The sequence below is a fragment of the Equus caballus genome, chromosome 1 (genome assembly GCF_041296265.1).
Source record: "Equus caballus isolate H_3958 breed thoroughbred chromosome 1, TB-T2T, whole genome shotgun sequence".
Lineage (NCBI taxonomy): Eukaryota > Metazoa > Chordata > Mammalia > Perissodactyla > Equidae > Equus > Equus caballus.
In genome coordinates this window covers 188,805,176-188,943,059 of record NC_091684.1, presented here as the reverse complement: position 1 = coordinate 188,943,059, position 137,884 = coordinate 188,805,176, and the positions used below count along the sequence as shown (strand labels likewise).

Below are 137,884 nucleotides of genomic sequence, written 5' to 3'. Positions count from 1 at the left end.
ACTAGCACGCAAGTGAAGGGTGGTGTAGTAAAGCACGAACCCGGGCGCCCCGACAGCTGTTTGCTGCTCTGAGCTCTGACTCCAGGGCTGCAGGAGCACAGACTCTCCCTGGAGCTCCCCTTCCCTCATCTGTGAAATGAGGGCTTGGGCGTGGTTATCGAAAATTCTGACTCTTCTTTGAAAGCTTCAGCTGCGGTTAGCCTAACAGCCTATAGAGATATACAGGATCATCTTTGAACAAATGTATTAAATGTTTTCAAACCATAGCTTACTAAACTGTGAAATTTACATATCTAAAATTACTTTCCCATTTCCCCGTCCACCGTAGGAATAGAGAAATTAGGGAGTCAGTGAGGCGAGGCTTGGGAAGGGCATTGTGCTTATGGTTGAACACGTAGTTTCAGAAACTAATTTGCTTTGGGCTTTTAGATGAATCAGACTGGATCTTTATGAAGCCAGTAACGCAAAATGGAGCTAACAGAGTAACACGCAGGTGTGAGTCATGCCCAGCGAGCACACCACATTGTCTCTACCGATGCTTCCCAGCCTTTTTCATGTCCTGACACATAGAGAAAAGATTGTACAGCAGACTGAAAGGAATTGGAGCAGCGAAAAGAAAATCATTGTGTTCTTTATTCTATAATTGATGAGAAAAATAAAATGCAAAGGATTTGGGAAAATAAATATTGAATTTATACAGAACTTTCAAATAAAAGCTTGTCAAATGTTTTAACTGATAACCTCTTAAAAGTTTTTATATTGTCACCAATGAGGAACACCCCACAAATAGGTGATAATTTTTAAACTCTTTCTTTTCCACAACCATTCAAAAATTTATGCAGCTGAAACGATACTTAAAATATCTAACAGCTGTAATGGTAAATGTGATGTTGAGATTTCTTGTAATGTGAATTAATTTTAAATTCAAGTGATTTTCTTCATTACAAGTATTTCAAAATAATGCCGAAGCTCTCATCTGTGGTCTCCCGTGCATAGCCCCCTTGCTAGTTTAGCCAGCACTGAGCACACACATCAGCCACCAACACACAGAAGTGTCTGACTTATATGAAGGCAGTAGGAAGCCTGAGGGAGCCCCCCCATCTCCCGTGCCCAGCCCGCTCACACCCAACCCACTGCATCTGGGCTTCGCACCTGGGCTTCCCACCTGTTCTTTGGACACTGGGAACAGACTTCTCTCACAGCCTCATACATGCCCCCTTGTCCATGATGAACGGTGGAGCACTCTGCCCCTGGCAGGGGAGTCGTGAGTGCCTGAGTGTGCTTGCTCTCCAGGGCACACTGTCAGGCCTAGCTCCACTAGCTGCTCTCCGAGGAGAAAGTGACAGCATCAGGAGGCGACCCGCCGGGGCTCCCGGCTACCCCAGAACTCAAGTAGCCAGGAAGGGCGCCGCTCCAGCACAGTCTACCGACTGACTTGGGGTGCTGGCTGTGGAAAAAAATGGAAGTTTATTGCAAATAAATTTTCACTTGTCATCCTTTTCTGAAAGATAAATTAAATGAGGGCAAGATAATACCAGGTGTTGGCAGGGAAGAAGGAAACATGACAGTTGGAACTGGACTAGGTATAGTCACTTTCCAGAGCAAATTTGCAATATCTTGTAAAGTTGCCTGTGCCCTGTGACCCAGCAATTTCCCTTCCAGGGGTATTCTCTAACACTGTATCTTTGGTCCTTTTTGTGCTCATAGTCCCTAAAAATCCTGAAGGAATTTTGAAAAACCATGTACTCCTTTGCACATTTTTAAGTTAGACATATAAATTGGTCATAATCTTAGCAGATATAAACATTAAAAATTTAAAGAGAACTGTAAACATCATTTTTAAAAATGTATCTAACAGGATCTAAATGCCATAGTAATTCAGTACCTAATACCATCCATCCATTTAAAAAATGCATTAAGCTCTTGGTCATTTGGAAATTTTACATCCTTCAGTTTCCTCCTTAAGCTCACATAGTGTGTCAGTTATCAAGGTACTGCCCCAGCTCCGAATGCGCCTGTCAGTGTCTGCTCTCTGATCAGGGAACTCCTTTAAGTAGCCCTTTAAACTCAGATGAGCTTCAATTTTCGCAGCGAGGGCCCCGGGGACAGGGTAGAAGGAAAAGGCCCTCCTGTGGTTCCCGGGCAAGCCGGGGCTGGCAGCCTGCTGTGAAGACAGCGGTGGAGCCTGCCCCAGCCGGGGGCCCTGACCTGGTCCCTCTGCCAGCTTGCAGCCTCAGCCTGACCTGCCGTCAGCTCTCTTGACACACAAACCCACCCACAAGCTTTGAAGGCCTCCTGCCTGCACTGGCACCCGGACTCCCCCTGCCTGCCCTGCTGTGAGCAGCCTGCGTGCTGCCCTGTGATGCGGAGGGTCACTTGTGGGGCTGCCGCTGTCCAGCCCACCCGCTGGCCGCAAGACCATGCCCTTCTTCAGCCCCCGGGCCTCCCCCTGCACACCCACGTCCCTCATTGCTGTTCGCCCGCTCCCACCTGCACTCTGGATGGTGCATCAGCATCTGCAGACCAGCTCAGGCCTCTGGAGCCAGCAAACATCCCTGCTCTCCCGGGGGCTGACCTGCACCTTGGCAAGGAGCGCAGAACCCCCCCTTCCCAGCCTGGCCTCCGGTGAGCGCCCTCCCTCAGCCCAAGGGGGCCAGAGAGAGCTGTCTGACCTCATGATTGCTCTTATCATAGCTAATCATTCTTTACATTAAACTCTCCCTCTTTAAACGACTGTGTGCTTTGTCTCCTGATTGCCCCAGGATGCTGCAAATACCCTTTCCCAAATGCCCCAGGCTGCTGCAAATACCCTTTCCCAAATATCCCACAGCTTTTTATCCAAATGTAACATACGTTTGTTAGGCTTTCATTGATTACTTATATATTTTCTGCAACAAAAATATATATAATTTAAAAAGTGTAATTTTTTTCTTATAAGACTATGTTAAAATCTTTTCTCCTAGATTTAGTTTTTATACATTTAAATACTTAATTGGTCAAAAATGTAAATATTATTATTTATATATATAAATTTATATATATACACATACTGATTTAAATGAGTATAAAGAATAAACTTATTAGAGCTGTATTTCTTAATGCAATGGATGAGACTGGGTCTTTTTTTCCCAATTAGTTCCTACTCCATGGGTGACTAGTACTTATTCCTGGAATGAGTCAGATCCAGCATCAATTCTATTCCTAGTTTTCATTTTTATAAACACAAGTGCTAAAAAATACTTTTCACGTAAATAAGTAGATGGGAAGAGAAAGAGTTTTACTATAGCAATGTCGCTCGTTCTTTGAACTCCTGAGCTTATAGGACCAAAAGCACACACTGGTCTCTCATCAGAAATTATTTTAGATAAGTGAATTGGTTGAAAGCAATCTATTCACTTTCTCAGCACTAACACCAGTATTTCAAATTTCTCTTTGGAGCTCCAGAGGTTTGTACACTTTAATATGATGCATCCAGGTAAGATTAGGACCGGGTGAAAGGTATGCATCCTTTTATAACATGGGAGAAAGGAAATTGCAAAAGGGAGGGTAGGAAAGGAGAAGCTGCACCTTCCTCATAAGTTCATCCTTGGGCAGAACAGCTTTGGGAAAGAATACACATGGACGGTGAAATTCTGTGGATTTTCCTAAAAGCATACCTGATACTGCTCAGAAATTCTTGGCATACTCCAAGGGCATATACCCCAATGTGAAAGCGCTAGAGAACTACTGTTTATGTGGCAAAGAAACACTAGGATGCTTATTTCCACATTATTTGTAATGAAAAATTAGCAGCAACTTACTATCCATCAATAACAGAATGCATTTACTGTGGCATATCCTCAGTGGAATACTATACAGCAGTCAAAAATAACTAAACCTACGTTTATTAACATGGATGAGTCTCAAACAGCATTAAGTGAAAAAAGCCAACTTCTAAAATATATATATAATACTATTGATGTACATTTTTTGTTGTTTTTTTTTTTTTTTGCAGAAGATTAGCCCTGAGCTAACTGCTGCCAATCCTCCTCTTTTTTCTGAGGAAGACTGGCCCTGAGCTAACATCCGTGCCCATCTTCCTCTACTTTATATGTGGGACATCTGCCACAGCATGGCTTGATGAGCGGTGCCATGTCCGCACCCGGGATCTGAAACAGCAAACCCCAGGCTGCCAAAGCAGAACGTGTGCACTTAACTGCTGTTCCACTGGGCTGGCTCCTATTGATGTACATTTTTAAAAGGCAGGAAAAATAGACTTACATATTGTACATAAACACATTTAATTAGAAAAACAAAAAAATTCACATACTCTTCACAAGAGTGCTTACCTCTGGGACATGAGGGCATTCCATAAATTTTTTTCTTGGAAAAAAAAATGGCAAAATGTTAAATTTGTTCTATCTAGTAAGTAAAGGAGTATTCATTATATTATTTTGTTCTTTCCCATACTTTTTAAATATTTGTAATTTAAAATGTCAGTATGATCCGAGTTACCAATAAATGCATGACTATGGATTGACTGGTTTCATGATCCTGGCTGAGTCTAAAATGTGGCCAAGACAGGAGGATGGAGCATTGCCTTCCGCTCACGCACGCACGAGTGCGTCACATTCAGCTGAAAGAGGCTCCAAGAGCTACCAAGAGTTTAAAGACTATTTAGTTGTAGGTACAAAAGTTCCAAATGGACTTTTTTCTAATATGTCACTGTAGCTGACTCAGTTGTATCTCAATTTAAAGTACTATTGTCACTAGAGGGATACTCATTCAATATGGACGTTATATAAAACAGCCCCGGTTATTTGGAGTGTTGGCAAGGGTCCAGAAGTAAGTATCTAAGACTCAGGGGGCCTACACTTTATCATCATCCCCTGCAGTAACGCTCAAAGGTGTCGCATTCAGAAGAGTCACTTTCACTTCCTTTAGCTCACTTTTTCTTACTTTCAACATAATTCTAAGAAGCCTGTTCGTCTGGTTTCTCCATCTACAGTAGATTAGAAGTGGAGGGGAGGCGTGACTGGAGGGCATGGATGTTTACACACCTGAGAAGACAGCATGACTAATCTTAAGCCATTTGTGGGCGAACTTCAGTCAGACTTACACGCCCCGGTAACGCGCTTGAAATACATGGCAATGATAAATATCTGTAATGACCCTGAATCAACAGGAAAGTATATTATCTTCAGAATATCTGTGTAATATGTTAATAGAATATTTTTTTTTTAAGTTTGGCACCTGAGCTAACTGTTCCCAATCTTCTTTTTTTTCCCCTCATTCTTCTCCCCAAAGCCCCACAGTACATAGTTGTATATTCTAGTTGCAGGTCCTTCTAGTTGTGGCATGTGGGACGCTGCCTCAGCATGGCCTGATGAGCGGTGCCATGTCCGCGCCCAGGAACTTAACCAGTGAAACCCTGAGCCACCAAAGCGGAGAGCACGAACTTCACCACTCGGCCACGGGGCCAGCCCCTTAATGGAACATTTAATACATTTTAGAAATATTTTCACACAAGATAGTTAAGAGTTTGTGTGTAAAAGAATGGACTTTAGTCAATCAAGAAATATTCACTTAAGTGAAATTTTCTGAGAAAATACTGGATAAATTAGCTAAGAAATATGACTGGCATGTATTGAATATTTACTGTGTGCCAAGCATTACTTTAACCACTTCACAAGAAAGTATTTAATTCTCACAGCAACCCTGCGGTACATATCACCCCCATTTCATATGTGAGGAAACTGATGTACAGAAAAGTTGAGACTCTTGTCCAAGGTCATAAAACCAGTAAGTGGTTGAGCAAGATTTGGACCAAGATGGTAGAACTCCTACATTATACAACCTGCATCCTGCCACTCTTAAATACTACAACTAGACTATTACTAGGCAGTAATACCGTTTTTCAACTAAGTTTTTCAAATATACAGATATTAAACTTTAAATTTCCATACTCTCCATGTACCAGTATTCTTGCTGTGTTTCTTGAATTGTGTTAACTGTCTGGTATATTTTAGTGTGTGTGTGTGTGTGTGTGTGTGTGTCCCCATATCACCAATTCTATTGAATCTTAGAGCAACAGAAAGATCACGTAGGTGTATGAATTTGCGTCTAACACATAAAGTGTATGTGTGTGTGTGGAGACACACATTGAAAATGTAAATGTACTACATAATCTACTGTATGTGTGTAATTTTATTTTATTCTAATTTTTAATGAGAAAAATTATCCAGTTGGCGTATGGTATACGGTTAGCCTACCTACTGGCGAGAGACAGTCAAGGTAACTGTAAAATCAGAGCAGTTACTACCTTGTAACCATAACTGTTTCTGGAAGCTAAGAACTCTACTTACCTGGGATGGCACATTGTTAGAGATTTTCAAGTGAGTGGAATATATATAATCTTGGTCCTTTATAAACATTATTTCAGCTATGTTTGTAGACCCAACAAATGGAGAAAATTTTTAAAAACTAGCTGATCAAATTACAGTTTTGTTAACATAATATTAGCTGACTAATTTGATCATGTTTTTCACTAAATTAATAAAATCGAGAGTATTTTCGCACCTTGTAATCCCAAGGGGTCATTAAATTAACAGATCCAAAATTTTCAGACCTAGGTAGTTAATTACCTGACTCCTTTCACCAAAATAAGGAAATTAAATTCTCTTTTGATAGGAGTGGATTCTTTGATAGTACTTCCTATTACACTAATAAGTATAAATTTATTAAAATATCAACTAGTTAAGTGAGAATTTAAGATTTCCTTATATAGACTTAAAGACTAAAATAAAAGATACTCTGAGAGCAAACTATTTCAAAATATAAAGTTAACATAAATATTTAGTAATTTGAAAAAAGTCAAAAACGACTTAAACATAAGTTCAGAGAAAATGAATTATCTTTGGTTGAAATAAACATAATTCAAAATAAGTTCCAACAAAGAAATGGTAATAAAAATTTTAAAGCACTTTGTATCATTTCTAAATAAAGGAGAGTCAATATAATTATGGTTTTAATAAAATAACATGTCCCCAAAATTAGAAATAACAAAGTGGAAATAGAGGGAATGTACCTCAATATTTATAAAGGCTATATATGAAAACCCATAGCTAACATCAAACCCAACAGTGAAAAACTGGAAGCTTCTCCCCAAAGATCAAGAATGACAATGGTGCCCACTCTCACCACTCCTATTCAACATTGTATTGGGAGTCCGAGCCAGAGCATTTAGCCAAGAAAAAGAAATAAAAGGCATCCTGAAATCAGAAAGGAAGAAGAATACCATTCTATTTGCATGTGACATGATATTATACACAGTAAACCCTAAAGGCTGCACCAAAAACCTATTAGAACTAAATGAATTCAGTAAAGTTGCAGGACACAGTATTAATATACAAAAATCAGTTGCATTGCTAAACACTAACAACAACCTATCCAAAAAGGAAATTAAGAAAGCAATCCCATTTACAATGGCATCAAAAAGAATAAAATACTTACAAATAAATTTAAACAAGGAAGTGAAAGATCTGTACACTGAAAACTGTAAGACATTGATGAAAGAAATTGAAGACACAAATAAATGGGAAGATATTCCATGTTTATGGACTGAAAGAATTAACATTTTTAAAATGTCCATAATACCCAAAATGATCTACAGATTCGATGCAAGTTCTATTCAAAATTCCAATGGCATTTTCCACAGAAATAGAAAAAGAAATCCTAAAATTTCTAAGGAACCACAAAAAACTCCACATGCCGAAAACAATCTTGAGAATGAAGAATAAAGCTGGAAGCATCACACTTCCACATTTCAAACTATATTAACCAAATCTATAGTAACCAAATCAATATGGTATTGGCATAAAAACAGATACACCATCAGTGGAACAGAATAGAGAGCTCAGAAATAAACTCATGCATATATGTCAACTAATTTTCAACAAAGGAGCCAACAATATACAATGAGGAAAGGACAGTCTCTTCAATAAATGGTCAAACTATTCACATACAAACGAATGAAACTTGACCCCTCTCTCACACCGTTCACAAAAATCAACTCAAAATGGATTAAAGACTTTCACGTAGACTTGAAACCATAAAACTCCTAGAAGAAAACACAGAGGGTAAGCTCCTTGACATTGGTCCTGGCAATGACTTGTTGGATTTGACACCAAAAGAAAAGACAAAGAAAATCAAAAACGAGTGAGACTACATCAAACTAAAATGCTTCTGCACAGCAAAGGAAACCATCAACCAAATGAAAAGGGAACCTACGGAATGGGAGAAAATATTTGTGAACCACATATCCGCTAAGGGGTTAATATCCAAAATAGACAAGGAATTCATATAACTCAACAGCAAAACAACAAATAACTCAATTAAAAAATAAGCAGAGGATACGAACAGACATTTTTCCAAAGAAGACATACAAATGGCCAAGAGGTACATAAAAAGGTGCTCAACATTACTAATCACCAGAGAAATGCAAATTAAAATCACAGTGAAATATTACTTCACTCCTGTTAGGGTATCTATTATCAAAAAGACAAGAGAGAACAAACGCTGGTGAAAACGGTGGAGAAAAGGGAACGTTAGGCACTGTTGTTGGGAATGTAAACTGGTGCAGCCACTATGGAAAAGCAGTGTGGAGGTTCTTCAAAAAATTAGAAGTAGAACTACTGTATGATCTAGCAATCCCACTTCAGGGCATTTACCCAAAGGAAACGAAACCAGTAACTTGAAGAGAAATCTGCACCCCAATGTTCATAGCAGCATTATTTACAATAGCTTAGACACGGAAACAACCTCAGTGCCCATCTGTCAATGGATAAAGGAAATATGGTGCACATATTTATATACATATATATACACACACACAGAATATTTTTCAGCCTTAAAAAAGAAGGAAATCTTCCCATTTGCAACAACATGGATGAATCTAGAAGGCATTATCCTAAGTGAAATAAGTCGAAAACATAGAGAGTAGTATGGTCATTGCCAGGGGATAGAGGATGGGGAAAATGGGAAGGGACTGCTAAAAGGGTATAAACTTTCAGTTATAAGATGAATAAGGTCTGAGGATCTAATGTACAATATGGTGAGTAGAGGTCATAATACTGTATTTTATCATTGAAATTTGCTGAGAGTATAGAACTTGTGTTCTCCCCCCAAAAAAGAAGGTAAATAGGTGAAGTAATGGACTTCTTAATTAACTCAGTGGGAATCCTTTCACAGTGTATACGTATATCAAATCATCATGCTGTACACTTTAAAAATATTACAATTTTGTCAGTTATAACTCAACAAGGTAAAAAAAGATATAAATGCCATAGATATACTATTGTTGACAAGAAGGCTATTCTCAGTCTGACAGATTATTTGTCCTTCTCACTGTTGCTTTTAGAATTTTATGTCCTTAGTATTCTACGTGTTCCCAAGGACACGTCTAGACGTGGGTATCCTTTCATTAACCTGCTTTGGACTCAGGGTGCTTCTCCAGTCTGAAGAACTATGTCTTTTATCAACTCAAGGAAATTCTCAGCGATTTCTTTGAAAGTTACCTCTCTTCCAGGCTCTCCCTCTGGAACTCACACAAAGCTCCTCTTGGACTCTCCATTCTGTCCTCCACGTCCTTTCACCTCTCCTTCATAATTTCACCCTCTTATCTCTGCACCACATCCTGGTCATTTCCTCAGATCTGTATTTTAGTTCTCACATAGCTGGGTCCAGTTTGCTGCTTAACTCATCCCTTGAGTTCTTCTAATGAATGTTTTTTCATTTCTAAACATTGTTTGATTTTTTACAACTATGCCTTGGCCTTTTTCATACTGTCCTGCTCTTTCTTTGTGGCTTTCTTCTTTCTTTTGTCTCTCAAATTATTTTTAAAATATACGGTATAATCTCATTCAGATTACTCTTCCAACTCAATTACTTGGGTTGTTAATGTTCCCGTCTGTTATGTCTACTGGTTTCCCTGAGTGGCACATATTTTTTTGAACTCGATTTTGGTAGGAAGGATGGGCACGCACATTCATGGCAGTAGAAGGATTACTACAGTGCAGCTTCTGCCAAGTCTTCTAGAGATTTCATATTCAGCTTTGAGTGCTCTTTTTTTTGAGGAAGATTAGCCCTGAGCTAACTACTGCCAGTCCTCCTCTTTTTGCTGAGGAAGACTGGCCCTGAGCTAACATCCGTGCCCATCTTCCTCTACTTTATATGTGGGACGCCTACCACAGCATGGCTTGCCAAGCGGTACCATGTCCACACCCAGGATCTGAACCAGCGAACCCCGGGCCACCAAGAAGTGGAACATGTGAACTTAACCACTGTGCCACCAGGCCAGCCCTTGAGTGCTCTTTTAAGAGTCCCAGGTTTGTGTTGGAGTCTCTATACCCATTCAGATACGAAAGCATCACTGGTCCACTGCACGAGTGCAAGTCTCGATCAGGTCTGAAGACCCCCAGTTGGTTCTGGTACCAGGGATATTTCCCCTCTCTACACTCTTAGCTCTCTCATCTCAACATACCCTCAAATCATTTAATATTTACTAAGCTGACACAACCTGCAGACACATTTAACAGATGACATCCAGAATAGAACAAAGTTATCCAACTGCTGCTTATTCTCATTTGGATATCGAAGTTCTATTATGTAAATCCTTAACCTCTTCTAGCAACTACATCAGATTATTCTGCTGCATACACACTATGCTCTACTCACTTAAAACTCATAGAGCTTTGACACAGGAACAACAAATAATTTTTTAAAATCTAAAAATGATACTTTATATTTATCCTGCATGAAGTTTTACATTTTTCACACAAACCTGTCAGTACCACACAGCAAGTTGGAAACCCTAAAAAAAAAACAAAAGGAAGGGAGAGAAAAGGTAGTCCCTGCTTGTGATGGACCCTACTGTTTCTGCCTGCCCAGCAATCCATTCTTCTAACAGAGCTCTTCTTCTTATGAGAAATGTATTCATGTAATTCAGATGGGGACTACGGTTCCCACGCACAGTGGGGAGCTCCTGATCCCACGCCCCGGCCACAGGGGAGTGGTTTGGAAATCACCTTTACCCCAAGCCAAAAGAGTAAGAGCCATCCCCAGGAAGTTTGCTGGGACTTGCAAAATAAAGGCTCTCCCCCGTCCTGAGATTATAAACAGCAAATGCCATGTGCGTCCAGAGATGCTGCAACTACTTGGAGAGAGAACATTCCTGAGAATGGAACTACTGGAGAAAAGCAGAGCTGAGAAATTAGGAGAAAGACCTTGTTTGGATGATACAATTGAAGCCATTGGATATAACTGTGAAACAGTTGAAATTCTCAGTTACACAAACCAATATTATTCCATTTATTTTTCTCAAACTGCTTTGAGCTACATTTCCGTCTTGCAAGCAAGAAACCAAATACAATGTAGTAAGCTTAACTGCTCTTTACAGACAGCTATCAGAGAGCTCTTAGATTCCACCAAAAAACACCCCATCTCTTTTGTAGCACTCATATCCAATTCTGTCAAAGTAGCCGCTACTTTGAAAGAAACAGGAGGTTTAGTCTGCAAAGGTTATAAGGCTAGAATCTAAACAGACTCGTGGTGAACCCTGAACCACACCTGCAAAAGCAGACTAAAAATCGCCAACTATACTCACAAAGTAATTTTATAGTACCTAACCATGTCTACAAGTCTTCTGGCTTCAAAAAATAACAAAACTTTTTTCAACCAACCTGGTTCAAAAAAATGTGACCTATTTTTGTCTTAACTTTCTCTTAGCCTTCTCTCCCCTGCCCCAAATTCTAGCCCCAGAATACATTTTATGACTATATCCCTAAAAAGTTATCCTAAATCCAGGAGGGGGAAAAGTCTACACACCAAGATATTACACGATCATATATAATTCTTCAAAAGTTCTAAAAAAAATAAAGGGAAAACATCTTAAGTGTTCAGCAAGAAGAAAATAGTCAAGTAAACTATATTCACCAAAGGGGAAAGTTATACAACCATAAAAATGAAGTTTACAAAGACTACATAAAAATTACTTATATTAGAGGACTAAGTTTAAGAAAAGAATATAAAATTATAGACACACATAATTACAACACGAAAGAAACTTGGAGGATAAAAGGCCTGAAAGAAGCACAACACAACTGCAAAGAGTACTTGTTTTGGTGATGACCCTGGATGACTGTTTTGTCCTCTGCTTTGACCATTCTTTAAGATTTTTTATAGGACTATGTATTACTTTTCTATTTAAAAAATTGTAAGATCAAAGTAGAGGGAAAAGTTACTCAACCAGGACCAAGAAGTATTCTTCCTTGAAATGTTCAAGCCTACTGCATATCAGCCCAAAATAATGCTCAGTCCAACATCTTGAACTCTGACCTATCCCTTTAACCATCCTTTCCAATGGTGAAGACAACAGCAACAAGAGAAAACTTGAGCTTCAAGACAGCAGACTAAGTACTTGCATTTCCACCTGCCTCCTGAGGCTCCAGTGAAATAAACACAAAGAAGAACCAAGAGAAATAAACCCCGTAACACTGAAAAGAACAAAAGAGGTTAACACCAAATGAGAGGTTTCAAAATTCTGGAGGACAGAAGGAACAGACGGGATTAGGTGGGAGGATAAATTAGGTAGAGAAAGCCACAGCTTAGACCCTGTCACCAGGGGCTGGGAGACGTCGGCCTGACAGCGCCTGAAGCTGGGCTCAGAGCCAGATGGGAGGCTGTGCACCGAACTGAGGAAGGAATGTGAAAATAGGGAGAGTGGGTGAAGATCTGTGCACAGAATAACTTAAGAGTTGGGACCACCATTCCCCTGCCACAATCCCAAGCACAAGGCAGTGAGCCAGGATTCGCCTCCAGCTAAAATACTGTACAGATATTCCCTAAAGAAATTAAACTGTTTGCAACCAGCAGAAGCTCCTAGTGTGAAGTGAGGTGACCTAGAGGAACCCCCTCTCGCCCTGGTACCTGGAAGGCCCACCCAGTCAGCCAGCTCCCCATCTGCTCACCCTAAGGCACAGCCTATTAGTCACTGATTCCGTCTCCACCCCACACCCCGCAAAGAGCTCCCAGCCCGATTCCCCACTCAACAAAGAGATCTAACAGGCAATTCAGGCCTTCTTATCTAGAAAAAGGATACATCAGAATCAGCTAACTAGTTCATCTTCATTAAACAGGGACGACTTAAGGCTTACCGGGCACACGAGGAGAGCAAGCTCGAGATGAACAAACAGAGGAAACAGAGAGAATTCAAAAGAACACTTTCAGAAACCTCTGATTTAATATGGAGAAATTCAAGATACTAGATCTTTACAAAAAGGACAGGACCTATGAAAAAGGAACAAAGTATAATAAAGAATGCTCTTAAAGGTTAAACATATGTTTGCCGAGAATATAAAATTTAAGGATCGAAATATAAGGTTGAGAAAATTTTCTAGAAAATAAAGAGAGAGAGAAATAAAAAAACAAAAGAGAAAAAGTAGAAAAGGAATTTACCAAAGATAAAATACAATTTCCCAGAGTTGGAGGACACGAGTCTTCAGAGTTCAAGTGCCTAACAAACTAACAGCGAGGAGCGCCCTCTGGTCCTGCCTCCCTGAGAGAGAGACAGAGAGAGACAGAGATAAGAGAGACAGACAGAGAGACAGAGACTGCTGCAGGAGGAGGGTTGGCGGACAGCCTCTCGTTGCGGCACCTCCAGCATGCGCACCATGACCAGGTTGTCCCCGGGGGCTCCCAGCCAAGGACAGAACACGCAGGGGCCTAGAGCAGAGCCATTCCCACCCAAGGAGGGCCACCTCTCACAGGCCATCTCTGCCGGGGCGCTGCCATCGCCTCGGCTCAGGTTTTCTCAGAGCCGCACTATAATCTGAGGCTCTTCCCACCCCGTCTTCCCTCCTTCCCTCTCTCCTTTCACAGATGCCAGCCCTGCACCACACTCGGCACTCTCTCCCCTAAATTCTTCCCAGGTGTTCTCCCTCAATAAATCAATGGCTAATTCCAGCTTGGAATCTGCTTCTCAGAGGACCTGAACTAACACAAAAATAAATGAAAAAAGTCTCACATGTAGACACATCAAAGTGATTTCTAGAACACCAAAGATAATGAAAAATCATAAACGAACGAAAGATAACAAAAAAATCCTAAAAGTTTCTATAGGAAAAAATCAAGTTACCAAGAAGAGAACAGAATCAAATTCCCTTCAGACTTCTCACCAGCAACAACAGATATTAAAAGGCAACATACTGATATTAATTGATGTTAAAAGAACAATATATCCAAAATTCTGACCAATAATTCGATATCCAGATAAACTAACACCAAAAAAGGGGGTAGAGGAATAAAATTTTCAGACATGCCAGGATCCACAAACTTTACATTCCCTGCATCCTCTCTTAGGAAATTACTGGAGAGTGAACTCCAGCAAAACAAAAGACTTAAATTAAATAAAATAAAAAACAGCAAGATAGAGGAGAAACAATGGAGCAATCCCAAGAAATCAGTCAAAACGCAGGCTCTGTTCATGGCCTCGAGCATCGAGCAGCCAGTCTGGTCTGCGGCGGGAAGTCACAGGCCTCCAAGATAGTCCTTAACAAAAAAACACACATCAAACAGAAAAGACACGAAAGAGAATTTTTTTAAAAATCAGGACATGACAATGTCAAATAAAATGAGAGGAAAACAAAGAAAGCACGTGAGAAAAGTGGGAGGCGGGTTGTGTACTCTGCCCAAGTGTAAAACTAACCAAAACATACCATTATTTTAGGCTACTATTGGTAAATGAATAAAGAGAGAGTGGAGCAAGAAAAAATTATTCATTTCACTCTGATGTTTAAGAACATTCTCTTCAGAGTGACCCAGAAATTATGGGTCTAGGATTCGTAGAAGAGGAAATATAAATTTAGTATATGATTTGGCTTGATAGTGAACAATACTGAAATGACAATAATGACATAAATGCTACTTATTGATTTTTGTATTTTAGATCAACTATGGACCAAGTATAAAAGCTGGGTTATGCTTGTAGGCATGATATAATTATTAGCAACCTTGAAAATATAAAGGTTTAGCTAAGAGAAAATAGGATTTGGGCCAGCATGGGGAAAGAGAGGAAGCGGAATAATGAGGAGTCCTAACAGAGCTTTAAATATATTAAAATTACAAAAGAAACAACAGAAAATTTTAATCTGGATAAATATCAGACATGAAGAGGAAAAAATGGGGATGGGAGTAGTGTGTGTTAAGTCCTGACTTTTCATCTCAAGGAATCAATACTCAAAGTGATAAACTTACTAAATCGAGTTAGTAAATCAGAGATTAGAAATATAGTCACTCCAGTCAGAATGGCTATAATTAACAAGACAGGAAACAAGCGTTGGAGAGGATGTGGAGAGAAGGGAACCCTTGTACACTGCTGGTAGGAGTGCAAACTAGTGCAGCCACTACGGAAAGCAGTAGGGAGATTCCTCAGAAAATTAAGGATAGATCTACCATATGATCCAGCTATCCCAGGGCTGGGTATTTATCCAAAGAACTTGAAAACACAAATGCTCAGAGATACACGCACCCCTGTGTTCACCACAGCATTATACACAATAGCCAAGACTTGGAAGCAACCAAGGTGCCCATCAAGGGACGAATGGATAAAGAAGATGTGTTATATATATACAATGGAATACTACTCAGCCATACGAAATGATGAAATCTGGCCATTTGTGACAACATGGATGGACCTTGAGGCTATTATGCTAAATGAAATGAGTCAGAGGGAGAAAGTCAAATATCGTATGATCTCACTCATAAGTAGAAGATAAAAACAATGACAAACAAACACATAGCAATGGAGATTGGATTGGTGGTTACCGGAGGGAAAGGGGGGAGGGCAAAAGGGATGATTAGGCGCATGTGTGGTGATGGATTGTAATTAGTCTTCGGGTGGTGAATATGATGTAATCTACACAGAATTCAGGATTATATTATGATATACACCTGAAAGTTATATAACATTATAATCCAATGTTACTGCAATAAAAAAATGTTAAAAAGTCAGGTTAAAATAAATAAGAGATTAGAGGTATAAACATTTCTTCTAAAACTCTAAAATCACCAGAATTAAATAGAGAAAAAGAGTTAAAAGAGAAACTAACTAGGAAGTATAACTGGGGATAAGGAGTAAATGGGGAAAAACTTGCTTTTCATCCTAAAATACTATTATATGACTTATTCTCATTTGGTTATATTACTTTAATAAAAATGTATTTTAAAGCTAAACATGTTCATTTATTCTGGAACCCCACAGGATTTTAGACCACTCAGCCCACGTGAAGCCTCCCGTCCTCCACGTGCTCCTGTTGAGCGCTCTCCTTGCCCCCTCGACGACGTCTCCTCAGTCTGTGACCTCTCTGTCTACCCTGTCTGATGCGTCTGCTCCTCTGTCCTCTCCTCTGTACTAAGCCAGGACAGGTCTCCCCTGTCTGAAGGCAAACGACAAAATTTCACTTGACTGGAACGTTCTGCATCACACCTGTCCGACTGCTCTCTTTATTTTCACTTTCCAACTTAAAAAAGTCATCTTTATTTCCTCCTGAAATCTGGCTTTTAAACACCAAATGTAATGATGCTTTTACAGTCTTCATTCTCTGTAATATTTTATCCAAGCATTTCACACAGAGCCTTTCTTCGCAGCCTTGTTTTCTCAGGCTGGTGAGAACGGAGAAGGAATGGCAATACCTCACCAGCACAGCGCTCCAAGGCCAGCCGGGCAAGGCTGGCAGGAAGAGTTCCAGTTACAAATGCATCATGGCTTTGTTCAGGAATATCTACTCTTCTCTCTTTTGGCACCGAAGAAAAACTCCAAGTAAACAACTAGAAACAACCATCTTGTCAACATAAGTACTGTAATATTTATTAGCTATACTTAGTCGGCTTTCCTTTCGTATTCATACTAACGTGCAAGAAGACTAATAAGAGAACACAAACCTAAGTTAGGGAAACATTCTGAGGATACTGAGCCCAAAGCTCAAAATGATGACACTGCCTCAGTACAGTTATCCTATAGTAAATCTCTACATTCCCCACTAAAAACAGTAAACATCTTACAAAGGAAGAGAAAAACAAGAAAGAAAGAAAATTGTACAGGAAACTAGTGAATGAAGAAAATTCCAATTCTGAAATTTACCATTAGACAATATCCTGGCTTTCTTTAAAATATAATCAATTTTCACTTTTAAAAGTGGATTAATTTGTTGTTTTTGGTCATTCCTGTCTATTTGCAAGAAAGAGGGCACATTTTTGGTAAGATAATCAAATGAGAAAGATCCATATAAAGCATTAATTTTGAGCCTCAAAACTACTGAGAGAAGTAAAAAGACTAACTAATAGAGCCATATTTATGAAAAAACTAGCTGATTTTATTATCAATGCCGAACAAGTCTTTAAATCAATTAAAATTTATTTACTTAGGCATAAAGTTACTTTCACATTTGTCTACAACCACAGTAAATACAGTTCTTGGCATAGACACAGCCTTTGGAGTTTAAAACATTCCCCACTGCAAGATTACATATATAAAACTCCCACTATTGTTTATGTGATAGTGGATTCATTAACCAAATTAAAATAATTATACTATCTAGAACAAAATAAAATGAAAATAATTTACTCGTAAGAGTCATATTTAAATCATCTTTATTTACAAAATACTATCCTGAGAATTATAATTCCAATAAGCTTCAATTTGAGCAAAAGTATAATCTCTTAAGTAACAGCAGTTACTTAAACTGAAAAGGAGAGAAAAGTCACAATCACTTTTGAAGAGAGACCAGAAACATTGTCAAGTTTCCTGCGCTGGTTCCGGATGTTCAGTAGTCGGCTCATTTGAAGGTGGAGTCAACCCTGATGGGAGTTCACTTCTACTTTCAGGCTGTGGGGGTGGGGGGAAAAATCCAGGTCTTGGGGCAAAGTACTGAGGAAAACCTCTGGGTGCATAGACATTTCTCACTGTTCAAAGAGATTGGGAAAAGACATTTTTTAACTTTAAGCACCCGTATTGCGGTAACTTCCACTACCTATCTTTACATTCAAAAACTGACATCGGCATAATTATTTGATTTAACAAATGAATTATTACAACATTAATACTCCCTTTACACACGAGGAAAGGGAATATTATTGATTTTAGACAATCTTTGTCCTACGGAAATCTAACATCTTGACACCTTTAAAAAAGGAGAATTACTTCAAAATATACAAAAAGTTTCATGTAATACAATTTCCACCAGACTTAGAATGTAGTTCAGTAATTCTCAATTCTAATTTGATATTATCCTAAAATATTTCCAGTTAATCAAAGGCCATCTTGAAATTCCCCAAACAAAATCATTTTAATTCACCTTAAGCTTTAAAAATAGAGGAGCAAAGAAAGAAGGAATGACTGCATCAGGTAAATAATAGACTTGTATCTAATGTTTGATAACCATGTATTTATTCTGTAGAAACCTACAGCTCTAAATGGTAATGATAGGTATAAAAGCAATAAATTACTCCTTTTTTCTTATGTGAGGCTACGAAAGAATTTCAAGAAACTCAACAATTAGTCTAAACATGATAAACATTTTAGTTTTTAAATAAGAGGGACTGCATGGGAACCACCTAAGAAAAAGATTTAAAGAAATACTTTAGTCAGTAATTTTAGCGTTAAAATAGAAAATAATTATTTTTACCAATTGACACAGTAACCAGTTTCTATCAAATAAGATACAAATAACATCAGTCTTAACTAATCCTGCAGAAAGCCAATGATGTTCTTGATCCGGAAATACAAAAACAATTGCACATTAAGAGGAATCAAGGTGAAGTCCCACTACAGTCTGCTGATGGCTGGCCACCTGCCCAAATGGGAAATTAATGGTACACCCACAGCACGTGAGAAAAATGGTCTTCCACTGTTTCACTACGTGAACAGAAAGTAGAATAAATATCTCTGATTTACTCTATAAACACATATTAATTTAAAAAAACAAACAACATACTTGAGAAGGGCGGCGGCGGCGGGCCCGGGAAATCCCTGGGTGGAAAGCAGTCTCGGGGAGCCGCGTACACGTGTCCCGGGGGCGGTGGAGGCAGGGGCGGGCCGCGTCTCACCATCGGGCCCCGCGCATCCACTGCAAACAACGGGGCTCTGACCGGCGGGACTGGCGGTGGGACAAAGCCGGGACCCGCTGCTCCACTTTCGGCGGGGAGAGATGAATCAGGCACATTTAAATTCTGTAACAAATTGACACCCGGCAGTCACTAAAACAGCAAAACTTGCGGTCGTTTTCCTGAACATCCTGGGCTTAGAAGCAAGCACCTGGGCACCCAGGCAAAAGCAGGCCATGCTCGTCTCAAAGGGCGCCAGAGAAAGACTGTTTTCTACCTCAGATGGATTTTGGCTATCACAAATATTTTCATTCCACAGAAAAAAGTTTTACCCAACAAAGTAAGGTTCTAGCTAAAGAAATAAACCCAAGAATCGTCCAAGAGTACCAAAAGAAACATTCTTTTATCAAGCATAGACTGAAAAAAAAGGAAAGATGCTTATGTTTATATTTTCAGGGTGACTAAACCCAGGATTGTAAACGTACTAAACAAAAATATACTTTCAAACATTCAAATAAAAATCTAAGGGGGAAAATCCAAATTCTTGCTTAACTATAGTAAACTCTCTAAAGCCTTTAGTCTAGAAGTTGTACTTTATCACCACAGAGCACAATCCAGAAAAGAAACAGCTATAATGCTGGGTAGGAAGTACATTTGTCAAAATAAGAGAAGCAGCTTTATATCAAAACTAGATTGCCGGTTAAATTTCTATTCTAGTAAATGTACAGACTAGAAGGCTCATGAACACATGGATAAAACTCCATTTTCAATACTTACACCAAGATCGTCTTTGCTATCATTTGTACTGGATTCCATTTCTGAAGACACCGGCCCATCTAAACATAAAAGTTAAACCATGAAAATGTATGATTTACCACTCCGTTCCTGGAATATCTCCAGATCACAAAGGACATCGATATCTTCCCACCCACCCTTGTTAGTGCCTAAACTAGCTTGATACCAGCATCCCAAGCTGGGGCCACAAGAACAGCTTGAGATCCTGGAGATGTCGGCAGACTCTGCAAGGGCACAGGGCAGTGATGTCCTAGCTTGCTCCAGGCAGGCGGGCAGCAGCATCAGATTTCCAGGAGGCAGGAGCCCACCCCCTCCTTTCTTCCCTCCTTCCTTCCTTCCTTCTTGCACTTTTCTCCCATCTTTTTTCCGTCCTTTCTTTTCTCCCTCCCTCCCTCCCTCCTTTCCTCCCTCTCATCCTTGCTTATTCCTCCATCAGGTAACATGGACTAGCATTTCAATTTAGCCACTGTTTCTAAACAAATGTTCCCGGATGTTGTTATCAAGAACTGCTCTCTCTGAGACCATAAATTCAAACCAGCCCTCTCTGACCACAAGCACCTATCCTGTCCCAGCTTTCAGTGACCACTCTCTCTATACCTGGACTTGCCAGTCACTGAAGCTTCCAGCGCTCTGATCTAACAGCCTCCTCCTCTCTCCATTTCCCTCCCTAAGTCACCAGACTTGAGCGTCCACCGCTTCGGCCAGTCATCACCGTCCTCGCTCTCCCGGCCATTTTTCACACGTGTGTGACACCATTCCAGCCCTAGATTAATCCAGCTCTCTGCTTCCACTTGGTCTCCACCTGAGCCACTAAGCACTTCTGGTGCTAAACAGCAAAATAAACCACAGAGCCATGTAGACCGGCAGCACTCCAGGCTGAGGGCTCTGCAGCCACCCCTCCAGCTGCCTGCTGCCCAGCCTGCCTTCCGTGTCTTCTAGGCCAGTTTTCTGCTCAGCAGTTTCAAACCTCCATTCTCCTCAAACCGACTACACCAGTCACTTAGAAAGCCGCTGAACTTTTTGTACTCAAACATATAAATGGATCAGCAACTATACTCCATGATCTTTCCTCCTATTATCATGGAAAAGGATCCTCCTAGACATCTATAACCCTGATTCTGAGCTCAGAATCCCTCGCCTCCAGTTTCCTCATGTATCATCTTGTTTCCCCCTCCTGGCTTTCTGCTGGATCATCCTATCAGCAAGTCTCTCCCAACTGCTATTTAAACAAGAGAGGGAAAGAGAATACCCCTAGGCTACCTCTCTCCTTCACAGTCAAGGATTCTTCTACATAAAGAGTTCGGAATTCCTCCCATTTTGTTCTCATTTTACTGCAATCTATTTGCAATAACCACTGCTCTACTGAAATTACTTGCACCAAGATCAAAAATAGTCTCTTTTTTGCTAAATTAAAATTGACACTTTTAGTCCATAGTTATGTGGTTTCTCACCATTGTTGACTGCTCCATCCCCTCTTGAAAGCTGGGCTCCCAGCCTTCAGCTTCTGTGATGGTCCCTTCCTCCCTCTCTCCTTTCTAGCCGCTCCTTCTCAGTCTCTTTGGTGGGCTGCACTACGGCTGACCATCCTTAAATGGGGGTCCCCTCAGAGCTCCACCCTCAGCCCTATTCTCTTCTCATCCTCTCCTTGAGAAATCCCATCCACTCCCACAGCTTTAACTTGATGTCTAACACTAAGGACTTCCAGATGCGTCACTCAGCTCCAGATATTTCCCCCAGGACTTCAAAGCTTGAGCGGCCTGCTTGAATATTCATGCAGGTGGATCACAGGTGCTGCTAATTTTGTAAGTTGAAAATGTAACATAATCTTTCCTGCGAAACTTTCTGCTGCTCCTTGTCCCTAGTTTCAGACCAATGAATGGCCCCAGGTGCCACAGCCAGGAACCTGGACATCAGCCAAGACTCCTCCTCCCTCACTCCCACGTGCCTTGAACCCTAAATTCTCCCAATTCTATTTTCTGTCTGTCCACATCTATCTATCCCCTCTGCTAAATCACCCACATCGCTCATGTAGATTTCTGGCACAGTCGCCTAAAAGGTTCCCCTCCTTCCAATCTTGACTGCTCCCTCCAATCTATTCACCATAATGCAACGAGAGTAATTTCGCTGAAATGCAGATCTGATTGTATTATTTCTCTGTTTAAAATCCTTTTTTAATGTGTTCGCATTATCCTGTGAATTAGGTCCAAATTTCTGAACAGGTTTGCAAGGCCTTGAAAACTGTATGCACTGCTTACCTCTTCACTGCTTGTTTCAGTACTCCCTGGCTCACGCTCCATGTAACCGCCATAATTTCCTAGGCACTCAACTCTAAAGCTTTAAAGATGCTATTCTCTCTTCCTGGAACATTATCACCATCATTTTCATCCAGCTAATTCTTCCTTTAATTACCAGCTTGTATGTCACTTCCTCCAAGAAGACTTTCTTGACCATCCCACACTCAAAACACCAACACCTCCTCCTGGGGAGTGCCCTAAAGCTCCCATAATCTTCTGTACTCATTACTTTTGTCACCACGTAGTGCTGTCGCCTCAGGCCTTTACTAGACCTCAAGGGATAAGGAATGCTCATCCTATTTGCCACTGAAACAGAGCCACTGCCATCAATGCCTGTCATTCAGTAAGCATTCTATAGACATTCAGTGCATCAGTGGCTGGTCCTCTCACTTCCATAAAGTACAGGGATCAAGACCATGGCTCTGGTGTCAGACAGACATGGCTTCAAATCCTGCCTCTGATACTTCCTACCTGAAATCTTGAGCACCTTTCTGTGCCTTGGTTTCTTCATCTATAAAACGAGGATAACAGTATCTACTTCATCGGTTCATTGTGAAGATCAAATGAGATAATTCACTTTTATTCCATAAATGTTTACTGAGCTCTAAGTGCCAGTCGATGTGTTTCAACCATCTCTCTCACCATTCTCCTTCATGTAAATACCATATATGGACAACCCAGTACTAATCTATTACACATGTATAGAACTTTTCTGTTTACAAAACACTTTCAACACACATTAATTCATTTAGCCCTAAGATCTTATTAAGTGATTAATAACTCAGCTTTACAGCCATTATCCATCAATGACTCATGTTGTCTCTTTTCTTTGTTTTGCTTATGTTGCTCATTATTACTGGCACAGACCTCCACCTCTCAACTAATTTTTCAAATTCCCTCAAAAGCAGCTCAAATGCCACCTCCTTCATGGAGTTTTCCCTGATCCTTCAACTAGACGGGAGCTCTCGCTTTCCATGAACACAGTATATTCTTTCATGGGACTTACAGTATTAGTTAAATATTTAGGTTTTTGTCTTTTTCCCCTATTTAATTATTAGCTTCTTGCAGCCAAGCACTGTACCTCATTATAATTATATTATCTGCCATGTCAAGCAGGGTACCTTCTAAACAGAAGGCACTTAAAAATTACTTGCTAAGGGGCTGGCCCCGTGGCCGAGTGGTTAAGTTCGCGCGCTCCGCTGCAGGCGGCCCAGTGTTTCGTTGGTTCGAGTCCTGGGTGCGGACATGGCACTGCTCGTCAGACCACGCTGAGGCAGCGTCCCACATGCCACAACTAGAAGGACCCACAACGAAGAATACACAACTATGTACCGGGGGCCTTTGGGGAGAAAAAGGAAAAAATAAAATCTTTAAAAAAAAAAAAAAAAAAAAAATTACTTGCTAAATTGGATATTGTTCAATGCTTTAAAAAAAAAAAAGGACATGTAAAAAATTTTAAATGGCATTAGTTGAGAAACAGATGTTCAATCCACATATACTTTCATTCCATTAAGCTTGAATTAATAAGGGAAAACAACTTCAAAAGCCAAACAGTTAAAAACAATTAACTTGATTATAACTAATAAAAGAAATCCAGGCCACAGGTGTGCTTCTTTGCTTATTACTCAAAAAAGATTGATTTTCTAAAATAATAAAGATTATAACTGGTAATGCCCTCCCCCAATATATATCTTTTCCTGAGGAATTTTTTATCAATAAATTTAATTTTCTACTTATTTTTAATCTTTTTATGTTCTTAATGTTACGCACTCCTGACTGATACACTGGATATATACTTTTCCCAACGTCAGTGGGTTGGTGAGGTGGTTTAAGTAAAAGAGCGTCTGACAAATAGTAGGCTGCTCAGTAACTGTTAGTTAAATCTAAGTGTAAAATGTTTAAACAAGGTTAACTGACTAAACCATCAACAGAGCATGCACTCAAATTATTTTTCTGGTGGACGTTCACATCCATTCACACTAGCCTAACTCCCCTGATTACTAAACAGGATATATGTAAGTTGACTGGAAAAACTAGAATACAAATCATGGAACAGAGTAAAATTTACCGTCAAAGGTACACACAGTCAACCCATTACCAGGTGCCCTAACCAGCCAACAAGGAACGTGTAGATGCCATGGACGTGTACAATATAACAAGAAACACAAAACCAGGAAGTTTTCAGGAAAGAGATTTTGGCCTTAAGAGCTACCAGAGATGGCAATTATATTAGTCCTTTGTTCAGCTTCCTGCTCTTTAGAATGCCACCATTATCAAGAAACACATACGCACACACCAAGCATTTCTTACCTGCTTTACCCACAGATGGCATAGGGACACTCCTGAGTTCCGCTGGTCCAGACAGTCTACCAGAATTGGGATAAAATCTGTCATGCCTTGGCGGAGGGAGCGCTGGATCAGGATATGGCCGACCTAGAAAACGAGTTTTAAAAATATCTTCATTACTATAAAAGTAACTCGAGTTTCTTTAAGTTTAATATATTGAACACAGACATTTCTCCTGCTTCCTAAAACAAATCTTGGACTGCAAAAGTTTCCTGAGTAACTATTTAAGGATTTGTTCTATCACACAACAGTAACACCAGCATGGTTAAGAAGAGAATTACTAAGATGGATAAAGGATTCAAATGTTTTCAAGTTGAATACCGGTAACTAATCAAGTAAAAGCAGCATCGGCACTTAGAACACGAAGAAATAGTTTAATCTAATGATTGAGAAATTTAAATGGAATGGAAAGAAAAATTCCCAGAAAGTAGCTGATAAAAGCACTGATCTATTCATATCATAGGTTACGACTCTGGGATAAAGAGACCAATGGTATAGAAAGAATGTCTAAGAAACAGACCTAGGCAAATATGGACATCTGATTTAACATAAAAGTAATATTTCAAACTGATGAACGAATATATAGTATTAAAATAACGGCCTATCCAATGGGGAAAAAACTCCTCACACTAAACAGTAAAACAAAAATAAAATCCAGATTAAAGGCTGAAAAATCAAAACAAAATTTTAAATTTTTAGAAGAAAACAACATATATTTTTGATCTAGGGATAGGTCTTAAACAAAACAAAAACTCCATAAAAGTAAGGATGGATTAAATTCACCCATAACATAATTTGAAATTTATGCATAACAATAGCATACAAATAACAGAGAAAATATTTGCAAAAAGACAAAAGATTAGCATTCAAAATATGCTAAGAATTCCTATTGAGCAAGAGATAAAATGGATCAGGCAATTTACAGGAGGAAAAACAAATGACCAACAAATGTGAAAAGATGCTCAAGCTCACCAATAATCAAAGAACCACCAAGAGAAATGATTAGATAAAAATTTTAACTCACATGGCTGGAAATATTCAAAACAGTCTTACATTAAGTAATAGCTACTCTCAAATACTTCACACATAACCACACTTGAGGACACTATCTATTAAAACCAAAAACATGCATAACCTTTGACCCAGCAATTTCATTCCCCAGACTCATCTCTAAAGATAAGGCGCAGAAAGGCAGTTCACGGCAGCATCATTAGTAAGGTGGGACACTGCAGACAGCCTAAATGCTCATCAAAGGAGACTGAGAAACATCTTGTGGTATATTTATACACTGAAATACTATACAGCAATTAGAGTAATAAACTTTACACAGAGTAAAATGGAAAGAATTCAAGAACATAATGCTGACAAAGAAACTTGATAAAACAGAAATATACCTTTTTTTAATCATATATGGACTGTAAGTTTACACCCACTACTCATGAGTAGCTATGTCTGGGGAAGAAGGAAGGCCATGGCCCCGGGAAAGGGAACAGAATAGACCTCATTCATTTATACAGTGTGCTATTTCTTTTTATGTTTTAGTTACGCATACGTGCATGCACACACACACATATAAATCTGAAGCAAATACTAATATGTAAATTCTGGGAGGTGACATACAGGATTTTGCTACATATCTGTGTTTCTGTTTCTTCATCTGCAAAATGGGACAAACACTCTTAAGAGTATTAGAATGATTCATAAAAAGCACTTAATACCTGGCAAAAAGTAAACACCCCAAAGCAATCGTAATGATCAATTAAATTTTTATAAACTATGTTAAAATATAGTATCGACTAGTCTCCAATTTATGACCATAAATTTCAAATGGATACTCAACACTGCCCTGTAACATACCACACTTCACCGAAGTTTGAGCTCCTTCACTCTCAACGACTCCTGTATGACTTTTTTCTCCCTCTTCAACTCTCTGGCCATCCCCTCCGCGCCCACCCCAAGTTAATGAGCTTGCCAAATCAACAAAACATGCAACTAGACCCCCTCACCGACCCTCGCCCAATCTCTACATCTGCACCCCTTGCTCCACCTCCCTCTTTTTACAATAGATACAGTGATTCAGCTCCTATCTAACTTCTCAGTTACACTCTGGATCCCAGCCTTTCTGTTTCCTACTCAAGGGCTTACTTTTATAATTATACCCTCTCCCATACATCATCAACTTCTCCTCCTATCTTGGATTATTCTCAACAGCAAATAAACATGTTGTAATATTTTCGATCTTTACAAATCTCATCTCTCACTTTTACTGAAAGCAAATTTTTTCAAAACATCGTCTGCATTTGGTCCCACATCCTAACCTCCCCTCAATCTACTCTCTTTAGGAAAAGTGAAAATTAAAGTTTATGTGTATAAACATACACAGCAGTACTTTATCAACCAAATACTAATCATCAGAATTTACACAGGATCATTATACAAGAAGATATAAGTGATACGAGAGATATATACACTCCCAAAAAACTGGTAGCCCCAAAATTCGGAAAGAGTTTTAAAGTAAATATCATCCTCTAAGAAGATAAAACCATTGCTGAAGATGTTAGGACCCCTTAAGTTTATGAGGACTCCAAAACCTCACCAATGAGATTAAAAAGAGCCTAAGTTAAGACAAACTGTAATTCCATCAAACAAATCTCGTCTAAAAATATGTTCGCAATCCAGGACAATGGTCTGCAGGAATGTATACGAACCAGAGCGAGTAAAGTAAAATCTACGCCTGTGCTTCTAAAGCCAGCAAACCGTTCTGATCTGCTCAGCCTGCTTGTCTTTCTCAAAGAAAAATTTAAAACCATCCTCATCAACCTGGCTATATATGTCTATTTGTCCAGCTCTTCAAGAAAAAGAGACAAAAGTAAGTTTTTATACATGCAAGGCTGAAGACCAGACTTAACTCATGGCAATACCACCAAGGCAACAGCCGCTCAGCCTCTCTGCTACCCCTCACATAAAATATATTATCCAAACCAGAAAAAGATAAGCTCTGACAAAATAACGGAAGCCAGGAACACACTCCCTGCTCTTTCAATAACTAAGACTAAGAATATTAAAGCTCAAAAAAGGACAAGGTGGAGAAGCGACATAATTCCCCTTTAATTCACACCTCTCTACCCCACGTCATAAGAGATTTGCTGAGAATTCAGATTCTTTATTCTTCTCTATTCCTTCTCCCTGTTGGAAAAGGAGGCTGTACGACTAGACAGAGGACTAGAAGGATACTGAAGGCGAGCTCTGATCAGGAGGAGCACTGAGGATCAAGAACGCCAAAGAGTAAAAAAATGATAAAAACCGAAACTTTGTTTCATTAAAGTATCTGTGGTTTTCTTACTCTATTTTTTAAGTTAAAATCCTACCAAAATAAAATATTTACATGAACTTAGACACAATTACGATCTTTCTTGTTAGATTCATGAATATAATTATTTACATATGATGAATTGTTACTCGGGTTAACACCAGCACTATAAATTATTTGTAACTTCCCTGTAGACATAATTCTCGAGAATCAGTTAAAAGGCTAATAGCCAAGAATTCTGCAGGTTCATTCTCTCACAGTCAAAAAGCTATCATTTAAATTCTAGCATTACTTTTCTCATTTGAATTATTTGTTACTAATATTGTTGAAACACATTACTAATTATATAGTTTATATAAGGCAGAAGAATATCTTAATATCCATGCTTCTTAAAATGTATTAGTAACTACTAAATTGGGAGTTAAGAGATCAATTGTTAAAGATTTCCTAAAGACTTGCTGAGACTATTACTCTTCAAGATTGCTCAATACGCACAGCTTTCTAAACAAGAACTGCAAAGGCAAGACAGTTACTTAGAGGCCGTTCATCAGAAAAGGCTAACCAAGAAAATGAAATATTCCTTTCTTCCAAAGACTAATTTAAAACCCAAGAAATTGTAGAACACAAATATACTTTTTTTAACAGTTATATAATAAGTGAAAATACATTATATAAATATATTCCCTCTGGTAAACTGCATTCATGTCCTCAATTCTTTACCCTTCCTTGCAGCCTTGTCCTCAAGAGGTGGGATATATTTCCCGCCCAATGAGTCTAAATTCTGTCATGTGACTTGCTTTGGTCAATCACATGTTAGCTGTTGTGACTCAAAGAGAGGCTTAAAAAAACACTTGCATGTTTTTTGTGAGTTTTTTTTTGATGAGGAAGATTGGCCCAGAGCTAACATCTGTTGCCAATCTACCTCTTTTTGCTTGAGAAAGATTGTTGCTGAGCTAACATCTGTGCCAGCCTTCCTCTGTTTTATGAGGGACACCGCCACAGTAGGCTTGGCAAGCAGTACTAGGTCCATGCCTGGGCTCCGAACCTGCGAACGCCAGGCCACTGAAAGTGGAGCACAAAAACTTACCAATATGCCACCGAGCCAGCCCCTAGCACTTGCATGTTTCTGTTTTTCTCCTCCTCTACTTCAGCAGAAGGATGAGAGACTCACAGAATGAAGTTCCCTTTGTTATGGAATGAAGCACTGAGCAAGGTAAGTGATAGCGGTTAAATTTTTGTTGCAGCTCAGTATTTAAGAATTTATAATTGACTGGTTATCTCCAGAACATTTCCTGCTAAAACTCTAATTCTGATTACTATAAAATATGTGAATATTAACAACTTATTTATATTATTCATCAAGAACATTTTTTCTGCTTAAATTATAAAAATTTCTAACTAAATTCATAAGATGAATAAAACAAACTGAAAATGTCTGTGCATCTCAATGCTGGTCACAGAGCTGTGCTCAAATCATGAAAAAATCATCAAGTTAATGCGTAAGAATACTTGTACTTTCCTATTTGTGTATAAGGCTTTTTTTTTACTTTTGACTTTAAAATAAAGATTCACAGAAAGCTGCAAAAATAACAGAGAGAGGTTCTGCATACGTTTTACCCAGTTTCCCCCAGCGTTTACATCTTTTTTAACTACAATGCAACACAATAACCAGGAAACTAACACTGGCACAATGCACGTGAATAGCTCCTGCCATTCTGTCACATGTGCAGACGCGTGTAACCACCACCAGACTCAAGATACTACTCCAACGCCAAAAACATCTTCCTCGGGTTCCCCTCCACAGTCACGTCCACTCTCCCCACCCAACTCTCCCTAACCCATGGCAACCACTAATCTGTTCTCCATTTCTAGAATTTTGTCATTTCAAGAATGTTATATACACGGAATCACACAGTATCTGAGCTTTGGAGAATTTTTTTTTCACTAACATAATGAGATCTATCCAACATTTGAGATCAACATCAACATCTGAGATCTCTCCAAACTGCTGCATGTACCAAGACTTCATTATTTCCAGTTGATTTCCACTGTGGGTGAGAACACACTGCATGATTTCCATTCTTTTCAATGGGGTGAGGTTGTCTCACCACCCAGGATACGATCTATCTAGGGAAATGTTCCATCCGGTCCTGAACGGGATGTGTATTCTGCTGCTGTTGGGTGACGTGTTCTATAAACACAGACGAGGTCCCGCTGGTCGGTGGTGTGGGTCAGTTCTTCTGTATCCTCACTGGATGGTCTGTCCAGTTGTTGTATCAGCTGGTGAGAGTGGAGCTGAAATCTCCAACTGTAATTGTGCGTTTGTCTGTTTCTCCTTTCAGTTCTATCACTTTTTGCTTCACAGGACTTTGCAGCTCTGTTGTCTGGTGTGCACACATTTAGGATTTGCTGTGTCTTCTCGGCCCATTTTATCATTATGTAATGTCTTTCTCTGTCCCTGGTAATTTTCTTTGCTCTGAAGTCCACTTTATCTGATACTAATAACAGCCCCTCCTGCTTTCTTTTGACGACTGTTTGCATAGCATATCTTTCCCATCCTTTTACTTTCAATCTACCTACCTACACTGTTACACTAGAATGAGTTTTGATGAGACACAATAGCTGAATGGTGGTTTGCTGGCTTGTTTTTTAATCCATTCTGCCAACCTGTCTTCCAATTGCTGATGTTAGGACAGTTTACATTTAATGCAATTATTGATATGTTGGGGCTTAAGTCTGCCACTTGCTTTTGTTTTCTGTTTCCTCTGTTTATTTTTCTTTTCTTTTTCCCGCCTTCGTATGGGTTACTTGGACATTTTTAGAATTCCATTTTGCTTTATCTGACCTAGAGTGTTTTTCAGTATGTCTTTAAAAATATTTTCCAGTGGTTGCTCTAGTGATTACACAACTTACCACAGCTTACTGGTGTCAACATTTACCAGTTCAAGCAAACTGTGGCTTAACCTGGAACTGGAAGTCTCCCAGTAAGTTTTTAAAAACGGAACAAGGGGTGTTCACCGACGAGTTTAGACAAGAGTGCTGGAAGCAGTCTTTGGTTTTACTAACATCGTATATTACATGTTACTTGGTCTACCACCTAAATTGAAAATTATCTAGCAAATCTCAATGTTAACCATTAATACCTGGCTAAATTTTCTATTACGCAGCTAAACAGCCTACACAGATGACGCAGTTCCTCTGTCTCTCGGTGTAAAAGACTCAAGTCCGAACAGGTAAAGCAAGTTTCAAAAACCACACAAAAAGATAAAAAGCGAACACTGGAAACCAGACTTCTTCAATTCCAGTCCGAATGCTTTCTCACCTAAACCGTTCTTGCTCTACAACATGCAATCTGAGTCACAAACACAGAATAGAATCTTAGATGAGCAGATACAGCGCACCGCACACTCTTCAAATCGATTTTGTGTACAAACTGTGCCAAAGTCGAATCAGCCTTATCCCAATACAGTGACCAAATCTGTGCGTTAACCTTCACTAATCATTCATACTCCACACAGTTTGGGAAGAAAAGATGACTAAAACTTATACTCGTCTATAAGAAGACTGAATCTCCAGCTAAAAGTAATGAGACGAAAATGTCGAGTACTTGAAGAAACTAGGTCCCTACTTGCTAACAAAACCTCTAAGCAATAAAAATGTCTGGGCTAGAATACATAGGAAAAAGACAAGTTATAGTGTATCTTTTCTATATATCTCACTATATAAGGTGAGAAAGATTTTCACCCTCTTCAAAGTAGCTAACAGTGCAAAAACAAAAGATTCCTTGGAACAATGGAATCATTTAAAATTATTTCTGCTTACTCATCTCAAGTCAATGAAAATTTTAAAAATTTCTGCCAAGTACTAATATGTTAAGGGAATATATGAATTTTATGAGGTATGCTTAATAGGACTAAATTACAGAAAATCGCCAACAACTACAGAATACATACTCTTTAGAAATTTAGTTATTGTAGCTGTCCTATTATTTTTTAACACAAATGTCTTACACTAAAATATTTTCAAATTTAAGAAAAATTTTAAAGGCACAATTACTACTTTTCCGGAAAGCAGGACTCTGCACGAGTCCTGACAATTCAACATAATATAAAATGTAGGGGGATTACTTTAGATTATCGCCCCCTCTGTCTTATGGAAGTCCATACTTCAGAGCTGAGAAAACAGTGACAGGTAAAATGAAATGCTCAAGATTACACAAAAATTCACAGCAAAGATAAGGTAAAGCCAAATCTCCTCATTCTTTGTTCTCTAATTTACCAATTAGCTAACTGTAAAACAAAACACAAGAAACACCCCGGAAACCTGTCAGTGACTCTTTAGACGGGATGGCAATGTACCAAGGGCAAACGCTGAATCCTTTTGTAATTTTACTCTAGGTGGGAACACAGCTAATAGCTAAATGCATTTATCAGCTTTCCTCCAACTCAAGCCAGAGTCTCAGGACTCACTGAACCCCGCTCGTCCATAAAGTTTAGAATAGTCTCTAAAACTCCCTGCTGTGTCTGCAGAATTATCCCATTTCATTAAAATTAGAGATGGCACAGGTGATCGCTGTGTTCAGTCAAACGGATCAGGTACAGTATTTGGAGACACTCTCTATAGAATGGATGCATATCTCTTCTATGAAGACATCAATTCAGAAGGTCACAATTTTGAATTTTTAGTTAGACTTTGAAAATAATGAATACCAGGTTCCATTTCTAGCATGGCGGAGTAAGCTCACAACAGATTGGCCCTCTCACATAGAATAACTCTGGACAATCTACAAAAGAAACTACCTGTAGTGCAGCTACCACAGAAAGCAGAATGGAGGCTCCTCAAAAAAATCAAAAATAGAACCACCATATATAATTCAGCAATTCTACTTCTGGATATTTATCCAAAGTAAATGAAAACACTAACTCAAAAAGGTATCTGCACCCCCATGTTCATTGCAGCATTATTTACAATAGCCAAGACACAGAAACAACCAAGTGTCCACTGATGAATGAATGGATAAAGACAATGTGATATATATATACATGATGGAATATTATTCACCTGTAAAAAAGAAGGAAATCCTGCCATTTGCAACAACATGGATAGAGCCTGAGGGCATTATCCTAAGTGAAATAGGTGTGACAGAGAAAGAGGAATACTGTGCGATCTCATTTATATGTGGAATCTAAAAAAAAAAACAAAAAACAAACTCACAGAAAAAGAGATCAGATTTGTGGTCACCAAATATGGGGGGATGAGGCACAGAAACTGGATGAAGGTGGTCAAAAGGTACAGACCTCCAGTTACAAGATAAACAAGGACTAGGGAAGCAATGTACAACATGGTGACTATAGTTATCGCTGCTGTGTGACATACAGGAAAGCTGTCAATAGAGTAAATCCTCAAAGTTCTCATCAGAACAACAAATTCTTTTTTCTCTCTCTTTTATTTTCCATCTATATGAGATGATGGATGTTACGTAAACTTATTGTGGTAATTATTTCATGATTCATTTTACTTATGATGTAAGTCAAATCACTGTGCTGTACAACTTAGACTTACACAGTGCTGTATATCAATTATATCTCAATAAAACTGGGAAAAACTAAAAGATAATAAAATAAAATAACTAGGCTTTGAAGCATGAACAAAAGTAGGCAGATTTGAGAAAGGAGTGGGAACTTGGGGGAAGGGACTGGCATGGGGGAAGTTTTCCACTTTTCATGGTTTAGCCTGAAGGCAGACCATAGTCCACCAGCAGCATAGAGCAGTCAAAACTCATAGAACTTTCTGGCTTGAAAAATCAAAGGACAGAGCCCAAGAGAACCAGAGAAGTAGAGCCTAAAATTCTGAGTTTTCTGCCCAAGTCTATGGCTGACCCCTGAACCACACATCTGCGAGAAAAACTAAGCAGTTTCCAGCTGAGGCTAAAAACTGAACTGATATTTGAGCTGCTGCCCACCAAGGAGAGAAAGTCTACAGTCTGACCAACTCAACTGTCTTGTAAAACGAAACCAACAATACTCTTCAGAGACAGATCACAAACTCCAGAATTTCCATAACATCTAGGATACAATTCAATACTACTCCACACGCCAAGAGACAGGAAAATGTGACCCATTCATAAGGGAAAAGACAATCGGTAGAGGCCATCCTCAAGACGACCCTGACGTGACAGTGGTCACACAGGACTCTAAAGCAGCCTTTAGAAAACTGCTCAATGAGTTTTAAAAAAATACTTCTAATGAATAAAAAGACAAGAGATTTCAGCAGATAAATCAAAATACAAAAGAAAAAAAACAAATGAAAATTCTAGAACTGGAAAATACAACATCTAAAATAAAACTTTTACTGGATGGGCTTAATAGGAGAATGGAGATGACAGAGGGAAGAGTCCATAAACTTGAAGATGGAGCAATAGAGATTATTCAACCAAAAGACAAAAGGAAAAAAATTGGAAACAAAATGAAAAGAGACTCAGGGATCTGTGAGACAGTATCGAAAGGTCTGAAAAATTATAGGTTTCAGGCAATTGTTTTTTCTCTCTTTTTTTTTCTTGAGGAAGATTAGCCCTGAGCTAACTACTGCCAATCCTCCTCTTTTTTCTGAGGAAGACTGGTCCTGAGCTGACATCCGTGCCCATCTTCCTCCACTTTATACATGGGACGCCTATCACAGCATGGCTTTTGCCAACAGGTGCCACGTCCGCACCCGGGATCCAAAGCAGTGAACCCAGGGCCGCCGAGAAGCAGAACGTGCAAACTTAACCACTGCACCAGTGGGCCGGCGCCCTCAGTCAATTTTTAAAGGACATATGAAATACTTTCTAATTTTACGAATGAACAATAACAACAAAGTCATTGCTGTCTGAGTTCTAGGCTCAGCTGTTTGCCCAGCTAACTCGACTGCCAGCTAACCTCTCAGGGAGCTCAGTGCCCGTCTCCATAAAGTAAGGGCAACGGATAGATCAGTGGTTTAAATTTAGCTTTCCTCAGAACCTACTAGGCAGTCTTCTAGAAAGACAGGCCTCACCGCCAGAGTTCGTGTTCAGGTCTGATCTGAGGTGAACCCAGGTAGCTGCATTTTCCTGAGGTTCCCTAGGTTCTTTCCGGTGATAAGCCAAGTCTGAGAACCACTACACTAAATAACACTTGGTGAGATGGGCAGAGCGCGTGACGAGGACTCTTGGCACTGACAGCTTGTAAATGCTCTAAAGGAAAGTCCTCTCACAGATGCAGAGATAGGATATCCACCGAAATCTTGCCTTCAAGCCCCTTAAGAAAGGGGCTGTAGTTTACTCACCTTTATTTTTGTCACACCTAAACTTTTTAATGACTGCTAAAGTCAAGAAAGAATCTTTGAAAGATGACGTCCTATGCCACCCCCAACAGATGCTTAGTTTGTAAGTCACAGCATATATATTTCTAAATACGAAAACAATAAGAAAAAATACTCAGCTTTCTCAGAATTCTTCAGGTATTTATTCATTGAATAAATATTTACTGAGCCAATACTACAGGCCTAGTGTCGTTCTGGGTGCCGGGGACACAGCAGTGAACAAAGTGACACAAATCTCCATCTTTACGAAGCTGACAGTTCAGTGACATCAAACAGAGGAGAGCCACCGTATCAGAAGCTACGAGTCCACAGAACAGACACACAACCACAGCAAAGGCTGACTCCTGCAATTAAAGTTTTCCCACCACAATATTCTTCCCTCTCCAACTTCTCAGGAACGAATCTGAAGTAGCATATATTTTTTAACATAATTAATTTATACAAAGCAGGCACAGCTCACTTCACATAACAGTGCCCCTGAAACACTGTGCATAAATAAAAGTTTAGCAAACTAAATAACTTTAAATACATTCCTTGGGAAAGTAGGGGCTATTCAGAGAAGAGCAGGGATGGCCTTACAGGACGTTCTGCTGGGACTCCTCTGGTAAGTCTATTTATTTTGGCAGTTAATCTAAGATACAGTGTTCAATGAGAAAAGACAATTACAAGAAGGTGAATAGTATAATGGCAGAGAAACGATGAAGGGATTTGTACACCTATGTTTATGAACGTATACGCAAAAAAATCCCCAAAGATAGAAAACTAAATTCTGGGAGGCGCATGCTAAAATGACGAGGGGGATTCTTTTACTTTCCTAATTATGCCTTTTCTCCCTTGTCTGGATTTTCTAAAATAAACATGTACTACTTCTATGAGCAACAAAAACAATAAAGACATTCCATTTGGGGGGGTAAAACCGCTTTCTGTAATGTGAACAATTACCCCTAATTATTCTGTGTGGAAATCTGTTATCATTGTTCTCTAATGTATATCCTGGTTTTTCTTAAGACACGGCACACGCGTCCTCCTCTTTTCTCCCATTCTTGTATGTGGCACTTACTGGTTGCCTTTTAAACATAAATCACAGCGATACTCTCTCCATACCTGCTGGAGGGATCATCATCCTGCGGTCCTGGTCCCAGGGAGGTGACAGGGACCCCGTGTCGGAAGGCGCTCTATGAGGGTCAGTCAGCCTATCGCAGCTTGACTCTCCTCTTTCATTGCTAATCTGCTGGTCCAGAGGATTCCCTGGGCCTCTCAAGCCTAATTAAAGAAAAAAAATACAACACTGTTTTATCTAAAAAGGGAGTATAATATCTATCATCAAATAAAATCCAGACACTTTTTAAAAAGTGAAAACAATCAGATTCCAACAAAGTTTCCCCAAGACACATGAGACTAAACTCTATCCTGCCAAAGCCATTTCTAGGACAACGAGGACAAATAACTTTGCCACGTGCATAAACAAACATTTGCCTATAACATTCACTTTTAAATGTTATCACCATCATCATTTACATATATAAACCAGTGGTTAAACTGTAAATTATAAATACTAAGTCTGAAAATAAGAGTAGAAAGTAAATTGTAAAGATTTCTATACCAGATGAATAGATAACTCTAAAATGAGGGTTTTGTTGCTTAAACTAACTTGCTAATAGCCAAAGAGAGCGTGATTCCTTTAAAACAGTAATAATTCTGCAACTACTCAAAGTATTTTTTAGAACAACTCTCTCAGAAATGTACTCAGATTAACCTAAGAGCCACTCAAGAAATTGCATCTCAATGTTGCAATGTCTCTCTCTACTTCTGCCCCAAAATAATTTTAACCAGTCTGATTACAAACTTTATACCCACCAGATAAATTTGGCTTTAAATGGTTTTTAGCAATTTATAAATATCAAATTCACCTTCAAAAAGAGCTCACAACTCCGAAGGCAAATCTAAAATAAGAGTTTCAAAAACATCACCACCATTAGAATAAACACTTTGAACACAATAACGCTCATCTGGATAAGAAAATCTTTACATTTATAAAGGAGGCAAATCATTTTAAAGTTCCCTTCTTATGACCATAGAAAGGATGGTACCTCAGTTAATAACTCATATTCAATTAAAATGGAAAAGACAAATGTAAAAAAAACTTTAAACCATTAAATAACAAAATATATTAATACCTCATTTATCTGTCATTTAATGGGGAATGAGGTCTTCTCTAAATTACATTACCCAGAAAACAAAAGCTTATTCCCTTCATGGAACAGTTTTAACAAAAACAAAAATTGAATAGAAATCTTTCTAAAATGCTTCCCACATTCAGTACCTCCTTTAAGAAAAGAGACAAATTAATTTGACCTTTTTTCAGTACCTTGTGCAAATCAGTATAAGCATTTTTTTTTTAATATATAGTAATCTTTTTTAAAGTTTTCTATCTACTCTTTTTTGTAAAGCCAGGAGGTCAACTGACTTTTATGTCAGAAGGACAACCTATCTCTTTTCTCTATAGTTGTACATTCTTGTAAATTCCCCGAATCTTCCCTTCTAGCTTGCTCATCCTTCTAATCAGCTCATTAGAAGAAAAAGGCTGGGAAAGCAGAAAGTTAAATTGGTAAGAAATTTGCAAGAGTCAACGAGGCTGAGTTCTTCTAGAGGGAAGCATAGATCTCTAAGGAGACATTCAAAGGCTTCTCCTGACCGCTCACTTCCAGAGGACCACCATACAGGCCGATGGACCACCATACAGGCCGATGGACCACCATACAGGCCGATGGACCACCAGGTGAAAACCTGCAAACTGGAAAATGCTAAAGGGTACAACATTTCATTCAGACCAAATGTTACACACAATTTACCCTAAGAAGAAATTATTTTCCTTATACTCAATCTTGTTTAAACACATATCTCATCCAAACTCTCAAATTTAAAGAGAGAATAAAAGGAAGGACGAGGAAGGGCACTGCCCACCCTTCTTCAGTGGGTCATAGAAACTTTCAGTCCAAAGCAACTCTTTTAAGACCTGCTGGTAACTTACCTAAAACTTCTGTATCTTTTCTAACAAATAGTAAAACACCCTTGCAAATTATCTAAACGCATCGTATCTTGAAAGTAACTAAAAAGGAGAGGGAAGTAATTTAAATAGGAGAGGAGAAATGAAAGGTAATTTTCACTCTAATTCCAAGTATTTCGTTGGCTACAAGCAGTCCTTGACTTATGCCATTCAATTCCCAGTGATTCACATTTGCAGTTTAGCCAATTACACCCTTATTTCTAGGGCACTGTTTTTCAGGCTGGTAGCTGCAACCTGTTGTGGTATACGAAATCAACTTAGTCTTAATCCACATTTTTTTTAATGAAATGGAACAGAACTGAACAGACAATATCAGAAAGCATCAAAACTAGTAAGGGTAGGACTAGTGCATGTAACAGGTTTCAACTGCATTTATGTTGGTGTGTAATATGACATGAGATAAAATATATTTTTCACTGTAGGACAAGGTAAAAACTTGGGGGAAAAACAGATTTGGGGCACTTACAGCACACATGTGAATTTCTAAACTAGTCCCCTTCCTGGAGTGCTCAGAACGAAGCTCTCCTGGAATCCAGTGTCAGACTGCAAGTCAGCCTCCTTCCCTCGCAGCTTTCGGTTCAAAGCCCACAGAAGCAGAGGCTCTCTCTGAAGCGTCCCCAGGCTGAGGACCATCTGCAGCGGGACTGAGTCCACAGACTCCCTGAGAGGCTATTTTGATGAGCAGTACCCTTTTGAATATACGCGCGTTGGCAGGTTGGGTTTAGCTTTGGTGTTTTATTTAGCCTCATTACTTTCTGTTCCTACCGCAGATTCAATCTGCTAAAATCACTGATAAAAAGCGGGGGAGGGGGACACGACATGGGAAGAAGGCCACCAGCCCTTACTAGACACAGACTTGGGCTAAAAACCTAAGACTTCTGATCCTGGAATAAACAGGGCTTTCTATGGTTGAATTTTGCCACAATTCAAGGGGAAATTTTAAAGCAACTTGACAAAGTGAACACAGTATGGTGAGCGATCAAAGGAAGAAATCCAGCTGCACAGGGAACACCAGGTGAGCGCTGACGCGGCAGATGCAGACAGCCCAGCGGCGAGCGCGAGCTGGAAGCAGCTCCTGAGATCCCCAAAAACACAGGAGGCGGCAACAAAGCGGACAATCTCGGGCCAGTCCCACAAGCACTAGCAAATGAGTCAGGGCTCCTTTAAGGTTCCCATGAAAACCCTGCCTACAAGAGAACACCTCTGAATTCCTGGACTCTAAAAAGAGGTGCCTTCCTTTCTGATTTTCTATATACAAAGATCATGATAATGAAGTAAAAAAAGATTTTAAAAATTCTACACTCTAGTAATGCTTCATTAAATACAGTTTTATGCTAGGTTATATTATTATTGTATGTTCTGTACTCTTTATAAAACTTTATATTACATAGTATGATATGTCATTTTTAAGAAGTCAAATATGATTTTAAAATATATGCATCAAGCGCTTGATCAAAATGTAATCTATTATAACACCGTTTCTAAGAGAAAAATATTTTAAAATTAGATGTCATAGAGCTCCTTTTCCAGACAAAAGTCACCCACAATAAGTGCAAGGAATGCCTGTATTTTCCAAAGGTTTATTTTAAAGATCATTTAAAAGATAAGTGGAGATGAAAATATACAGGAAGGAAGAAATCTAGAGCAGTAAAGATGTTTAAACAATATACCTCTTCCTCGTCCCCCTGGAAGCAAAGGTGAGAGTCTGAGTGGGCCCTCCAACAAAGTGGGAGGGGAGAGAAAAGCTCTCGTTTCAGGTGAAGGTCGACCCAATGGTGAGGGACCATATGGGGAATGCTCTGGAATAATTAAAACAGCATATTTAAAGTCATAGCTTCAATTAGCTACACTACAGATTAGAATTCCATGTCAACAATTACCATCAGGTCATCCCACTGCAATTTACGGTTAATCCATGTCCTGAAAATTAATTATGCCTTGGGCTTTGCTAATATGAAATAGAATTAAATATGGAACCCTGTGTTTTTGAGGTCTGTCTAGCAAATGGACACTATAGTCAATAAAAACATTATCCTCTTGGTAAGTAATACACTTAAATAACCATACAATATTAAGCAAGGGATACTGGTGATATTTTGGAGTTATAAGAGGATTTGGGGGCGGATAAAGTTTGGTTTGGTTTTGTTTTTAACGGTATTAAGCTTCCAGATATTTCAGCTGGTGAGGGTTGTAATGTGGAAGGGCTCAGTTTAAAGTAGAGCCAGATAGGCTGTATTGGGCCACGAATTATTTGAGTAAAGTTCAGATTTTGAAAAGTAGGAAAAACACACAAAATACTCTGAACTATCAGAAATTACTTTTGACTCATTATCAGTGAAAATTCAATTTGCATATACTAATTCATCAAATAAATCACTTTATCTACAAACCATATAACCAAGAGCCCTATCATTTACAAACTTCACCCCTCCCAAATTACAGTTATGCTTCTAAAAATCAACAGCAACATCAAAAAAGAAACTGAAATACCACCAAAATAACACTCTTTAAACATGTTAAATTTATTGTGTAGCTTATATAATATTCAAATATAGTTACAACAAAAGATCAAGGCATTATTTACCCTGGGACTTCTGCATTAGGTTCAAACAAAAATTTTTTCTGCATAATTCCCCCCACTCCAAACTTTGTTACTATTTGAAATTCATAATAACCTGCTATTTTTAAAATGTAGGGGGCTGGCCCAGTGGCACAGTGGTTAAGTTTGGCGTGCTCTGCTTCAGCGGCCAGGATTCAGTTCCTGGGCACAGACCTACAGCACCCCCTGGCAGACATGCTGTGGCAGCATCCCACATACAAAATAAAGGAGGAATGGCACAGATGGTAGCTCAGGGACAATCTTCCCCAAGCAAAAAGAGGAAGATTGGAAACAGATGTTACCTTAGGGCCAATCTTCCTCACCAAAAAGAAAAGTAGAACTAGACTTTCACGTTAATGAAAACTGGACTCTCAAAAGTGATTTTTAAAACTTTTCAACGGCTATTAAAATGGGATTCCACCTATATAAAGATAGGTTTCTTTTCACTGCCTCAGGAGCTTAATTTCAACTGAAATTACTTTGAAAAATCTAAAGTATTTGGGATAGCATTAATGCTAACTCATTAACGAATGGACTGAAATCTTAAATACATCTTCCAAAAACCTTGTTCTCTCTTGGGGATAATTAAAGCAATCAAAGCTCAGATTATTAAGGTTTTCCCACTTTTTTAATTAATACTTTTCAATAATTAAAACCCAACTGTTTTAATTCTTACTTTTATAATGCAAGCAAAGTCCAAAGAATAGTTAATATGTAAACAGTCACAATGTTATTCCATTTAAGCATTCCTTATTCATTCTCCCCAAAATTAATTAATGAGTAGCTTACTTCATGCCAAGCACTTTGCTTTTCAAGGAGCTCAAGGTACTAAACATGTAGCATCTTATAAAATTGCACTGAGAAAGGGAGGCAGCAATTATTTCCATTATTGCTAGGGAAACAAAACTCAGAAACTTGGGAGACTACGAGAGAACTAAGATTACAACCCTGGGTCCAAAATCTAAAATATTTATAAATAATAGTGTTAGTTTACACTAATATAAACTCTATGTGCAATATATACATATATATGTATTTTAAATGAGGGGTTAAAAAAAAAAAATGCTACCTCTGCCAAATGCTGCATTTGGAACATCAAGTGCATAAGGATCTTTTTCTAAAAGTTCAAATTTAAACTCTGTTTCTGTTAATCTGCAAATAAAGAACAAACATCTCTAAGTTACTCGTCCAAGAGAAGCACCCACATTTCAAGAAAAATGTCACTATCAAGTATGAGCTACACTTCACTATCTCAATATCTGCACAGAAGAAACAGATCTTTTCAAGTTATTCTGACCAAAGCACCTTTCTACATCCCCCACTAGTTATTTTGGGGTAAGAGGTTTCTTTTTGCCTGGTGGCAGTGATGTTTCATTGAGGTTTGGAATTGTTTTGTTTTTTCTTCAAAAACAGACTACCATCAGTACTACTGCACAGAATCCACATTTTACAAACAGCAGGGTCCTCCAAGGTCAACCAGTTCATGTCTCTCATTTTACAACTACGGAAACTGAGGCAGGAATTTAAATGATTTACTCAAAATAAAAGTGCCTGGAATAAAACACAGGGCTCCCGCTCCGACTCATGTGTGCTTTCCACTGTAATGCTAGCCATATAATTCCAATCATAACATAAAATACAAATCCGATTAACTCTTCCTACTATTTTACTCCTAAACCGTTTGTCTTCAAATTTTTTAAAGAATCTTATTTCTAGTTCTTGGTCATCAGATCTGAAATAAAACATTTAATCTTTTAGTTTTAATTTCTGAGTAGAAAAGCCAAGCAAGAAAACTAAAACTAACATTGGATAATGTTAATAGTACATTCTAGCAAGAAATTATAACACTCTGGGAAGACTGTCACAATCCTGACAGAAAAGCATCTACTGTTCCCTTCGATCATACCTTGTAAATTTTTATTCTCCCTTTCATTTTATTACTGTAAAGCAAGGCCACTCAATACGATAAAACCAGGGGATGAGAAGAAATAATAAACATTTATTCTGTCCACTTATAAACTAAAAGATGTCGATACTCTGAGAATTACTATGTCAAAGAGATTCATTCTTTGTCTTTCCATCCCTTGTAACCTCCTTCTACCTACTCCAGTTATTAAAAAAAATTTTTTAAGTTACCCTTTTTACAGAAGAATATGTGAACAGTTTCCTTCTTCTGTTAGAGTGATCTCTCTAAGACAAGAGTTTCAAACAAAAAAATCTAGTAACTTATAGTAAAACTAATAAATGTTTCACCACTAAATATGCTGGATTCACTGCAAGTTTTCTTGTTTATCCTTATAAAAGTATTAACTAATTAATAAAATAACTAAGAATAAAAGTAATAACGAAAGTTTTTAAAGTGTTCCCACTAAAATACTTACTTTTGTCTGTTGTGAGCATTTTCTTTCCTTAAATCATTGAGGTTTCTTTCAGCATTCCGTGCTGCCAACTTAAAGAAAATAATACATTTTTAAAACACATTTATACAAACTTAAAATGAAAGATACACATACATAAATATCACAATGAGAACATACAAAATCACAATCACTTAAGTAAGGATCTATTTCAGGAAACACAATGTAAAGATTTTTAATTTCAGAATTTCTTTAAAGGGAACGAGTTTCATGTAACCAGAAGACATGAGCCTAAGGTTGGAGCTGCATCATGTACGTGCCAATGAATGCTGTTATCTAGGTGCAAAGTCAAGGATTAGCATTATTTGACGCTGTAATATCCAAATAACATGACAAGAGCCGTGAAGTAAGAGGACCCAAGCTTAGGTGATGGGAATGGGGACTCAGGGCCATTATCCATGGGAGCACCACCATGAAAGCAGGCAACTGTCTCTGGAGAGAAATCACCGCGACTCTGTGAAACCATAAAGGTCTAAAACAGTTCACAGGATGTGACAGGGGCCATTTTTTTAAATGGCTGAATAGAAGCAAAGCATGCTGCTTTAAGTACACAGCACTGTAAAGATTCTATTCCTATAGGCTTTCATATTTGTTTAGTGACACTTTTATTTAATAAAATAAAAGGTTAGAAAAATCAGAGTATATATGTTATAGAAAACAAAGCTTACACTTATAATAAATACCAAGAACATGCACTATTTCCAAATAGCTGTGGGCACAGGTGAGACTTGCATGGAACAGTGCGTGTTCCCCAGTCATTCCGTGGACTCTGCAGATCAGAGGCAGCAGAGCACGGAACGTCAGACCTGCCAAACTAACCAACCCACTGGGGCAAGCGCATCCATCCCACAGAGGTAGGTAAACTGACTCAGTCTATAACCACAACTCTTTACAAGCAAAAAGAACTCTGCTATCAAATACAGTCACTTAAAATTGTGAACTACACGTGAGAATTGACTTTAACTGGCCAAAGAATAAATTATGTAAATATTCACACACACGAAAAAGCTTAACCATATTTTAGCACTCGCTATCAAAAAGATTTCACGTGTAAATCATTTTCCAGTATATAATCATATAATCAATTTTGTACTAACAAAAAAGAATGACACCATAACAATTTTAGTTAATAAAATATCAATTCATTTAACTTCAACAAGGCAGAACGAAAATTACTTCTAAATGTTTTCTATGTAGGATAGTATGACATATCTACTCTTAAGTATAAGGCACAAAACAATGCATAGTTAATAAGTCAAAAGTAAATTCTACTGTGATTATAGTGCTAACAATATTAAAGATATACTTACAAAAAACATATAAAAATAAATGATGGCAAATAATTACAGGCTCTTGAAAAGCTTACACTTAAAAGTTAGGTAAAACTGTAATTTCAATGAATGACCATGCTGTACGGTAAAACACCGTATTCAGAAAGTAAATACTTACAATTTGCAAAAAAGCATTTTATCAGGTACAGATGTTAAGGGAAAAGAAACAGTCCCTATCTTAAGAAGCTTAAATCTGTGGTAGGCACAAATATAAATGACTATGGTACTTGCCACAGGACACATAAAAACAAAGTACCATGTGAGTTCAAAGGAAGAAAAGATTATAGCTAAAAGGATGCAGCAAAGAAATGCTCAATGGAAAAAGTAACATCTGAAATTATGAAATTATTTATAACAGTAAAAAAGTAGAAACAAACTAAAGGTTTATCAAATAGAAAAGGTTTATATAAATTATGAAACATTCATAGAAAAATACCTATGATATACTAAGTAAAGAAAGCAGGTTATAAAACAGTAATATATAATATGATTCCATTTTTTTAAACATATATGTGCTTTTATGTCTAAATGTATTCAAAAAAGTATGGAATAATTGAAAGTGATATTCTTGGTTACTTCTTTGTACCTTTCTATATGGGCTAAACTTTTTTTGTTTTGTTTTGTTTGTTTGTTTGTTTTAATTTTTATTTTTTTCGGATGCACATCATATTTCGAATTCTGTATACATTACATCATGTTCACCACCCCAACACTAATTATAGTGCATCCCCTCACATGTGACCCTAATTACCCCTTTCGCCCTCCCCTCTCCCCCTTCCCCAATGGTAACCACCAGTCCAATCTCCAATGCTATGTGTTTGTTTTTTTTGTCGTTTTTATCTTCCACTTATGAGTGAGATCATATGAACTTTTATTTAATGAGTATTTATTATTTTTATAAAGCCTGAAAAATATCTTTTCATTTTAAGACATAAAGGGCATTTCCGCAAGTTTTTAAAAAAAGTTAATGTCATTTACTAAACAAGAAATTCAATATACAGTAACAGAAAAAGCACGAGACTTAGAATCTAAAAGGTCAAAATTTCAATCTCTATTCTTCACTCTTTGATTGTGTGACCTCGGGCTGTTCCGTCATCTGCAAGACCTGAATTATAATACCTATTTTATGGTTATTGTGTGGACTGATTGAGTAATATATGTAAAATGCCTTTAAGTACAGTCCCAAGAACACAAGATATTAATAAACTCAATTCCTCTCCATCTTTAAAAAATAATCTGCATCTGAGTGCTTAGAAAGTGGTGAGGAAGGGTCGGCCCCATGGCCTAGTGGTTAAAAGTTTGGTGCGCTCTGCTTCGGCAGCCTGGATTTGCAGGTTTGGATCCCCGGCATGAGCCTACACCACTTGCCGGCCATGCGGTGGTGGCAGCCCATATATAAAGTGGAGGAAGACTGGCACGGATGTTAGTTCAGGGTAATCTTCCTCAGCAAAAAAGAAAAGAAAAGAAAGTGGTGAGGAGTGGTGAAGAAGACTAAAATCATCATTTCCAAGCTCAGCTTAATTCATTAACGAATCTTCACTGTATTGAGCAAGCCCTCAATACAGAAGCATACAAAATCTTAGAATTGGAAAGGAACTTGACATTCAATGTATCTAATTTCTCACCCTATGCTGGAATCTCCACTCCAAGAAATATCTATGCCTAAGACGCCTAAGAAATATCTTCCAAGCTTCAGTATAACATAGTGATAATGACAGCTAACACTGAGTGCTCTACGTGTCAGGCACCCGGCTGACAGCCTGACATGAGTTGTCTTATTTAATCATCACAATAACTCCAGGAAATAGGAACTACTGACACTTCTATCTTACAGGTGAGGAAACTGGTGGCAGGTGATGGAACCAGGATATGAACAAGACAGGCCGACTCCAGACCCCATGTCTGCACCCACTGTGCAAAGTGCCTCCCCTTGTAGACTCTTAGGGCCAAGTCCCCCAAAGGTCAGCTATTGCAAAAGCTCCACATGGTAGAAGGGTCATTCTTATCATGAGTCAAAACCTGCATCCCCGTCCTTTCCTCATACAGGTCTCCCCTGGGGCACTGACATGCCGTTTCTCACAGTGGCCTTTTCCTTAAAGTCTATCAAGTATTCAACAGTGAGAAGCAGATACCTGAGCTATCTGACTTTTAGAACTAGAAGGGATGTTAGATATCACTGAGTCCAATCCACTGTTTACAGAGAAGTAAGCAGCCCCAGAGAATTTTAAGTAATTTGTCCCTAATAAGCAGTGGCAATCCAGCACCCTGAAAGAATGAATCCATGAACATTACATCACTGTCCCCAGAGAGAGGATAACTCCTTGCAAAGAAACAATGCTGAAAGCAGAGACGGAAACATCAGATTCTTTGAATAACTATGTTGTAACAAGGTATTCAGTTCATAAGGAACACAATTTCACGACTGGTGAATTAAAAGAAACTGATTTTTTAAAATACTACCATTACTTTTGGTGTAAAAGTGTACCTATCACACCGCTCATTTAAATTAGGAAAAAGAACAATTTGACAAAAGAGCTTAAGAGTAATTAATACTTACCCAATTATCATGTGCTTTTTTCTCATGGGAAATAATCTGAAAAAGAGAGTCATTAAAATACTACTGGTAACTATTAAAAACATTCACATCTACCACTATGATTTAGGACACAACTCATAAACTCAAAAAATAACAAGTATCTCTGAAAAGTCAGTCAGTAACATTTTAAAGCAAATGTCATATACACACGCTCTACCCTATTACACTTTTAAAACAGACACTGAATGTAAAGACAACTAAAATTTTTGTCCAGTAAACTTCTATTTTATGCAATAATCAACTACAACAGGAGCTGCCAATTAAGAGATAACCGGCCCAACTGAATGTGAGACCAGATGCTGACACGTTTATTTGTTTATGCAATCCCCACTCCCAGCACAGCGGGAGACACGGCAACTTTAAACAGGGTCTCTCAACCAGAACCCCGGGCTCCCTGGAAATGTTCCACAGCCACAGGCAAACCTCAGGAGAGGCACACAACTAGTCAGGTAACTATACTCCTGCATCACGACAGAGATACCAGTTCAAACACATCAGAACTGTTTGAAGTTACACACACACACATGCACACACACGCGCACACACACACGCGCGCGCACACACATGCACACACATACCTGCCCTTGATAAGAACGAATAGTTCTCTCCAATTCTTCTTCAAGATCTTTGGCTCTCTTTCTATAAAGAATAAATAATCATTCTACTATTAACATATACTAAGAAATGATAGAACAGTATCTCTACTGAAAATAATAATTAGGACATCTAGAGTGCTTTGTTTCATGTAAAAAATAAGTGCAGAACTCTACACAATAATCACCTTTAAGAGGTTCTAAAGTATATTTTTTCCTGATGTAATTTCAACATTAATTAAGCTTTACTTAGGATGACCTAAACCAAAGGTCATGCAAAGATTTATATGCTATATTGGTTCATTTTTTTTTAAGAGGCATGATCTTGAAAGATTTATTCAGATGACTATAATCTTAGAATTCTTGGAAATCAACAATCTGTGTGAAGTAAAATGTTACTTATTAGCTTTACAAGACTAACAAGATAATTCCTTCTATTTGGATAAAACTCAAGCTTACTCTTCCCAACGTAAAATGAAGTCTCATGACTTTTGGGGACACTGCTGAATCTTGCCCCTTATTTTCTCTGGGTTTTCTATTATTTTCATGGAACTAATGAGGAGCAAACCAAGGTAAAAACTAGACTCATAGTCTTATAAACAGAACTTTAGTTGTGGCTCACTCTTCTTTTTACGGCATAGTTCTTCAGCTCATTAATGTTGGATACACTCCTCTCCATTTGAACCAAAGAGGAAAGACCTTGAAATTAATAGCGATTCATAAATTTCTTGACATTAACATAAAATAGGATTGCTCATATTCAAATACAACTAATGCACAAGATTTAAAATCACACATGCTAAAAGAAAAACATTTTTTCTTTTTCCTATTTTCTGTAAAATTGAAGAATAGCAAGACATCAAATGAAACAAAAATATGTTGTTTTATTTTTTTTTAGTTGCTTTATCATTTTTCCTAATATTAGGTTTTTGGATACTCTCCCAACCTCAAAAAGAAAAGGATAAAATATATTTAATACCTATAGGTCTCCAGTTCTTCGGCCGCATGGCTGATCTTTTCATCTGCTTTGGAAAGTTTCTCCTCTTTCTCCAGCCGGTAATTTTCCTCTACTGTTAATTTCCTTAAAACAAAAAGCATTTTATTTCTTTTACTACATGTCATAAAATAATCAATTATATCTTTTTAATTATAGCACAAGTGGTGCTTCCCAAAGCAATTTGCATAATACCACTAAAAACATCATATGCAATTAAAAAAAGTATCTGTGTAAATACTCCTGGTGTGGAATTGAATATTGTAAAGCTTCTTATCTAATACAGCATTACTAATATAGAAGCTTCAAGAGTTATCTCGAAGAATTTGTCATAGAAATAAGATTGTCAAAGGTAAATATTAATAAAAACTATGATGACTACATATTATTTATCATGCCTTTTTGTAACGAAGCATTGCATGTATTAGACGAGAAGTCACCAACTAACGAACTGGGTTTCAATAATCTTTAAATTGGTTGTTCAGTTGTTAAAGTAGTGATTAGGCTTCCAGGTCAGTTCATCCAAAAAAACCCTCATAATGAACCCAGAGTAAATAAAGTGAGTAGTAGCACTAGTCCTACTGACTACTTCTAGAGTTCTTACAATGATAACAGCTAACTTATTGAGCCATTAGTATACGTCACAAACAGTCCTCAGACTTTTACATGTATTATCATCTTCAGTTACCACAACAGCTCTACAAGAAGGGTACTATTTTACAAAAAGGAAAATGAAGCACAGAGAGACCAAATAACGGGGCCAAGGCCTAGACCTAGCAAATCGTGACCCCACTAAACCCACGCTGCTTCACATGGGATCAGGAACAACACTGCCCTGGAGAATACTTCTTGAACACCACAGGAAAACACATCGGGACTCCCAACTATGGATGTCTCCCTTTCTTCACGATCTCTGGGCAGGAACATGACAAAACCACTGAAGGACTTCTGCAGGGCAGCAGGAAAAGCTTTCTGTTCTACACGCTACCTCACCTATGGCTTAGAAAGCGCTCCTCACGTCAATCGCTTCATAGGTGTTGTAAGAAAATAAAAGTGATCTCCCTAGGAAGAGCCTGAAAGTGTGACGGGCTTAGAGACGGAAGAGAGCTGTGTTCTTACAGACTGTGAAGACTGAAAAGGGCCAGAAATTCTCTGACACCCCTCCCACTGCGAGGTAAAGTCTATGACCCTTCCCCTTGAATTCTGGCAGGCTCATTAATGACGGAAATCACGCTGTGAAAGAAAACCTAGTGATACAACTCAAAGACAGTCACATCTTACTGCACATACTTCAAGCAACACATCGAGCTTCTGTGTCCTCCTATTTCCTTCTCTCCAATATGAAATTTGGGAAAGTGCTAGTAATGTAATGTATCAGTCATGAAAAACATCAATATAGCATCTAAAAAATGACTGAATCAGTCTGATTCAGGCAAGAGTTTTAATTTAACATTTTTCTGGGACTATCAACTCTCTATAATCTACTCTGAAGAACAATCAGAGGCATAATTCACTGAATTTGAGTAGTTAACATTTTAATTTAAATATAAGAATGGAATATACAATATTTTGGGAATTCAAAGCATTTCAGGGTAATAAATGAAATCACGATATGAACAACACAGACACAGCTAGGATTCTACTCAGCTTCCCATCCCTGCTTTCAATACCTACAGAAAACATCTTTTCTTCTTTGAAATTTTAAACATTACTCATTAAAATTCCATAAGCAACCATTTATTTTTTCTTCAAAAGATACCCTCAAAAGTATTTCTTTCATCCCAAATAATCCCTTTTATGTACAAAATTTACTCACGATATCTTTCATCCTAACCTAAAAAGAAGGGCCCATTCCTAGGTTTGCTGACGGAAACCATAAGGCTCCTCCGCAGGTCTTGCATTTGGTCGAGTTTCTTTCTCTTTCATACCCTGAGCAGTCCCACGTGGCCCAGAATTCCATGAACAGCAAGGTTTTAAATTCTGAATTGAATCCAAAGCACGAGGGAAGTATGCAACTTGGCAGTGAAGGAGCCTAAGCAACCACCCAGCATCCTGACCTCAATGGAGTGTTAATGTCCTCTGCCAGTTTCCGAATACACACAGCAGAATCTCATTATTCCTGCAGGTCGCATTCTATCAAGTAACCACAAACCCTCAATCAGCAAACACTGAACCCCTGCTCCTAGGGGAGTCACAGGGTTCGGTTCCTGGGAGCTCTGGTCACAACATTTTCATCAATCAATACACAACCCTGTTTTCCGTGTTTCTGTTAAAGACATTTGATTCAATATATTTTCTTGATTCATTAACAACAAACTCACAGCCAACAGGATTAAAACTTATGCCCCAGAAAAGCTTATCTGACACATGTATTTCTCTACTAGGCACACCACAGCCTTCCCGCACTTAGGAATACTAGACAGCGCTTCAGTACTACACGTGGGGGCCATTTTAAACAGCTAAATCACCAACAAAAAGCATAAAAAATGTGGGGGCTGGCCCAGTGGTGTAGTGGTTAAGTCATGCACTCCGTTTCAGCGGCCCAGGGTTCACTGGTTCAGATCCCAGGCGCAGACCTACACACTGTTTATAAAGCCATGCTGTGGCAGGTGTCCCACATATAAAATAGAGGAAGATGGGCAGGGATGTTAGCTCAGGGCTAATCTTCTTCAGCAAGAAGAAGAGGATTGGTGGCAGATGTTAGCTCAGGGCTAATCTTCCTCAAAAAAAAAAAAGCATAAAAAATGTGGTAATAAATACACTGAGTAAAGAACACTCATGCACAGAATAAGAGCTAAAATAAGAATGTGGAGTATCGCCTTGTTTGACCTCAACTGGGATCATGCACAGTGGGCAATTCAAATTTTTCACCACTCTGTGCATGTCTCTGAATGACCACTAAAGTTCCATGAGTATTGATTCTGGGTTACAAATATACTTTCTCAAGTAGGTGAATTCACAAATATAGTCTACAAATAACAAGGATAAACTCTATAACTTTTATTAAGTATTCAAAAGGGCCTGAAAGATTGTTATATTTTATTTCCTTTTCTGATGAAAAAAATGTGCTATATTGGTATTTGAAAATCTGAAGTCTCCAAATAGGTATCTCTAGGGTCTTCTGTGTACCTATGCATTCAGGCACAAGCACACTCATGCACACACTCTTTCACACCAATATACAAAGGCACTAAACATATTTATCCATATACTCAACAAATACATAATGAATAGCTACCACGTGCCAGGCATAGTTTTAGGCACTGGGAATATGGAAAAGAAAAAAATAAAGCAATTCTCTCTTGGAGTTTACATTTAAGGTGGGGAAAACTAAATAAATAAAGAAAATCCATGAATCATCGGAGGATACTAAAGCCTACAGAGAAAAACAAAGCCAGATAAGGGGAGAGGGAGTAGCAGGTATTATTCCAGTTAGGGCAGGCAGACAAGGATTCTTTGAGGCAACACTTGAATCTAGATCCAAGAGAAATGACAGACTGAACCTTCTATGGTGGAACAGCGAGGAACAGCGTTTCAGGCAGAAGAAGCAAGAGTCAAAGAGCCTGAGGTAAAGACGCGCTGGCATGCCAAAGAGCATCAACCAGGTCAGTGGCTGGAGGGGAGCCAGGGAAAAAGAAAATGAATAAGCTGAAATTAAAGAGGTATCCAGCGGCCAGATCTTGTAGGGTCTTCTAGGCCACGATTAAAGCTTTCGATTAAATTCTAATCGTGATATGAAGGCACATGGAAGTTCCAAGCAAGATAGTGACAATACCCATAATTTAGGTTTTAGAAGGATCATGCTGCTGAAAACACAGTGCAGGGAGTTAAGAGCGAACAGAGAAAGACCACTCCTGAGGCTAGTGCAATAGAGCAGTACTCTACCACATTATTCTGTACTACACCGCGCAATGAGGCGGTCCTAAGTGATGATGGCTGCGATCGGGGGAGGACGGGAGGAGGTGAACAGTGGTTAGATTCAGGATAGAGGAAAGCTAACAAAATTTGACAATAGAATGAATATGGGATATAAAAGAAAGAGAGGAGTCAAGGACGCTTGAGCGGCTACCCTGAGCAACTCAGCTCAGCAAATGACACCCCCATCTACTGAGACGAGGAACATTTGGGCAGGAGCGATTTACCCAGGGGAGAGGAATCAGTTTTACAGATACCAGAGATGGAATTAATGGCTACTTCGATTACTAGGATGTCCCACCCAGATTCCCGGACCTAGCTTGTAGTGTTAGAAAGCTTCAGGCCATAATTTGCTGACTATTTACTAGAAATTAAAAAGAATTTTATAAACTAGCTTGAAAATTCCAACATCATTTACAACATTTTCTTCCTTGAAGAAAAAGTGTTTCAAGATCAAATAATTTTCTTAAAAAAGAATTGATAAACTATAATCCGATCATAAATTAAGAACTTTGAATAATCACACAAGCTGAATATGCAGTATTTCTACGCTATTCTACTTGCCTTGCAGTGGCGTTATCAACATTACTATTACCTGTGCAGTGTCATTTCATTTTCTTGATACAGTTCAGTCATGACTTTAAGTTTCTGCTGAAGCTTTTGATTCTCATTTTCAAACTCTTTGTTTTCTGACTGTAAAGATGCTTGTTCGCTCTGGAGATTTTTAATATACTCTATGGAAAAATTTTAAAAGTCACAATTAAAAGAGTAAATATTTTAAGTTGCACATTAACATTTCATAAAGATAAAAATTACTAAAAATATTAAATTATGAATAAACCAAATTCTTTCCAACAACAGAAAATCCATAAGGTATTTTTTTCACCTAAATGCTTTTCAGTATTTTAATTAAAGAGTTATATAAATTATTATAAATTTTTTTTATTATTTAAAAATTTCCTAAAACCTTCAATATTCTAATTCTAGCATCTAATTTTCAGTCTGGGAGTCAAAAGCCACTAAAATTCTAGGAAAGTTTTGGAGATGAGAGTTTTGAAGACAAATATTTTTAGTTCAAGATTCCCTGTGAAACTACTTCACAAGATGAACAATGACTGTTTTTATCTAGTAAAAAGTTTACCTGTTAATACTTAAACTTCTACTCAGCCCTCCTTTTAAGCTTAAATTTTGATATGTTATGAGTCAAGGCAGAAATCTGGATCTTCTAATAACAAACACTCCTGCTAGCTTAAACCAAATCAAGACCAGAGAGAAAAACACCAACTTCAGCTTTGTTTCGACTCCTAAACCACCTAAAAGAATCACCTATAAAAACGCAAATTAACAACTCTAAAATAATTCTGAATGCGTTATAATTAGTGCATTGATTGTTTTTAAAACCTCATTTCTTTTCCAACATAATAATGTCAACTCTGAACTCCTTGTCTCCCAAAACGTGTATGAATCACCATCACAAATCTTAATACAAAACTCACTCTGCCTAAGGAGAGCAGCTTCAAAATCATACTAACACGCATTAAAATTCTAGCAATTACACGTAATAAAATGTAATTATTCTATAACATCAATTAAATGTACACACCAAAAAGATACTTTAATATGTTAACATTAAATGACTAAATGTCCAAGAAATTGTGCGCATCTTTCTCTCCATAGAAATTTTTAAATCTATATCAGAAAAACATCTGTTGACCTTGGCTTTAAGCCATTGCCAGGAACAGTCACTTAACAGACATTACTGTTGGATATCATCTCTAGTAAAATTGGATCAACCCTATTGAAGAAAAAACTATAAACCAACACTTAAATCTTCATTATATTTTTGTACTTCTGCTGTAGCAATTTTGTCTCAAACCCTCTGTATCTCAGAAGAGCTCTGCAAATGATTACCAAAAAGGCAGGAGCAGAGGGGAAACAGTTTAGAAGAAAACTTTCCTATTATGAATAGAAGATCAATTATAAAAAGTTATCTTTCACGGCCCATTAGAAAAAGAAAGCTAGATTTGGAAGAAGGGTACAGGCATAGGGTCTCCAAATACTAGCTTTAGAAAATAATAAAGATTCACCAAGAACTTGTATTAAGGGATGGAGTCACTGTGAGCAAATTCCTTGCTATTCTGGCACTTACTCCACACAGTTCCTCACTAGCCTGTTAACAGTCTAAAATACAGCTTCCTTGAAAGCAGGCTCCATATCTTTTCCTTCTGTAAATCTCTCACGGCTTTTAGTACTATGTTTTACATGTTGCAAACTTTATTTTTAAGTTAATATTAATGTTCTTCAAAATCCAAAAAATATCCAACTACCAACATCATGTGAATAGGGCTACAATTTTTTTAATAATGTGTATCTTTGGTGTTCAATGTTTTCAAAAAGTGTTCTATCATAAATAGAGTTTACTCACTGTAAAAATTTTTCAAAATACAGACAAGTAAAAAGAAAACAGAAAACCATCCATAATCCCAACTTTGAAGATAATCATTGTTGACATATAAGTATGTCCTTCCATTCTTTTTTTATGCAAATAGTCACGGTAAATTTTTCTTTTTTACAAAATGGGATGCTACTTTATCAACTTCAAAAAAAAAATTCAAGCATATCTGACAGAATTTGGTTACTTTTAAAAAAAGAACTATCAACAAAATAAAAATGTTTTCAAAGAAAAAAAAACACTTCAGGTCTATAGGCCTAACATCACTCCTTCTCCAGGTGCTGATCCACATGCATGTACATTACAGGAGAAAACAACACTACAAAAACATCTGATCAATTTTGCAATTAACAAAGATTTTTAAAAATTAAGTTTTAATTCGCTACTTTTCAACATCTAAAACCATACCACACATACAACACTGAAATTCAAAGGTAAGTATGGTTTTACATGTTTTTTAAAACACTTCCATTATTTTAATTTCATATCAACATGGAGGAAACTGACATGCCTTTACCAATAACAACAAAAAACTCAGGACTAAGTTTGCACAAATAGCCGACAAAAGTAATAGTAAAAAATACAATCAACCTGGGTCTTCCCATAACTGAGTCAATGAACGGTGCCATTCTCTATAAGGAGATGTATTTATTTAGAAAAACTTTAAAAGTATACAGATTACCTACCTGTAAGCTCTTCCTTTGTTTTATCTACTTCAGATAATTGAGTGTAAATTCGGTTTCTTTCTCCTTCCAGGGTTTTTAAAGATGCACTTAACTTCAAAGAATGGGAGAAGGAAAAAAGTAACATTAATCAGTTATACCAAAAAAACCCAAAAAATCTCAATATACCATCCCAAACTTTTGAAGGTCTTTTACCACTTTGATGAAATTATTGCCTAGAACGCACAAACCAACAATGAGGATTCCACCTTGGAAAGTGAGCAAAGTCATCAATAGTTGTAAATCTCAGAACAGGGATAGAGATCAGCGAGGGATGCTTAAACTGCGGCTATTCTCACTCTGTTCACTTGCAAAACGTAAGCTTTGATTGAAGCAATCTTCAAACTACAATACCAAGACTTACCATGGATCAGTAAAGATCAGGATACCACTACTAGGTTGGAAAAGAGAAGGGATAAAACAGGAGAAAGCGAATCTAGTATTTACTTCTCAAAACAGGATATGGGGCAATAGGAACAAGAAAATACTGAGACCAGAGGAAGAAGAATGCTCAGAAGAAAGTAGGAGAGAAAATATAATAAACATTGTTAATATATTCCTTACCCAAAGAAATGAGTGCACACCTTGAAAATTTTTATTATGACAAATTGTAAGAATTAACAGTATCAATTTCTAAAGTTATAAAAAAGAAAAAAGCAACTGATGAAGAAAATTCTCATCACTTCCAAAAATTCTGATCTATTAATGTGGTAAGTATAAAATGGACTTTTAAAATAGTTACTAAGGTCATATGGGTTTAATGAATGCTCCATTTCTTTCCCTAAATTCTTTATACTTATGTAGCAATGCAAACCTTAGCAGCATGTATCAGTTTCTTCAAACCGCCTTTCGGTGGATTATCTATAGTAAAAAACAAAAACATAACAATAAATTGGGAAAACAGTACAATGCCACAACAGATATCCAAACGGTTTTACTAGTTCACTCAACTAGAGCCTCACACCCCCTCTCCTTGCTTTGATATAAGGCAGACTTGTTCCTAGGAAGATAAACAGTGAAAGCCCTGAAGCATCATGCTATCCTTTAACAAGGGTCTTCACTGCTAACTCCAAAAAGAGAGTATCAACAAGGATGGGGGATTCACCTAAATGCAGTCCACCGTCTCAACTATTCCTGGAATCCTTCAGCATACCAAATACGTAAAATTATACTCCAAATTAAAATAACATTAAACGAGCATGAGTTTTCTCATTAGAAAAATGGTTATTTCTTACAAGATAAAGCAGAAGTGAAAAAGTACAAACAGATCTGCGTGTATTTGAGAATGTAATTTTCTTCCCAACACATTAATGCCATCATCAAGGAAAATTTGCTAAAAATCATACTCCTTCTCCTCCGTAATAAAGTTGTTAATTATGCAGGAGGTGGAGGCAGAGAAAAGAGAAAGGACATAAAAGTCTCAGAACTACTACTTGGGGAAACTAGGTGAAAGACACACAAGACCTGTCTGCATTCCTTTTGCAACTTCCTGTGAGTCTATAATTGTGTCAAAATAAAAATTTTGTCAAAGGAACTGGTTTGAGAATACAGTGAACCTAACGTTTGCCTGAGTTTCCAGACTGGAACCAGCAGTGGCAACAATTTGGGATGGCCAAGATTAAAACACTGTGACCATTGGAACAATCTACCCACAGCAAAGAAAAGAAGTATCCTAAGGTATCCATTTACATTATACTCATGTTTCAAACTACCCACCCATCCATTGATTAGGTTACAGTACAGGAAAAAGCAGGCATGGAAATGATTGTGATGCGATGTGAGAATTGCTCTAACAAAGATATGTACAACATACAAAAGAACAGAGAAGGAGCTGTAAGTCGGAGCAGCTGGAGAAAGATTTCCTGAAAAGGCGATATTCCAGCGGAAGCTTAACTGTGAGGGGCAGTGAGAGAGGGACAGAGCGTTAGAGACAGACAGACAAGCTGTGGAAGCACAGGTGCGAAAAGAACATGGCGCACATGGGCACTAAACGGAAATACAAGAGCCAGTCACCATTTTTAGCAAAAGCAGGAGTCATGACTTAACAGCTGAGTACAAACCGTTTTCTGAATCGCTCGTCATGTCCAGTTCCAAGTTATCATCATCCGTCATGTCTTCTCCAAGCACAGCAGCCCAGTCTTTCATCTTTAGCAAGCGTTCAGTCAGAGACTTGACATTTAGTGAAGGGGAAAAAAAGAGAGAGGGCAATGCCTTATGCTAATGGTCTGACAACTTCTGAACGTACAGTTGTAGTTCAAAATTCAATCCACACAGATTACAGTACATGAGCTCTCATTCTCCATCTGGTTCTAAGATACATAAATACTGTGAAAAAGTACCATTTACTGACTGTTAAACTCTGAAAGTTAAAAATAAAAACCAGATATTCCTAAATCAAATACAATACCCGATAATGACCCATTTTTGCTAAATGGATCACATGACCATAAAGTAACAAAACATTTTCTTATATGACATTCCTCACATGTCACAAATAAGAGTGGCCATTAACGTGACAGCAAATTTTGTGTGAAGTCAGATCCACAAGTGAGATACGCGATATATAAAAAGATCACAAATCCGATTTATTCAAGTAAACAACTAGCTGAAAAGTTCAACTGACATAAAGAAAAAAATGATAAAACGATAATAAAATGACTGTGCCATGTATTTCTGAGGAAGGACCCACCCAAAAACCCATTCTGCTCTATAATTTCCACCCTTCGATCTCCTCCCTCTTGAGAGTTCCAGGCACAGACAATGTGGCCTACAGCTTTGAGGAAAGCCTGAGATCAGCATCTCATTCTTGTTCTGTTTAGGAAGCATCCCAAGTCCTTTAGTAGAGTAAGTTCAGGGGAAAAAAAGTAAAACAGTATGCCAAATTATGAATACAACTCCTGAAACTGAAATCTTGAAAGCATCCTTAGCAGCAACATAAACAGCATAAATGCATAGCTTTCAAGATGACAACATCCATCTCACTGTGTAGATTACAGAATGTTAGTTTTACATCTTATTACTTGATACTCACACCTGAGCATCTTGAAAGTGTAAGATTTTAAAGATTAGGCAGGAAAAAAGGGGTAGGAGGGGGAGAGAGGGAGTAGAAAAAGTCAACCAATCCTAATACTAACAGCAATTATTCCACTCCTTTAGAGTCAAGCTTCAATTAGGTTTATTTTTTAAAAGTATTCATCTCTGTGAAAGTACAGACGCCAGCTAATCTATGAGTTGAAGATATTCACCCAATACATATAACTTCATCTGTCCAATTTCTAAAATTTTTTCCAACCTCTTCTTATCAACAGAAACAGATGGAAATCTAAAGACAACAGGTAAAATCCATTCTTATTTTTCTTTCTCCATTAAACTCATAGGCTAAAATACAGAGGGGAGGGGAAAAAAGGACACATGGATTGTTGATACATATTCTACAAATCTACAAGTCTTCAAGGAGCATTTGGCAGCAAGGATGACAATACTGGTACAAACTGGAATGTACGCCAAAAAAGTAAACATCCTCAAATTCGCCAAATAAATTATCAAAATAAAAGCAGCTAAAAACAAAAAACTTCAAATTTCAGAATGAGTATAAAATTCCAGCTGATGCAGTCACTAAACCAGCAGGGCCATTTACCTTGATCTGATTTTCCTTATCATGTAGAACTTGTTCTGTATACACTTTGGAGTCTTCAAATGCTCTTTTCTGTTTATTAAGTTCACTCACTTGTTCTTTCCATTCCTCAGCTTCTTGTAAAAGCTAAAATTCAAATCCCACAAAAAGAGAAAAGGAACTCATGTTATCTTATCACACTTACATGTAGACGCACTTAATATATTTAGGTGTATTGTTAATAGATATCATACAACATAAAGTGTTGCCAAGAAGGGAGAGAGGAAGGGATGGAAAGAGACAAGGAGGGAGGGAAGGGCCAGTTCCTGTTTCAAAGAACTTTCAAAAGAGGGGTAATGTGAAATAACAGACAAACATTCTTCACTTGATTTACATAATAAATTTATATCAAATAAAAGGTTTTTTGAGACATAGATATCTGTTAGATTTGACCATTTCTTTCCATTCCTGATATCCCATATAACATGCCATACCTTACTTGTATTAAAATTTGTTTTTTCAATCATGTGCTATTTTCTGGTTAAGATAACTAACCTTCAGAAATACTATTAATCTGGAACAGATTGAATTCTGCATAAACAATCTTTTACTGTATATACTTCTGCAGGAGAGGAAAGACTCTGAACATGACATAAAAGGTAAAGATCACTATAAAAAATAGACCTGACTACATAACACTTAAAAGCTTCACAAATCAAAAAATAACACAAAATTTAAAAAGAAACAAATAACTAGAAAAGAATTCTTAAAACATATGTAGCAAAGGGTTAATAACCTTAACATGCAAAGAGCTCTTAAAGATCAATAGGCAAAAAAAAAAAAAAAAAATGAGCAATTCACAAAAGAAACAACACATATATACATATACACATATATACATATGTATATGTATATATATATAGGAAGCCCAAATTTATTTAAAGTCTTTAAGCTCTATTCTATCAAACAGTAATTACTGGATTTCTCTGCAAAACTAAGCTTCATTAGTATATTCCCTAGCACAAGAAAAACTAATCCTTTTCTATGAACGTATAACAGAATAAGAAGACACTGACAGATAAAAACGAATGAGGATTAAAGAAAAACACTCAGGAGGTTGGCCCCGTGGCCGAGTGGTTAAATTTGCGTGCTCTGCTCCGGCGGCCCAGGGTCTCGCCAGTTTGGATCCCGGGCGCGGATGTGGGATCGCTCATCAAGCCATACTGAGGCAGCATCCCACATGCCACAACTAGAAGGACCCACAACTAAAAATACACAACTATGTACCGGGGGGCTTTGGGGAGAAAAAGGAAAAATAAAATCTTTAAAACAAGAAAAAAAGAAAGAAAAACACTTGGATTTGGTGATTAGGTGGTTTGTCTAGTGAGTTACTAAAAAGACTGCACACACAGTTTGCAGTCTTAGACAGTAAAGGAAGAAATGTATTAGGATACGGAACCAGTGAATACAGAACAGTTTATTTTAAGAACTTTGGTGATTAAAAAGGAGTTAGACGAAAGCAGGTGTAAAGGGCAAGACAGTCTAAGTGCAATTTTTTTTTCAAGATAGAAAAGGCCACTTTTGATTACAACATAGTAAATTTAACACAGGGTTTATTACTACTTTCTCCTGAAGTCTACTAAGATGACACTAGAGATATTTAGAAAAAAAAATCATAAACTCACAAGGGAAAAAGAGGATAGGCAATGGCGAAAAAGACAAATCATAAACTCACAAGGGAAAAAGAGGATAGGCAATGGCGAAAAAGACAATTCTAGAAGTGGAAAGTGGAAAGACACGGAAGCATGGTAAAAGACTTAGCAGACCAGACAGAGCTGAAGTCTAAGGCAGACGATGGGAAAGTCCAAGGCAGGTTGATTTGGAACAACCCAGAAGGGCTCCTGATTTGGAGGCACACGTACTGGGGTATGAGTGGGACTGAGATGAGGAGGACTGCCCAAAAGTCTGCATAAAAAGCAGTGAGAAAGTGCCCGCTGTTCTCCCTGCACACACACATACACACATTCTTGCTCTCAGTCCACCCCGCCCTCCACCCCAGCCCCCATCGTCTCACACGCATGCACGCACACACACACACACCTACTTACACACGTACACACACATCTGGCAAAAGCTAAGAGGGTTATTCTCTGGAGAGGTGGAACCTGAAACTCTGGGACACCTGGCCCAGGTGAAGGTGAGAGTGACACTGAAAACATAAATGCCGTAAGTGAAAGCTGACTTCCTAAACAGTGAGATACCAGTGTCCCTGACCCCACTGAGCTCTCACCTCACTGCTGGCAAACAGGCTCAACCTCTGAAATGGGAACTGGGGAGGAGTCGTCCCTGTGGAAATGGTCTTCGGATACCACCAACTGGGGATTCTCCAAGAAAACACCCTCACCAGATCATCCTACAGAAGAGCCCGCCACTAATAGACGCAGAGCTGCCAATTAGCTGTGGAGAGCGTCACTACTAAAGGAGTAGACAGCCAGGAATCACCAAATATCCGAAAAAAGAAACTCTTAGATAAAACAGAAGAAACAGGAACTCAAAGAAACATGGGAACTGAAAAACACTTCAAAAAAGAAAAAAAGCATAACATCTTCAGCAAGACAAGACACCGCATCCATCAAACAAGAAGCCATAAGCAAAACAACAAAGAACTCTGACAAGTGAAAAATATCAGAGTAAGTAAACAAAAGTTCCACAGAGACAAACGAAAGAAGACACTTTCAAATAATTATCATATCTCATATAAAATACACCCAAAAAAGTATAAAATAATTCAAGCAAATTTCCCAGAACTGAAGAGCCAGAGCAAGAGTTTCCAGATGGAGAGTGTCCAACAAACGCTTGAAAAAAGACCCACACTAAGGCACAGCACCAAGAAATTTCAGAGAACTGGAAACAATGAAGGATATTAAAAGCTTCCAGAGAGGGAAAGAGCACATCACAAAAAAGGTTCAGCAACCCAAACAGCATACGCCTTCTCAAGAGCAACCAGAAAGTGAAGACAGGGGAGCAATAATGTCAACGTTTCAAGAAAAAAAACTTCTAACCCAGAAGATAGCCAACCAAAACGTCAGTAAGCGTGAGAGAGGAAGACATTCTCAGGCATGCGAGTTTTTTAAAAGTTACCTCCTACACCTCTTTCTCAGGAAGCCAATCAAGAGAATTAACCATAAAAGGGCAAGTCTCGGATACAGGGAGTAGAAGATCCAACACAGGAGAAAGAGCAGGGGAAGGATGGGGGGAGGGAAACCTCAGGACAACAGAAGCATGACAGAGCTGGAGGACAAGCTCCTACCAGACCAGGAGGATGGAGGACCCCCGGCAGAATCGCTTCATGAAAAAAACGAAATCAGTAGATCAACCAACGCGTTTGAATGCATAAATAAGATATTTACACCTCCAGAACTAGAGAGCATACAGATGAATTACAGATAAGCTTACAGGAAACAAGACAACTATTAGCTTGAGGACAAAGAAAATGTTAGCTAAAACAGAATATGTAATCAGAGCACATCACATGGCTCAGCTGCGAGTAACACTTAGAAAATCACAAATAATGTAATCACTCAACAGTTTTCCTACTGAAACAGTATAACTGTATTGGGAGAACAGTGGGAGAGGACATGTACCTGGGTGTGTGGGACTGTCTGTGTGTGAAGGAGAGGAGGCGGGTAACAGCTCAGTCCTCATTAGGTGTGCTCACCAGAGCTGCTTCTGTCCTTAGGCCCCAGACACACAGCTTCAATAACTCTCACGGGTATTCATCCTCTGCCCTCACTCAGTCTGGCTTTGAGGAGCTGGGGCTAAATGCTACTGGCTGTGATTACCAGATGCTGAATGCCCACGGCTTACCTTCACCCCACAGGGAAGCGGGTGCTGGGAGTATATACTTTTGATTCCTACACAAGAGAGACACCAAAGGACACACAGGAGATTGCCCTGCTCTCGTGCTCTCCAGGAAACGCCCACGCTTGCCCCTAGCATGTATGCCCAGAACATTCACAACCACATATGCACAAGCTGAGGAGTCCCTATACAGTACAAACCTGTTTCTGGCTTTCCTGAAGTTGGGAATTTTCACTCAAAGCATCTTTTATAGCTATCTTAAGTCGTTCTTCACTCATTTGAAATATTTTGAAGGTTGTTTTGGCCTAAGAAAAACACAGCATATCGAGTTTATAAGAATTAATTGAATACAATAACTCTTTTTACCCCCATATCTCAAATTCCAGTATTATACCTTATTCCTTAATGATAAAAAGAATAGTAAAAATAAAATGATTTTCAAAAACAACAGACCTATTAGCCCCATTAAACTTACTTCAGCTACTTGTGATTTGAGGGCTTTTGATTCATCTTCTAGGGACTGTATCCTTTTTGAAATATCCACCATCTGGAAAGACAGTATCAATCAAGAAACAAGTATTTACTAAACTCCTAGTTTCCAAGATGCCATACATATTAGATATCTTATTACCCTAACACTTTTGCTCAAAAAGTGACAGCTCAAATTATGAAAACTTCTCAGCCATATGCCTTAAGGGATTTTATGTGAAAGTTAAATAACAATAGTATTTCATCTCATCTTTAATATGTCATAACCTTTACGTTATATAGATAAGTCCACAAATATCGTATCTTACTAAATAATCTCACACACATCAAGATCTTCCTTAAGACAGATTTAAAATGGAATGACAAATAAAGGAAAATTAAAATGGTAACATACCTTTTGAGTAATAAGAAAATATAGATTATGCATGTGATTACTCAATTTAAGTTATTTATGTGAGCTACTTCCACAGTGCATAGAGAAAATTTCTATAAGAATATGCAAGAAACTTACCATGGTAATGGTAACCTCTAGCAAATGAAAGAGCCAGTGGATCTGGAAAATGTCACTTTCCACTTCACAGCCTTCTGTGTTCTTCTAGTTATTTACCGTGCATGTAATATTTTAACCAATATACTAATTTTTAAAACTCAGTAACTTTCTTTTTCCTACAGTCTCCCCAAACACGAAAGCCTTACCAATTCATCTTGTTCAGAATGTTTAGATTTCTCTTCTTTTAACTCTTTTTCTAGAAAGAGTATCTCATCCTCAAGTTCAGATTTGGATCTGTCCAGCTTTTCACAGATTTCCTAAAAGAGGAAGCCAACTTTATAAGACAGACTGGAATTTTTGGCCAGGGTAAGTCAGACGAGTATAATCAAACAGATATGCTGTAAGTTAGAGTAAGTTTAGTTTATATATTTGTTCATTTTTACAACACTGAAACAACAGCAATTCTGGCAGGCATCAGTAAACTTTTCCAGTAAAGAGCCAGAGAGTAAGTATCCTAGGCTTACAGGCCATGCAGAGTCTGTGCCAAGTACCCAAGTATGCCCATGTAGTAAGAAAGCCAAGACAATACATAAATGAATGAGCATGGCTGTGCTCCAGTAAAATTTTCTTTACAAAAACAGGTGGAGAGCCCAGAATTTAGCATGCCCAACCTCTGCTCTAAAGCATTATAAAGGGAAAAATGAGAAATAAATCCAATTTAATATAATTAAAGACATAGTAAAATAAAAAATAAACAAAAAAATCAAGATTGCTTCATAATAATATGCTACATTGAATTAAAGACATATTTTCTGTGACTTTTCTAATTTAAAATGATTAGTTATTGGATTATTCTGGATTTTTAAATACTATAATAAACATACCTCTGATATTTGTGATCCTTCAACAAACTTGGTAAAAAAAAAAATAAACCACAAATTCAAAGAATTTAATGCAGGCCAAAATAAAAGCAGAACAAATACATATTATACTATAGTGGTTAAAAAACTTATTTATATATATTTCCCCAAATTTGACTATCTGGTTATGTGAATTCTCTGACTTGAATCAAAATTACTCTACTGTTTTGATTTTATCTACAGTTTCAACCATCAAATTTTTTTAAGTTGTAAATAACAGTTTATATTCAATGATGTTTGCCAATCTTGAAAATAAACTGTATGTTTTTAAAAATTACTAAAATTAGAGGAAAACTTCCAAAATGTTCACTTTAAGGTAAAAATTCAGCTAATTTTACTGCTAGATTATGTAAATTCAATACCTCGAGAATAAATTGGTGTGTTTTATTTTATCCACAATACCAGAAAGCTTGAGGCAATGTCTCTGTTCTCTGGTTTTTGCTCTTTTGTTAGCATGCTAAATGTCTTCTAAAATTCTGTTTTTTAATCAATCTACTAAATTACTACTGGAACAGTAGTAGTTAAAATTGAAGGTCAACAAATTTAAAAAAACAATTTTAACAAGTTCTTAAGGATATTAATAGGTAACACATGAAGAAAGAAAAGATTAAGAAATTTATTTCATTTGGAATTCAATTTATAACTTCCTTCAGACTCTACTAAGAAATGCTAAATCATGCTACATAGTTTCTGATGATGACAGAGACCTCGGTGATTAAGAACTGCCAGGCTGGACTGACTGAACACGTGGACCAAAGGTACAGAGTCCATTATTTTCTGCTTTAATAATGGTATGCTTTCTACAACACTTCCATCTTTAAACTGCAGTAAGACACTCCTATTACTTACTCTAATCTGTCGCATCTTTCCTAAATGACAAATTATCATACTTTCCTTCCTTACTATTAGCCAAATCATACCTGGCTCAGAAGAGCCGACTATGCACATCTCTTCCCAACTCCACATTCAGTGACATCATGTTGGTGCCTTGAAATTCGTCATTGGGAGTATTTATACAACAGAACTCAGCAAATGCTACAAAAAAAGGCTCCTGCTTTTCAAGGAGCCAGTCATTAAACCTTTTCCAGCACACTACTGCTTATAATAGAAATCTTTGGTCTAATTCTAGTCAGCTCCTAATAAACTGGGATGAAGTAAAGGCAAGTATTGCCACACAAAATTTATTGTTGCCAACTACTCCTAAATTTATGAAGATGAATCCTATTTTTCCTCTCTGGAGCAAACTGAGTCAAAAAAGGAGTGAGCAACTTAATACATTTCTCAGAAATGAAGAATAAACAGCAGCTTATACAGCCCTAGAACCCAGTGAACTGAATATGCTTCACTCAAAACAAGATAGCAACAAAAGCTCAAATTCTTAAAATAGTTTATGCTACCTAATAACGTTCTATTTCCTATATTTACCTTCTTTAAGTTTTAACATCCAGAGATGCTCTTTCATGTTTCCTTTTAAATAGTTTTGAGATTATTTTTAAAGTTTGCGTTATTTAGTAAGAATCCTTCCTCCAGCTGTTATAATTATACTATTTGTTTTTACCTCCAAACTTTGTGCTTCTGTTGACTCCTTCTCAAAGCTGGCATCCTTTAAAGATGACTCTAAGCCTTCATACTGAAAGAAAGCAACCCTGTAAGCAAAAACTCTACAAATTTTATTCCAAATTTTATCTAAATAAGGTGTCTAGCTAGCAGACAGAATCCACTCCCACATGTATGTTAAATCTACTTGGATTTACTGAGCTTTAAGCTCTTCAAATGTGACCACTATAACAAACAAAGCCAGGGTACCTAACACACCAGAACCCACTAGCTTGGGCAACAAGTAGCAGAACTTCACCTTTAAGAATAAGAGAGCTGTCCAGAGTCTGCCTACTCACTGAAGAGAAATCTATACTAAATGGCCATCAGAAATTTCCACTTCTAATTCATATCACACAACAAATAAAGCAAGTAGGGAATATAAAACGTTTAAAAGATAAAGAGAACAACCAAGAACAAAGTAAAATAAAGACAATGAAACATACAATGCTATAAGGTTTAACAAAATGTGCTTATTTCAATGCTTCCAAAAAAAAATGATTAAATGGAAAACTAGGTTGTTTGGAGTCAACCTTCTCACTAAGAACAAGAAGAGCTAGACAAAAACACCAAAAAACAGAATATGTCAAAGACCTCAGAGAGCTATCACAATAGTGACAATTTGTGACAAAAGAGGGAATCCTCAGAAAGACAAATCCAACATTTGACATTTACTTCCTGGCCTCCCCCTCTGCCCCCCCACAAAAAGGAGAAGATGCTAGGCTGAGAAACTGAGCAGAGAAACTAGAAGTGGGAGCTGAGAAGACAAAACTTAGAGTTCAGGACCTCCTGAGTAGGATGAGCCATAAAGGTCAGGTTTTAGGATGGTACCCTATGGTAGGCTGAATAATGACCTCCCCAAATTCCATTCTAATTCCAGAATTTCCAGACGTGATTAAGTTAAGGCTCTTGAGATGGGGAGAATATACAAGATTATCCTGGTAGGCCCAAAAAAATCCCAAGGGTCCTTATAAGAGGGAGGCAGAAAGATGGAAGTCAGAAGACGATGTGAAGATGGAAGCAGAGGCTGGAGTGACATGGCTGTGAGCCAAGGAGGGTGGGTAGCTTCTTGAAGGTGGAAGAGGCAAGGAATGGATTCTCTCCCGGAGCCTCCAAAAGGAAACAGACCTGCTAATATCTTAATTTTAGCCCTATAAGATTGGTTTTAGACTTCCGACCTCCAGAACTGTAAGAGAATAAATTTGTGTTGCTTTATGCCACTAAGTTTGTGGTAATTTGTCATAGCAGCCATAGGAAACTAATACCAACCCACACCGTCTACCTTACAAGAAAGTTGAAACCAGAAACACACCAATCCTTTGAACTGAGGCCAAGTTTCCAAACATCTCAATCTGTGATTAAAGTAATCTAAGATTTCTGAAGTCCCTAGCCTAGCTGTCTATGAGAAGTAACAGTGACTCCTCACTGGAGAAGGGTAATACCACCCACAGCTTCAAAATTACCTCTACAATTTTTGTTACACTATCACTGACACTCAACGTAAAATAATCTGGCATTCAAGAAGACAAGATCCGACTGAGAACCAAGAGAAAAAATGAGCAAGGGAAAAGGACTCTTGGAGGAGGCAGATAAGGGAGTTCTCAGCCAGACATTAAGATAAGTAAGCTTAACAAGTAAAAGGAACTAAAAGACAATAGTGAACCAGAGAAAAAGAATTACAAAGAGAGCCACATTGAAACTGGAGAACTGAAAAAGGCAATAAATGAAATTCAGATGTCAAAAGATAATTTAAGAGATGATTTGACATAGACAAAGACAATTAGTAAAACGGAAGCTACAGCAGAACAAAATATCCAGACTAAAGTGTGAGCAAAAAGATGGAAAAATCCAGAGAACACAAGAAATATATGGAATATAGTAAAAAGCTAAAATACAAGGATTTAGAGTTCCAGGAAGAGAGAACAAAAAATGAAGGCAAAAAAAATATTTGAAAAGATAACGACTGAGTGTTCCAAAACTAAAGAAAGACATTATACCACAGATACTAGAAGCAACACCGCTGAAAATCAAAGACAAAGTAGCCAGACAGTTTCTTATAAAGTTAAACCATACCTGCCCTATGACCCACCAATTCCAGTACTAGGTACTTACTAAAGAGGAGCAAAAAGACCTGCCCACCAAAAACAACAAAAAAAACTGGTAGAATCATCATAGCAACTTCATTCATAATAGTCAAAAGCTGGAAAGAATCATATGAACAGGGAAATGGATAAAAAATTGTGGTATACTGATACAATAAATTTACTTAGAAGTAAAAAAAACCAAAAACCTACTAATATAAGCAATAACATAGTGAATCTGAAAAATATAATGCTAACTGATAAAAGCCAGACAAAAAACAGAGTATGATTTCATTTATATGAACTCTCTAACAGACAAAAACTAATTTATGGCGACAGAAATAAAAACAGTAGTTGTTGGCAGGGGTAGGGGACTAACAAATGAGCATGAGGGAAATTTACAGGTGATAGAAATGTTCCATATCATCTGGAGGTGGTAGACACATGGGTGAATATACTTGTCAAAATTCATAGAACTGTGTATTTAAGAATGTCCATCTACTATATGAAAATTATACCTCAATTTAAAAAATTGAAAGAGAAAAAAAGATACAGAAAAGGACATAATACCATCAAAATTCAGTAAAACTTATAGCTGACTTTGACCAACAAACAACATGGCAGGAAAAAAAAGCAGGAATAGGGGCCAGCCCTGTGGCAGAGTGGTTAGGTTCACACACTCTGCTTTGGCAGCCCAGTGTTTCATCTGTTCGGATCCTGGGCGCGGACATGGCACCGCTCATCAAGCCATGCTGAGGCAGCATCCCACATGCCACAACTAGAAGGACCCACAACTAAGAATATACAGCTATGTACCGGAGGGCTTTGGGGAGAAAAAGGAAAAAACTAAAATCTTTAAAAAAAAAAAGAAGCAGGAATAATCGATGTTCAATGTGCTTAAAGAAAATAACTGCCAACTCAGAATTCTATAAACAGCACTATATAAAATGAAGAAATAAAGATATCCCAAACAAAAATGGGGAGAATTTATCAACAGTATACTCCACAAAAGGAAAAACCAGGGTATTCTTTAGGAGGAAGGAAAATTATCCTAGATGGGAGCAGGAACGAAGAGCATGGAAAGAATAAATGTGCGGACAAATCCAAATGAACATTGACTGTTTCAAATAATAATAAAATAATTTTGGAGTTAGGATAAATATAAAATCAAAATATAGTACAATAGCTCTTGAATAAAAGGGGAAAATGGAATTAAAGCCTTCTAAGATCCTTGCATTGCCCAATAAGGAGTAACAGCACTAATTTATACTAGACTTTAATAAATTAAGGATACATGTTGCAATCTGTAAGGTGATCATTAAAAGAATATAAAATAATCCCTAACTAACAAACTCACTGAGACCCAGCCCTCACAGCCTAGCGGTTCAAGTTCAGCACGCTCTGCTTTGGTGGCCTGGGTTCGCTTCCTGGGCGCAGAACCACACCACTCATCTGTTAGTAGCCGTGCCACGGCGGCAGCTCACACAGAGGAACCAAAAGAACTTGCTACTATACACAACTACGTAGTGGGGTTTTGGTAGGGGAAAAGGAAGGAAGAAAAATGAGGAAGATTGGCAACAAATGTTAGCTTAGGGTGAATCTTCTCCTGTAACAAAAGAAAAAAAACCATTGCTACAGAAAATATTTAATTAATAGAAAACTACTTCAATCCAAAAGGAAACAAAAAGGAAGAGAAAAAAGAATACCAAACAGGTAGGCCAAAGAGAAAATAAATAGTTAAGATGGTAGATTTGAGCCCTAATAAAATTGAAATTACATTAAATGCAAATGAACTAAACAGTCTAACCAAATACAAAGATTTTTTTAGCCTGACTGAAAAAAGCTAAACCCAGGGCTGGCCCGGTGGTGTAGTAGTTGTTTGCACACTCTGCTTCAGCAGCCTGGAGTTTGCAGGTTCAGATCCCAGGCACGGACCTACACACCGCTCACCAAGCCACGCTGTGGTGCTGTCCAACATACAAAATAGAAGAAGATAGGCACGGATGTTAGCTCAGGAACAATCTTCCTCAAGCAAAAAGAGGAAGATTAGGAACAGATGTTAGCTCAAAGTCAATCTTCCTCCCCCCAAAAAAACCCGAAACTCAATTATATATTGTTTCCAAAAGAGACAACTTAAATCTAAGTGTATAAAAAGGTTGAAAGTAGTATAATGGGGAGAGATCTACTATGTGAATACTTAGCAAACGAAAGCTGGGACAGCTAAGCTAATATGAGACAGGCAAGAATTACCAGAGATAAACAGGGGCATTTCATAACGACAAAAGGGTCAATCTAACGAGGAAGACAAAACAACTCTAAATCTGGATGCACCTAACATAGCCTGAATATACATAAAATTGACAAAACAAAAAGAGAAAAAAAAATCCACAATCATAATGGGAAATTTTAACATACTTCTCTCAATAACCAATAGACAACATGAATAAAAAATTAACAAGTGACTTAATTTTTTAATTTAAATATCAACAAACTATAGTAAATAAAACAGTCTGGTACTGGCACAAGGATAATGATATGTATATATCTATATTGTAGAAAACATTTACCAAAATCCATTTTATACCAAGCCATAAATTAAGTCTCAAAAAACAGCAAAGGACTGAAATCATACAAAGCATATTCTCTGAATTAAATAGAATTAAGCTAAAAGTTAATAATAAATTATTGGGAAATCCCGATATGTCAAGAAATTAATAAATACCCTACCAAAAAAACAATGTTTCAAAGAAGATATCATAACAAATATTTTAAAATATTTTACACTAAATGATCAGGAAACCATGACATGTCAAAACTGGCAGAGTGCTTTAACAAAAGACAAACTTCCAGAGTAAATTACAACTTTAATGCAGAAATTCTAACAGAAGGCTAAAACCTCAATGATTTAAGTACCCATCCCAAGAAGTGATAAAAAAAGAGGAGCAAATAAACCAAGGAAAAGTGGGAAAAGGAAGTGTTAGAGAAAACAATGAAAGAGAAAACAAATAAAATAAAAAGGATCAACTAAGCCAAAGATTGTTCTTTGAAAACACTAAAAAAATTGATAAACTACTGTCAAGGCTGAAAAGGGGATTAAAAAAAGAGGGAGAGAAGGACAAACAACTAATATCAGAAATAAAAGAGTGGACATCACTAAAGGGACCATGAATGTTTAGAAAATAACAAGACAATAAACACTATACCAGCAACGAGCAAATCAAATGTGAAATTAAAAAAAAAATCCATTTGAATAGAATCAAAAAGAATAAAATACTTAGGAATAAATTTAACAAAAGAAGTGCAAATCTTGTACTCTGAAAACTACAAAACAGTAGTGAAATAAAGACCTAAATAGGGCCAGCCCAGTGGCGTGGTGGTGAACTTCCCACACTCTGCTTCAGCAGCCCGGGGTTCACACATTTGGATCCTGGGTGCAGACCTGTGCACTGCTCATCAAGCCACGCTGTGGTGGTGTCCCACATACAAAATAGAGGATTGCCACAGATGTTAGCTCAGCAACAATCTTCCTCAAGAAAAAAGAGAAAGATTGGCAACTGATGTTATCTCAGGGCCAATCTTCCTTACCAAAAAAAAAGGCAAAGGAACTGAGTAGACATTTCTCCAAAGAAGATATACAAAAGGCCAGTAAGCACATAAAAAGATGCTCAACATCATTAGTCATAACAGAAATGCAAATTAAAACCACAGTAAAACACCACTTCTCACCCACTAGGATGGCTATAATCAAAAAGACAGATAGTAACAAGTGTTGGGAAGGATGTGGAGAAATCGCAACACTCACAAACTGCTAGTTGGAATATAAACTAGTGCAGTCACTGTGGAAAACAATTTGGCAGTTCTTCAAAAGCCAAATATAGATCCAGCAATGCCACTCCTAGGTATATACCCAAAAGAATTTAAAACATATATCCACACAAAAACCTGTATATGAAAGTCCAGAGCAGCAGCATCTATAACAGCCAAGAAAGTAAAATAACCCAAATGTCCATCAACTGACAAATGCATATATAAATTGTGACAGGGAATACTATTTGGCAAAAAAAAGAAATTAAGTACTGATACATGCTACAAAACGGATGAACCTTAAACATATTAGGCTGAGAGAAAAATGCCCATCACAAAGAATCACATGTATGATTCCATTTATGCGAAATGGAATCCCGAATAGGCAAGTTTATAGAAACAAAAAGTAGATAAGTTGTCTAGGGCTTGGAAGCGGGGAGATGGGGTGAAGGGTGATAGCAAAGGGTGTGCAGGGTTTCTTTTTAGGGTAATAGAAATGTTCAAAAATTGATTGCGGTAATAGATGTACAAGTCTGTGAATATACTAAAAACCATTCATTTGTACACTCTAAATGTAACTGCAAATTATATAGTATGTAATTATATCCCAACAAAGGTGTTAAAGAAAAAACTATACAATTTATAATAGTTCCAAATACCATCAGATACCAGGGAATAAATCTAAAAAAAGACATGCAAGACCTCAACACAAAAATGTATAAACCTATACTGGATAAGAGCTCAACACTGTCAAAATGTCCATTCTCTCCAAATCAGTCTATATATTTAAAGCAATCCCCATCAGATCCCCAGCAGGCTACGTGCAAGCATGCAGGCTGGCGTCAATTACTGAACTCATTTAAAATTTACATGAAAAGCCAGAGAGCCACGGCAATCTTGAAGAAGAACCAACCTGGAGGTTTAAACTGTCAGATATTAAGATTTATTATAAAAATAAAGTACATAAAAAAAGCATGGTACTGGTCCAAGAAAAAAAAAATAGACCAATAGAACAGAAAAAAGGAAAAAGATAGATAACCATACCTTTAAAAACGAGAAACAAGACCTGAACAGGCAATTTCACAAAAAGGATATCCAAATGGCCAATAAATATATGAAAATGTGCTTAACCTCATCAGTAAGGGAAACACAAATGGAAACAATAATGAGACACCAGTATGCACATACCACAATGGTCAAAGTCAGTGAGACTGGAATAGGAGAAGCAACTGAACTCTCAGACTTTGCAAACAAAGCATTAATAACTTAAGCGCACACGGAAGCACCTGTGTTAAGAAGTATAAGGTCCTCGGAGTCTAGCGTGAACGTCAACATTTTCAAAAAATCTTACCTGTTTTTGAACAAGGCTAAATTTTTCAAGGAGTTTACATTTTTCTTCCAATAGTGTAGAAAGTTTCACAGCAAGCTTTTTCTCTCTTCCTAAAAAACAAAGTCAATATTATCATGTGTGAATTGTTTCAAGTTTTGAAATTATGAACAACAATGATGAGATCTGAAATAGAAAAAAGAGCTTACCCACATAAAGCCGGCTTCGAACCTGAAACAAATTTTTAACAAAAATTACATTAAAACAAATATACATCCAGGTAAATCTAATTTATTTGATTTCTACTGCCAACCTAAAAATAACAGGTTTCTTAGCGCCTTAGTACAAATATAAGTTAGCCAAAATGTGTTCTATTTCCACTGAGAAAAATGCTACATGTTATGCTCTCCCTACTGAAGATTCACATTGTGCATCAGCACGTGAAAGGCTCTGAAAGAAGTCCACCTTGAAGACACCTGTTTCATCTCATTTCAGTCCACTGTTCCTCAAACATATGTGACCCTAAAACAAACTGTTTCAGGAAGCCCCTATTATCATCTCCTTTCGAGCTAATTTTCAAAATAACACAGCTTGAGAAATGTTACCATAGGGCCAGGGATCTGAACTGACTATAACGAAACAGTACACAAACCCCTTTTCTTCTTGAACCTCTGTCTCTCTCTCAAATAAGGAGGAAAAAATTCCACGTGTAAGGAGGCCAGGCTTAGGGCTGAGGTATATAAGTTAAGCGGAAAAAACAATGGGGACTTAAATCATCTACAGACGATGTATGGGGATAAAATAAAAAGAAAGAAAATTTCAAAGTCAAGGGTACAGTAGATGAGGAATAAATCAGTGCACTAAACATCTGATCGAGGAACGATCTCAAAAGGTACCAGGAAATCACAAAAAAATTGAAAAAAAAAAGTTGAGATATGGAAGTCAGAAGTAGAATGGTGAACATCTAAAGAACAGTAGTCCCAAAAAGGGGGCAAAAATATACAAAATGGAGAAGAAATTTCCCAGAATTAAAAAATATAAAAGATCTCATATTAAAAGGTTCTAGAGAATTCTAAAAAGAAATAATAAGAAAAAGCTCAAACCTAGACACATTATATTGAAGTAAGAATATCAAATTGAAGGTTCTAAAAGCCTCCACAGAGAACAAATCACTTACAAATGAATAAGAATCACATTGACATTAGACTTTTCAATAAGTAACATTAGATGTAAAAAGACAAGAAAGTAGGGGTTTTAGAGTATTAAAAGGATAGAACTTTGGACCTAGAAAGCTTATACAGAACAAATCACCATTCATTCCAGTGGAGGGACTTAATTCAAATATCCTCAAGCATTCAAAATCAAGTGTCAGAAGGTTTGCCACACAAACACCCACACTAAAAACAATCTTGAGAAAACTTTTCAAATATGAAAAGAATTAAATCAGGAAACCTTGCAAGAGATATGTAAATTAAGGGTGATAAAATATCTTGGTAATAGTTGCTGTTGTCTTGAGGGATGGGGAAGGGGTGCAGGAGAAAGGAAAGAACCAAGAAAAAGACAAATACAGCTAGAACTAAAATTCTAGATTATACGAACATGATGTGGGTTGGAAAGTGAAGGAGACCAAGGGATGTGAGAGTATGCTAAGGTTCTCGTCTTCTTAGAACACAGAAAGTGGAACAAATTAATAAACTAAGCTGGAAGAAACTAGTCCAAATACATCAATTATCAATATGTTCTCCCAAGAGAAATTTACAAACATACAACAGGAGACGAATACAAGAATATACACAGCGGCACTATTTTGTAATTAAGAACATCTGGGAACAACTCAAATGCCAAAACCATAAAGTACACAAATAAACTGTAGTATATTCTTACAAAGTAATATTCTAGAACAATCAAAATGGAAAAATATTTGCCTCATTCAAAAATGGGTGAATCTTAGTAACACAGGATGGAATAAAAAAAGTTTCAAAACATGATACTTGGCATGATACCAAATAAAATTACATACTATCCTCTTGAAAGATATACGTAGACATGACCAAAAAAATTATTTTAAGGCGTGGAAATAATCCCCAGAGGATCCAGAACAGGGTTACCTCCAGCACAGGGAGGCAGGGGAACGAAATGAGGGAGCATCACCTAAGGACAAGTGACAGTCAATGGTTCTGATTCAGGCTGGGCGGTACATTCACAGATGTTAGTACACCGTTAACAGGAAACGCAGACCAAAAAATAAACACAGGGTTTCAGGATTAGTGTAGAATACTTCTACAAAGAAATTCTTTAAAATTTTCACACTTAAAAAAATTCCTCTAAGTCCATATTCAGTTTCTAATAGCCACACAGTAACATGAGTAACCCACATAACTACAAACTTGCTTCCTTAAAATAAAAGATAAGTTTCTCATATTACTTGTCCAACCTGAAGACAGAATGAACACTCTCTTAGTATATAGCATTGGTTACTTACCGATCGAAAACTTCTCCACAAAAACAAGAGAACAGCAAAAAATCCAACAATAGCTGCACATATCACCAATTCCCAGGGAAAACCATAGAAATTAGAACCTGGTCTCATATCTTCAGGCAATGCTGCCACAACCTTCAAGACAAAGAAAATTAACTTCTTAAAAATGCACTTTTGATAAACAGTGTTGATTACAAACTGCTATACACTACATGTTTGGGTCCCTCCAAAATTTCTATGTTGAAACCTAATCCCCAATCAATGGTATCTGGAAGTAGGGCCTCTGGGGAGCGATTAGGTCATGAGTGAGGAGGCCTCATGAAGGGGATTAGTGCCCTTAGAAATGAGGCCCCCAGAAAGCTCCCTGACACTTTTGCCACGTGAGGTTACAGTGAGAAGACCACGAACCAGGAAGCGTGCCCTCACCAGACACCAGATCTGTGGCCTTCCCAGTTTCCAGAACTGGGAGAAAAATGTTTGTTGTTTAAGCCCCCAGGCTAAGAGACTCTCGTTATAGCAGCCCGAATGGACTCAGACACAAACATGAGTACAACTGTAAACACTATTAACACCCTTTTCACGAAACACGCTGGCAGACTGCCACCAAAGAGATTATTTTTCTGGCAACTTTCAACCACTATCACCAGATGAGGAAGCACGGTATGGGGAAATGCAATGATTTTCAAACTGGAGTTTACAGAGATGCCTCAGAGCTTCTGAGCAGGAGAGTAAGAGGAGAGAAGGCCACAGAAAAAAGGCCAAAGAAAGAAGCTGAGTTCAGGTGCTCTCATTCTGATTTCATCCAATTTAGGTTTTATCTGTAGAGTATATTGGGTACCATATAAGATTTCCCTAGAAGAGAAAAAAACAGATCTGCAGTTTTTTAAAAAAAAAGTTCGACAACCACTGATGGAGCTCTGGGTTTGGAATCTGAATTCCTGGACCCTACCTGTGTGGCTCTCCCCTCTTATCTATAACGGGAATGATGCTGTTTGAACCTGCAAGGCAGGGACTCCATAAAGGTAACGATTTCTATCACTCCTCCGCCAAAGACCATGAGCCTGCAGCCACGGCCTTTCCACGTTACTTCTCTCCCTAGCAGGTCTTCAGCGCAGAACAGCTTAAGGCTTTTGCAGTTGCTTCTGTATTTCATCTTTTTCTGGGTCAGCTCATTATTCATCCCCATCCAATGGGTTATTCTTTTCTTTCTTACCAGGCCCCAGATATTACTCAATCACATAAAAAGGAAAAAGGTAGAGGAGGAAAGAAAAATGCCTTTGTACGAAGAACCTCAAGTCAGATCACGTTGGATTCTTTCCAGGGTTCAACACAAAACCTCTATAGCAAATCTTCCATTTTTAGGCCCTTTCTACCTAGAAAAACACCCTTTAATATCGCCCCTCAAAAGTCTCCTCTCCAAAATCTTTTTTATAACTCTGAGCCATATACACACTCCTTCCAAACTGCTATCTATTGTTCATTAATCTATATGAAATAAACCTGATTATACCTCTAAAAAATACCGCTTTACCCTGATCTCTGCCTCTCCCTACTTTACCCCAGTTACCAGTTCACAGAAATGTGACATCACTAGAACCAACCAATGATTAAAAAAAAAAATACTTACTCTGTCTCTGAGAAAAAGAGACATTCAACACACAATACTGAGGAGAAAAGAAGTTTTCCTTACAGTTTCTATATTCTCCAACCATCTTACTTTCAGCTAACTATTTCAAAACATAAAATACACACTACTTCAAGAAATCTAATCATCAATATGATTTCTTTACAACATTACAACACTTTAACAGACAATTCTAAAAGCATCTCTCAGATGAAACATGTAATCATCTTCAGTATAGTGATATTTCTTAAGTTCAACACCATTTTATCAGCCCTTCTATTCTAAAAGGAGATGGTAAATTCTAGGTTAAAGCCTTGAGCTGGTTGGATCTGGTGGACTGAGGAATAGCAAAAAATCTGAGCTTCAAGAATGCATCTCAAATCCATTGCTTTAGTCTTAATTATTCTGGATTCTCAAGGAGATTTTTCACTTTTTTTTTTAAGATTTTATTTTTCCTTTTTCTCCCCAAAGCCCCCCCCAGTACATAGTCGTGTATTTTTAGTTCTGGGTCCTTCTAGTTGTGGCATGTGGGATGCCACGTCAGCATGGCTCAATGAGCAGTGCCATGTCCGTGTCCAGGATCTGAACCAGCGACACCCTGGGCCGCCGAAGCAGAGCACGTGAACTTAACCACTCCACCACGGGCCAGCCCCAATTAAATTTTAACTACAATATTGTACGTTATCTCACAAAAGTATAGAAAGAATAACCAAACTTATCAAACATCAATAAATATAATGCAATACACAATTACACGATTTGCTAAGTGGCTCCTAACTTTTAGAAGTGATGGGCAACCCTCCATAAACTATGGTAGCGATAATTACAGAACACTTAAAACCTATTCCACTCCCAAACATGAGGACTAAAGGAGTTCTAGGTCAAGCATCTCAAAAGAATCAACTAATCAAGTTGACAAAATACAGTACGACTAAATTGCAATTGCTTTACAATACTGGTTTATTGAGCAAATCTACTTGGATGTCCTGGAGGGGGTCACCACACAGAAGGACCATGTGCTACAGTCTGTGTTCTACTGAAACGGGGAAACTGCCTGCGAATCTCAATGGTATCACCCTTGATGTGGGGAGGGAGGAGGTCACTCCCAAAGCCAATCATCCAGGTAAAAGGAGAGGACCTCTAAAAGGAAACCGGTATTTGATCTTAAGCTGGTAAAACCCCTGTTTCTCCTTCAGTCATTCTCTCTGGGGACCTAGAGTTTGAAGAAGGCAGAGATGGGTGCTAAAATGGCGCCTAGCACATAAAAATATGCTAGGGCCTAAAAGGGGAGAGAGTCTAGGAGCCTGGAGAGGAAGGCATATCATGTAGGCTAACTGTCTGTGTCTTATTCTCTGTGGCTTCTTCTTTTTTAATATACAAACATTAAGCAAGGAAAAAAAGAGAGAAGATTCAAATCACTAAAATCACTATTAAAGAATATTCCAATCCTACAGAAATAAAAAACGATTATAAGAGAGTATTATGAACAATAGCATGCCAACAAATTAGAAAACCTAGAAGAAATGGACAAATTCCTAAAAATACCAAAACTAACTCAAGAAATAGAAAATCTGATTAGACCTATCACAAGTAAATGGATTGAGGTAATATCAAAAAAAACTTCTAACAAAGAAAAGCCCAGGACCAGACGGATTCACTAGTGAATTCTACCAAAAGTCTACAGAAGAATTAACACCAATCATTCTCAAACGCTTCCAAAAAACACAACAGGGAACTCTTCCTAACTCATTCCATGAAGCCAGTATTACCTTGATACAACAGCCAGAGATACATCACAAGAAAAGAAAACCACACATCAATATATGTAATAAATACAGATGCGAAAATCTTCAACAAAATACTACGAAACCAGGGGTCAGCCTGGTGGCGTAGTGGTTAAGTCTGCCCACTCTGCTTTGGTGGCCCAGGTGCATGGGTTCAGATCAGAGGCACGGACCTACACACCACTCATCAAGACATGCTGTGGTGGCAGCCCACATACAAAAAACACAGCAAGATTGGCACAGATGTTAGCTCAGGGCCAATCTTCTTCACACACATACACACACCAAAATACTAGGAAACCTGGGGCCAGCCCCACGGCCAAGTGGTTAAGTTCGCATGCTCCACTTCAGCAGCCACGGTTTCACAGGTTTGGATCCTGGGTGCAGACATGGCGCCACTCACCGAGCCATGCTGAGGTGGGATCCCACATGATACAAGTGGAAGGACTCACAACTAAAAATATACAACTGTGTACCAGGGGTGCTTTGGGTAGAAAAAGGAAAAATAAAATCTTTGAAAAAAAAAAAAATACTAGGAAACCAAATCCAGCAACACATAAAAAGGATTATACACCATGACCAAATGGAATTTATCCCAGGAACACAAGGTTGATGCACCATACAAAAATAAATCAATGTTATACACCATATTAATAGAATGAAGAAGGAAAAAAAAACACAATCATCTCAATAGACACAAAAAAGAGACTTAGAATCCAACACCCTTTGATGATCAAAACACTCAACAAACTGGGACTGAAGGTAACTTCCTCAACTTGATAAGGGGTATCTGTGAAAAACCTACAGCTAACATCATACTTAACGGCGAAAGATTGAAAGCTTTCACCTTAAGATCAGGAACAAGACAAGGATGTCCATTCTCTCCATATTTATTCAACATTGTACTAGAGGTTCTAGCCAGGTCAATCAAGCAAGAAAAAGAAATAAAAGGCATCCAGATTAGAAAGAAAAAAGTAAAACTATCTCCATTTGAAGATGAATCTTTTACAGAAAATCCTAAATAATTCACAGAAAAAAAAACTATTAGAGCAAATAAACAAGTTCAGCAAAGTTGCAGGCTACAAAATCAATACAGAAAAATTACTCATATTTCTATACAATAGCAATAAGCAACCTGAAAGTTAAGAAAAGATTTCCATTTACAATAACATCAAAGAGTAAAATACTAAGGAATAAATTTAACAAAATAAGTGCAAACTTTCTACTCTGAAAACTATAAAACGCTGTTGAAAGAAATTAAAGAAGATCTAAATAAATGGAAAGATATCCCATGTTCATAGATAGGAAGACTCAATATTGTTAAGATGGCCATACTCTCCAAAATGATCTACAGAGTCAACACAATCCTCCTCAAACTTCCAACTGCCTCTTTTGCAAAAATGGACAAGCTAATCCTAAAATTCATATGGAAATGCAAAAGATAGCATTTTCTTATATACAGATACACAGACATAGATAGATAGATACACAGCCCTACCGATAGCCCTATCCATCTATCGATCCATATACTAACCAAAACAATAGTGAAAAAGAAGAACAGTGTTGGAGTACTCATACTTCCCTATTTCAAAACTTACTACAAAGCTCCAGTAATCAAGACAGTTTGGTAATGGCCTAAGGATAGACATATAGACCAATGGAATAGAAATGATTATCCAGAAATAAACTTTTAAATTTATGGTCAATTGATTTTCAACAGTGGTACCAAAACAAATCAACGGGGAAAGAATTGTCTTTTCAACAAATGGTACTAGGGCAAGTGGATATTCACATGCAAAGGAATGAATCCTGACACACACTTTATACCATATATAAAAATTAACTCAGAGCCAGCCCTGATGGCCTAGCGGTTAAAGTTCGTCATGCTCCACTTCAGCGATCCAGGTTTGGTTCCCAGGCGCAGAACCACACCACTCGTTTGTCAGTAGCCATGCTGTGGCGGTGGCTCACACAGAACTAGAAGGACTTACAACTACAATATACAACTATGTGCTGGGGCTTCGTGGAGGGGAAAAAAACCACATATGTAAAAAAATTAATTCAAAATGGATGACAGACCTTAATGTAAGAGCTAAAACTCTTAGAAGGAAGCATAGATATAAATCTTTGTGACCTTATTTTAAGCAACGGTTTCTTAAATATGACATCAAAAGCACAAACAATCAAAGAAAAAAATAAATTGGATTTCATCAAAATTAAAAGCCTTGGTGCTTCAAAGGACACCATCAAGAAAGTGAAAAAGACAACCCATAGAATGGGAGAAAATATTTGCAAATCATATATTTGATAAGGGTCTGGTAGTCTGAATATATAAAGAACTCATAACTTCAAGAATAAAAAGACAAATAATCTAATTTTTAAAATGAGCAAAAGAACTGAATACTTCTCCAAAAAACATACACAAATGGCCAATAAGCACATGTAAAGAAGCTCTACATCATTAGTCAGTAGGGGAACGCAAGTCCAAACCACAATGAGATGCCACTTTGCACTCATCACCAGGGTGGCTATCAAGAAAAGACAAGAGTTGGAGAGGATGTGGGAAATGAGAACCCTCATAAACTGCTAGTGGGGATGAAAAACGGTGTAGCCTCTGTGGAAAACAATTTGGCAGTTCCTCAAAAGTTAAACATAGGGTAAGTATGACCCAGTAATTCCACTCCTAGGTATATACCCAAGAGAACTGAAAACATTCATTAAAAAGACTTGTGCATGAATGTCCACAGCAGCATTATTCTTAATAGCCAAAGAGTAGAAACCACCCAAATGTCCATTAACTACGAATGGATATTCAAAATGTGATATATCTATACAATGGAGTATTTTTCAGCCATAAAAAGGAATGAAGTATCGTTACATGCTACAACATGGATGAATCTTGAAAGCACGCTAAGTAAAAAAAGCCATACACAAAAGGCCACATATTGTATGAACCCATCTACAAGAAATGTCCAGAATAGACAAATTCATAGAGACCCAAAAATTAGAGGTTGTCGAGGGATGGTGGAGGGGAGAACAGAGACTGAGTGCTAATAAGTACAGGGTTTCTTTTTGGGGTGATGAAAACGTCCTGGAATTGCGGTGATGGCTGCACAACATAGTGAATATATAGAACAGTCACTGAATTCAACTCTATAAAAAGGAATTTTACATTAAGAGATTATATCTCAATAAAAAATAATTTTTTTAATTTAAAAAATTATAAAATAGAGCAGTGTTATGCCATCCCAGCCCCCAAGCCAATGTAGTGAGTACAGTGGCATTTAGCAAAAAAATCATACAGGTGAAGATATTGTTCACAGGACTAGAAAAACTCCTACAAAATCTAGCTGCCCCTCTCCACGTCTCTCTCCATTGGCAACCCTATAAAAACCAAGTTTTGATTATCGTTTTTATTGAAGAAAGGGAAATACGTGCAATCTGAAATTACCTCTTCTCCCACAATATGCTTCTCTTCCTATAAACTCTATCTCCGTGCATGAATAAGCTGCCAGAGCCAGAACCCTGGGAGTCATTCTAGATTCCTTCTCTCTCTCATCCTTCACATCCAATCAATAAAGTCCTACCCATTTTAGCTATTAGCTACTAAATATGAGCCCATTCAGTACCCTCTTCCCTTTCCCCACCCGACAGCTCTGTCACCTCTCCCTTACGCCCTATTTCTAAGGTTGTTTTCCTTACATCTAACCTACACGTTATACTGAAATTCTTCCACAGCCCTCCCGCACCTACCTCACTTGCAGCCTACTTAGGACTCCAGCAGGCTTCACTGCACATCACTCCCTGAGCCCACTTTACACTCCAGTAACACAGCTCCCAGGGCGCTGCTCGCACCGCGCTGTCCCACGTCTCCTCTGCTTAAGCTATCGGCTCAGCCTGGAGAGGCTATCCTCAAACACTTAAGACAAGGTAATCACCCTTCAATTTCCCCAGCACTTTGTGTGCATGCTTCAGTAAGCACTGCATCAGTTCCTACTTTGTACTATGTTTTTGTCTTCCCTCCCTTAACAGACAGCATGATACCAGTGGCCCAAAGCACGTTAGTCCATTTAGAATTTCCATAGAACTGTCGTTCTAGACACACTACGGTTGAATGAATGAACACCACGGCAACAGCACCAAAACAGAACCCAAAAATCTTCACTGCCCCAATATTTTAAAGGGCTTTTTAAATTTTTTATGCAAATAGGCTTTTACAACGTGGCGACATAAATGTCCCTAAACATGTCAACAGACACCTATAAACACTTAGAAAAATCCCTGCAACCTCATTATAAACTGAACCTAAAAAAACCCAGAAATTTCCAAAACTTAATATCTCCAGATTTTACATTAACATGACCTTTTACATTAACAAGACACAGAAAGAAGCGAAGAACAATCTAACTTCTGGTAAAGCATCTCCAAGAAGCATTCTTTATTAAAAGACAACGCAGAATTAGAATCCCAACTCTTAGGCGTCCTTTCAAGACAACGGGAAGTTCCATCACTAAAGGAACTCATTTCAGAGGATCAGTCCTCAAGTTTCTCACAGTCGGGGGGAACCACGTGTCACTGACCCCGGTTCAAAATAAATAACGTGACGGAAAGGCTAATTCGTTTCAGGAACCGGGAAACAGTTACCCCATCTTTGCAAAGTCCCGCTAAGCCAATGCTCCGTTCACCTTCCTCATCTCCAGTTCCCCTTGCACCACAGAGAAAGACCGCCCAGCGTCCGACGAACCCGGCTCCTGCCTCGGCCACAGCTGGAGCCTGGCGGCAGGTGAGAAGCGGCTTCGGGACCCGCGACCACTGCCGCTCAGAACCCAAAAGCAAAGTCTGCGGCTTCCTCCCCCGCGCGGCTCCCGCGAGCCCTGGGCCAAGTCACCGGGACCGAGCCCGCACTCACCCTGCGCAGCTTCTCCAGGACCAGCCCCAAGGACGGCGCAGGGGCCGGCCCGGGCCCCTCCATGGCGCCAAGGTCGCCCCGGCTGGAGCGGCCGCAGCCAGGCCTGGCAGAGCCACGACAGGCGGCAGAGAAGGCGCAGCGTTCCGTCCGGAACCCAGACCCGCACCGGGCAACCGGAGCGGACCACTGCGGAGCCGGCTGCGGGGGGCAGCCGACGGAACGGCGCCGCCAGGCCTCACGGGTCCACGCGGCCCCCCGGGAGCTTCGGACCCCACGTTCCGCTTTCCGTCCCGGCGATCCCAGGGTCCCAGTCCGCCCCGCACACGCCCGCGACCTGCCCTCCCCCGGCAGCTCGACCCCCCGGTTTGGTTTGGGCTCGGCCACGGCGGGGGGGCGGGGCCCCGGGGCCGCGGTAAATTTCCCCTCCGGATTCGCGCGAGCTTCGTAGACGTGTCCTGGTCGTTCGCTCTTAAAGGGGCCGGCGCTCCACCGCGCGAAGCCACTCCCCGCCCCCCTTGGAAGTCGAGGGGCCCTAGGCTGAGAGAGCGGGCTGCGGCCTCACGCTTGGTGCTGTGCTGCGGCCCGCCCCGCCCCGCCCCGCCCCGTCCCGAGGACCAGGACTACGGCCTGAGCGGCCTCATCGGGTTGCCGCGGTGGCGGCGAGGCTTCTCCGGGAGGCTCGTCGGCGCAGCCCCGGGGGTGAGCGACCCCCTTACTCCCGCGTCGCCGCCAGCCCCGGCGCCTCCTCCCGCCGCCCCGCCAGAGCCTGCGGGCGGCGCCCCGCGGGAGCCCAGCCGGCTCAGACCCCGGGGCCCCTGCCGCCGCCCGCGCTCCGGCCCGAAAATGGCCTGCAGGGCCCGCGCCCGTGCGGCCTGCCAGCCGCGTCTGGACTCCGGACTCTGGACTTTGGACTGGAAGGCGTCTCGGGGCAGCCGCGGTCGGGCAGGGTTTGACCTCTCCGGCGCAGGAGGGCATCGGCCCGGCCGGGGCCTCCGTCGCCTCCGGCTGACTCACCCGGGCCCAGCTCCGCACGACTGTCTTCACCTGCGGGCGCCCCGAGTTACCCAAAGGCTAATGCAACCTGGGGCCACCTGGCCGGGCGCCTGCTGCTCCCCCTGAGAAGGGAGCTAAAAGAGCACCTCGCCCTCTAAATTTAGGACCCTATTTTTAGGTCCGTAAAGGCCCGAGGGCTGGATTTGCTGGTGGGAGGCGGCCATAGCTGACAAGAGGTGTAAAGGATAACCCCCGCGGAGCCTCCTTTGCCAGCAGACTAACACGCTCCCCGAGTCCGGCCTTCCAACTCCAGCCCCCAGTGGAGCAGCTCAGCGAGAAACTCCCGCTTCCTGAACGAGTCAGCCTGGAGCGCCCAACAGTTGAACAAAATCTTAAACCCTTAGGAAATTTCCCTAATGTAAGCTCTGGCAGCGACAGGACTGTTGTGCCAAAAAGAATCAAAAAATGGCCCAAGTTCACAGCAAGTGATTTTCAGGACCCAAATGCGGCCTGGTACTCGGGAACGTAAAGTGCTGTCTCTCGTTTGCCACATCAGCCAAGGGAGTTTCAGGAACCGTCCGTATCAGTAGCAGAAATTGCTTAATAATTCTCCGTTTGTAAGGTATTACGCAGCCTTCATATGTGTTGGACGGTGTGTATTGAAATTAAATTATGTGACTAGCTTATTAAAGTCAAAAGAGAAGCATAGCCAAAATTTTATCTTTAGAATATCAGAGAATCTTAGAACAATGTATGCCTCTGTTAGAACATTGTGCTACTCGTAAAAATTGTTCAATAAGTCTAAACATTTTCAGGGAACTCCAGAATCATTTTCAGCTCCCGGGGCTTATTTATAACCTAAAACATAAAAAGAAAAAAAATCCCTTTGCCCTCCCTAAGGCTGTCTGTGCCCTTTTCCAATTTTTCAATAATTACCATTCCAAATATTGAAAACATAGATTAGGGACAAAAGAATAAATGAAATTTTTTTTAAAAAGAAAAATCTAAAAGTGCCCCCCTTAGCAAAAACACAGTCAAACTTAAACTCAGTGCCAGATTCAAACCTGATTTCTTTCCTGTACACTTAATAGTCATACAGAACTTACCTCTTCTCTGGATCTTCAATTCCAATTTTTTAAAAAGTTCATGTTAAAATATCCTAACATGTAAATAGAGTTCTACCAAGCGCCTCATATCCTGGAGAAAGATTTCGGATTCTAACATATCCTGCACTCCTGTTTCCACACTGACTCTGATCCTGTTTTGACACTTCTGTGGTAAAGGGGTGCTACAGGTGGAGTTGTGACTACCAACCCAATGTCCAATTTCATGGACGTCACTCCTGATTACATAGATTATTTTTTTCTCAGCTATCATATATGTTACCACCCTCTTAAAATCTACAATCGAAAAGAGAAATTCTGAAATTAGTAACTGATAAAAATTAAATGTTTTATGCTATGGTCTATTCATATAGAGTACATGATTTTTACCATGTAAAAGATAGTCAAAGATTGTTCTCCTTAAGGAGACATGGAATTTTGCTGTCTTAGATAGCCCTGCTTTAAAGGAAATGGAGACCAAATGCTGTTAGTGTTTGTGACAGCTATTAGAAAGCGTCCAAGAACGCTGGAAGCATGCTAACCAGCAAACCTTGTCCACAACCTAGAAATTGATTTCCCTTATGAAGGGCCCCATTGCAAAACTGTAAGTACTAGTTACTTCCATTTAATTAAACAGGCAATGTCACAGCCTATAAGATTTAGTCCTTCGGAAGAAAATCAAACGTGCCGAGCCGCATTTTCATTCTCTGCTGGTGAGGTAAGACTTGTTCTCAGAACATAATGAATCAGGAGCTACCTGTTGAACAAGAGCTGGGTAATTTCCCTTGCTTATTCTGCATATAAAGCATTCTAATTAAGAATATATAAATGTAAGAACTCATAGAACCTCCTCAATTATAAAGTTGATAAAAAGTAGTATTGATTCCTATTGCTTGAACTATTCCAAGAAGGTATGTTGTGTACAAAACCTAACTGAAATTACCAGCAAACCAAAACAATTACCTGAAGCGATTAGGTAGGAAGAAAAGGAAACCCTTTCACCTAAATTTAACTGGAAAATTGCTCAAATTTTCCATTTACTGCAGCTATTCAAAACAACATCATAGGTGCTTAATAGATACACTAAGAGTGTTAGAATCCTAGATCTGGTAGGAATTCTTCAGAACGGTTAGTCTGAACATTATGAACTTAAAACCCTATGGAAGCCAGGGGCTGGCCCCGTGGCCGAGTGGTTAAGTCTGTGCGCTCCGCTGCAGGCGGCCCAGTGTTTCGTTGGTTCGAATCCTGGGCACGGACATGGCACTGCTCATCAAACCACGCTGAGGCAGCGTCCCACATGCTACAACTAGAAGGACCCACAACGAAGAATATACAACTATGTACTGGGGGGCTTTGGGGAGAAAAAGGAAAAAATAAAATCTTTAAAAAAAAAAAAAAAACCCTATGGAAGCCAAACAGTTGAAGTGAAGAATGCCTGTCTATTCAATGCAAGCACTGTTCCGCCTGGGCTTCCTGTTGCCGTATGAGAATGGGTGGTTGTGTGTTACAGCCTTCTGCTTTTTCAAGAGAAGCCAGAAATCCAGACTTGTTATATGAACTCACCTTTTAAATGTTGGCCACTGGTTCATAATTTTTTAAGCAATGCACAAGCCAGTTTTGCCAGCAGCCTGTCATCCAGGCTCAGTTTCTGATATTAGACCTTTAAACCTGAGACTCCCCCAGACAATAAGTGACTTTCCAAGGTCATAAGATAATTAACATTAAATTCAATATTTTCATGTCTAAAGAATTTCAACCAAAATGGTTCAAGTAATGTATTTGACTATGTTTACTGAGTCCACTGAAATAAGCATACTTAGCTTAGCCTTTATTAAATAAGCACTTTATATGAGAGGTGAATATGGTGGACTGAGTAATAAATTATTTTTTAGTTTAGTAACTTCACTGGTATAATTTGGGGGGAGTGAGATGACAGGTGCCGGATATGTCAGTAGGACATACCAATAAGTAGAATTAATTCCATGGGGAGTTGAAAGTTTTATTATGACTATTTTTATAATCATTATTATTACTATTAGTTTTTCTTTTCTCCTATGCTAGAGCAGAACTCTAAGTAAAGTTTTTAATCAACATCTTCAACACCAAATCATATGGAGTAAATTGATCACTTCCTGGGCTTATTTGCCAGGTAGTTTCAACTCCCTGGAACCTAGCAAAGAAATTAAATGAGGAGGAAGTCTCTGAAAGCACAATGATATCATATCATTAAGCCCAGTTTTCACAAAGACTCGTCACAGTGACACCACCATCGACCTGGTCACCCTAGATAGAGACCTAGTAAGTTAGCCTCACTTTTCCATTTTCTTCTCCTTGCTACATTCAATCAATCATTACATCCAGTGAACACTATCTACAAAAAAAAATCTGTCTAGTTTGTCCTTCCAGTCATTTTAACAACCATCATCAGATATTAGGCCAAAAGTTTAAAAATGTGGCTAGTGGGCCAAACCCAACCCACAGAATGTTTTGTCTGACCTGCATAGTACTTTTTTTAAATCTGAATATTTGCCAGCATTAAAAATTTGGATATGTCTATGTCACACAAAAATTCTGGATTCCCAACTTTTCTTGAAATATCAGCAGATCTGGCAAAAGCGGACTGAAGGTCAGCAGCAGCTACATCCTTCGGAGGAGGCTTACCCTCTGCAGCTTGTTCCGGTTCTCACCTTCACCTGCGCTTCTCTCATTTCCTTTGAGTTTGTAAACCCTGATTTAGATCTCCATTATTTATTTCCTGAACTAATGCAATAACTTCTTGAGTGGGCTCCCTGCCTCTGGTCTTTACCCATTCAATCCTTATTTGACAGTGTTGACAGATAGACTTTATAAATGACGCTTTTTCATTTTACTCCCTGCTTAAAATTCTTTAATAGTGCTGCATCATCTACAAGATAGAGTTTGACTTCCTATCATAACATGCAAAGCTGTTCTTGATTTAATCCCTGTATACATCTTCAGTCTCACCCTATATTCGATAGACTGAATTGCTCATAGTTCTCCAAAAATGCCGTGACCTCTCCCACTTCTGTACTTTAAAAAACATTCTCTCTTCAACCTAGAATGGTCATCCTTTCTTTTTTGGCTAATTCCTACTCTTTGTTCGAGATCAGCTCAAGCACGATCTCCTCTGGGACACTTTTCCAGGCTCCTCCTCCCCAGCTTCTCTATCTACCACTTCCAGTCAATCTACTAGGCAGCTCCTCCTGTACGTCAGTAGCATCCTATGGCTATTACAGCACCATATTATAATTATTACTTTTCCTACCTATGTCCTCCAACTAGAGTGAGCTCCTTGAGGGCAACCACTGTTCAATTTCATCTTAAAATATAAATGAGAAGATAAAAGTGCTTCCTCAATTATTTCTATGGTAGCAATAGATGAGAAAAGGAACTAACATTGGTAAAAGGCCTCCTCCGTGCCAAGTACTACAGCTAAGTCCTTCAGCAATATCTCATTTACAATAAGTGAGATAGGATTTAATAGGATTTAGAATAAATGAAAAAGTGGACAGATGGTGGAATTTTAGTTACGGCTTGGTTGAATTTTGAGGTATTAATTGCTTTTGTAAGATTCTCACATTACATCATTTTGAGGTCACAGCTGTCATTCAGATACTAATAATTTGCTTAAGGCTCATTTTTCAGTTCGTATTATTTGAGTTAACTCATTTGGTATAATTTTCTCTGATTTGAAAAAAGAGGAAGAAAAAAACCCAATGCTCAAGATCAATGAAGCTTAAGAAAAAGTTTTCAAAAATTCTGACAACACCCATGCAACAACCCATGCAACAAAACCTTCACGTAAGGAGAAATCTTACATGTAAGATTTTATGGAAAGAGAAACATTATGTGGCGTTTACATAAGTAGGATTCACTCAGACATAATTTGCAGCTGCTCCTATAGTTAGTAAACTAGGCAAAATTATCGCAAAAGATTTAAAAGGTCAACTTACCCTTTCTGTAAGACTTACAACTGGTGAAAATGCAGACTTCGTGAAATCATAAATATCAATTTGAAATAAATATTCCAGACTCTGACGCTCAGAAGCATCTTCTGTTGGTTTATAAATAAAAATATGTTAACACTTGATGTGATGTAACTTTTGAATCTAATTTCTTTCTTAATTGCTGCATTAGAGAACAAATAACTTGTTTCTTACCTTTTTGAGCGATGGAATCTTGAGAAGACAGAGAGTAATCAGTTGAAAATGTTTGACTGCTTGGCAGAGTATTTTCCTCAGATCTGTCTGTTTCCACCTGAGTAGGCCCTTCCGTATCTGGTGATGTTTTTGATTTTTCATCATTATTTTCAGAAGATGGAGTTTTGAAGTGTACTTCTTCATGAATTCTCATAGGTAACTCTGTTTCAGAGAGCATATCTGCAAATAAAGACAAATGTTTTGGTGGCTTTTTTTAATACTTGCTTTGTTGTGGACTTCCCTTTTGTTTTCTAGGCAGGTCATTCTTTGAACCTTTGTGGTCATTGTGACACTTCATTATGGAAAGAGGTCACTACAACATAAATTGTAGCCTGTATTAGTTCCTATGGCTGATGTAATAAATTACCACATGCTTCGTGACTTAAACAATACAAATACACTCTCTTAGAGTTCTAGAGATCAGAAGTCCTAAAACCAAGGTGGTGGCAGGGCTGTGTTCCTTCTGGAGGCTCTAGAGGAGAATCCATCTCCTTGCATTTTCTACCTTTTGGAGAGCATCTGCATCCCTTGGCTCATGGCCCCATCTTTCATGTTCAAATGCAGAAGTGAGGCATTTTCTAATCCCTCTCTCTTACTCTGACCTTCCTGCCTTCCTCCTATAAGAAACTTTGCAATTCTATTGGGCCCACTAGAATAATCTCTCCACCTCAGGATGCTTAATTTAGTCACATCTGCAAGTCCTTTTAGCTATGTAAAGTATCATATTCACAGGGTCTGGGGATTAAGAGATGGACATCTTTGGAGGGCCACTATTCAGCCTACCACATAGCGTTTCTCTTATTCCTTGACCTGGCAAGAATTTAAAAACTGTATACAATTCAATTCTCTATATTGTCTTTTTGTTCTAAAAAATATTAAAAAAAAAAAACCTAACATAACTGTCAACAACAATTGTGTTGTACTATAGAAGCTTATGTCTAACAATAAGATAGCAAATAAATCCCCATAGGATATCATTCCTCTTAGATACATTTATTATCCAAGAAGGTGTAATATTTAAATAATATTGCAAATATATATATATATATGTATATCTCCTTGCCATTCAAGAAAATTGGTGAAATAGATGTTTCTTACTTTGTTACAGAACCAGAAAGAGTCAAAATAACCAAAATGATTTACAGTATCTACAGCCTACTTTATATTGATAGTTAATTCTGTTTAATAAATATAACAAACTGAGCTAGAAGAAAGGCAACATTAGAGCTTACAGCAATTAATTTCCAAGTTCTGAAATCTAGTCCACTGGATCATGTATATCCACAATACATATTTGCTAATATGTACTCTTAAATATAAAAGCAATTATCACTCAAACTTTTAATGAAGTTGCTCGAAAGGTGGAAGAACCACCCACCACTAAAGAAACTATATTATTCATTTGCATAGAAAGGTAGCCATATTCTTAGGATGTTTAAAACAAATTCAAAAATGATAAGGTACCAATCAAATGTCGGGTATTGTACTTTTTCTACACTCTTGGAGCTACGTTAATTTCAAAGTTAAACCTTTGTTTTCCCCTCCTCCTATGTTCAGCATATTGTTATATATCATAGCATATCATCCAGTGAGTATATTAAAAGAAACAGTGAATGAATAGAAGCTTTTTAAATCCTCAAATCAAATACATTCTTTATTTCAAGTGAAAATTTTAGAGGAAAATATGATCAAGAGCAATCCTTATTGGTTAGCACTTATAAGATGTTGTCTATTTTAAAGCACATTATATTATTTACTACTTTACTAGAGTGTGTGTGTAAAACAAACGCAGATAATGTGAGTCCAAAATATATTCTTGACATCATTATTTATTTTAGGAATTACCCATTTACTTTAGAAATTATCAAGAAAAGGTCGACAGCACTAAAATAACATTTTGTGTGTTTGTGTTGGCTCAGTAAAGGGAAAATACTGATATTATAAATAGAATATAAAAGTAATAAGTATGAGATATTCTCATTCAGCTGTTAGTAAAATACACGCTGCCATGAGTATACACAGGTATATGCTTGTTCTCTATAACAGACCCAAGAACAGCATAAGGCTGTGCTGAGAAATCAAGTTAAAATCAACAGTAAATTGTATTTTGAATTTCATTTCTATGCTATGAATGTGTCTGGAACAGGCAAAGCTTCTCCTGAGATTGATGTTTCCTTAATTTGGTGATCTCTTGAAATTCACATATTGCTTCAGTAAGATGAGAGTGCAATAATTTCTGAAAGGAAACTCAAGAAATTCTAAATCTTATCACTGCTTTTTTACGGAAGTCAAATAAATCTGTGCTGTCAGATAAAAACGCATATTATCCAACTAATGATATGATCATTACTTTAGGGAAAATATGTTTTGTTTTGCATTTCAATGAAACAAGGCTGATAGAAGTTTAAATAAAATATTCCTGACTTTTCTGCTTTTATGCTATATATTAAATATTTAAATGATTTATACCTTTAAATGATAATATACCCGAATTCAAATTTAGAGTGAAAAGATGTATGCACATCTCTCGAGAACCTTCATTTAAAAAGGATTACTCTTCCCCAAAATTAATTTAAAAATTTTTAATGTGAAACACGTATGTCAAAATTTGCCACATTTGTGATGTTGCATCATACATTTATGTGCATGCCATGTCAAATAGCTATCAATTTATTTTAAGACAATTAATTCAGTTTTCAAACATAGTTTAAACTGATCACTTGATCGAATTAACTTATCAAACAGGGTTTAAAAAAAATGTTGAGACTAGTCTTAGCCTGAAGTGTAGTATTCAAGTGAACTTCAGGATTGACGTCTCAGTTACGCTTTAAGACAAGGATAGAAAGGTGCCACTGCAGTCCCGACAATCAGTATTAACGGGCAGCAAGCGAATTACTCAGTGTGTACGTTCGCTCCTTGAGCTAGGAATTTAGCACAGCACTTTGACGCTGTCACTTATTTAGCGTTGTTTAGAAGATGAAGGTCCCAAGTGAGCAAACCCATATCAGTAATTTAGTAACGCCGTCTGTGGACACTAAAGGTAAAAATGAGCAGTCAACTCAGGAGTCTGAATACAATGGGACTGTTGTACAGACAGGACTCAAATACTGATCCACAGTGATGTTGAATGCATTAGGGGGAAAAAAGCCTTATTCAACAATTAATTACATTCAAAATGTGGCTAAATTGATTCTTTTAAAACATTATCTTAAACTGCATTTGAAATAAGTATATATGTTAAGAAAAATGACTATTTCCTGTAGTATTTTCATATTTAATTACAGTTTCAAGGTATTATTTTCACATGACTTGAATCTAAGCTTTACGATTTACATTAGGGCCTCCCCGCGGCCAAGTGGTTAAGTTTCCACACTCCGCTTTGGCGGCCCAGGGTTTCACCAGTTCGGATCCTGGGCGTGGCCCTAGCGCTGTTCATCAAGCCATGCTGAGGTGTCCCACATGCCACAACTAGAAGGAGCCACAACTAAAAACATACAACTGTGTACCAGGGGGCTTTGGGGAGAAGAAGGAAAAATAAAATCTTTAGGAAAAAAAAGATTTACATTAGATACAGATATACCTTTCTTACAATTGTTTATAAACAGAATTTTAAGTCAGATAAAATAACGAATAATTTTTCATATTTAACTGTACTTGGGAAACTCATTATTTAAATAAGCTCAACTGGAGTCCTTTTGTAAAATAGTTATTAATATTGTAATATAAATAGCTGCCCCCTAATTTGTCTGTTTTGCAAATTCCTGTATCAGTGTATTAGTTTTTCTGTAAATGTGGTTATCTGGAGTCTCACCTTTCATAAATATTGATTCAAGATCAGTGATTCGTTTTTCTTTTGCACTCTTTTTAATTAAGGCAAGTTTTCATTTGTTATCCCCTAATGGAGTTGTTGCAACTACCTGAAAACATTGGCTGTTTTGGCTATTTCTCCAATATCCAGAAAATAGGGCCGGTGGCTTTACCTGAATCCCTCTTTGAGTATTCCTTTTTTAAAGCAAATTTTGCATGACCCTAGGTGGTTTTTAGTTTAAGTAATATTGTAATATTTTGGAATAATCCACTTTGTTTATATAGTATGACATCTCTTTTTTCTGAAAGTTAAAGGAACTTCTGAATGTTTCCGTACAAGTCCCTCAAAGCTATTCTAACTGCTTCAATGCCCTATTCTCATTAGACCATTCACCAAGTTCTTCATATTCAGAAATTCTCCCAGCATCACTATGTGAAATGATAAATAAATTCTACTAAAATGATATTCAGGATGCCCTGGAGTTTCTAATAATATGCTCTAAGATATTTTTATATATCTAGATTTTGAATCTACATATCTATAGATTTGAATATATAGACGTATATCTATCTCTGGACCTGATGTTGTCTTGCTTTGTTTTAGTCTCTCTTCTTCTTCCCAATTTCTCTCAACTGCTTTTTCACAAATATTCCCTTAGGATCTAATAAGTTTAGAACCAAATAATTTCCTCTTTAGTCTTTGACAATCTAGGTCTCCAATGTTTTTAGTCTTGGAAAGCATCACACCTACACCTTTCTCATTCAGACAAGGTTTAGAATCTAAAGGCTATATTCTGGTTGAGGATGTTGATCCAGTAAAGAGCTCACATTTTGGAGAATATTAAGAAATGACATACAGTTTTTCTGGAAATTCAAGAAAATCAACTAGTTCTAAAGGAAATGTGTTTCCTTCTGAGTTTGATCCTGTCTCAGGAAAGGTTTTCTGTCATTCTACGATTTAACTGTTTTGGTATTATTGGCCAATATTTGCTGACTTTCTAATCTGTCCATCATAGAGACATCAGAATGGAGGTGTGGGAAAGTCATATTATGTATTGCTTTACTTAAAATACAATCCACGTGTTTTTAATCATAGGAGTTACTAGATACCTGGACATCTAGATCTAGAAGGATCCTCTGATACTCTGCTCTCTTCTATTCCCCTCTGCTGAGCTCCCAGAATTGAGACTCAAGGGAGAAAGTTGGAAACTTTTACCTTAGTTTTGCTTGACTTTCCTTATTATCTTGTACACTTAAAGAAAACCCTTATTAACATAGTTCTTCTTGGGGCGGGGAGGAGACTACAGACCTAGAATAAAATATTATTTAGGAATCAAGACTATTTTGAATTATTAAAGTTACCCTTGGCTTAGGTTTCTAAGAAAACCATTCAAATATAGTTGAAATGGGAAGGTGTAAATGAGGTAAAAAGTGAGTGTAAACAAGCAAAAATCCTCATCGACCAGAAAGAAAGTACATGAACATTGTCCAAAATAGATTAATCAAAGCAGAACAATATAAAGATTTTATTTAGAAAATAGAGATAAATACTAAAAGACATTTTACTTTCAAAAAAACATTATTGTCCCTGGGACAGAGGTGGGAGTAGAGATGGACAGAAGGAACAGAACATGCTTTTTTTAAAAAAAGAAAAAGGAAAACAAAATACCTTAGCACTGTTTATATTTTTAAACCTGTTTATATATAATACTTTGATAAAATAAAATTTATTGTAAAATACCTTAAGATCTTCTTGGAATGTCCATATATCTCCAAGCATTCTTTTCCCTTGGGATTTTATTTTATAAAATTAAGATCTAAGTCCCAAAGTAAACCAGAAATAGGTAAAATGGTAGTTGATAAGGTTGTCTTTGATTATTGGGTATTTTGAGAAACATGCATTCCTGGACTTTTTCATCTGATTTGTATTTATAAAAGTAAATTATTTTTAAAAAGTATATTATATTATAGACATTTTAATACTAACCTGACTGACTGTATCCGCTTTTCAACATCATATTATCTGTGGGATAATTTCCAACTGAAAATTCTTCTGTTTCATCATTTTCAACTGCATTATTTTCATCCAGTATCTGTTTGGCAAATGGCAATTCTGTTTCCTTTGGAATGTTCTGGAAATTCCAAGGGTTGTCAAACTTATACAAGAACTTTTTAAAATACAGTAAGGTATCAGAATCATCTCTCTTCTCTAAGACTCTTTCCTTTCCTATTTGGTCTTCAGTTTCCATAATTTTTATTGTTTTTATTTCTTGTTCTTTATCAGGGTCAAATTCGTTTCTTGGAGGATGTTCATGTTTATCTCCTCCACCTCCTTCTTCATTTTTTTCATCATCTGCTACAATTTTATCTTCATTGGCATATGCAAAGCCTAGCATACCAAAACCAAAATCAATCCAACTTGGCTTGAGAATTGAGCTATCATTAGAGATTGTGTCTTCTTTTTCTGTTAATATTTCTGTATGTGGAACTGTGGGTTCTTCCTCAGGTGAAATGGAATTAGGAACATCTTGTAGCGGTGGATTGTTTTCTTTGGACAATACTTCAAGCCCTGTATCCTCACCTCCAAAACCTAAATAACTTATAAATCTACCACCAAACCAACCCGTGGCTTGAGGATTGAGAATGTGCTCTGACTCGGACGTTAGTTCAGACTGTTTCTTTGGCACTGAATCGAATTCTGATTCAGATTCTTGCTTATGTTCTGTTTGGGGCTCGCCATTACTTAATTCCTCTAGGTCATTCTCATCTTCTACTGCTATTTTTCTACTTCGAAATGAGCTTTCTTGTGGAGGCTCAATAACTGACTCAGAAGTCTTCCCCTCAGCTTGTTCACTTCCAAACCCAAACCATCCTTTTGTTTCAGGCACAGTTGAGGATGGTGGGCCGTGATCCGCTTCTGGAATAGGGTCCTGTTCCACACTTCTGGCTTCTGCTCCTTCCCAGTCTTTTGATTCACTAGTACTTCTGCTATCTTCAGGAGCCTCTGATGCTGGAAATTGGTCTTCAAACAAAGGACTTTCAGAAGTTAAATAAAATCCAGGTTCTATCTGAAAATCACTTTCATATACACTAGATTTTTGGTCTTCATTTTCTTCATATGGAAATATATTTTCACCATTATCACTGTTTAATTCATTATCTTCATTTTCAAATGTGTAGCTTACTCCAAGAAGACAAAGAAAATCAGATTCCTAAAAGGAAAAAATTATGATTGACATACGAAACTCCATGCTTCTCCCTAAATCATTTAAACGGATGCCTATGATTTCCCAAGGCCACACACCTAGCTCAACAGCAGAGGAAAAACTAAAGCTAAATCTCCTAAACTCAACCACTTGTATCATAGCTGAATTCTCAGGGTTACTGATATAAACATAAATAAAAACCCTTTTACATTAGGATTTATTTGTTATCAAATGGTTGAAGAATTTGAGAAGCAGAGACAATCAAGGCCTTGGGTATGTTCTGCAAATAAACTGATGAAAAGGCATACATGTCCGCAGAGTCTTACTCCTCCTGAGGGTGCACTGAATGGACACACGCAGCTGAGCAGTGACTGGAGGGAGAGGAGTCTCACAGCACAGGGTCACAGCTCAGACGGACCAGAGACTCGAAAGCTTGAAGGCCTGGTTAAAAGCAGCACTGAGACATTTAGACTTCTTTCATTGAGATAAAACATATGGCCGATGGAGGTGGGGAGTCCCTCGCTCATCTCACAGCACAGCCAAATCATCAAGAAGAAAAATGGTGAAGTTATTTTTTCTTAAATCTTAAAGCATGAAACAGTGCTATGTGTGCACTGTTCTTTGCATATCACCATTGAGAAATGAGAATAAAGCTCAGAATTTTTGAAAATAAGCTTCAGAATTACAATTTTACTGTATATTTTTGCCACTGCAATATAGTAGGTGATTAATAACAGGCTCTGGAGCCAAATTCTCTGGGTTCAAATCCTGGTCCTGCCATTAACTGGTTTTGTGACCTTGGGTGAATTACATGACCTTTCTAAACCTCAGTCTTCTCATCTGTAAAATGAGAATAATGATAGTACCTACCTTCAAGGGTGTTGTGGGGATTAAATGAATCAAGTGTTTAGAATAGTAACCGTCTCTAGAAAACACTAACCTAACCTAGCCCAAGGTTACACTACCCCAGAGGAGCCAGTAATGCAAAGATAAAAAAGCTCAACCCCTTGCCTCTATTCAGGACAACTCTGAAAGGCCATCCTGGCTTCAGAGTTCCTTATGGAATCAATTAAGACCTTTTTTGCAACTGCATCACATTTCACTTTCTCTGTCTGCCCAATCCCACTTTTTCTTTTGTTCCCTCACAGGTGCTATTCCCGAGAGTACTCTCTAATAAACTTCCTTCAATGCAAAGGTCCAGCTCAGAGTCTACTCCCCAGGGAAACTGACCTAAGAACTTGGGGCTTTTGTATGCCTACTATGTGCTCTGCACTGTGCTGGTGCTGAAATTCTACAGTAAACAATAGGAAAAATGTAATTATAAATTGTGATAAGTGCTATGCAGGAAATAAACAGGAATCTGTGATTAAGAGCAGTAATTCTGGGCCGGCCCAGTGGCATAGTGGTTGGTTTCACACACTCTGCTTTGGTGGCCTGGGTTCACGGGTTCAGATCCCAGGTGAGGACCTACACTACTTGTCAAGCCATGTTGTGGTGGTAACCCACATGCAAAAATGGAGGGAGACTGGTGCAGATGTTAGCTCAGGGACAATCTTCCTCAAGCAAAAAGAGGAGGATTGGCTACAGATGTTAGCTCAGGGCCAATCTTCCTCCTTCCGCCCATACCACACACCCTGCCGAAAGAGCAGTAATTCTGTTAGAGTCATCCTAGAAGGCCTCTCTGAGGTACTAATAATGTTTCAGCTGTGACCTAAAGGATAAGAAGGAACTAGTCAAGTGAAAAACTTAGGAAAAGCATGCCAACCAGAGGGAACAGGCTGCTTGGAGGGCTGGGCTGGGAAACAGCTTGGCATATTCTAAGAACAGTCAACAGGCCATTGTGGCCAGGAGCACAGCGTGTGAGGGGAGAGTAGCATGAGACAGGGTCAGCAGGGGAGGCAGGAGGAGATCACCTAGAGCCAGGGTAAGGAATCTGGGCTTGATTCCAGGTTCAATGAACCTGGGGACCAGTTAGCAGGCTGTTGTAGCATCCTACTCAAGAGATGATGATGCCTTGGATTAGATGTATGGGGAGAAGACAACATACTCCAGATTTTTTTGGAGCTAGAACTGACAGGAACAGTAATTATACAGTAAATGGACAGTTAGTCCCAGAATTTGTGCTGAGAAAGAGCCAGATAATAGACAGTCTGCTTCACTAGGCAGACTCACTTCACACTGACCGCCTTTAAGGTAAATTGGCTTAATCTGGAATCTGAATTTAGTGGACTAATCAGATTCACATACTGAAAAGTCACCTTCTGATTCCCTTTCTCATCATCAAGTCGAACATTATCACACCCAACATTATCAAGCTTATTTAAAACTCCAACGGCAAAAGAGGTTGTACAGATATGAGACCTAGAGAGTGTGATGGGAAATAAATTTTGTCCCAGTAGGACAATAACATTAGTAATAATATCTAACACTTACACAGCACTTACTAAGCGCTGTTCTGTTACATATGCTCATTTTTTCCTCAAGAAATTTATGAGGTAGCACGATATAATCATCATCTTCATTTTACAGATGAGAAAATTAAAACACACAAGCCCACATAGCTACTAAATGGCTGAGTCAAGCTTTGAACTCAGCCCACCTCCAGAATCCAGGTCTAACCACTACACTCTACTGCTTGTCTGTTGATTTTTCAGAAAGCAAAATCTTTGCCTGTCATCAACTTTGTCTCACCTAATTTTATTCACATACGCAAACTATTCCTAGAGTGAGTTCTCAGACCAACTCTTTTATGTATTCACTATACAAGATACATAACACATGGGCACTTATACTACAGAAAGCTGTTTTAGCCAAGAAATTTTAAATTCAGTTAATAACTGAAATGAGTTTACTCACTTTAGTTGATATTTGAATTTCCTCGGATATGAACACCTCTTCAATCTGGACCGCATCGCTGGGAAAATATCCAAAGTCCTTTCCCTTCTATGAAAATGAAGAACAAAGATTAGCAGGGAAGAGTGATCAAAGCAATAATAAATATTGAGCCTCATTTGACCCCATGTCCTTGGCTTTCATCTATTTCAAATCACAAACATTAATTGGCTTTCATTTGCCATCTAAAAGAAAGTGAGTGAAATCATATTCCTGTTCTTATTCAAAAGAACAGCATTAATTTGAGGGAACAAAGAGCCAAGCTGTAAAATGCCACTCTTTCAAACTTCAGAGCAAAAATCGTCCCACATACTCATTATCTTCCTTTTTGTCTTCCTTGGTGACCTTTCTCGCCCAGGTGGACCACAGATTTCACTAGTAAACCTGGGGTATCAAAGGCAAGGGAATGGTGGCAGTAGCCAAGCTAGATGGAGCTGTGACAGGGTCAGCATTTTCAAGATGTCAAAGTCAGGTGAGAGGTTTAAACTCTGAAGGCAGAGACGGATTCATCAAGATAGTGAAGATCTATGAGTCCTCCAGAGAGGACTGGATTCCATTCAGGTTTCTGGGGCTAGCCTGGTAACAGAGATCCTCTTAATCCAGTTTAAGTACATGCAAGATGTCCCCTGAGAGTGAAGCCTTCACACAACCATGCTCAGCCCGTTTCCTATCCCTGTCAAAGTTTAAAGGACAAATTTCTTTGGTCCTTTGACCCAGCACCGTTACCCGTCGATTGTGATTCTTCCAGCTCTGCAGTTGCTGCAACTATTTGGAAACTGACAGTCTGAGGGTGAACTCTGCAGTGTGGTTCCTTCAACAGCTATATGCCAGACTAAACACCTAAGGCCCCAAACCAAGCGTGCTTGAACCTTCATCCTGGCTCCACACATCACACACTGCTTTTGAGCAGAATTATCATTTTTATGTATAGCAGACAAGAAAGAATGCTTGCTTTTCCTTTTATGATACCTACTGTGTCATTTTTCTTATAGCTGCATTGGATGCCTCCAACGCATTCAAGACATACACTGGCATGTTTAAGGGACCATAAGCAGCAAGGAATCTTGGGAGCTGCAGAGGCCAGACAAACGATTCTGGCCAGCGACAGTCAGAGGTTCCGTCTTAGATGGTAAAAACCAGGATAGATCCAAACAGCATCTGATCCTTCAAACAGTGATCAGAGAGGCTACACAAGAGAGGGATCTGATGCATATTCAGTATGGAAATGATGTATGTATCAGGTTGGTCATGCTTGTTCAGCTTGGAAGTAAAATCGTTTATCATAGCGTCTTTTCATTATAAAGCATGGTACAATCAAAGATAGAAACTTATTTTCAGCTGAAAACATTAATCATTAATTTTCTTGTGTTTATATCAGAGAGATGACTCAAGCTTTTAGGAATTTCAGTGTAATAGGACTTTGGGCCATATAAAAGTCTCTCCCAGTTGCTCTTTTTTCCATGAAAAATTCATATACCTCACTTCCCTAGGCTACTAATCTTTCTGAGGACCTCGTCAATAACTACTCAGTCCTTTATTTGCTCAGAAAGACATGTTTTTTAATTTGATTAACTAAAATTTCCCAATCTCTCTTAAACTTGGCCATTGGCAGCACTAAGGGATCCCTGGGGTTGCCTAGCCATCTCGTGATTTCCATCAGCAACTCTACAGTATGTAAATTTACTCTCCAGGTAAATATAAAATCTAAGTTCAAAGACTATGTATGATATATAAAATAATTTCAAGGCATTCTTAGTCTTCCAACCCAACCGGACTGCCTTCCCAAAAAACTACTTTTATAGAAATTCTGGAACCAACACAGAACATGACCATTTTTTGTTTGTTTAAATATGTTAAGGGCATATATATATATATATATATATATATATATATATATATATATATATCTCACTTTGAAATTCTTAGATAAAGTTTCTTTAGAGATGAAAAGCAAGCATCCTTGTGCAACTGGTCATTTATTCTGCATTCAATTTTTAAGACTAGATACTTACACTTCCTGCCCACAAATCTTCCCTTTCTCCTGCAAGTTTAATATAAACAGATATCTCTTCTCCCTTAGTGAAGTTCAGGTATCGGCAGTCAGGTCCTCTGTAATCTCTCAAGGCTAAGACTCTGCTTATTAAAGCTATGTAAGAAAAACACAAAATTTAAATTAAAATGTTATTTCTCCCCCTCCCATCTTGCCCTCCTCCAATCCATCCTATGTATTCCCAAATGGCAATTTCTTCATATCATTTATGACCTCAAAAACCTACAAAGACTTCCCACTGCGCAAAGAATCAATTCTAAGGTCTTTGGCTTGGTACCCAATGCTGTCCATAACCTGCTCCTTCTTCCCTATTTAAAATGACCTCCTCTTGGGGCTGGCCCCATGGCCGAGTGGTTAAGTTTGCGCGCTCCGCTGCAAGCGGCCCTGTGTTTCGTTGGTTCGAATCCTGGGCACGGACATGGCACTGCTCATCAAACCACGCTGAGGCAGCGTCCCACATGCCACAACTATAGGGACCCACAACGAAGAATATACAACTATGTACTGGGGGGCTTTGGGGAGAAAAAGGAAAAAACAAAATCTTTAAAAAAAAAATGACCTCCTCTTATTCCTTTATAGTCAAGCTCATCTATCCTTTGTCTCTGGAATGTGTTGTTATCATTCTCATCAGCAGGCAAGGGAAGGAAAATACCATTAGTTTTCTTCCTGGCACCTACTATATTCCAGGCATTATAATAAGCTCTTTCATGTCTTTCCTTTATTAAATCCTCAAAACAGACCTATGAGGTAAATAATCTCATCTTAGGATAACAAATGAGCCTTGAACCAAATCTCAGCATGTTGGTCACACACCTGCTAAGTGGTGGAGCTGGATTTGCACTGAGACTCTTCTCACTGTAATATCCGCCTTCCATATTCTGAGCTTTTCTTTCTACTCTTTCCAAAGCCTAGAAACCCTTCAGCCTCTGTTCATGGTCAGCTCCTATCCTCCTTCCTCTATGAGACATCCCTAATTGGTCCAGCCTACTCTGTCCCTTCTCTGAACTTCACTGTTACCAATTATCCTTACGTTGTATCACCCTTTACTGTTTCATATTGACCTGTCTTGTCATCATTCACTAGAATGAAGATTCCTAGAGTACAAGAAAATGACATTTTATTTTATTCTCATTAGATCTACAACCCACCCTCCAGATCCAGCACAGGGTAGGCCCTCAATAACCATGAATGATCATAACCACATATGCTAGGTTTAGCCCTTCAACACATAACGTAATATACATACCATATTAACTATTATAATTATACTAACATATGTAAAACATTTTAATTAAGTGATGCAATTCAAGTTAAAATAACATTACATATTATTATCAATTTGAATGTTCCCTTTCCCTGTTCTGTGTCTGGCCCTAAGGAAACTAAAATGAGGTTGTAAAGAGAGAAAGAAAGATTATTATTATTATAAAACATCATCTAGTAAACTTCTATATATTAAGTTACATGTCCAAATGATTAAGGAAAATGTTTACTCAAAAAATTTACTTATAAATTATTTATGTTTATACTAATAACATTTTGCATTTTTAATTTACATGTTGTGAATTAGAAATAATTCTCACATACTGGAGAGATAGAACATACTTAAAACAATTTAATACATTGGGATGCTATTCATTTTGCACCGTAATACTGATAAAAGATAAATTAAGTTTTTAACCAATAAAATGAAAATTAATTTCTCTTTGTAGAATATAAAAGTTTAATATTCAAGGATATGAATAAAATTATATACTTCTAACACTAATTTCCGTAATTTTACTTAATAAGTGGACAAGAAATGATTAATGTTTGATAAAGTTTAGACAATAAATCACAATGGTTTGAAATAAAAACATTTTTAGAAAACTTGTGAGAATCAGAAAGTTCTGACTGAATTAGAAACTAAAAAAATATAAGGGCTTCATAAATAAAGAACTATTAAATGGCTTGATATCTTTTTTAATGCAAATCAATTTATCTTAAAAAATAGTAAAATATCTGATAAGTTTGTTTTTGAGGTCTGGATTAATATTTTTATAATTTCTGATATATTTACATATCAGGCTGATCTTCGCTCTTTTGTATATTTACATTAAAAACTATCACAAAATGCTTTGCTTCCAGCGTTTCCTTTTTATAGTCAACCATACTTTATGACTGCAAATATTTCTCAATGAATTAATGCTCATTTTTATCACACATATCCACAATAACATTTTATGTCATTTCAGAGCCTCAGTTGAAGAAGAAAAGAAGAGAAAAAAGAAAAGCAGACTTACTCTCACATTCCAAGTCACCACATTTTTTCCAGCCGGCCAGCAGTTTTGTGCTCTCCAGACAGTTTGTCAGAGAAATAACCAAAAGGAGGATTCTGTGGACTCCCAGCTCCGCCATGCTACAACAAGCAGGAATCCCAAACAAGGCTCAAAGCGATTGCTTGGACTGCAGACACGCCAGCTCCAACAGGAGATTCCCCACTCTCTTCACTAAACACAACAGAAAAAGGTTTGGGTTTTTTTAAATCCCTTGATAACTATATTTTTCTATCAGTGTTTAGGCTTAACTTGGGACAAACACTCTCTGTTCTCAATCTGCAGTGTCAGGTGTCCAGATAATACCTAAGGGTTTAATAATTAACAGGGATTTTTAGTCGGACTCACGTCTTACAAAGGTGGCCCATGTAACACTGTCTCGCTTAAAGGCACCTCGCTTTGGACAGGACAATTCCTAAAACAGGCCTCCACAAAAAGGTAGTCCATCTCTCTCTCTTAGGGTCTGCAGGGAGGTCAGTCAATACATACAAACTGAGTGTTGTCTGCACGCAGATACCAGTGTCAGTGGAGGAAGCATATAGTTACATGTGGAAGCAGCAATCATTTATGTTAAAAGCATGGTTTTGAAATATCATGATGAAAGTTATTTGAAAAAATATCCCACGTTCATATTTTAAAAATCTTCAGCGTTACTATGAAGTTGAAACTTGTGCTTAGTTAAGAATAATAGTTAAAATGCAGTAAGTACTTATGTCCTGGATACTGTCTTAAATACTTATTATATGATCTGATTTAACCCTCACACCAACTCTCTAAGGTAGGTAATATTATCATCTCCATTTTTGCGTATGAGGAAACTGAGGTACATAGGGGTGGGTTGAATCACTTGCCCAAGGTCACACAGTGAGTGGAGAAGAAGTTAAACCTCGGCCCTGCGACGCCCCTCCCTCATAACCGCTATGCCTTACCACCAAGAATCAAGGCACCTGCCACAGAGATGTCTGCTCCGTCTGCAGCAATTCTATTCCAGGAACAGCAGGTACAATCTTGTGCGCTATATTTAAAATTGTATGCAGATTTCTGGAGGTGGAGAGAGAATGAGAGAGAAGTCTGAGAGAATCTTCATCCATATGGTGGGAGTATATAGTGTGATTTCAAGTTGTATTCACTTTCTTCTTTCTAACTTTCTATGTGGTTTCACTTTCTTTTTTAAAACCAGCGAACGGGCTCCGGCCCTGTGCCGAGTGGTTAAGAGTTGGTGGTGAAGTTCGCGCTCTCCGCTTTGGCGGCCTGGGTTTCGCCAGTTCGGATCCCAGGCGCGGACATAGCACCGCTCATCAGGCCGTGGTGAGGTGGCGTACCACATGCCACAACTAGAGGGACCCACAGCTAAAAATATACACCTCTGTACCTGGGGGGCTTTGAGGAGAAGAAGGAAAAATAAAATCTTTAAAAAAAAATAAACCTGTGAGCATACGTAGTTTTAAAATAACAATAAAGCTATGAAAATCAAGCTATTTGAATATTATTATCACTTAAAAGGGATCAGAGCCCTATATTGGGATTTTTTTGTGTAAAACACTAGATCTCAGTAGATTTGAAGAAACCATGGTTGTCCTGTGTCACTCTTGAGAAAATATTTTTCCAACCCCTTTTTTGCTGTACCTTCTCCCTGTATCTCGGGCACGCCAGCAGGTACAAGGTTGACAGAATGCAGCCCTTGTATGACACGCCACCCCCCTCTAGTACCTGACGTAAAGAAGACAAATATCCAGCACCTGAGCAAGCTAACGTGAAGGACTTCCGCTTTCAAAGTGCTGAAAAAGGAAGTGTGTTTTCTGTTTGTCTGTTTTCCAAAAACAATAATCAGTAGCGGGGGGCAGCCAATTGTGCGGCGGTTAAGTTCAAACCTTCCGTTTGGGCAGCCCAGGATTCGCTGGTTCGGATCCCGGATGGAGACATGGCACTGCTTGGCAAAAGCCATGCTTTGGTAGGCGTCCCACATATAAAGTAGAGGAAGATGGACACGGATGTTAGCTCAGGGCCAGTCTTCCTCAGCAAAAAGAGAAGGATTGGCAGCAGATGTTGGCTCAGGGCTAATCTTCCTCAAAAAAAATATTTTTTTAATAAATAAATAATCAGTAGGAAGCCTGCTCTCTTAGATCAAAGATTTATGTCCTTAGAATCTGCTAGAGCATGAATTTGAGGATCAGTTGGCTTGCAATCAGAGGACGGCATAGCTGTACACATCCACACTCAAAATGTATAGCTTAGTTTCTTGACTACTTTTGCAAATCTATAGACTATGTCATCAAAGACATTTAAAGAAAGATTAGCCCTTCAGTTTCAAAATTTGGCACAGAATTATTTTCAGAATATATAAGATCAAATAGAGAATATTTAATAATTAGTATCCTTTATCCTTTATTGTATTCAATATTGAAGACATTTTGGCTAAATTCTGCACTAATTAATTTAATTATATTGTAAGTTAAGACAGAAAAGAACCAAGATATATTTAAGTTTGTCTATTGATTGGCCTGAAGGAGATTTGAGTCAAGAAAAACAAGAGAAAAATTGTTGCCTAAGATACCAGCATGGAGAGATTTGCTTCTATAGAAATGCTCCCACTTTCTCACTACCTGATGCACTCAGATGATCTCATTTTATGTTCAGATCGCTATTTAAATATATCTTAACAAAATATCTGAAAATGCAGTAGCACAATGTTAACTGTGTCTGATAGACCCAGATGAAGAGGTGGTACGTCGAAGGGATAAGAGCATTTAAAGAAACAGAAGCATCAGTTTTCACTATCAACATAGTCATATTAACTTAGCCAAATATTATGTAATTGCTGATGCACTTTTCAGATCAAGTGTTGTGTCAATATTAAAATATAAAACTGCTGCTGAGGAAGGTTTTACGGTAACAGTTGGGAATACTGGTTTGGAAGGCCTATAGCTTTCTTCAGAAACCATACAGGAGGGAAGAGAACCTACCGCATAAAGCTAAAGAATGAATCATCAATGCCACGCGTGTTCAGTATCTTAGCAATGAAATCGCTGAGCAACCCTTTCCAAGAGAACGTAAAGACAGAAGCACGCATGCTGCTTGGTGAGCTTATTTCTGATACTATGTAGTACTATCTTCTCTCTCAGGACCTTAGATTTCCTAAAGTGGGAACATATTTCCTTCAACCAGCAGCCTGTCAGTCTGGCGCTTTATAAGACAGAGAAATTTGATTAGAAGGTCCTTGGGGTAAGCTGAACTGATGAAGCTGGGGTGTTTTTCTTCCTAGGCAGGGGGCACTAGACCAGACCCTTTGGAAACATTCCCACGTAGACAGCTGTGCAGTGAGAGAGAAGGTCCAGGAGAGACTGAGATTCGAACTGGTGTGGAAGATATGGAGATGGCCCCCCACGCTCCCTCTTCAAGGCAAGACTTTCTGCCCAGCTGCAGGGAGAGCAGTCAGCCGACAGCCCTCTTCTGGTGGCTACTTCAAGGTCAGCCTCAGCTGCAGAGAGCTGCCTTACCCAAGACCACCCCTTCGCGGGTGGTCTAATGAATCTGGTGAAGAAATGGCAAGAGAGTAAAAAGGCAGGGCTGCAACGGCAGCCTAACGTGGGCGCCCTCACTGCAGAGCTCCCTGCTGGGTTGACTGAAGCCTGCAGTGCAGTTTGGCTTCCTCCTCTGTCCAATCCCGCTTTCTTCCTCGTGCTTTCATAGGGGTTGATCCCTTGAACCCCAAACTCTGTCTCAGCATTTACTGGTGGGGACCCAACCTCAGAAGATAGTGATCCACAGATGCAAAAAGAGGAGATGGCGGAGCACACACATTTTGGCCCATCATTCATGCTAGTCATTCCGTGGCTCTTCTTACCTTTCTTGCTTTTGTGTTGCTGAAGGCTGTGTTTTAATTCTGCCCACTTTTTCTCCTTCTGCGTATCAGAGTTCTACCAGGAAACAGATGGGTATTCCATTTTGAGGGATGGCACTCCTCAATGATTGAGGCGATTTTAATGGAGGACTATTCACAAAGGTGTGGGCAGAGTTAAGGGAAACCAACAAGGGATGTAACATCCCTAAGCATACATCCCTAAGCATGAAGGAACGGTGACCACTGCCTGGAGAGAACTCTAGGAGAGGGCTGCCCAACAGGAGCTTGAAGGCTTCAGTAAAGGAACTCAGTCAAGAAAACCTCACTCTTCTGCTTGCTGATCTCCTGATGGCACCTCCTGTTGACCAAATCCAGCCAGATGCCAGAGAATGAGAGAACCCTTTGAAGCAATCCTAAAGGTCTATGTTCCAGGGACACAGAGCAGAGTGGCAAAGAGTAGAGAGTGGATTGGGAGGAGCAAAAAGAGAACACCCCATACACTGTCATTGTTCCTTTACTAAGTGTTTTTGAATAATAGCATGCAACATCCTCCACATCCAAGATGGTATGCGTACGGTCCTTGCTGATCAGGGGACTGAATTGATTGGTCTCATCGATGGGTAAGAAAAGAATTTATTGTTTGTTGAACACCAGCTTCGTATCAGTGAGCTTAATATTTCATAAACAAATCTCATCGTCTAGGATAGTCATTATTTACTGAATGCACATGATGTGTCAGTCACTCTTCTAGGGCCTAGAGGTTCAGGAGTGAACAGGACAAAGTCCTTGCTCTCATGGACCTTGAATACTAACAAAGGGAGACAGGCAAGAGCAGGCAAACAAATAAATGAACGAGGCAACTGCAGGTAGTGATAAGTTATTACGCAGAGAAGTGTCTGCTTAGATAAAATTGTCAGGGATGGCACCTCTAAAGAGTGACATTTTACTTAAGACGGAGGAATAGGAAGGCAGAACATTCTAGGCAGAGGGAAGATTTAATGAGGAGGTCATACTTAACTGTCTGAAGCTTGATTACCAAAGATTTAAAGAAAAAATGAAGGAAGCATACTGGATGCATTCCAGTATGTCAGAAACAAGGGTTTAAGGTGGAAACTAACTGGGCGTGCATAACCGAGAAACACGAAGGCAGGTGGAGAGTGGTAGGAGATGTGGACAGAGGCTCAGTCATGCGGGACTTTGGGCTGTGGGGTGAGTGCCGGTTTTATTCTAAGTGCAATGGGAAGCCAGAGGAAGCTTTCAGGAAGGGAATGGCATTACTTGTGGCTTTATCATATAACTTCACTTTTTCGATTAGCTAACTCCTACTTATTCCTCAAGTCTCTTAGGTGAAATCACTTAATAAATACGTCACTCAATAACTTTTCTGAATGAAAGAATACATTTGTGAATGAATAAATGAATTGATTTCTTTTTATGAGCAAGATTCTTCATGCCTCATGACTAAATGAAATTCTGTTTTCAGCTGTGTAGCTCAACAGCTCTCTCATTTCAAAAAGAAAGTCGAGTAATCCTTTTGATTAATTTTCTCTTCTGTAAAAAATTTTGACAAAAAGAATTGGATCCCATATGTATCTTTGTCTTTGGGTTGCTATTACTAGCATCAGTAAAAGTCTAAATACCCAGCAAGCAAATCTATGAAAAGCCTTTTGATTCCCAGATTACTGTAAAGGATGCTTGACAAGTTGCTATATATGAGTAGGTTAATGAGCAGTAGTATAGAAATATTTAGTATTCCTACTAATTTCCAATCGTCAATATCCCAAATATCTTTAAGAACCCATATGGGTCAATTTTATATACTCTTACACCATCCCCTCCAAAATCATCCTCCTGCACTCCCTACTGCCATCCTCTCCCCATTTATGTACCTTTTCCTTCTTGCCTCTTTTGGTATCCACATCCCTAAGTACTTCACGCCCTCAAGCTTAAGGAAAAAATAAACTAACTTACCCCCAAATCAGGAACTCAATGTTTATGCCTCCCCCAAATAATTAGATTTTTTAAAGAGTTCATAGAACAAAATTTTTGCCTGGAAATGAATAGATAAATTTTTTTTTTAAGATTTTATTTTTTTTCCTTTTTCTCCCCAAAGCCCCCCAGTACATAGTTGTACATTCTTCGTTGTGGGTCCTTCTAGTTGTGCCATGTGGGATGCTGCCTCAGCGTGGTTTGATGAGCAGTGCCATGTCCGTGCCCAGGATTCGAACCAACGAAACACTGGGCCGCCTGCAGCAGAGCGCGTGGACTTAACCACTCGGCCACGGGGCCAGCCCCCTAGATAAATTTTTTAATAAGCATTATTTATTATTTATTTTATCCACTTGTTTCAAAGATGTGTAGAATAAAGGATCTGATGCCATTCTTTCCCTTATTTTTTTCTCTCCCTCTTCTTCCAGATTCTCTAGGCCATCAAAATAAATGCCCGTTCTGTCATTGGACGCATGCTAGAACTCAGCAACCTGCTTAACTTCTTGGAGCGTCAAGGTCTTTGTTCACAGAATGAGAGATTTGCACTAAACGACCTTCACAAGTCCTTCCAGCTCATTCTGTGGTTCTCTGAAAACTCACTGACTTCTGGAGTCAGAACATCAAATTGGACTTTGTGAAACTTCTGTTAACAAGGAGGCCACACTTGATTTCTAAAACTCAATTAGCACAGATTAAAAATAAATAAATAAAAGACTTATATGGCTGCATCCCACTATGTTAGATACAGGGGGGTTGGGATGAAAATACCAATAAACAGTAACATACAATAAAACATGCATTCATTCTCTTATTCAGCAACTAACTTTTGAGTGCTTGCTGTGCACCAGGCGCTGTGCTAAGCGTATGGAGCACATGGGGAATCAAGCAGACAATGCCCTTGCCCCTACAGAGATCGTCATCTATGATGGAAGACAAATAAGACAAGTAATTCAAGAATATGAAGGAGATATTTAGGATTGGTGACTAGGAATTCGTAATTAATTCATTGTGAAGCGAGGGAGAAGGAAAAGTCAAGAATGACTCTGGGGGCCGGCGTGGTGGCGCAGCGGTTAAGTGTGCACTTTCCGCTTGGGTGGCCCAGGGTTCGCCAGTTCAGATCCTGGGTGTGGATGTGGCACCGCTGGGCAAGCCATGCTGTGGTAGGCATCCCACATATAAAGTAGAGGATGATGGGCACAGATGTTAGCTCAGGGCCAGTCTTCCTCAGCAAAAAGAGGAGGATTGGCAGCAGATGTTAGCTCAGGGCTAATCTTCCTCAAAAAAAAAAAAATGACTCTGTTTCCTAGGTGGACACGGAGAGCGAGCGTGGTAGTGCCATTTACTGAGACAGGAGCACAGAGAGGAGTGGGTTTGGAGAGAGGCAGAGGAGGGTCATCAGTTTGGTTTAGGACGTGCTGAGTGAGTGAAAGCAAAGCAATGCAAATTATTTGCAGAAAAAAAATCAAAATTTGATGGTTTTGGGAAATTATTTGTAAGCCTGTTTTCAGAAGGTTTACTTTTATTTTGAAATCATTTTAGATCTTCAGAAAAGTTACAAATGTAGGGTTCCTGTATCCCCTTCACCCAGCTTCCCCTAATGTTAACTTCTTATATAACCATAACACAATGATCAAAAATTAAAAGTTAACATTAGGATGCTACATGAACTAAACTGCAGACTTTACTGTAATTTGCCTAGTTTTCCAGCTAATGTCCTTCTTCTGTTCAAAGATCAAATCCAGGATACCACACTGCATTTAGTTGTCACATCTCCTTAGTCTTCTATGACAATCTTCTGTGACAGTCTCTTATTCTTTCCTTGCCTTTCATGACCTTGACACTTTTGAATGTCCCTCACTTTGGGTTTGTCTGATGCCTTCTCGTGACCAGACCGAGGTTGTACATATTTGGGAAAGGATATCACGGAGCAGTGCGTCCTTCTCATCATAGCCCGTCAGTGGGTACACATGATACCAGTATGTCTCATTCCTGGCATTGATCGTCTTGATTACGTGGTTAAGATGTTGTCTGTCGGGTGTCTCCAGTGTAAAGTACCTGTCTTTCTCTTCATACTCGATTCATTTGAAGGATGTCAGTAAGTCCAGCCCTCTTTCAAGAGAGGGGCATTTAGCTTCAGCTCCTGGAGGAAGGCGTATCGAAGAACTCAACAGTTTTTAAGTTCTTCAACCTGGCTCATTATCTACAGTGTATTTACATATTTGTTCAACTCTAGTATACATGCAAAGTAATTTCAAAATTGATAACCCATACTGTGTGATAAATAAATTTACCAGAGTTAGATGTTTGTGTACAACTCTTTTTGTCTATAGCCTTACAGCATCTAATCAAAACACTTTGTTACAAAGTTATTTAGGCTAGCTCCTTTCTTCCCCATCTCTTTCAGTGTGGTTATGTCATACATTTGTAATACACTTAGATTTATTTGTCATAGCCTCCATTCCCTCTTGGGTTCCTCAGCCATCCAAGCTGATTTTTTAAGATTTGTGTACAGTAAAATTAACTCTAGGTGGCACACAGTTCAACGGGTTTTGACAAATACATTGTCATATACCCACTACCACTGTACCATGTAGAACGGGTCAAAGTCGTTTTAAAGTCAACATTTAAGCCAAAAACTTATTTTATCTGAATTACATGGAGAATTCTTAACTTTGCCAATTCTCTTCATGAGGCTTATTAATACTTTAGCAGAATAGAAAGATACTTAATATGTACGATCATTGAAAGAAAAATAAATATATTTTTTGATCTTTGCAAGATAAAACTCCAGTAAAGGTTACCTTTGAGCCTGTCTACCAGTTCAAAGTTGAGGATGCTTAAACAAATAGCTAACTTTTGTGACTTTTTTTCGTTAGTCAAAAATTGGATCAATTCCACCAATCTGACATTCAGTATACAAAAAGAAATGCAAAATAAAAATCAATTATCAGATTCATCAAATTTAATTAAAATACATTTGGAAACATAATAACTGATTTTTAAAATGTTGTTTCGCACAGAAATAATTTCCATGACCCATTCTGGTCTCAATACACTGCCAGGCAATTTTGTCTGCTTTTACATAACTATCCTCCAGCTTGGCTTGGCTCTTGATAAAGTGGTGGCAAAAGATGGCAGTGAGGAGGGAAGAGAGAAGCAACAGGAAGGTTAGAAAGGGAGAAAAAGCAGAAGCCTCCTTCTCTGCAACCTCAGATGAGGGCTGAGTGAGGCAAGGTGGGTGCAATCCGATTCTAGGCTTTGAATACTGGCCTCACCTCCCTGGGTTAGCCGCACAAATCAGAAGGTACTAGAGATGGAATGCATCCAGCAGGCAGTGCCCCAATTCAAGCACACTTATTTATTCTTCTCCTAAGCCTGTTATCTACAAGATAACACTCAATGACTCATCACACACAAGCCTACTGTCTAGTTTAAAAAACAACAACAAAAATACACTGTCTGACTAAGCTCAAGAAGCAGCATATGGTAGCATTTTAATTCAGCAATTAACAATGTGCTGCTGCTGATGAAGACAACAAGAAATCATTTGAGAAGGTGCTTTCTAAGGCTTTCCCACCAAGCAGAATTAATCCACTAAATCCACTACAATTATATTACTAAATACACCCACTTCTCAGCCTCGAGAGTAACGGTGACTTGAGCTCGCCATAGCTTCATAGAAGAGAGTCGCATAACAAATGCCTCAAGCATTTTGTGTTACTATCGCCATAGGCATTTAGTTCACATTTCCTCAAGACAAAATATTTTCCAACACTATTTACCATTCATGATATATATGAGTCTACATTTTTCATTACAACAAGATTTGATGTAACAACCTCCTTAAGTATATGTTTTCTCTAACAAGTGATATTTTACTTTACATGAAATTGAAAGGATCCAGGGCAATTTTTACTGACTTATAAAGCCTTTGTGGGGCAAATTTGCTAGTTAAGATTCCAGAAACATGTGGCATGATGTCATCCTGACTAGTCAGTCAGAGAAGCTCACAACTTGTGATTTTTTTCCTGGGTCACGTGGGATTACGTTTTGTTTATTTCTTTATCTCCTACAATGTGATGAAAGAGATATTGGGAATTCATCTTCACGAACCACACTATTTTGGAAGTTTCTGAAATTATCTGAATGTTGTCATTACTGTGGTTGGTTTAGGAATGACAAATTCCCTTTCTGGTTATAAATTTTTTAAGCATGATAATTATGTCCTTGTTCACGTCAACATTGCAGATCTCGACACCTCTGAAGGAGACTCCAAAGTATCAACTTTCCTGTTCTTAATAATGTTTTCATTCTACACAAGTCACCGCCCTGGACTAAGCAGTCTTCTCTAACTGGAGGAACATCTAATACTGACTCTCAGTTAACCTCATTAATAATGAGAATAATTGAATAATTGATATTTGGATTTGGAACATATTATGAGATCCTGGGAATAATTGCTGTTACTTTTCTAGTAACATTTTTCTTAAACTTACATGAAAATGATTCTATATTTGATAGACCCTGAGGGTATGATGTTAAGCAAAATAAGCCAGACAGAGAAAGACGAACACATATGATTTCACTCATATGTGGAAGATAAACAAACACATGGACAAAGAGAACAGATTAGTGGTTACCAGGGGAAGGGGACTGGGGGGTGGGCATAAGGGGTAAAGGGGCACATACGTATGATGACTGACAAATAATGTACAACTGAAATTTCACTATCTGTAAACTTTTATGACCTCAATAAAATTTTAAAAGACTTTTTAATGATTTTATATTTCTCTGCACTTATATGAACTGATGGGAAAAAAAAAAACCCATCTTGAAGGTAATCTTGGGGGCAAAAAAAATTGGCTGGAATTTTAAATTTCCTGCAAATAACCATAAAAGTAAAAATTCACATTACAACCATTAGGTACTACAACTAAGCTTGACTGTGTTACAACTTCCAATATGTTTTCAAGATCTCGTGCCTGTGCCATCTTAAATATCTGATCCCCTAGGGCCTCAGGGCAGCCATTTTGCACCTGTCAGCATTAAAGGCCCTTGTGATTATTCTTCCTGAACTTTTAAGCATGTGCATTATTAGAAACAACACCTCGGGAGACCATGACATTGTACTAGTATAGCAATGAGGCATGTGATTCTGTGACTCAGCTGGACAAGACAAGGTACAGAGATAGCCCTCTTGGAGGAGTAGTGAATCACTCTACAGATGTCTTCTGTTTGATTATCCTTCTTCATGGACTTTATTCATCCTCTTACCTTCAGCCCACTTCCCCCTTCAAAAAGTACAACTTTGGCTTTGTGAAGTGCTGGTAGCCTTGACATGAATCTAGGATTCTGGACCAAATGTCACTTCTCACTATAGCTGGGGATAAAAATATAGAAAAGATTTTTTTTTTTTGAGGAAGATTAGCCCTGAGCCAACATCAGCTGCCAATCCTCCTCTTCTTATTTTTCTGCTGAGGAAGACTGGCCCTGAGCTAACATCCATGCCCATCTTCCTCTACTTTATATGTGGGACGCCTGCCACAGCATGGCTTGCCAAGTGGTACATAGGTCCACACCCGGGATCTGAACTGGCGAATCCAGGGCTGCCGAAGCGGAGCATGGAAGCTTAACTGCCGCGCTGCTGGGCCGGCCCAGGGAAGGTTTTCATTTGTGTGTTTATGAAGGATTTTTAAAAGAACAGCTCCACCAACTTGTTATAAGTACAAATGCTATATAGACTTTAAAAGCTTCAGTAATAAAATTAGCTTTGATCTATAATTAAAATTTCTGTTGATGACAAAATAAATATAAAACAATGACAACATTAAATAAACAAAAAGCTCAGAGAAGCTTTCCCTTTATTCTTTAAGCTTCCAAAATATCTAGAAATCTAGTTTAATTTAACAATGTGGCTACCCAGAAGAATCTGGGAGCACAGTTTGAGATAGTGAAAATTTAGTTGAAGAAGTGCTTTCTATTTGGGAAAATACTAAGATCCTGAAATTATGAAAAGAAACAAGAGAAGTACCACCTGTCCTATTTTCGTTTGTTTGGGATTTGTAAGTATGCATCTTCCAGTAGATCACTAAACTATAACCTCACAGAAGTATAATAAAATTGGCCATGCCCATCTGATAGGAATTTATGAATCATCACATCAGCCGGCAAGGACACATGGAATATTTCCACATTTTTGCCTTAGATATATTTCAAGAGCTCTTCACCCACTGGATGATGGGCATGTGTACTTTACGAACTATGTGTAGTTGGAAATACACTTACTCACGTGCGTTCCAGAATTAAACAACTCCTAAAAAAGTCCTTATTCAATAGATCTATATTAGTCGGGGTAAGCTAAGATATGCCATGGTAACAAATAACCTACAAATGACTAGAAAAGCAGTGGCTTCATTCTCACTCACAAAGTCAGTCATGCAACTTTCCTCGGTGGCTTTCTTTGAGGTGGTGACTTGGAGATCCAGAATCCTTCTATTTTGTGGTTTTTGCCATGGTAAACATGTGGCCTCTGAGGTTATCATAGCAGGGAAAGAGAACGTGTGGATGACAATGTTTGGGCTTTCATGGCCAGGCCTGGAAGCACATCCCCTCTGCCCACTACCCCTGCACAGAACCCAATCACATGGCTACAAGCTAACTGCAAGGAAGGCTAAGAAATGTGTGTCTAGGAAGAAGAAATACTTGGTGTCGATCTAGGTAGTTTCTACCAGAAAAACCTATACAGTATGGTTTGTGCAAAGAGCTATTATTGTTAGTCCTGAACTAGGCCTACAGAAAGATGTGTACATTTCTCTTTGCTCTGGAATTTCAGCAACAACCGTGTCTTCTTTAAATGAGCATTAAATTGTGGTTTTGTTCAAGTTGGTAAGTACTGAACAACTGTGAGTGTGAGGTCACGTTCCCTGACAAGATGTGGAATGTCACCGTTCTATATTGCCTATGAATGTGAGTCACATGCCTTAGCTCAGCAGAGTAGAGGCGAGACTGCTAGTGTCTTCTGAAAGCTGAGGAGTTCAACAGACCAAATGACTAACTAGAAAGTCCCAACCCCACCCTAAAAGTAAGCCAAAGGAGGGCTTGGGGACAGTCCAAGAGTCTTCTAAAAAAGGTAATACTGAATTTGCTCCAACATGTAGAATGATCGAGCCAAAAGATTTTAAATCAGCATTGTCCAATAGGAATAGCAAGCCACATATGTCGTGTTCCAGCAGCCACATTAAAACAGATAAAAAGAACCAGGTAAAATTAACTTCAAGTATAGTTTATTTAAGCTAATATATGCAAAGTGTCTTTGTTTAATTAGATAATTGTACTAATTTCCTATTCACTGCTGTAACAATGGCTTAAAATGAACAAGTTTACTCATTTATTCAGTCATTCATTCGTTCATTCATTTTTCTGTAGATCGGAAGTCCAGTGTAGGTCTCACCGGACAAAACATCAAGGTGTCAACAGGGCTCGTTCAGTTCCGGAGGCTCGAGGGGAGACCTGTCCTTGTCTTCTCCAGCTTCTGAGAGGCCCTTCTTCTATCTTCAAAGCCAATAACGTCGCATCTCTCTGTGTCTCTTTTTTTTTTGCAGTCACATCTTCGTTTCCAATTTCAAGGACTCTTGTCCTCTTGGATTGTCAATTCACCTGTTAATTTGGGTATTCTTTTGATCACACCATGCATTAGCAAAATAAGCATAATCTTACTATTCCATGCTGTTTATGTAATCGTAAAATATCAAAGAGCGGAAAATTGTATCTGCAGTGATGACCGGGAGAAGTTGATACTTTTGTATTATCAGGGAACCCAGTGGTGCTAGTGCTGCATTGACATAAAAATGAGGCAACTGCAGTCCTCTGGAGGGCACGGATGATGCTCATTGTTAATGCAGATCTGCTGTATTGATGAGCTGGAAGGCTCCACAGTTGTCTACACGGTGAGATTTCTGAAAAGGGAGTTTGCCATCTTATGAACCAGGGTTTCTTTGCTTTTTGTTTCCCCCAAACTGTCCCTGAGCTAACATCTGTGCCAATCTTCCTCTATTCTGTATGTGGGATCCCAACACAGCGTGGCTTGATGAGTGGTGTGTAGGTCCAAACCCAGGGTCTGAAGCTGCGAACCCTGGGCCACCAAAGTGGACTGCACGAATTTAACCACTATGCCACTGGGCCAGCCCTCTTGCCATTCTTATTTCACCTGTATCCCCCATTCACACTGTTTTTTGGGGGGAGGACCAGATGTTAAAGTAAATCCCAAATGTCCTGTAATCTCACCTATAAATATTTAGACTGTAACTCTAACAGATGTTTTAAAAACATAACTACAATAACATTACCACATTTAACAAATTTAACAATTCCTTAACACTTTCTAATACCTGGACTCTGTTTAATTTTTCCCAGTTGTCTCCCAAAGTACTTTTACAGTAAGTTGGTTTGTTTCAACAAGATTCAAACAAGATCCACATTTGGTTGATATTTATCTATCTCTTAAGTCTCTTTGAGTCTATAATAGTTCCTTCTCTCCCTTCCCCTTTTTTCAACTGTCCTTTATTTGTTGAAGAAATCAATACATTTATCCTGTAGAATTTCCCACATTTGGGATTCAACTGGCTGCATCCTTGTGTTGTCATTTAACCTGTTCCTCTATCTTCCACCCTGCACCAGATCTAGAATCCGCCACTTCTTCAAGAGGCCCTGCTTCCTGTTGTCGGAGGATGGTAGTTAGAGACTGCAATTGGCCCTGGGGATGCTGACTGCTATCGGACCATCATTATTTCTATGCCCTCTCAGCAGACAAAGCTAGGAAATATGTGAATTATAGAAAGAAAAATAAGTCATGAATTCATATGGTTATTTCCAACTCAGATGAAATATTGTAGTGTTTTTCATTAAATTCTTTGATTTTTTATATTTGTATCTCTTTTCTTTTTTACGCTGAAAATCCATGGTTCTAATGACATTAACATAATTACTTCTTTGTTTATGCATATATATAATATATACACGGATCGTATATATTGTGTGTAAAATAGCTTCAAAGCAACAATACTAATATTACCACTAACAGTAGAGCTACCTTTTGCAACTGAATATTTCAGCGTGGTTCTTTTTGCTCCTTAGGCTGTAACCCACCAGGGAGGTACATCAACGATGGAGCTTTAAAGTCATTTGCAATAATTTTTTTCTGTGTGGTTATACCATCAATTTGATATACCCCAAGGTTTATTTGTATCCATTTGTTTCAGATTTTTAGGGATTTTTTTTTCCGTTTTGATTCAACTTTTCCAATCATGTGAAACATTCACGTGGTTCCAAAGTCAAAACTATAAAACAAGGTGCAGTCAGAGAAGTCTTTCCAACCCTCTTCGTCCCTCTGTTTCACAATATAGGCTTTTATTAAGGTTATAGAATTGGACTGAGTGGCCAGCCCTGTGGGCAAATGGTTAAGTCTTTGGTTAAGGCTTTGGTGGCCTGTGGTTTCATGGGTTCGGATCCTGGGGGTGGACCAACACCGCTCATCAAGCCATGCTGAGGCAGTGCCCCACATAGCACAATCAGAAGGACCTACAACTAGAATACACAACTATGTATTGGGGGGTTTTGGGGAGAAGAAGAAGAAAAAAAACCTTGTTTAAGATAGGCAACAGATGTTAGCTCAGGTGCCAATCTTAAAGGAAAAAAGAATTGGACTGAATTGTTAAGAGAGCCTGATAGCAGAGGGAGACTGAACAGAGGTAACAGTTATGGGGGGAAATTACACATTAATAAGTTAAGATTTATTATTCAAATCAGTTAAATATGTTATAGGTCCAACCATAAAAGAAATTCTCTTATCTTCCTAGTGAAGTGCCTTACTTGGTCTCTTTAACTATGATTCAATCAACCATTGGATAGGGAAAAACACACAGAAGTCTCCACTGTAAACAAGAGGAAAACGAAGGGGCTTTCTGCAAACTGGAGAAACATCCCCAAATCACCTCGATACAGAGAACAACTAAGCAGAAAGTTGTTGAAAGGAGAAAGGAGCTACTCAAAATAGCACACAATACATGCACACAAACCCTAGGGCTACCCTTCATAAAAACGTGCAGGGCCTGTATGAAGAAAACTGAAATTTTACTAGGATAGATGGCAGAATAAATGGAGAGGCACACTAGTTTCTGTTTAGACAGATTCCATATTCCAAAGATGTTGATTATTCCTAAATTATAAAGTCAATGCAATCATAATTAAAATTACGACCTTTTCGGGAACTTGAAAAGTGATTCTAAAGTTTTCATTAAAAGTAATGTAAGTTTAGGTGCCAGCACGGTGGCGTCGTGGTTAAGTGCATGCGCTCCGCTTCAGCAGCCCTGGGTTCACAGGCCCGGATCTCAGGTGCAGACCTATACACGGCTCACAGAGCCATGGTGAGGTGGTGTCCTGCATACAAAGTGGAGGAAGATCGGCATAGATGTTAGCTCAGGGACAATCTTTCTCAAGCAAAAAGAGGGAGATTGGCAACTGATGTTAGCTCAGGGCCAGTCTTCCTCACACACAAAAATAGTAATAATATAAATACGTTTTGGGAAATTTGGGAAAGAAGCATAATTGGGGTCATCCCCACATGTGCGACACTAATCCCACTGGTCTGCCTGAGACTCCCCGGGCACCAACCCTAGTCTCCAGCACGGCCCCATTTCTGCCTCAACAAGGCGAAAGAAGCTATCATGAACCAGGGGACACTTGTCAAACTGCAGACACAAGTGCACACTGGTGGGAAAGGAGCTGCCCGCAGAAAGAAGGGGGTTCATAGAAGCCACAGCAGATCAGGAAAAAAACTTTAACTCTCCTTAAAGAACTTAGAGAGAGTTCAGGTAAACAAGATCTCTGGGAATGAAGAGGTGACTACGTTTACAAACCAAGGGACAGTGGCGCTCTTTAACAGGAATCTCTGGCAGCCAACATCTTCACCATTACAGGCCATGCTGGGACAAAGCTGCCGACAGAAATGCCAGCAGCATCTGAAACCAGCTTGGTGCAGACAGTGACTGGTTTAAGGAGACTGGCTGAAGCTCTGCCCAAATAATCTGTGGATGGGAAACCCTGCTTGCCACTGGAGAGGAGGATGAAGTTTCAGATCTTGTGCAGAATGGTGCTGAGGCTTCCAGGAAGGAAGCAAATGGAATTGAGTCAACTTCTGAAGAAGACGCAACTTGAAGAAGTTACGGGGAGCTGCTATTTTATGTTATGGCTGCTTTTTAAAACTTTGTTCATGGATGTGATAAAATCTAGCTCTTTAATATTTTTAAGCCCCAGCCCATTGGACACCTCAGTTCTTTTCAGTTTTGCTTATACACAAGTCATTCTTTGCAACTAATCAAGTTGAAGCAGCCCAGGAATAAAGTTTGAAACAAAAGTTAGTAAAGTACTTTGCCGAGCTAAAAAAAACCCCAACATAATTGGGAGAGGATTTAGCACACTAGATATTAAAACCTACTATAAAATGACTAAGCAACACAATACAGCACTCCATTGAAGACAGTCGAGTCCATAAATAGAACCCAGAACATACAGTAATTTGCCATATGATTGCATTTCAATATAGGGAGGAAGACAAAGGTTATTCAATAAAACATATTCGGAAAACTAATAGCAACTTAAAAAAAAGAAGTTGATTTCTACCTCTTTTTTTTTTAACAACTAAATACATTTCCGGTAAATTAAAAATTAAATGTAAAAGAAAATCCAAATTTATAAACATGCTAGAAAATCTGTTTGACTCTTTATTAAAGAAATACAAATCAATACAAGATTTTTACTTCTGAGATTGCCAACAAAAGAGAATATAGTTGACAAAACTCAGCACTGGTACGGATGTGGGGAGAAGGCAATCTCATCTATCGTTGGTAGGAGTGTAAATTTGTATAATTTCCCAGTATGCTTCAATGTCTCACGGACCCATCAGTGTTATGTATACAATTTACTAAAGGCCAGTTTCAAAACTGCCTGAGAATAAAGGGGAAGCTCACATAATAGTGGAGAAAATTGGGTTAAGCATTAAGATGAATTAATTGTGGGTCACAAAATGACAGGCAATTTGGGAAAAACACCTTATTAAAAGACATTATAAAGTGATGTATCTTAATATGCTCAAAAGACATGAGAAAACTTAAAAACTTAAAAGTTAAAACGTGACTCTGGGTGGTGCGGGCAGGGGAATGAAGAACAGGTAGGGGTTTTCATATTTGTTACATTTCCTAAGCTGGATGCTAATTTCACAGGCGTTTGCTCTGATTTTGGCTATTCTTTTCTGTCCGCAATATCATTACATAGTAAAAAATATTTTCACTGCATGAGAGACAGAGATTAAGTGAATTCTTCCGTTTGAATCAATTTATACACTGTACTGACAAATTCAATTCTTTATTCCTTGTCTGCCATATTTAAATTAATGATATCTGAGAACACGTTTATTTTCACAGTGAAGAAATTTTTAATAAAATATATGAAATTTTTTATGAACTTGAGTCAACCAGAAGTTGTAGCCAAACCTACTACAAGTACAAGCAAAACTTCTAGAGTAGTGGCTGGCAGTGAGGCTGCTGCATGCTTGTTACACAAGCATATCCAGCCTGGGTAACATTCTCCAGGAATCTCTCTTATCATGAGTAAGAATACACACTTGGGCATCATTTAAGTATTTTTAATTGGATTTTTAAAGGACAGATTATATGTGTGTGTGCATGAGTGTGCACATATATATATATATGTACACATATAAACAAAATAAAATAACAGTGGCTTGAATACTTGTCTTTATAAACGAAGTTGTTTCCTTGAGGGGGTAAAATGTGTGATTCCACGACATGAATTAATGAACTAGATTTATCTGAAGAAATTATCTAGAATTCAGGATGGAGAGACAGAGACGAGAAACATAGGTTCAAAGATACTGAGAAAAGACTGAGGCCTAACATATATTTAAGCTGAAAACAAAGAGAGAAGAGAGAATGGAACAGAAGGAATATTTGAAGAGATATTGGTTAGGAATGCAAGCCCAATGAGGCCGAGATTTTGTCTGTTTTTCCAGGGCTATCACTAAACCTAGATGACAGCCTGATACACAGTAAGTGCTTAATAAATACATGTTGAATTATATTGAATTCTATTTCTAGTAATACGAGAAGCTAGACATCTAGGCCAACCATCCCACTGAAAACATCCAAAATGCCTGGGTAAAACATAAAAAGAAAATCTTCTTAAAGGTATTTATGAGAACCCAAGGAACGTTTTTGTTAAAGTAGAGGCCAAAGATGAGATGAGTTTTTGTAACAACAAATATCAAACAACTCACATGTTAATTTGAGAACAGAACCAAAGGAAAAGAAATGAGATCCAGAAGAATATCTCTTAGGAGAAATAAGCATTATATGCGTGATAGAGTTGATGGTCTGAATTGTTGGACCAGAAAAAGAAAAAGCCATAGGCACAGCACTTTTCATTTTAGCTTAAAAATCAGGTGGCTTATAAACACCACAAGAAACGTGTACATATGCACATCAAAAGACATGAACAAGTATGTTGGCAGCAGCACTGTTCATATTGCCCTCAAACTACGTGGAAACCACACAAATGCCTATCAACAATAGAATGGATAGATAAACTGTAGAATATTTACACAATGGAGTAATACACAGCAGTAAAAAAACCTACAGTTCCAAGCAGCAAAATTAATGAATCTCACAAACTTAATGTTGAACAAATATAAAAGAATCCATTCATATAAAACATAAAATAGGCAATAAACTTACCCTGATTTCTAACAATATGCCATGCTCATGGATTGCAAGAATCAATATTCTATAGGGGTCAATTCTCAAATTGATCTATAGATTCAAAGCAATTCAAATCAAAATCCTAACAGTTTTTTCACAGATATTCAAAAGCTAACTCTAAAATTTATGTGAAAATGAAGACGGGCAAGAATAGCCAGGAGAGTCAAGTAAAGCAAAGTGGGAGAATCTGCTCTACCTATTATTAAGTCTTAATATGAAGCTACAGCATTAAGACAGTGGTATTGGCTCAAGGATGTAATTATAGGCCAATGGGACGGAATAGAGAGCCGAGAAAGAGCACAATGAATATATGGATAGTTGGTATAGGAGAAAGGTGGCACTGCAGAGTGGTGGGGAAGGCACAGACTTTTCGATAATCGAAGTTGGGCAATTTGACATTCATATGGGAAAAAGAAATGAGACTTCACCCCTGACTCACACCATACACAAAAACCAATTCCAGGAAAATGATAGAGCTACACGTGCAAAGTGAGATAATAAAGCTTCTAGAAGATGAAATAGGAGACTATCTTCTTGACCTTGAAATAGGGAGAGACATTTTAAACAGGACACATAATGTATTAACTATAAAAAAATTGATAAACTGAACTACATTATAATCAAGAAATTCTCTTGATCAAAAAATACCACTTAAAAAGTGAAAAGCCAAGCTACAAAGTGGGAGACGATATTTGCAATGCATATATTCAACAAAGGACTCATTTCCAGAATATATACAGAACTCTTTAAAATCAAAAAGAGAAAGACAGACAGTCCGCAAAGAGGATAACCAAAAGGTTAAAAAAAAATAGGAAAACATACTCAACTGCATTAATCATCTAGAAAATGCAAATTAAAACCACAATGAGATATTATATCCCAACCACAATGGCTGAAATTAGAAAGACTGACAATACCAAGTGTTAGCAGGTATACAGAGCAATGGGAACTTCTATATACTGCTAGGGAAACTTAAAACGGACAATGACTTTGAAGAACTGTTAGGTGCCATCTGCTAAAGTGCTCTCTCTCTCTCTCTAATTTTGACCTAGGAATTTCACTCTTAAGTATACTGTATATCCATGCACATGTTTAGCAAAGGAGAAGAATGTCCTATAGCAGAATTTTTTGTAAAACCCCCAAATTTAAAACAATCTCAATATCCATATACTGCTGACAGACATCTACAGTGACATACAAAAATATGAGTGAGTCCCAGAAACATAATGTTGGACAAAAGAAGTCAAATACCAAAAAATATACACAATAGGATTGCATTTATATAAAGATTAAAAAATAGGAGAAAAAGTAAGCCACAGTGTTGAAGACGCATGCATCACTTTTAAAACTGTGAAGGAAATCAAGAAAGTGATTACAATAAAGTCAGGATAGTGGTTTTAAAAGATAAATTGAGGTACATTAAAATTTGAAGAATTTATTCCAGAAACATTGATTCAAATAAGGCAGTGTCAAACAGAATGGTTAGGAATGCTCCACTTAGGAACTAGGAGAAAGTCTTTTATAGAGCAGACGGGAAGCAAAGCAAGGAATTACTTGATTGGCTAGAGCTTAAGCAATTGCCTTATTTGGGAAAGCCCAGTTGGCTGTTCGTGATTGGTTGTTCTTAGGTTTCGATTTCTCAACCTTAAGGCCTCTACAGGAATTTACTCTGGCTTACCGGGTTCTTTTTGTGGAAGATTAGCCCTGAGCTAACATCTGTTGCCAATCCTCCTCTTTTTGCTTAGGAAGACTGGCCCTGAGCTAACATTCATGCCCATCTTCCTCTACTTTATATGTGGGACACCTGCCACAGCATGGCATGATAAGGGATCCGAAGCAGGGAACCCTGGGCCAGCGAAGCGGGACGTGGGAATTTAACCACTACGCCACTGGGCCAGCCCCTCAGGCTTAGGTTTTCATCTGCTTAGCGGGCAGCCAAGCATTAGAGACACTCATTCTAATGGCTTCTTTGTTTGATTACTTTAATAGTGGTTACCTCTGAGGACAGGAGAAATCGTTGGAAGGGGATATGAGAGGGGCTTCTTGGGTCCTGGCAATGCTCTGGTTCTTGACTTGGGTGATTACACAGGTGTTAGCACTGTGTTAATTCATTGAGTTGTATATGGTCTGCTTTATATACTTGTCTGTGTGTTCTTCACAATAAAAAAGTAATCTAGGGGCCAGCCCTGAGGCATAGTGGTTAAGTTCAGCATGCTCCACTTAGGCAGCCCCGGTTTGGGGTTTGGATGCCAGACACCAACCTAACCACTCATCAGCCATGCTGTGCCAGCAACCCACATACAAAATAGAGGAAGATTGGCACAGATATTAGCTCAGGGCTAATCTTCCTGAAGTAAAAAAAAAAAAAAAAAAGAGGAAGACTGGCAACAAATGTTAGCTCAGAGTGAATCTTCCTCACCAAAATAAATAAATAAATAAATAAACAAAAGAGTAATCTAATTGTTTATCCATGTATGAGTCAGGTATCTAGGAATAAATCTAACAAAAGATGCATAAAACCTTTACGGGAAAGGCTTTCAAGGAAACCTGAATAAATGGAGATATGCCGTGTTGATGGTTTGGAATACTCCATACTGTAAAGTGTCGATGCTCCCCAGACTGATCTCGAGCAGCAGTGTCCCAGAGAAACACAATGTGAACCACAAATGTAAGTTAGTTTTGTTAATTAGCCACATTAACAAAAAGAAACAGGTAAAATTAGCTTTAGTAATGCATTTTATTTATCCAACATAGCCAAAATATTATCATTTCAAGATGTAATCAATATAAAAAGTTATTAAGGAAATATTTTATTCTTTTTGTCATACAAAGTCTTTGGAATTTACAGCACATCTCAGTTCAGACCAGGCACCACTTCAAGTGCCCAGCAGTCACATGGACAGCACAGGTCTGTAGATCTGTCTAGGCGATGCAATCTGAATCAAAGTCTCAAGTTATCTTGTGGAATTGAACAAGCTGAGTTTAAAATTTACATAGCAGTGCAAAGGCCCAGAGTAGCAAAGAACCTACTTTAAAGCAATAAGAAGCAGAGGCTTTCCCTACCAGACAGCACTTATTATTAGGATTAAGTAATGAAATCAGTGGAGTATTGGTTTCAGAGATAGACAAACAGACCCAGGGAACTGAGTAGAGAACCCAGAAACAGACCCAACTGGAAAGGTCTTTTCAAAAAATTGTAATGGGAAAACTGGTAAGCCATCTGTTTAAAAAAAGAAAAAAAGGAAAGAAATTGGAGTCCTTATACCATACGTGAAATTCAAACCTAAGTATTTAAAGACTTAAGTGTGAAATGCAGACATATAAAGCTCTGAGAATGAAATATAGGGGAATATGCACACAAATTCAGGGTAGGAGAAGATTTCTTAAGATGTAAATGATTTATAGTTTTGACTATGTTAAAATTAAGAAATTCTGGGAGAAAATATCTGTGATAAATATAACCAACAAAGGACTAGTATCTGGAATATATATGGAACTCCTACTAATAAATAAAAAAATACATCACCCAATGGAAAAATGGGCAAGAAACAGGTACTTCATAAAAAAATGAGTCCAAATTGCCAATAATAAGTTTATGAAAATATGCTTGAATGCATTAGTAATCTTAGAAATTAAAATTCAAATTACAAGATACTAACCAAAAAGCAAAAAATAGAGTAACAGGAAGATCCATGCACGGACGGCTCAAGTGAAAGTGAACACAGTCACTTTGGACACCAGTTTGGCAATATCTGGTAACGTTCAATAAACCCAATAACCTAACAATGTCACTCCTGGGATATTTGTCCTAGAGAAATTCTCACACATATGCAGCAGGAGATGTACAAGAATATTTACAAACAATATTTTTTGTAACAGCCACAAACTGGAAAGAACGCAAAGAATCATTAGCAAAAATGTAAAGAATAAATTATGTTCATAGATATCCGTGTGTGTATACATATGTATAACGGAACCCTATACAGCAATGGAAAGGATTGACTACAACAGATGATTCTTACAAACACGATTAGGCAAAAGAAGTAAGTCACAAACAAGTGTAGTATGGTTTCATTTATATAAAATACAAAATCAGGCAAAGTTAAGTGAGATTTTTAAGATATATCTTTAGGGATGCATGCACAGGTATTCAAATTATAAAGTAATGCAATGATTATCACAAGTCCTCGGGGGAAGGATCCAATGGAGGAGGGACTCACAAAATGCTGCTAAATTACCATCAATGTTCTGTATCTTAACTCATGTGGTGGTGACATGGGTGTTCACCATAGTCACCCTTTTGTAGTTGTATTTCACAACGCAAATGTAAAAGAAAGAAATATCATACTAATTGTAAAAACTTGGATAAAGTAGGGCCCGGCCCTGTTGCCAAGTGATTAAATTTCCATGTGCTCTGCTTCAGTGGCCAGAGTTTGCAGGCTTGGATCCAGGGCAAGGACCTACTCCACGCACCAGCCATGCTGTGGAGGTGTCCCACGTACAAAAAATAGAGGATTGGCACAGATGTTAGCTCAGGGCTAATCTTCCTCAAGTGAAAAAAGAGGAGGATTAGTAATAGATGTTAGCTCAGGGCAACTCTTCCTCGGAGGAGGGGGAAAAAAACCTGGATAAAGTAAATGATAAAGAGTATCTCATAGTGTTGGCTTGTTGAGCAGTTGGTTTTTCAAGTTGTAATGATCTCGATTAACAAAGGCAAGAAAAAACTGTGAATGTTTTAGCACGTGTGGAAAGATTGCTGCTGTAAAAATGAAGTTTGCATTTGGAATGAAGAGGTGACCTTACTCTGGGGTCATTCATACCTGTTAGTTCGTTTTCATGTGAAGAAAATCACACCATTGAGAAGTTATAAGAAAATGACGAAAATAACAGCATGGGAACTTATATTAAAGGAATATCATCACCAGTCATCTTTCTTCTTCCAGAAAGTTCTTTCAGAATTCCCCATATTAGAGTGAAAGAAACCAGCAGGTCAGAAACTCAGTATTTAACACTTGAATTATCATCAACAGGATACACTCAGTGAAAATTCAATCAAGAGTAGCATGAAAACCACACACTATAATATATTTCTAGCCACTTTCCAGCTCTCTTTCTCCATTTATAACATTTGTTGGTAACAAAGAAATTGCCATAGGGTAAATCGCCAGAGGGTGAACCTCTCACATGTTTTGTCCCAAAATTGAAAAGTTCAATATATGAGCAGTTTAGCTTATTAACTAACAAGATAAGTGGGAAAATTTTTGAGCTATTTTTTTCCTGATTATAAGTAATTTAAAACATAGTTCTATTAATTCAGCATAACACTGAACTATGATATAAATTTCATGAATTTAAAAAATAAATTCCAGGGACCGGCCCCGTGGCCGAGTGGTTAAGTTTGTGCTCTCTGCTTTGGCGGCCCAGGGTTTCACCGCTTCGGATCCTGGGCGTGGACATGGCACCGCTCATCAGGCCATGCTGAGGCGACATCTCACATGCCACAACTGGAAGGACCCACAACTAAAAATACACAACTATGTACTGGGGGGCTTTGGGGAGAAAAAGGAAAAATGAAATCTTTAAAAAATAAATAAAAAAAATAAAATCTAAACCCTTAAGAAACCAAAAATTTTGTGCTTTGGGCTCATCCTTATACTCCATTTGTGGGCATTTTCTCTCTTCTACAGACAAGAGGAATTTGGGAAAATCAGTTTAAGCGGCACTGGTTACAGCATCAAGGTTGTTAGGGTCTTTCACCGGCCACGTTATACTCCTACTCTATTTTCCTCCTCTCTTGATAAATAAAACCTATAATAACAGGAAAAGGGGAGAACTGGAAGAATAATCTTTTTATTTGTTTATATTGAAGAGTAAGTTTTAAAACATGAATTTTATTTTATTAATTCTTAATCAAAAACCTAACTTAAAAACTTCTAATAGTTTTCCATTTAAATGAGAAAATAATTCCACGGTCAAATAAACATAGAACACAAAGTTAAATGGTATGATTTGCCACAGAATTTCTCAGGGTCTTTAATATGCTGATATACATTATAAATCTCTAAGGAAGGGATATACAGCTGTAATTTCTGAAACATATTTGACTAGACTTTTAATATATTTTTTAACTGAATATACTTTGAAAAATGATGAGGTACAAACTCCATAGGCTGACATTCTGGGCTACCTACACTCTAACCTTAAATCTCTCCAAACCACAAGCAACCAAACATGTTCTACTCATTGTCCCTGGAAACCCTCTGCCTTGTTAACATAGGTTTTCCCTAACTCCCTCAGGGCCAGTGAATATCCCAGCATACAATACTTCTCATTGTAAGTACTTATTTGTTTATTAAACGAAGGTATCACCTCATAGGAAACTGACCTATGATATAACCATTAGAATCTTAGTTTTGGTAAATATTCTTGTGGGAAAATTGAGAAAAATCTTTGGAAGCTAAAACCACGATGTATTATATGCATCTGAATCTTTATTCTCTAGGAAGCAGTGAGGTCTATGTGCTCTATTTGAAAGTACTGAATTCAGGAAAAAAAAACCCAACTTCTTTAGCTTAACGTATTATAGGAAATTATTTTATCTTAGATTTTTCCTTTGAAAATGTTGAAATTAATATCTCCCTTTCAATCACCACTCAATTCCCAGTTCCTATTTGCACACCTGGCACACAGCAGATGCTCAATTTAAATATTTGTAGAATGAAAGACTATGATCACAGTAAAAGAAATCAGCTTAAAGTTTTTCTTTCAATAGTAGAAGGCAAGGACTACTACTCAATCTCTAACGCCGAAAGTGACTTCCTTTTACTCAGTAAACAGGTTTTCAATAAATGTTTCCTGAATAACTCAAAAGATAAACTGGGATTGTTAACATTGATATATTGAGAGACTAACTTGTTTTGGCTGACTCAGAAGTAATAACAATCTATAACCATGATGGAGATGGCCCTAAATATAGCGAAGGTACAGAAATGTGCACAAGTCTTAAGTATATAACTCAGTGGATTCCCACAAACTGTAACCATCACCCAGGTGAAGAAACAAAACTTTGCCATCAATCCGGAAGTTTCCTTCATGCCCCCTCTCAATCATTAACCTCTCCATTCTCCCCAAAGGTAATCACTATCCTGATTTCTCACACCATAGATTAACTTCTAAAACCATAAATTAGTTTTTGAGATTTGTGCCAATAGAATCCTATGTATTCTCTTATTCCCGGCTTCTGCTCAATATTGTGGTTGTAGGAGGTATCCATGTTGATGCATGTAGACGTAGTACATTTACTGTCACTGATGAACAGTATTCCACGGTATGAATATGCCACAATTCGTCCATTCTACTGTTGAGGGACGTTCGGGTTATTTGCAGATTGAGGCATTTATTAATAATACTGCTAGAGACATCATGTACATCTCTTGGTGAACAGTGCATACTTTTCTTTGGATATATACCCAGGAATAAAATTGTTTGGAGAGAGGATATGCAGAAATGCATTTCAGCAGATATTGCTACTTTTCTAAAGTGGTTATACAAATTTACTCTCTCACCAGCAGTATACGACAGTTCCCTTTGTTCCACAACCTTACCAACACTTGGTATTGCCACTCTTTTCAATTTTAGCTATTGTGGTGAGTATCTCTTTCTGGGCTTCATTCTATTTCATTGGTCTATTTGACTCCACTTACACTGCTGTCACAGTCTTAGTTACCGTAGCTTATAAAAACTCGTTTTCTGGTAGAGTACGTCCTCACCTAGTTCTTCAAGTTTTCAGTTCTTTACCTTTTCTATTTTTATATACGTTTGAGAAGCTTTTAGTGACTTGTTATTCTGATGGCATTGGCCCATATTACCACAGCATGTAATCATTAATAACTTTCTTTTAAAACTGTCAATTTATTAGTTTATAAACTCAATTTATTGCTTTGCTCAAATTACCAGAGTATACATGTGCACAGTTCCGAGTTCTAGAGGTAGTGCACAGAGCCCTAGATTGGCTAGAGCTCATTATCATCTTATCTTCTAATTCCTGTGACTGCACAAACTTGCAACCTTACAGTAACTGAGATGTTTCCTACACAGCCCCTTAGATATCTTTGCTAATTATTACCAGAGCTCCAAACTAATTTCAGTCCTTAAGACACTAGCCCTAGCCCTCTTCAGCTTCTAAATTCTCCGTCAACACTAATTCGTAATCTCTAAAGACCCCTGTTATATCTTTTCCCCCTAGGAAACTGCCACTGCTTTTACATTCTAACATTCCTCATCTTCGTAAGGAACCAATTATGTTGTTCCCTGAATATAAATTCCATATTTCATTTCTAAGAATAAAGCATTAATTTTAAACATTAAAAAAAAAACCAAAATTCAACTTTTAAAATGAAACCAATTTCTAAATGCACACCACTAAAAAAAGCTGGTAAAATTAAAATTAGAATTCTTTATATATACATCAGCAGAGCTTAAGATAACTGAAAATTGCTCTTCATATTCCCAAGATCTCTTTTTTTCTCCCCATGTATTACAGCCCCATCACCACCACTCCCAACAACTGAGCTTTAAGCCAAAACTACTCTTTTCTATTAGCACCACAATTGTTCAAATTTTCCTGGGTAAAAATAAGTGAACAATACTTAATTTGTACAAAGGATCTTAATGCATGCAATTATTTTAGATTCACTAAACAAAATTTTTTTTAAGAACTAGGTTAAGTTTATGGCCATCCCTTTTAAGTGTTTACAAACCTTTTCCTCATGACACACGACACATAGGAAAAGAAAATTTGTACTGCATGCTGGAAAGTATTAAAATCCTTGGATGAAGTGACTCTTGGTGGAAACAAGTGGCCCAGGGATGCAGGTAGCTAACTCTGCAGTTTGAGAAGTTCTGCTCATTTCCTGTTTATTATTCCAAGAAAGGATTTTTTTAAAGATTTTTCTTTTAACATGTTTGTTTACATTTACACAATGCTAGAAATGCTGCTGACATTTTCACTGTTACCATTTCCTTGTCAAGGGAAGGCATTATGAGTATTTAGTCAAAACTAAAGCTACAGTCAATGTTAAATTATGAATTCAAAAAAGGAAATTTAAGTGCTGTCTTGTATAAAGCCATCAAAAAGTTAATACAAGTACTAGTCTTAAGCAGTCACACAAGTCTAAGCCACATTTATTTGCACATGTATAGTAATGGGCAACAGATACTCCAAATTCATACAAATTTATAAAACAAAGTTAATAATCACTTGGTACACTTGCGTGTTATCTTGCTCACAGATTCAAGTGTAGATTAACTTCCTTCATTTTGTAAACTTTCATACAATACTTAAACAAAAATTCTTGAAAACACATTATTGGCATGTTTCAGAGTTAGAGCCAACACAAAAGTTAAGACAAGACCACAAACTCAAAAACCAAATTTAGAATATACTTTTCTACCTCCCTCCCCTAGAAAGAAGTGATTATTTTCTTTAACAGATATATATGCTGTATCACACAAGTAACCATGGAGACAAAAGAATGATGCTCCCATAATCATGAAGAAAATGCCAACCAAATTATACTATTTTAAGTTATCTACCAAATACGTGGTTTAAAGATGAGGAGGGGAAAATGCTTAGATTAAAATAACAAGGGAGATTAGAAAAAACAGTAAATGATTTCACGGAGAACTATTATGTTCCCCCTCAAAGCTGCAAAGATCTGATTTTGACAACTCAAAATAACTGCCTAAGGCAAATAAAAGTGAGGAAACTTTCAAAGACATTCTAATCACGTTCAGTATCTAGTGATAAAAGCTGAAAATGGTATCAAGAGGATATTTATTATACAAGCGTCAACGAGGACATCTCAAAACTAATGAAAGAAATGCACATTTATTTCTACAAAAGCAATGTATGATACAGAATTAGAAGGGAACAGACTTAAAGATTTACCTATTAAAATATACATTCTTACTGCAGAGTATAGGATATTTAAAAAAGATGACAAGGGATGTTAATCTTTTTTTATTATTATTATTTTACATATTTTGGAACCTCACATAATTTTGATAAATAACTCTTACAAAATTATGCAAAAAGTACAAGAATGTCTGGTAAACAAACAGTCTGTATTTTCCAAAAAGATTTTTTACAACATGCAATTCTTAAGGCAGCATCCTCCTTACAAGGAAAGGTAATCCTTTTACTCATCAAGAAATCTTCTGCTGCAAAGAATAGGCTAAGAAAGCCTGGCTTCTTCCATTAACGCCTTTTGTCTTTCCTGTCTGATTTTCGGTCTCTTTCACTTCTCGACGATCTTTTGCCTGATCGACTACTCTCGGATATAGACCTTTTCCTGTCGGACCGGGAATTCTTATCCTTTGATCCTTTCGTATCTCTACTACTACCACCTTTTGAAGATTTGTGACTTCTTTCTAGTCCTGAAGTATCCCTTCGCTTCCGATCCACGCTCCTTCTGTGCTTTCTATCTCTGTTATGTCCCCGGCCCCTACTCCGACTTCTACTCTCACTACTGCTAGTAGTGCTGCTGCTACTGTCTCTGCTGCTGCTGCCACTTGTACTGGAGCTGCTGCTGGAACTACTTCGACTACTACTGCTACCGCTGCTGGAACTGCTGCCGCTGCTGCTACTGGTTGAACTGCTACTGGAACTGCTACTGCTACTGCTCCGACTCCTGCTCTTGCTCGTTTTATTCCTAGCTCTACCTCTACTTCTGCTCCTAGTTTTGGTTTTGGTTTTGCTCTCTGGATGCACCGTCAAGACTGGCTCTACTGTCACCTCAGTGAGTTTTACAGATTCTAAAGGAAACTCCTTCCTCTCAGGCAGTAAGTGCCCTTGCTCCTGAATGACCTGAGGTGGTGGCTGAAAAACAGCTAAGGGCAAAGTCTCAGGCTGAGAGAGCGGATGGGGCTGGAGCACTGGCTGGGGCTGGGACTGAGATGGGGGCGGGGGTGGGGGCTGAGGCAGGGGCTGAGGCTGAGCCACAGGCTCAGGTTGGGGCTCAGATTCTTTCTCTTCTTTTTCCTCAGGCTCATTTTCCATTTCGAGAGCACTAGCATTCTCTTTCACAGGAGAAAGAGATTTACATTCTTTATCTGGCTCAACTTCAAATTCCATCTCTGGCTCCAATTCTTTGCTAGTTTCATTTTCTGAAGGTTCTACACTTTCCACTTGATTGGTTTCCATGACTTCCTGCTCAGCAATGACATTTTTGACACTCTCGACCATCTCTAGCACATCCATAACTTCTTCAGGCTGACTATCCTGCTGCTTCTCACTTTCCCTTACCTCAGTTTCCTCCTCCATCTTAACCTCCATTTCCTGCTTTTGCTCCTCCTCCTCCTGTTCTTTCTCCACATCGCTATGAACTATACCTATTTCCTTTTCCTCTTCCTCTCCTGGTTCCTCTATTTCTACATCATTGTGCTGATTACCTGTCTCCTCCAACTCTTCCTCTCGCTGAGCCACCTTACCCTCTTCTTGCTCCGCCTTCTGTTCTTCATTACGCACCACCTGATGCTCTTTTTCCTTCATTGATTGTCTTCTAGGCCTAGCCTCCATTTTATTTATTTGTTCTGCAAATTCGATGCGTCTACCTTCAAATAAAGCTAAGGGATAAAAATTTACATGTGTAAAATTTACCATCATTAAGAAAATTCAAAGTCGTAATTTGACACCTGGTCAGAAAATGTTATTGAGCTTTATCTCAATGTCTTTGTAAAGAGATGATGACCAGACTGATAATGGCAAATAAGTAATTACACATTGACATAAAATGATAAAAGCAAAGATCCACTGGAAACCTATATAGTAAGAAATTAGTAGCAGGCAAAACTATACCCCATTATCTAACTGATGGAAAGAGAACAACCTTTTGCTATCTTACTTCACGCTAGATAAAAAATAAAATTTATTTTAAACAGAATCAGTTTCATGGTATCATATGATGCATTAATTTTTCTGATCCCAAGGAGAGAGAAATCATCTAACTGCCATCTTAGCAATGCCCATCCTTCCATGTATGCTTTCTCTATCGACTACATCAGTGTTCGCTTTTCCCCCTTACTTTATTAGCATTTATATCTGGTTACTAAGAGTACCAAGCAAAAAGAAGCCAGCTCAAACATTTAAGAAATTCACATGTATTAAGCACTGCCTACAATGTAAGTTTCAGATTAAAATTCTTCAGGAAACAAACGCCCCTGCATTCCAAACATATTAGCACCTTAGAATAACTTTTTTAAAAAATCAACTATTGAATCACAATTATTACAGGAAACAAATGTGTGTTGTGTTACCTTACCCATTAAGAAAATTTCAACAGACTGCTTCAGTACACTTACCATTCATTTTTCTCTGTGATTCTTCTATTAATTTTTGGGTAGCTGGACACATTCTTCCAGGAATATAGAACAAATGGGGCTTTGTCTTAGTTCTTATATATTTAATTATCTTGGCGTTATGCTCATTCCATTCTTCTTGCTAAAGAAAAGGTAAAAGTCAGTGCTTTTGTAAACATGAATGATCACCCATTTTAGAATTCCAAAATACTACTCACCAGCTGCGCAAGCTCAACCTTCTGTTCCAAAAGCCGCAGTTCTGTTTGTTTAGCACGCCTTTCTTCGAATAGTTCTCTCCTCTCATTTTCAACCTGCTTTCTTTCTTCTTCTGCCTGCACTTCAAGTTTTTGTTCAATTTCCTGGCGCCTCTTTTGCTAAAGATAAATAATAATCTTTAAGAGC

General features: G+C 38.2%; 2 protein-coding genes and 1 pseudogene across 19 annotated transcripts in view; 1 reads left to right on the top strand and 2 right to left on the bottom strand.

The window, feature by feature from the left end:
• Positions 1–17,665: 17,665 nt before the first annotated feature.
• On the bottom strand, positions 17,666–105,782 carry MIA2 (MIA SH3 domain ER export factor 2). 18 transcript variants are annotated; one of them, XM_014734174.3, is made up of 30 exons: positions 105,434–105,782; positions 103,114–103,247; positions 101,066–101,152; positions 96,991–98,215; positions 91,158–91,376; positions 90,951–91,051; positions 76,567–76,698; positions 74,294–74,315; positions 74,109–74,197; positions 66,835–66,906; positions 65,241–65,267; positions 64,563–64,673; positions 63,853–63,924; positions 63,578–63,682; positions 59,541–59,663; positions 57,964–58,072; positions 56,718–56,764; positions 55,868–55,958; positions 53,325–53,463; positions 48,800–48,901; positions 47,806–47,866; positions 47,189–47,224; positions 43,265–43,332; positions 41,953–42,035; positions 39,955–40,083; positions 36,322–36,480; positions 24,534–24,656; positions 19,912–19,970; positions 19,026–19,260; positions 17,666–17,994 (listed from the first exon to the last, which is right to left on the bottom strand). In XM_014734174.3, the coding sequence occupies exons 1-30, from the start codon at positions 105,546–105,548 to the stop codon at positions 17,828–17,830; spliced, it is 4,242 nt and encodes a 1,413-aa protein (XP_014589660.2). In that variant the 5' UTR covers positions 105,549–105,782; the 3' UTR covers positions 17,666–17,827. The 18 variants fall into 18 exon arrangements, 17 of the variants coding, with proteins under 17 accessions (XP_014589660.2, XP_023480125.2, XP_023480120.2 ...); XM_023624357.2 differs by lacking the exon at positions 39,955–40,083; XM_023624352.2 differs by lacking the exon at positions 65,241–65,267.
• A 4,092-nt stretch (positions 105,783–109,874) lies between these two features.
• On the top strand, positions 109,875–122,507 carry LOC111768896 (transcription factor BTF3 pseudogene; annotated as a pseudogene).
• An 11,772-nt stretch (positions 122,508–134,279) lies between these two features.
• The window catches only part of PNN (pinin, desmosome associated protein), a 7,514-nt gene continuing 3,909 nt past the window's right edge, over positions 134,280–137,884 (bottom strand). Inside the window, exons 7-9 of the mRNA XM_023624330.2 lie at positions 137,701–137,856; positions 137,486–137,624; positions 134,280–136,750 (exon numbers count right to left, since the gene is read on the bottom strand). Of these exons, the coding sequence (XP_023480098.1) occupies positions 135,384–136,750; positions 137,486–137,624; positions 137,701–137,856 (1,662 nt within the window). The 3' untranslated portion in view covers positions 134,280–135,383. The remainder of the gene's footprint in view (positions 136,751–137,485; positions 137,625–137,700; positions 137,857–137,884) is intronic.

What these genes read in the sequence shown, in the direction of transcription:
- MIA2 (XM_014734174.3), bottom strand. Translation starts at nt 105,548, where the DNA reads ATGGCGGAGCTGGGAGTCCACAGAATCCTCCTTTTGGTTATTTCTCTG. An exon ending in AAGCGGATACAGTCAGTCAG is followed by an intron (nt 91,377 to 96,990) that starts GTTAGTATTAAA and finishes CTTTATTTGCAG; the next exon opens with ATATGCTCTCTGAAACAGAG. An exon ending in TCCAGGGGGACGAGGAAGAG is followed by an intron (nt 36,481 to 39,954) that starts GTATATTGTTTA and finishes TTCTTTAATTAG; the next exon opens with GCTTGAGAGGCCCAGGGAAT.